At 33.7% G+C, this 142850-nt stretch overlaps 12 protein-coding genes, 1 long non-coding RNA gene and 12 other non-coding genes across 29 annotated transcripts in view; 9 read left to right on the forward strand and 16 right to left on the reverse strand.

The window, feature by feature from the left end:
* Nucleotides 1-13725: 13725 nt before the first annotated feature.
* On the reverse strand, nt 13726-21194 carry LOC124457861. Its single transcript, XM_047008030.1, has 4 exons — nt 21099-21194; nt 16549-16766; nt 14764-14949; nt 13726-14034 (listed from the first exon to the last, which is right to left on the reverse strand). The coding sequence occupies exons 1-4, from the start codon at nt 21158-21160 to the stop codon at nt 13910-13912; spliced, it is 591 nt and encodes a 196-aa protein (XP_046863986.1). The 5' UTR covers nt 21161-21194; the 3' UTR covers nt 13726-13909.
* Nucleotides 21195-33989: 12795 nt separating this feature from the next.
* On the reverse strand, nt 33990-39756 carry LOC124457883. Of its 2 annotated transcripts, none has more exons than XM_047008051.1 (5): nt 39591-39756; nt 39086-39182; nt 36483-36700; nt 35041-35226; nt 33990-34311 (listed from the first exon to the last, which is right to left on the reverse strand). In XM_047008051.1, exons 2-5 carry the CDS (start codon nt 39142-39144, stop codon nt 34184-34186), a joined length of 591 nt encoding a protein of 196 aa, XP_046864007.1. In that variant the 5' UTR covers nt 39145-39182; nt 39591-39756; the 3' UTR covers nt 33990-34183. The 2 variants fall into 2 exon arrangements, with proteins under 2 accessions (XP_046864007.1, XP_046864006.1); XM_047008050.1 differs by having other exon boundaries at nt 39586-39698.
* Nucleotides 39757-48749: 8993 nt separating this feature from the next.
* Trnal-aag lies at nt 48750-48831 on the reverse strand. The gene has a single exon. It is a non-coding gene; the product is annotated as a tRNA-Leu (tRNA).
* An 854-nt stretch (nt 48832-49685) lies between these two features.
* On the reverse strand, nt 49686-49767 carry Trnal-uaa. The gene has a single exon. It is a non-coding gene; the product is annotated as a tRNA-Leu (tRNA).
* A 1075-nt stretch (nt 49768-50842) lies between these two features.
* On the reverse strand, nt 50843-50924 carry Trnal-uag. The gene has a single exon. It is a non-coding gene; the product is annotated as a tRNA-Leu (tRNA).
* A 2010-nt stretch (nt 50925-52934) lies between these two features.
* Nucleotides 52935-53016, reverse strand: Trnal-aag. Its single transcript has one exon. It is a non-coding gene; the product is annotated as a tRNA-Leu (tRNA).
* A 2888-nt stretch (nt 53017-55904) lies between these two features.
* Trnal-uag lies at nt 55905-55986 on the reverse strand. Its single transcript has one exon. It is a non-coding gene; the product is annotated as a tRNA-Leu (tRNA).
* Nucleotides 55987-58868: 2882 nt separating this feature from the next.
* On the reverse strand, nt 58869-58950 carry Trnal-aag. Its single transcript has one exon. It is a non-coding gene; the product is annotated as a tRNA-Leu (tRNA).
* Nucleotides 58951-59805: 855 nt separating this feature from the next.
* On the reverse strand, nt 59806-59887 carry Trnal-uaa. The gene has a single exon. It is a non-coding gene; the product is annotated as a tRNA-Leu (tRNA).
* A 1074-nt stretch (nt 59888-60961) lies between these two features.
* Nucleotides 60962-61043, reverse strand: Trnal-uag. The gene has a single exon. It is a non-coding gene; the product is annotated as a tRNA-Leu (tRNA).
* Nucleotides 61044-61899: 856 nt separating this feature from the next.
* Trnal-uaa lies at nt 61900-61981 on the reverse strand. The gene has a single exon. It is a non-coding gene; the product is annotated as a tRNA-Leu (tRNA).
* A 1073-nt stretch (nt 61982-63054) lies between these two features.
* Nucleotides 63055-63136, reverse strand: Trnal-aag. Its single transcript has one exon. It is a non-coding gene; the product is annotated as a tRNA-Leu (tRNA).
* An 856-nt stretch (nt 63137-63992) lies between these two features.
* Nucleotides 63993-64074, reverse strand: Trnal-uaa. Its single transcript has one exon. It is a non-coding gene; the product is annotated as a tRNA-Leu (tRNA).
* Nucleotides 64075-65147: 1073 nt separating this feature from the next.
* Trnal-cag lies at nt 65148-65229 on the reverse strand. The gene has a single exon. It is a non-coding gene; the product is annotated as a tRNA-Leu (tRNA).
* Nucleotides 65230-65349: 120 nt separating this feature from the next.
* LOC124458286 lies at nt 65350-67049 on the forward strand. The gene is made up of 3 exons (XM_047008332.1): nt 65350-65792; nt 65905-66147; nt 66765-67049. The coding sequence occupies exons 1-3, from the start codon at nt 65542-65544 to the stop codon at nt 66799-66801; spliced, it is 531 nt and encodes a 176-aa protein (XP_046864288.1). The 5' UTR covers nt 65350-65541; the 3' UTR covers nt 66802-67049.
* LOC124458287 lies at nt 67044-68096 on the forward strand. Its single transcript, XR_006953120.1, has 2 exons — nt 67044-67125; nt 67264-68096. It is a non-coding gene; the product is annotated as an uncharacterized LOC124458287 (long non-coding RNA).
* An 8035-nt stretch (nt 68097-76131) lies between these two features.
* Nucleotides 76132-86028, reverse strand: LOC124458278. The gene is made up of 7 exons (XM_047008322.1): nt 85371-86028; nt 83581-83675; nt 82053-82209; nt 80296-80359; nt 79335-79588; nt 77608-77806; nt 76132-76322 (listed from the first exon to the last, which is right to left on the reverse strand). The coding sequence occupies exons 1-7, from the start codon at nt 85968-85970 to the stop codon at nt 76282-76284; spliced, it is 1410 nt and encodes a 469-aa protein (XP_046864278.1). The 5' UTR covers nt 85971-86028; the 3' UTR covers nt 76132-76281.
* Nucleotides 86029-91047: 5019 nt separating this feature from the next.
* LOC124458277 lies at nt 91048-104199 on the forward strand. The gene is made up of 5 exons (XM_047008321.1): nt 91048-91246; nt 91542-91764; nt 93921-94606; nt 96147-96531; nt 103396-104199. Exons 1-5 carry the CDS (start codon nt 91094-91096, stop codon nt 103797-103799), a joined length of 1851 nt encoding a protein of 616 aa, XP_046864277.1. The 5' UTR covers nt 91048-91093; the 3' UTR covers nt 103800-104199.
* A 2339-nt stretch (nt 104200-106538) lies between these two features.
* LOC124457141 (G2/M phase-specific E3 ubiquitin-protein ligase-like) lies at nt 106539-108072 on the forward strand. Its single transcript, XM_047007429.1, has 5 exons — nt 106539-106553; nt 106615-106882; nt 107008-107189; nt 107306-107702; nt 107837-108072. The coding sequence occupies exons 1-5, from the start codon at nt 106539-106541 to the stop codon at nt 108070-108072; spliced, it is 1098 nt and encodes a 365-aa protein (XP_046863385.1).
* A 2456-nt stretch (nt 108073-110528) lies between these two features.
* Nucleotides 110529-112459, forward strand: LOC124457142. Its single transcript, XM_047007430.1, has 4 exons — nt 110529-110810; nt 110907-111296; nt 111376-111507; nt 111605-112459. Exons 1-4 carry the CDS (start codon nt 110529-110531, stop codon nt 112373-112375), a joined length of 1575 nt encoding a protein of 524 aa, XP_046863386.1. The 3' UTR covers nt 112376-112459.
* Nucleotides 112460-113642: 1183 nt separating this feature from the next.
* LOC124458283 (methyltransferase-like protein 27) lies at nt 113643-121152 on the forward strand. Its single transcript, XM_047008329.1, has 3 exons — nt 113643-114135; nt 115747-115967; nt 119770-121152. Exons 1-3 carry the CDS (start codon nt 114022-114024, stop codon nt 120095-120097), a joined length of 663 nt encoding a protein of 220 aa, XP_046864285.1. The 5' UTR covers nt 113643-114021; the 3' UTR covers nt 120098-121152.
* A 5902-nt stretch (nt 121153-127054) lies between these two features.
* LOC124458279 lies at nt 127055-130235 on the reverse strand. Of its 4 annotated transcripts, XM_047008323.1 has the most exons (8): nt 129488-130235; nt 129270-129300; nt 129004-129183; nt 128843-128935; nt 127599-127728; nt 127410-127518; nt 127290-127334; nt 127055-127159 (listed from the first exon to the last, which is right to left on the reverse strand). In XM_047008323.1, exons 4-8 carry the CDS (start codon nt 128867-128869, stop codon nt 127117-127119), a joined length of 354 nt encoding a protein of 117 aa, XP_046864279.1. In that variant the 5' UTR covers nt 128870-128935; nt 129004-129183; nt 129270-129300; nt 129488-130235; the 3' UTR covers nt 127055-127116. The 4 variants fall into 4 exon arrangements, 2 of the variants coding, with proteins under 2 accessions (XP_046864279.1, XP_046864280.1); XR_006953119.1 differs by lacking the exon at nt 129270-129300; XM_047008324.1 differs by lacking the exons at nt 128843-128935; nt 129004-129183; nt 129270-129300; nt 129488-130235 and adding an exon at nt 127805-128226.
* Nucleotides 130236-130288: 53 nt separating this feature from the next.
* LOC124458282 (methyltransferase-like protein 27) lies at nt 130289-133142 on the forward strand. The gene is made up of 3 exons (XM_047008327.1): nt 130289-130566; nt 131656-131876; nt 132503-133142. Exons 1-3 carry the CDS (start codon nt 130456-130458, stop codon nt 132834-132836), a joined length of 666 nt encoding a protein of 221 aa, XP_046864283.1. The 5' UTR covers nt 130289-130455; the 3' UTR covers nt 132837-133142.
* A 3389-nt stretch (nt 133143-136531) lies between these two features.
* LOC124458284 (ubiquinone/menaquinone biosynthesis C-methyltransferase UbiE-like) lies at nt 136532-141259 on the forward strand. Its single transcript, XM_047008330.1, has 3 exons — nt 136532-136756; nt 139577-139797; nt 140695-141259. The coding sequence occupies exons 1-3, from the start codon at nt 136649-136651 to the stop codon at nt 141020-141022; spliced, it is 657 nt and encodes a 218-aa protein (XP_046864286.1). The 5' UTR covers nt 136532-136648; the 3' UTR covers nt 141023-141259.
* Nucleotides 141260-142461: 1202 nt separating this feature from the next.
* The window catches only part of LOC124458285, a 1039-nt gene continuing 650 nt past the window's right edge, over nt 142462-142850 (forward strand). The window contains exon 1 of the mRNA XM_047008331.1: nt 142462-142795. Coding sequence (XP_046864287.1) covers nt 142638-142795 — 158 coding nt within the window. The 5' untranslated portion in view covers nt 142462-142637. The remainder of the gene's footprint in view (nt 142796-142850) is intronic.

Raw genomic sequence — 142850 nt, forward strand, 5'->3', positions numbered from 1 at the left:
ACAACTGTTTCCTGCTCATTGCCATTAAACTCAAGAATGTCTGCTTCACCTTGCATGGTTTTCAAGTCTGCCTTAACTTGCTCAGTCATCTCAAAGAAGTCTTCATGATGCTGTAGCACTCCAGCATTCCAGAGTTGTAAAGGTGACATACAATTTTCAGAGCTCAGAGATGTTGATTCCAGTGTGTTACTAACTCGTGAAGTGATCTGTTAATCAACGGGTGGTATGCAAATTGCAATGCAAAAAGATTCATTTCATCATTGCAATTTTATAATCCTTGATCCTCCAACATTTTAAATTGGTCAATATATCCATGTAGCGCCCCATTCAGAACATCCCTATGCAACCGTTTTACCAGTTGGTTATGTACAGTTGAATCATTTGTCTCCACCTCAAAACAGTGCCGACAGGATCCAGCTCACGAAGAAGTTGCCTAACCCGCCATCACTGAACATGCAAACCTCGAGCTTGAAGAGCACCTTGCATTCGTGACTGTCCAATCCCAGGAGTCATGCTTTGAATTTCTCCCATAATAGAACGAAATTCTTCATACGATATAGTGGACCAGTTATCGCCTCCGCCAGTCCCAATTCCTGCCTTCTTCTCAGCCGTATTTTGGTTGATACTCCGAGAATGGTGGCAATCTTGTCTAACAATAATAAAGCTCTCGTAGATAAACAATTTGATGTCTGAACAACACGTATTTGGGTCTGCCCTTATAACCTGAATGCATTTCACTTCTAACGTTACGTACACCTTGTACTCCGACTTGACTCTCCTTTTCTACAGCAACTGCTTCGAAGAAATTTTTTAACGTTCTAATGTCACCAATTAACGCTGTCCTATCATTAGCAAAACCTTCAAACCCCTGCATTTGCACAATGTTTACAAGGTCATTAGACCTCTCCGTCAAAACAGAAAACGACGTGTAAGTCTCCGAAAGATGTCTTTCATATATTTGTCGGCTGTCTAATTTGTGCACTGTCTCCAGCTTCTAAAAAACCTCTACCTCAGAAATACATTGCCTAGCACCGTTAAAAAAGCAGATAAATTAATTTTTTGCTCGCCATTTTGTTTTCAACCGGCGGTAACTTCTGCCACGTGATAGCTATGTGGTGCAGAATTTATAATTATCATAAATATGAAGTTCGTAATAAAAACTTAGTTTATCATTTGAACTTTTTCCTTGTCTCGTATAACACGTCATGAAATAGAGTTCCACAAGCAGCTTTATTATTATATAGTGCCATACTTTAAGTTAACAATTTTAGTTTGTCATATAAATGGCATATGTCATAAGTATGAATGTTTGTGAGAAAGTCTCAATCGGCACCCTATACAGAGTGGCGTATCTAGCAAAACATTTTTGGTCACGCTATTTTATGCAGAGCCATGCCTATGACGTCATGATTTTCAATCATAATTATGGTAAGACATAAGCACTTTATTGAAGTTTAATGAACAAAATTTAAAGTGCGAACAAACAACATATAAGTTTCGAACAAATCAAATAAAAATTATTGTCTTATGTTAAGATCTCAACTTCATCATCATTTTAGTGGCCATGACTCTACATGCAGCTATTAAGTTCACCCTCACTTAACGTAAGGTAACTTTTAGTTTTTTGACTGTACACATGATAACGAATGACATTATGTTAAAGGAGGAATGTCGGTATTAGCATAACTGACCTCAAAACTTTTAAATTCACAATGAAGCCATAAAATAATAACACAACCATAAATATTTTGATATACATGTGCATGTCATGTATGAAGGAAAATTCAATTTTTGAGCAGTCACAATATTCTATCATCACATCCTTTTGGAGTTTAAAATGAAAACATTTATAAACCTAAACGTATTTAAACGCAACATATTTAAATCAACATTAGTTAATAATTTTTTCCCATTCTTAAAACATATTACATATTAGAAGCGTGTCTTGAATATTTTGATGAACTATCAAAAATTGTTAAGAGCCTTTACAAAAATAAGTTAATCCGTTACTATGCCCTTGATAACTGAGCTCGAGATCTTTACGGAGAAATATCGGACGGAAATCATTTCTTCCAGCACCAAGTACTTAGGGTGAGAAACAAAGATTGCTTTCTTTCTTGTCCTTTATGTTTTTTACAGGATGGCTATCCCTTTCTGGTTTTTGTCACTTGAAAACAAATTGTTTCAAATTGTATCCTCTGGATATTAAATTATTTTCCTATTATACTTCCTTCGACTCATATTCATAAATGTTTTTTTAAACTTGATGTTTGCTTTGAAAGTATGTTTACATTTGAAGATAATTTTACGAGTTTTTTAACCGTAGTCTATAACAAAAAATGATGGACAGACAGAAATGCTTCTAAGGCAAAAAAACCAGCCATTTTGCCGGAAGTGACGTTTACCATATGATAAAAAAGATTATTTTACAACATTGGCAAGTGATTGATTGTGTTTAAAATGCGTTTAGATGTTTTGTTTTTTTCAAAAGTTATTGTTGTCTGTCTTATAGGTATCGTGACCGACTAAAGGCGCTGTTTTTAAGCACCAGTCATGTAAGTGGCATGGGTTCAAATCTCATCGCTACCAGCACGTCTTCGTTATAGGAATTTATTTAATAAATTTTGAAAAAATTTACACAATTGTGGAAATTACATTGAAATAATTAACATGTTTTTCTTCATTTTTGTATATTATCACATCATATTTTGATTAATTTTACGATTGTTAACTGGCATGACAAAAATTTATATCCTATATCAGAAGATTTTATAAATTTAGGTTAGTAAAAGACCGTTTTAAAGATGACTTTTCTTTTTTTTCTACATAAGCGAGTAACGAGTGAAATCTGTGAGGTGTTTCCGAATTCTCTAATGCACCATCTTAAGGTCTCTCATGGTTAACATGTGGGATTTATTTTCTCAAATGTAATTCACATTTACAATATTTATTGACACATGAACTACATTTGAGTTTCTATTTCCTCTTTTGACACATTTGTGAGATATATATCCACATGCAAAACAAATGTGATGACACATAAATCGCATTTGTTCACATAAAAATCACTGATAAAACACGTATGTTTTTTATTTCATACATCAAATGTTTATATGTGGTTTTTTTTGTTTTCGGTTGACGGAAGGGAAGTGTGGCCGAATGGTCTAAGTCTCTAAGACACTGGTATAAGGCACCTGTCATGTAAATGCCATGGGTTCGAATCCCATCACTGCCAAAGTATATAGCGAGTAGAATTTTTTTGATAAGCTTTATAAAAATATCTAAAACTTTCGTTTTAAAAAGAGAATAAGTTTTATTGAAAAAATGAGCTAAGCAATCTAATCTTGAGCAATCACAATAGTCAATGGCATTGTTTAGAACTAGGTAGTTTATCCGAAAAAAGTCGATTGCAGGAAAGGCAAATGCTTGTGTTGTGTATTTATATAATTCTTTCAAAAAATATTTTATTTTTTCAATTATTTTTTTTAAAATTCTCATTTTGATAACTGTACTATTGAATTTTTTTTTGTTTGACAAAGAATGTATGACATGTAAAATATTTTTTACTTGCCATTGATAAACAAAAATTTTTAAATTTTTTTTCGTTTTCTAATGTACACAAAATTTGTCAAATTTTCTATCGTCAATTTCACCATTAATATTCCATTTTGGAATACATGTTTTTCATTAAAACAATCATTAAAAGCTCGTTTTTTCAATATAAAATATTAAATTTAAACATCTATTATTAATTATTTAACTTGTACAGGGATGCTTTTGCTGATGGTGAGAGAGTTGTGTTGTATAAGGAGGCTCTCGCTCATCACGAGAGAGGTACGAGAAAGTTACATTGTAAAAGGTGAAAAGTAAATCACGTATAAACATTCTTAGAGATTACTTGAATTATAAAGCAAAAAGGCAGAAGTTGTTTGAACTTTTGTAGTATCCTTTGATTTTTTAAGGTCTTTTATGAGAAGAAGTCTTGTAAGAAAAATGACAAATTTTCGGTGCATGCCTCGCGTTACTCCAAGAAAGTTGAAAACTAGAGGTCGCATGTTAATGAAAGGAAACAGATAATGGTTAAATGCAATAAAGCTCATAGATGGTTTGCTCGTGATACATGAGAAACAATAAATACGAGAGTTAAATCGTAAAGATATAAACTAATAAAATTGTGGAAAACATGTTCAAGGTTGGTTTAAGTTGTAAGTGCCTGAAAAAGGCAAAGTGCCAGAAGAAATAAATGGATACTTTGCTTGGTTTACTTCATAAGAAGAACTTGTGTAAACAAAAAGATAAACCTCGAAAGCAAAAAACCCCCGTTTTCGGCCCATGCTTCCCGATACCTTCTTAAGCCTAAGGCACTAGAACGCTGCATGTTTACGTTTCGGTAGGAGATTTCGGCCCCTTCCACGCTATCCTACTTGGGGATGTCAATAGCAAGCTTCCGCCCATCAGACCCCCAGATCACCTGCGATAGGCTTTGCTCGGGGTACGCAGGGAGAGTGCGGTCGCGACCCGAAACGTCTGGACCCCTAAGCCACTGCATACATATCGCACCCAGCTTCCACTGCTAGTTGACATCTACAATACAAATATTTAGCTTTATATTTATATTCTTAAATTCGAAGGCTTTACGACAGTTGTGGTATTATCAAAGTCACTACTGCGCATGCCCAGATGACTTCTTAAATAATTTGCGATTAATTGAGCTAATTGCCACAAATGTAGTGCAAGTACATACAGTTAGTCGTTGCCATGACTTTGAACAAGTTGTCGGTTAAATTGCGCATGCTCAAGCGCATGCGCTGAGGACTTCTCTGTTAAATTGTTACTAAGCATGCTATTTAAGTGTTGACATTCCAGAATATTTCTCTGCTGCAATCAAATGGCATGGGTTCGAATCCCTCCACTGCCAAATTACATACAGATTAGAAGTTTTTTAATCAGCTTTACGAAATTATCCAAAACAGTCTTTTTAAGAAGACGAAATTTTTTATCAAAAAAAATGAGCCAAGAAAACTGACCTTAAACCATCACAATAGTCAGTGGCATCGTTTAGCACTGGCTACTTTGTCCGAAAAAATTGGTTGCAGGCAGGGGCGGATCCAGCAATTTTCGTGACTGATGCACCACTGCGAGCGCCAAAGGCGCTAGCTCTGTAGGGGGTCTGGGAGGATGCCCCCCGGAAAATTTTGTATTTTAGACAATCGGAAATGCAATTTCCTGCGTTTTGACAACAGAATTTAAAAAAACTTGGCTTTACTTAGTTTGTAAACTTTTCGCAAATTTCAATGATATAAAATCTAAAATTTTTTGATAATTGAATCTAAGCATGGTAATGCCATTGCTATACTTTCCCACCAAATTCATGAGACCAGCTTTCAAGAGGAGTATAAATACGTACCTAATAGCTAATACTATGTGCCCTCCTAGCTTTAATCAAAGTGTAATGGTGAGGACTTCTATACATAAGGATCAGGATGCACATATGCACATATGCAAAAATAAAATATGGTGATGTAATATACAATGAAATATGTAAAAGTATTACAATATAGAACTGTTGCTCTAAAATCTTTATGTATAGTGGGCAATTTTGAGATCATAATAACAATGTAAAGACCATACAGTAACATCATATCTATGCAAATGAAATGCTTTGCTGTGTACCCACCCTTTTGTGATCATAATGTTTTAGGGTAAATTTAGAAATTTGGCACCCTGTGCATGATTGTAAATGAGAGCATATACTCGAAAAAACATCATCTTGTAAACTCAAGATTCCAGTTATAACAGCAACAGAGAAGATTCAAAGCAATATTTCAACTTCATATGAAAGTCATTATCAAGCTAGGTGTGGAAGAAATAATAAGGAATTGTTGTGGCTGAAATAATATGTAATTACAGTTTGCTTTGCTAAATTTCAGGGGATTGATAATATTAGGCATGCAATATGAAAATAAAAAACTCTAATGAATAACATGGTTGGTCCAGCATAGCTCTTACATTCAAAACATTGCATAGCTCAGAAAGTTAGTATTTATAAACAAGCAAAATGTATGAAAAATGTGCCCTGTCTGTCTGTCACATTGAGCACATATTACAACATATTACATGGAATATTTATATATCTATGAAATATCCTGAAGTAATGTAATATAAATTATTAGCTCTTATATTTTTATGTATGTTAAGTAACTTTGAAATCACAATATCCATGTGAGCACAATTAGAGTGGAGATTTCTCCAGGAAGTGCGTAGAGACTTCTACCAGTGACTTTAATCCGAAGAAATCTTCACTATAAATATGCAGGATTACCCAAATTTAAACATATAGTTGTGAATAAAATGTTTTGTGATCTTATGTTATATGACACTTTATAAACTTGGCACAACAACATGCATAATTATGTGCACACTAGTTATGGCATAAATCCAAAGCATTGCATTATACTACTGGCTAAATTTCATTGAGCCAACAATATTGGACATGGAGTTTGAAAATTGACATTGTAAAATAGAATACAGTAAATTTCGATTTAATAGGTTAATGCAGGTCAGGATGTTTTGAAATTTAAATAAATTCAACAGGGAATAAACACCCCATGTGCCCCTTCCCATCATATTCCTAACAATAAAAAGAGTAAGCTTCATAATCCTTGCTTACAGAAGAAATCTCGCTGGTTTTACTGCCTTGAATCAATGAGCCAAGATCGTATATATGCCTACTTTCAGCCATGATGACTTCAAGATATAAATAAGCCAAATGCCATAGTCATGTAATTATAATTTTGAAGGTTTGATGATTGATAACGCTGGCTCAAGTGCACCAGTCAGAATGAAATTTTGGTGTTTGTAGGCTTAAGTGCAACAGTCAGCAGCGATTTCTTACCGTGACGTAGGCTAAAAAACAATGAAATTCGTGACGTTTAGGTGGTTCACTCGGCCAAAGAGACTCGGGACTGTTGCACCAACTGGTGCACTTTTTCCCCACCGTGACGTAGTGATTCACTATCTAGCCACCGTGACGTAGTAATACAAATTCAGCTCAGTGTAGCTGAATGATGAAACAAATTTTTGCTAAAAATTTCGACACATAAAAGCGCCATATTTAGCGACGCATTTTTTAATAATGCGGCTGTAATCAAAATGATACTCACATGTAAACACATCTACGAAGGCTTTTAACAATATTTCTCAATTATCAATGTAAATCTGTTGCCAATATATTGTCAGTTTTAAGGTATTTAAAGCATTTAGAAACTATAAACGTTCCAATCTGATATATTTCTTGCATTTTTCTCGTATTGATTGTAAGTTATAATGTTGTGAAACATTAACTATTCAATTTTATGACTGACGCACTCGCATCAGTTGCACCAGCCTGGATCCGCCTCTGGTTGCAGGAAAGGCAAATGCTTGTTTTGTGTATTTATCTAATTCTTTCAAAAAATATTTTATTTTTTCAAATCATTTTTTTAAAAATTGTCATTTTGATAACTGCACTATTGAATTTTTTTTTGTTTGACAAAGAATGTATGACACGTAAAATATTTTTTACTTGCCATTGAGAAAAAAAATTTTTAAATTTTTTTTCGTTTTCTAATGTACACAAAATTTGTCAAATTTTCTATCTTCCATTTCACCATTAATATTCCAATTTTGGAATACATGTTTTTCATTAAAACAATTAATTGTTAAATGCTCGTTTTTTTGAATATAAAGTATTAAATTTAAACATCCATTATTAATTATTTAACTTTACCGAAAGACATTTTATATAATAATCATTTCTTGCATATTTTGATGTAAGAAACTTGGACTTACATTCATAAATGCTTTGTTTTTCATTTTTATGTTTGCTTTACAGGCATGTTTACATCTGCAGATAATTTTACGCGTATTTTAACCGTAGTCAATAACAAAAAATAATGGACAGGCAGAAATGCTTCTAAGGCAAAAAAAGGCAGCTATTTTGGCGGAAGTGACGGTTATCATATGATAAATTAGATTTTTTCACAACATTGGCAAGTGATTGATTGTCTTAAAATGCATTTAGATGTTTTGTCTTTCTCAAAAGTTATTGTATTCTGTAATATGGGTAGCTTGGCCGAGTAGCAAGGCGCTGGTTATAAGCACCAGTTATATAAGTGGCATGGGTTCAAATCCCATCACTACTACCACGTCTTAGTTTTGTTTAAGAAATTTTTTAAAACTTTATGCAAATGTGGAAACAAACATGAAATAACAATCACGTCAATTTATAACTTTGGTAAATTGAAGACGTCATATTTTGACAAATTTTTACAATTGTGAAATGCCATGACAAAAATTCATGTGCTATATCAGAATATTTTATATATTTAAGCAGTAAACGATCGCTTTGAGCATGGTTTTTCGTTTTTTTCTACATAAGATAGTAGCGAGTAAAAGATGGGTTGTGTTTCCGAATTCTCAAATGCACCATCTTCAAGATCCGTCTCTCATGGTTAGAATACCTAGATTTTTACAACTATGTATTTATTTAAAAGTTTGATCAAGATATGTCAAATTTTTATCAACATAGAGAAAACACATGACCTGTATATTCGCACATGTGATCTGCATAGAAAACATACATTAAGACGTGAACTGTACATGATCTGAATTTCACATATGTGAAACTATGTGGAAACATGTGGCTTGTATTTTCTCAAATGTAATTCGTATGTAAAATTTTAATCTACACATGAACTACATTTGACTTTCTGTTTTACACATTGAACCTTGTGTGACATAGTTATCCAGATGCAAAACGCATGTAATAACACATAAGTCGCATTTGTTTATATGAAACTCACCATTGATACATGTATGGTTTCTAAGTTATTTTTTCATAAAGGGTGACATTCCACATATATTGGTTAAAATGCGAAATGCATAACATAACACGTCGAATTTAATTCACTAACAAACTGTATGGTACTGCAGGGCCCGGTTGTTTAAAAGCCGGTCAACTTAACATATAGGATTAACAACTAAACGAGGGCTAAATTCGTTAGCCTAAGGTTAGCTAAACCAGGGTTAAAATTACGTTGCAAAAAGCAGGGTTAAACGCTGCGTTAACTAACCCTGAGTTAAAGTGCGTGAACACAAATAAGGTCAATTAACAACGTCAGTTCAATCAACACAAACAATCACGGACGGAAAGCCAGCTTGCAAAAAAAATGTTTTTATTTTATCGATTACGTATTGATAACCTTTGCTTTAACCGAGGATTTAATATAACCTAGTTTCGAGCGACGCTAACTAACCCTGGGTTAGGCATATTTAATCTTGGGTTAGCGTCAACCGGCTTTTGAACAACCGGCCCAGGAGTTTGCACCATTGTTAAAATATATTGTGTTCTTATATGGTTATTTCTTCCTAACCCCCCGCCCCTGAAAAAAAAGTTAAGGTAAGATTCTCACGTTAGATAGTGAACAAAACTGCTTCATGATAACAAATTGGTTTAATTTATATAATAGTTTGGACCTTTATTCGTCTTATGAGCAGAAGAGCACTTGCCTCAAATTCTTATAATTGCTCGTAAATGCTTAGTGGCTTGGCTGTAGCTGCTCATAACTGCTTTAACACACTTGCTAATATGCTCATAAATTCATCTTGCTACATAAAACGTCACATTTCTAAAAAGGCAGTGCCGGCGGAATGAGCTGCAGAAATTGTTGAAAAGTATTCAATATAGCTTTCGACTTACGTCGACACGAAAGAGAGTACTGTCCACAAAGCCATTAGGAAGAAATGTCTCAATCAGATTCAGACAGTCGGGGAATGCATTTCGAAGATAATATTTCTACAAGTTCCACAGATGAATCTGAAAGTTCAATATCAACAGAGATTGATGATGAAACTGAACAGGAATCTGCTCCTTTGATAGAGGAATCAAAGGAAAGAAATCATGTAGATTTTGATGAGATGAAAGAAAGTCTTGTGAAAAGTGGTCTGGATGAGCAGACAACTAAAAATCAGGAATTTTCTTACATTCTACCAAAACTTAAAAAAGAATTGGAAAGTATTTATATGCAACGCCTTATGTGGATAAACCAATTGAAAAAACACCCATCCACAGAAAATTAATGCATGCAAGGAAATGACGACTTTGATCTGCGGAAAGCAATGTAAGCAGCCATTGATAAGAGAAGTTCCTCATTAACGCTGTTCAAAAAAAATCTATTGATTTTCAAAGTATTGAAAAAATAAAAAAGCGAATGTCAAACATACATTGCATTTTGAAATTTTGAATCAAATAAAAAATGGTTTCAACCAGTACAAACTGGTGTTGCAGGACGATGGTGCAATCAAGCCAAATATTTTGTGCTTCCATAACATCTAAAGGAAGATTCCTAAAATCGATGATGCCAGAAATATCTGAATTAATATTGCGGCTTATATTTACCTATATAACTAAGTTTGAGCAGTAAACCGGCTATTGTAAGCCTAAAAGAACTAAAATTGTTTTGCCACACAGCATAAAAGATTTGAAGACATCGATTAACACTTTTCCCACTTCAGGCCGATTAAAGCCCCTTTTTACACGGTAATTAATTTTGGCACGGTGCTCGAAAATCTAGGCACGCAGACTCATTTTTATAGCATTTGATTTACTTTTACACGAGTAAATTTTCTCAGTTTAACAGGCCGTAAATTTCCTCGGGGTACTCCAATTGTTAGCGGGTCATTTTGCTGTAAATGACGTCAATTTGGCGGTTTATTCAAAATGGCGCCTTTCAATAATCTAAATAAAAATAAATAAATCTTTGGTATGGTTGATTTATATCCGCAAGCGTACAAATTTCAAGAAAAGGCACGCGAAAAACTCCTGAAAAGCAAGTCATGGACTGATGCAAGGAATAAATCTCTACTTTCTTTCATGAATGCGATTTAGATAGCTATTTATAGTAGTCGAACGAGGGCTTTATGGTTCACCCAAGATCATTTGCTTGGTTTGATATGGTTGATTCGGATTTCGACGATAAACTTTGGTATACAAATTTCAGAGTAACAAAAGAAACATTCAATTTTCTTTTAAATGAAGTTAAGCATGACATACTGCACAAAAGTACTATCATGCGATTAGCAATAACGGTGAAGAGATGACTTGCGCTTACGTTGTATTACCTTGCGTCCACAGCGGCATATAAAACAATAGCAAACGTATTTGGAGTTTCTCGATCGTTTGTGTGCATATGCATCAGGGACGTAAGTCGTCCTATTACAAAACGAATGTCAAAGTTTATTACATTTCCTCGTGGACAAGACATATAACAAGTTATTGATGGATATTGCCAAAAATTGAGTGTTCCTATGTGTGCTGGGGCAATAGATGGTACTCACATCACAACAATTGCACCCACTGAGAGCCATGAAGATTACATGAATAGAAAAGGTTTTCAAAGTATAATCATGCAAGCTTGTGTTGATTGTAATTCTTTGTTTTGTGATGTTGTCATTGGATGGCCTGGTAGCGTTCAGGACGCACGGGTTTTCTCGAGTTCTGCTATTTACAAGCAAGGCAACGAAGGTAAACTGTTCCCCCCAGATCTTAAGAAATAAATAAACGGAGAAGAATTATCTCCAGTCATTTTGGCGGATCCTGCGTACACACTGCTGCTTGACGCTTAAAAGGTTATTCTCTTAAAGGTGTTTTAACTAGAAAACAAAGAGTCTTCAACTATCGTATAAGCAGAGCGCGAATGACATTCGAAAACACATTTGGCAAATGGAAAGGCCGCTTTATCAGATTTAGTAAGCGGGTCGATATAAATGTAAAGAATTTGGTGATTCTTGTGTTGGCATCTTACATTTTGAAATAGGGTGACCGCTTAATACAGGTTCTACTGTACTTACAAATGTATGCCCATATGGCCATGTCCAAACTTTCCTTTGACCAAACAGAAAATGTTTATTACTTAGTCTAACACATTCTGCCTTTATAAATAGTCGTTCCTTATCATTAAAATCAGATTTAGAAATACCTCAAGAGCATCTTGTAACCATTTAATTGCCACTAATCTACATAAACATTACTATGTGCGACTATTTGGTTATCCGAATTTTGTAATTTGATCTCGTATTTTTCACAAGTGTGTTCACCGTTGGAAAGGTTGATTAAAGAAATGTTAAAATAGACTAGGGCATAATGAATCAATATGGCGTATGGGTCTCAAAACCGTGATATTTCATTTTTCTAAGCTTATACGATTTCATTATTGCTGTTAAAGTGCTCATGGTCCTATTTTTGGTGTTGCAGTGCTTATGATCGCATTTATATACTATGTTATATTACAAGCCGTTAATCCAATCCGTATGAATTATTCTCTATCTCACAAACAATGGGAATTTTGATGAATATTAAGATTATTTTGTTTGGGCGTATGACCCCGTTTCTCTTTTCTACTGAACTAATCGCACATCATTTGTATCTCGTTTGGGGTTATGATATACGAAAATGATGCTCTCTCCTTGCATAAAGCTCAGTTCTCTACACTCTAATGAACAAACTACTTTGTTGGTGAGAGGAATGTATTTTATTAAGTATCTTAAATGGATTTTTAGTTTTTTTTGTAAACCCAAGGTCGTAAGGGCAAAAACACATGTCAAACTTAGTGCAATGAACATATCGAAGTACTTGCACCTCTGTACGTTAAACGTTCATGAGTCATAAAATGCTTGCAATTGGCGAAGAATAATTGCGGATATAGTATATACTGATTATGTAGGTTTGTACTGAACTGAACATAAAAAATAGCGATAAATTTATACATATTAATAGTCTATGGCAATGACTGCTATGAAATATTTTTTATGTGCGTAGCCTCCGTGTTTAAAGGATAGTTGAGTTCGGCAATATAATCAAAATAAAAATGTTATTGAGAATTTAGATTGTAGCTAAGATGGTAACTAAAATATAAACAACGCGACACAGTGATAATACATAATAGTGCTCAAGATGTAAAAGATATAACCAAAATGGTTTTTATGGTTTCAATTAAATGTATTGATGAAAATTGCGAGATTTCCAGAAAAGTCACTACTTCTTGGTGGAGCAAATTGGACACCTCACCTGCGCTATATCCAGTGGCATGAAAATTTGTGTTTTTACAAAACCGAGCACATATTTCCCGAAAGAAAGAAAAGTGTCAAAGAAACAGAAATTCTTTTACAAAATAAGTATGATCGTGGTTATAATTCAAATGCATTTTCGCTGTTACGAAGGAAATTGTTTTTGTGACTTCACGAAAACAGGCTTTTACGATTTGCCCATTTTTATGCACTTTAAAAATAAATCATGAGAACCGTATCCATGTATGACTTCTCTCACAAACGCACTTCGTGCTTAATTTCATTGCATTATTAACCAAATTAAATTGCTCAATCAGGTAAAGAGCACAAAATCTAGTGCATCCCGAAGTTTTGACCATTGAATACATCCACTTTTAATAATATTAATGAATTCAAAATGGCATATTAATGAACTCATGTTGTGATTGTTCAATGCCCTTGTTTAGATTCAGCCATCCAAACGGAAATTGGAAGCTCTGTTGCAGTAATTTTCGCCTACCTTTTTCCTTATTTTTACACATTCGACAATTAAAAAAGCGCGTTTTGTCATTTTAACACACTTTTTATGGTTTACGACGAGAACGTTCATCTGAAATTGGTTAAAACTTATAGTTAACCAGCTCAAGTTTTAATATTATAAACACAAATACAGCACATGTTTGGTAAAATTCGATGACTACTGTACGATACATGATCCTGCTATACTATAATGAGTTTTACGTTTATTGCCTATCAACTTCAGTATACTTATAAGAAAAAAAACATCATAAAAATTCTTTAATGCCAAGAAATGAGAGTCACTTTTTCAGTCAGAAATACTGCAGCAGTATATGTAACCTTTCCACGCAACTTTTTTTGTATTAGTTCCCCACGAAGGAAATCGATCATTATTTAGGGAATGGAGTTGACAGGGCGTTTGACTTTTGAAACCTAAATAAAGCAGAAACAATAAGCATTTTTTTAAAAAAAAATAGTACAAAAGGGGTACATGTGATGTGTAGCATGCACAAAATAGACAGATTTTTCAAAACTACGACACAAAAAGTAAGAAAAGTACAAAACATCAAGGAGATCTGGGTAAAGGACGCAGTATAACATCAACTGCTTTTGGTTCAATGCATACAGCATTGGAAATAAAAAACCTAAATCAGAAATAATTTTCTTCAAATTGATGTTGATTATTCTTGATATTTTTCAAATTGCATAAAAATGATTTAGCAGTGATATAGCCATTTAATTTCAAAGCCACCATTGTTTAACACTTGCACTAATCCTCTTTGCTTATCACTCGCTTAGGCTGTTATCTTGCATAGTTAAATATGCGATATGGAAAAATTTTATTTGAAGTGAATATAGAATGAAAATTATGTATTATATCGCTATATACAAGAAATGCGGCAACTCTTTTTACTATCATCAATATCGAAAATTAATCTACAACAGCAATATTTTGTTTGAAGTGTAAGTCGGATCCATACAAACTATTGATACGGACTCGTGCAGTAAAGAAGAACATAATTCTAGCTGAACAAATAAGAGATAATATTGATATAAACCTTTGTCTTTATTTTACCAAAAGAAAATAGAAAATGATGCCAGTAAAAAGAATGTATATAAAGGGGTTGTTTGTAAAATATAATTTTGCAAAAAGTATAATACCAATTTGAATCCATTGGTTGTAGTCGTCTTTGATTGGAACCCAATGATCTCCAATTCTCACTGGCCCAACTGGATATTTACCATCTCGACAAATAAAATAAGAAGGACATAATTCTTTTCCGTCTTTTTTACAAGTTGCTGCAGCAGAAGAATAAGTCAAAGTTGGAATTCTTTTGACCACGTAATCTAAAATAAAATGTACATGAAAATGTATAGTAAGTACTATTTAATTAATGTCTTAATTGTAGCCATGTTACTTTATATTTAACAATTACATTACAAGCTCGGGATTTTTATGAGATGATGGTTGATGAGGGCAAGGCCTATATCAATTATCACCTCGTAGAGATTGAGACCAATTCATGTAATTGTTTTAGTAGAATCATACTTTAGAATTTCTGATATAAACATACCAAAGTTTTCTGCAAGCACGTCCTTCGAAAATACAGTTCGCTACATATTTCATGTATTTTTAAAAAGGAAAGCAAGTCAGGCATGCAAGGTTTTATTAACATACGTATGAAACTGATTTGGTTCTAAACATGTAAACATGCAAAGAAGTTCCGTGTAAATTTTTCATCGATAGTTATTTACGATTGAAGCAGTGCAGTTGTTAAAAGTTTTGGGATGGGGGAGGCTGTGTAAAGTAGCTAGTTAAGATGAATGTTTTAAAAAATGGTATTCTATGATTGTTTATTTTGTATGGAACATTAGATTTAATTTACACCATCGCTTGGATTTGTTGATTTTGAAGTGTGAGCCCGTCAATTGATGCTCGTATAGCTTCAAGCGACAAAATTTCAAAGCACTTCTAATTTCTCTGCTAAACACACGTATAAAAAGCTGCAGGTATTTATTTAGTTAGGCTTTTGACAATTCCGCGATAGGAGTTGTGAGCTTGTCTTAACTTGAAATTCATTTTTAAAGGAAAGAATGTGATAATGCTCCTTATTATTTTTCATTTATGCATTCCTTTAAACAGTGAAAGGGAACGACGCTTGCTGCAATACATATTTATTTCGTTTGATTGAAACCTTTTTTTACTTTAAATATTTTTAAGCCATATTTTGGGAAATTTTGGTTTTCTCTGGAATTGCCTTCTCTAACAAAGAATCACTCTCAGAAATCCGATAAAAACGCGTGACGATTGTGTTGGCAGCCATGTTTTTTCCATGCTCGCTATCTAGTCCTTCTCTACTCGCTATCTATTTAAAAATAGATAGCGAGTAGCTTAGGAATCAAATTAAAGCCTGTTTAATGTAATACTAGTATGATTCTACTTATATGTTTGTAAATGATGATCGTCCAGGTTAATAAAGTCCTGAGAAGGACTATTTTTGTTGTTGTTGACTGACGTTTCGACAACCTTAGCGGTAGTCATCTTCAGAGTCAAATGAGGAGTAAACGTCAGGTTAACCGTATTTGTTAGAATATATATACTCTGAAGATGACTACCGCTAAGGTTGTCGAAACGTCAGTCAACAACAACAAAAACAGTCCTTCTCAGGACTGTACAAACCTGGACGACCTACATTTACAAACATGTAAAAAACAATTATTTGATTATATAACGATACTCCCGGGTTCAAACCATTTACTTTATGATTCTACTTGCTATGAATTTTATTTTATTTTGAGAAAAATTCATAATTTTGCTGCAAAAGTTTACCACAGAATTTTAACCATCGCAAATATTAAAAAATTCACTTAGCTATTTCAAATTCTTCCTCACATATTGTTACATCATTTTTTTTAGAACTTGTAAAAACAAAGTTTGAACAGTACCTGTTTTGTTTTTTTGAAGAACTTTCAGTATTTTTTCAAGTGACTTTGTTGTTTTCTTTTCGTTGCTTTTGGTATTTGACTGAAGTTTTAAAACGAGGCTTTGCATATTGAGTATAAGCGTTTGAAGTGTTAAAATTGGAGTTTGCAAGTGAAAGTTTTGGTCAGCTGGTGCACTTTTCAATACCATTTGCTTGTCTTCTTTTTTTGATAATTTGGCACTACAAAATCATTAGCTAAGTCGTTAGTACATTGCTAAAAAGGAAAAAATTTTAATTCTAATCTAATAATATACATTAGCTATACTTCCGGTCACAAAAATCTGGTTAAGAGCTAAATTAAAACAAAAAGATCGTGTTTTTTCTTTGTAACATTGTCTTTATTAACATTAACAGAAAGACTTTCTTTCATCGCACTTGGTTCACTTTCTTTCCTAACTCTAAAATACACTGTTACAAAGTTACGTACTTTTATCATGGGTCTACCACAAATTTTACTTTATACTTATTAAAATAGTAAAAAAATTTTTTTTCCAATAAAACATATTTATAAAAATTAGGAAAAGATTTAATTTCTTGTTTTACCAAGAAAGATACTGTGAATTTATGTTAATCCCATGCTCTGAAGTAATATTTCTTCTTTCTCGTCAGCTGTCACTTGCAAAGGTTCCGTGCAGGACTCGCAGGCAAAACGTGTAAATTAAGGTTTCGGCGTTTTTTAAAGGCAGGAAAGTAAAATTAAGAACTCGAGGAATGTGTAAGGATTTGCTTTTTCATAATTAAAAATTACAAAACACCAGTATCATTAAACTATATTTAGTTAAAATATAGGGGGTGAACGCAAAATGCTGCTTATTATTTCAACGTTTTTTTCCTGTACATAAAGTGATATAACTAGCAAAAAACAGTTAATCCTGCTTTGTAACAACCAAAAGAAGTAGTCGAGGCCTTTATTCATGGATGTAAGCAATTGCAAAGCTTGAGAGATTAATCAAAAGTACGTATTAATTTTCGATACATGCATTTGCATATGAACAATCATCATTGGGTATATTCTCTGAAAGAGACCACGGTTGCTCCAAAATTATAGTATTTTGCACGCTTGTTGCATGTCGCTTGATAGAAGAGGGAAACATTATTTTGCAATTCAATTACTAGCTCTATACTAATCCTATTTGTTTGCATCATTGCAAGTTAGTGTCGCAACACTAAAACAATAGGTTGACACATATTGGAGACATAAGAAGAAAGAAGATTGTATAAAAGATATAACGAATATTTGCACTAAGATGTAGACGAGGCCACGGGCGGATCCAACGGGTATCGATTGTGGCAACAGACACGGTCAGAATTCGACAAAAAAATGTTAAAATTCAGACAAAAAAACATATATTTTCTTAGTTTATGCAGTTTATTGAGTTATTTTTTAACCAAAAATACTAAAAAAACACATGAACTGCACTTGTTGACGTATTAAAAATTTGCATTTAAACGACTGATTTTATAAATCATCGTATAATTACGCCGTTTAGATTTGCTTAATCTAATCCGATTATGTTACAAAACGATGACTCGATTCCTGTTCGAAGTCCAGTTTTGCTGTTACGATTAAAAAGGCGACCGCACTCTTACCCTTGGACACGGTCAGTGAGCGTTTTCTTGCACAATTTTGGCATTTCTGGCCACAGTGACGTAATTATAAATGGTCTCCAAGCAATTAAATCTCACAATTTTGATCACCTGATTGTGGCAGGCCACAGTTCGCCAAGGCTGCGCAATAGTTATTTGGTAATTTCATGATAGTTAGACGCAATTAAAAATTACTTAATCCTATCATCGTTTTATGAGTGCCGTGCGTATTGTCAGTTTTTATTCGGACAATATTATCGAAAATTCTGGTTAAAAACATTTATTCTATTGCTTCATCGTAAGTCATCGAACTTTTCTAGCATTTTAACCCGAAGGATATCACTTCACTAGTGAATTAATATTGCTTCGAGAACAATGCAAAAAAGCTATTTCTGAGGGACGAAATCGTGTAGGTGATTGTAAACAGATTACAGTGCATGTGTGCGAATTTTGAAAACTACAGTTTCTTGAAAGTCAGAGAGAACGATCGAAATCAAAGATTCCTGTTCTTAATTATTTGACGTTAAAACATTTATGAGTCTTCTATTGTTTTAGGCTAGGATACATGATAATAGTATTCATGATTCTTGTTAACTGTATTATGCATTTCTTGGTCTGGCAAAAAATTGAATAATGCATGATGAATTGATTAATTGTGTGTTTCACAGTGGTTTAAACTATAATATACCTAAGAAACCTAGCCATTAAACTTACAAAGGAAATTGTCTACCAAAAAAGTCAAATTATTTATGATTATAGATGTTATGAAGTGTGTTAGTAATTGGTGTTTGTGTTATTTTATACACATGGTTTCACTGCTAAGATAGACTACCTATATAGTTTCGATCCTCGACTGGGCAGGAAATCTACCAAATATTTTTCACTATTTGGATTTTTATACCAATATCATCAACCAGGTCCACTGAGAACACCTTATTTATGACCTTTTCCCTGATTTATGAAAATATGTGTTTATAATATACACCAAGTACGCTTATTATTTCTTTGTAGCTTGAAAGTTAATACAAGTTTGGTATTTATCACTTTCTTTCTTTGAAAAATTGCAAATACTTCTTTACGTTTAATACACTGGCTGATGGGAACTATGTGTACAGTGCATGCTCCATTTTAATGGTAGGGGATAAAAGTTTATCACTCCATCTGTGTTACCTTACCAGCATTGAATTTTTTTAAGAATGCTGAATATTATGCTTATCACCCATTAATTCATAAAAAGCATAAGGTTGGGGTGTTTACATGTTTTCAAAATGCCCTAGCTATGTGCTTGTCCGATACTGCCCTTTTAGTATGTGAATAGCACTGCCATGTTGCAGCAGCTGTAGAAGAAGCCAAGAATAATGCACACAGTTTTATGTATTCATCAGTGATGTGTATGTTCTCATTGGTATCTGTTACATCCTGCATTATTGAATCATACTACCCAATTGGAAATGATTTTTTAATAGACTTGCTATTCTCTTTGAACATTGCTTGTGTTATCATTTTTCATGCATACTGACTCCTGCACACGATAGTGCAGAAATTTTTTTTAGTGTATTGTATTGTTCTTTTACTTTTCATTGCAAAAAATGACGTCCTTCATGATTCTATTACTAACAAAGAACAATACTATGATTATGACAATGGAAGAAACTGTTTTGATTTGATTATGGAAGGACTTGGCAACCACAAGTAGTATTAACGGACAAAATTTAAAACTGGCCAAAATTTGCGAAATTTTTTCCGTTCAGAACATGGATAGGGTTTTCCTATATTTCTTTAAATATACTTCAGAATGCAGGAAATCGCTTTTCCGAGAGTTAAATTTTATAAAATTTTATGGGGGAGCATGAACCCACACCCTCCTAGCGAAGGCTTGCAACTTCGGCGCTCGCCTTGACACGGTCAGTGAATAACCCAGATCCGCCCCTTGTCACGAGTTTAGGCTAACTTACTCGAAAAACGTCGCAATTTTCTTTCTAATTTTGAGCCAAAATGAAAATACAAACCTCTTAAATATATAATACTAATTCCTCAGTGCATTTAACAAAAAAATTTTTCAAATGACTATGCTGAATGTTTTGTTTTCGGATGCCTCCATGAAATTATTTTCTATTTTAAATAGTGGCATTTTTAAGCAACTGTTAGAAAATAGAACTAGCTACATTAGCTACAAGTTGCAAAGCGAAACAATCTGTCGCCTAGTCAAAGATGTTTGCAGAAATTTAAATAAATCGTATAGCACATGACTGATTAATAACTAACTTTTGCTTACTAAATTGGACGCCTCAACAAAATGAAAAACGAAACGCTAGCTACATACATACTGATGTATATAAATATCCTAACAGTACCAGTTGTTTCCATCACAGATCTTTTAAATAAAATTTATCAAAAAAAATGATTTCTTCGTTTTCATTTTTCTTTTCCGACTTCAGATATCATTATATTCTTCACTTTAAAATAAGATTAAGCACATGCAATGTTTACCAGCTGCTTTCTCTATGTTTAATTATGTCATAATAATCAAAATTTTCATTATAAACACGTATATGCAAAATGCATTTCAACCAAAACCCGAAACCAGTTTCGACGTTAATTTGTGATTAAAGATCATGGAAGTTAAATAATTTTGCACGTCTGTCGTTTTGCGATTGGCGAGAAAACGAAAAAAAAAATAGCAGTCGGCTACTCCTAGGAGATCATTTATCACTCACATTACGACATCAACAAGTTCTTTAGACATGGTAAATGGTGTAAAACGTTCATTACGCATTGCCAAAAATGATTGAATCATTATGGTTTTTGCTGATAAATTTATCAAGTGGATATTTAGACAAAATTTGCGCTAGCTACAGCCTGACTTTTTTTAAAAAAAGGCTGCGTTTTGTAAAACAATCTTCATTCTTAATTAGTATTTCTTACCTGTGAGCATTGCAGACCATTGCGCCAACAATCACAGCTAGAATTAGATAAGAGTGAGCCATATTTTCAATGAGAGATTTTTTCTGCAATGAGTAAAAACACGTCTGTAAAAGAGTTTGTTGTCAATGAGGCACAATAAGCTATCGTCATATCTTTTAAACGTGAATATTCCATTTGGCATCTCTAGTCTCAAGCTTATTGCTGAAACGGAGAGCAGTAAAAAGATTCTTTTTGAATTGTATATTGTGTCAGTTTGCATTATCTCTGTGAATAGATAAGAAGTTTTTGTTTTTGCACTGCGTGTGAGATATTATTTTGTGACAAATTTAGACTGTGAAATTACCAATTGAATGTTTTTATGCAGTGCGGTGTTTGAAATTAAATGAGATATGATCTTCGCACTTAGCTGGACAATTTAAGCAATCGTCTCAGGACCTGAAAAAATCAGGTGACTCAACGGGATGACTCATCCCGTTGAGTCACCTGATTTTTTCAGGTCCTGAGACGATTGCTTAAATTGTCCAGCTAAGTGCGAAGATCATATCTCATTTAAATTACCAATTGTTAACTATTTGCATATAGAGTAAAGTCTAAGTAAACTAGTAAAAAAATAACATGCAAGGTACAATGTGCCGGGGCGGCGTTATTTAATTGATATATTTTTATAATATATATTTACGTATGTTATACTTTATTTTTTCTATTGAAATCAAATGTGATTACGGATTAAACAGTACAATACCAACATATTATACAATTACCAGTCTTCCGTTGCCGCTGATGTAAAATCTGTTGACGTTTGTATACGTGTCAAAGGCAGAATTGAAGGACAAAACGATATGTTGATATACAGTATAACGTCAATTTTTCTCCATCTTTCTTTCTTTGTCATGTTCATACAAGACCAGAATATAAACGATGACATGTACCTTTATTTATATAATGCATGGAGGTCTAACTAACTTAAAAGATGAGCGCAAGATTTGATTATTTTGGAGTGCATATTATACAAACAAGTGCTTTTTGGAATGCTGATATTTAAGTACCAATTGTAAAGTTGTTTTTCCCTAAAAATCTGCTCTCCTCTTCAGACAATCTAATTACACGTATTGAGAATTTTGTAAACTTTTAACATGACGATGATGCACGCGTATTTATTCTTAAAATCATGAAATGTAGATTTTTGTTTTGACTCAGCAGGTCACATTATTATCAAGCTATGCACAACGTACGTTTGTTCACACACAAATGCAACGATTTAAAGCCATTTATTTTGAAAACGTGATCCTTTAGTTTTTTCTTTTTTAGTTATGAAAGGAAAAGGGTCCGATTTCTACAATTTTGAGATCCTTCCTATGAGAATGCCATCAAAAAGATTATATAGAATTGCTCATGCGTTTATTTTTTTATCATCGTCTTCATCATATCTACATTTAGCACACATAAACTTTGACGTTTGTAACCGGTTTGACCAAAAACCATGACCAACCGACAGTTTAAAAAAATATAATATAAAACAAGTTCCGAAGAAGCATTTCATTTGCAAAATTTACATTTCACTTCTCGTGTTGTTTTTATTCATATTTTGCAATCTCAAGACGTCTTGCTAATTCGGAATTTGTTTTATATTATAACCGGTTTGATAAAATCGTCACTGGTCTCACCCGCTGCTTTTTTGTTAATCAGAAATCTTTATCTGACATCACTTACGCTAAATTAAAGTCAGTTTGCAAATTTTAAGTATATTTAAAGATGGCGCCTTTACGTGGTGCAGCACGAAACCTTTTGTTTCCTACTTCCAGGTGGAAAACGTATTATTTTCAATTCCTCGTTTACATGTTTGTGTAACAGTATCTATCTTGCGGCTAAGGTTAATATTGATTTTCTCACTTTTAGTTTGTATTCTTTATTGTCCATTAAATCTCATCAGACATATTATTCAACGATGCCTATATATGAGTTCATAATTCATTACAAGTAATTAAAACTAAGTTTTTTAAGGACAAGAACTTTTCAAAGACATGTGACAATTTCAATTTGCCCACTTCACTTGGAGAATTTTTGTGCAGTATTCAGGTATTTATATCATATAAGTTTGGATCATACCATATTAAAGATATGGTAATGTATCCTTGTGAATTACATACCAAAGAGGTTGTTTGTATGTCACGTCATGGCAGCCATGTTTGTAGTCGGCCATACTCGACTATCAGCTTCTAGCATATATTTTATAATGAATTTTTCTCATAATTTGCATTTTAGTTATTTTATATTTCTGAAATCATGCCAAATAGTTTATTATGATATTTACACAACGTGAGAAGATTTCCATAAGAAATTTCGAAAACACGACTTTTTGCCCAAATCCATTAATTACAGAAATGTTATCATAGTAATTCTTTTTTATCTATCGAGTGAAGCAGATGTTCCAAAATAAATGCGAGCGTAACAGTTTTTTATATATAAAGTATACAACGCACTGAAAAAAAGGGACAGTCCAATATGGCACCGCTTGGCTTCAAGTCAAGCACTAAGTTGCATTATCAAGTCTTTCTACATATCAGTGATGTGAGTCTGCTGAAATGTATAGTAATGCACAATGAACTCTTAGGAGACTGCAACTATAACTTAGCTGCCATCTTTGAGGCCACTTGCGATCAGCGCCATGAAAGTTTTGAGCTGAGGAAATACCTTACTTAAATTAGTAGCGAGAGACTTGCCAAGCGGAAATCGAATTCGTGTAATAAAAATTAATGCCCAACATAAAGTTTTGATTAGAGCCATAGAAATAGACCAGAAAATGTGTAAAATTGAATTTAGTGTAACGTTTCGTCTTTACTCAAGACATCTTTAGACAAATAATAAATAGGATGTTAAGATAATATAAACAGACAAATAATAAATAGGATGTTTGCTCACATTAACGCAACTGGACACACCCCCAACTTAGACGACTTTAAAATAATCTCCTCTTCTAACGATTCTTAAGAACTCTCCATTCATGAAAGAATTCTAATTAATAAATACAAGTTTTCACTTAATGTGCAAGGAAACTCCATTCCACTTAACCTCTTTTAATTTCTCTTTATTTTACTTCATAACTTCCTAATCATATAATTCATTTGACACCGCCACCTTTAGTAGTAATTTAACACCTTTTTGTAAATATAATATCTTTTCTTAACATCCTATTTATTATTTGTCGGAAGATGTCTTCAGTAAAGACGAAACGTTACAATAAATTCAATTTTGCAATTTTTCTGGTCTATTTCTATGGCGCTAATCAAAACTTTATGTTGGGGAATAATTTTTATTACACGAACTAAAATCTTATAATAATCATTAATTTACCTCTACTACTTTTTTCTTCTCTAACTTAAATCTTATGTTTTGACAATGAAGTATTTGCCGGTTGCCAGTCTCCCTTAAATTTGCGCGGTTTTTGCAATGCATTCTGGGATCGCCAGGGGGCAAACATTTTTTACAAATATATCTGTAATAGTGATATTTTCGAAAATTCTCAATTTAAAGCACCTATTTCCATTATAATAGCTACTCGTTGTAATAGGTATCCGTTACCAGTTAGGAGAAAAGAAGTAAAAGTATGTGGAGACGGCAATTGCTTCTATTTAGCAGTTGCGTTGGTTATAAACGCTGAAAGCGACGAAAACTTAGCTCACATTCGAGAAATGTGTAACGATGTTTTGATACAAAATCCGGCTACTTTTCGACCGTATTTATTTCAATACGAATCGATGGAAAGGCATCTGGAGCGAAGCATTATGTCCGCTTCGTGGTGAGAAACAGTGGATATGTACGCTTGAGCCACGGCCTTGCAGCATGAAATTTGTGTTTATGCTGTGCTTGAGCAGAAATGGTTTTATTTCACTCCTCGCCTGGTGTTACGTCCATTGTTATAATATGATCGAATTTGTGATGGTCCAATCATTTTGGTCTTGCATATCTTTCACAAAGCTGCTTCCCATTTCAATGTTTTGCAACCTATCAATAGTTGTTGTCTCGCCCCAATACCTGCCAATGAATACCAACCACCAGTGTTGGTTTATCTTGAACTTAAGGAAGAACCATCTCTTTCTAATGACCAATCACCTCCACTCAAAACTAGAACTGTACCTTGTCCATCAAAACCAAAACATTATCCTGCAAATCCAAACCCAAAAGTGAGAGTGAGTTTGTATGGAATATGTCAATGTGAATGCTGTGGTTCAAGGATACTTTAAATTAAGTGCCCTCTAACATCCAAGAATATGCATCCCAAATCTGCATTTTTCTCAACAGCTATTTGTGGGAAAACTAATGATAGTGAAAAGAAAGTGTTGAACAGGAACCATTTATATTACTTTCAAGTCCAAATGTGTATGGCTATAAGCCAAATCGACAAATGTGATTTTATTGTATTTACAAAAAAAGGAATTGATATAGTACAAATACCATTTGATGCTGACTTCTGGAGTGATGTATTTAAAAGTGTGTTTCTTTTCTATAAGAATTATATTATTGGTAATCTTTTATTGAAATATGTGCAATGATAAAATTTTATATTTACAAATAATAGCTTTTCAAAATAAAAATATTAAGTATAATTTATTTTAGATTGTGTGAGGATTACTTTGTACCACACTTTCCTAAATTGCATATGTACACAGAAACAAAATGTGGTCCAAAACTGGTTTTAATATCAATGGAATAACTCCTGATAAAATCTGAAATTGCTTTAGTTTCATTATATTCCTTTCGACATGAGATCTTAATGAGGCAACACGCCGAGTATGAGTTGTTCCACGACAATAAGCAGGAGAAATAAGGTGAACTTTCTTCACCACAAGTAGATCTCTAACAAGGAATCCCTTATCAGCCATGACATCATCACCTTTTTATAGCAAGTTTATGAGACCAGAATTGGTGACTTATAGCTATCCATGATATTTTCAGGCTACCAGGTATCTTAGGTATCTGGCAAATAACTTGTTCAATAAATAAGTTTCTTTACAATGTTTTAACATCACCCTGGCAATAACAGTCAATGAGGTCATGTTTATCACTTTCAAAGCTGTAGCTATCATCAGAATCATAACTTGTAACATCCAAGTCTGCTGTACAATTTATTTGTGGACTGTCCTGGTGCACAGACTCTGGCTCAGTACACTGCTCAGGAGCAGTGATTTCAGCAGCAAAAAATGCCTTATCCTTATGCTCAAAGCGTTTTTCAGTGCTGCATTCACAGAGAATTTTTCCTCTCTTTATTTTCGGAATATTTGATTTGCTTCTATCTTTTGGTGGTAATCATTTACTGGTTTCTTTTGATTGGTATCCTTTCAGACACAAAGTTGGATTGAGAAAGCCTTCGGATCGATAACCAGCAAGAAAATGATTAGAACAAACCTTCGTATTAGTAGTGACTTTGAAGTTTTTCCTGTTGATCAGCTATTGCCAAGCACTCTTGTCTTTCGTTTTTCGTTTTTCGTTATCCCAGCCATAAACAGCACTGTGATCCCTATTCCCATTATAATTTGAATATAAACTTTTTACGAAAAGATATCTTTATTAAGATACACAATGTTTGCCCCCTGGCGATCCCAGAATGCATTGTAAAACCGCGCAAATTAAGGGAGACTGGCAACCGGCAAATACTTCATTGAGTTCTATAATAACTGAAGCGGCTAAGTAGACTGGGACGATGATGCCAAAAAATGGCTGCCAATGGACCTATTTCCGCTGAAATGACTGCTTTGCAGAAAAAAATATTCCCGATCTCCCCCTGGTGTCTATAGTAAATTATAGAGAATTTTTCAAAAACAATCACAATATTTTTTAGGCCTCTTCTATAAACAGCCGCCCCGCCAGGACAGCATAGCACCCGCAGACAGCCGTTGCTCGAGTCTGCACTGCAAACGTATTCGTAACCATGACCCGATCAAGAAAGGCCTCCAGAAAATATCTGGGCAGCTGAGGCTCTGTACAAGCTTCCTCTAATTCAGCAAGTGCATATCCAAAGCTATCGAACACAAGCACGTGCGTTTCAGTGCAACTAACAGTTAGCCAGTGGTGCCCCCTTCGAACGGATGATGTAGAGGTTAGATGTTGTCCGTGTTGCTGATGCAAAACTTCCCATCGTGGAGATGTGTTATGTTGTCGTAGCTACAGACCCCAACGAATCGTCCTCGGGCTCACTCGTCTTTCAGGAGGCGTTCGATGTCAACGCTCGAGAGCGGGTAATCTATCTTCCATTCCTTATACTGAGCACAGCGGGACTCTAAAAAGGTACTAGGGTGCTTGCCAGCGTTAATCAGGTCTCGATGATGCGCCTGTAAAGATTCGAGATGTTGTAGCGCCTCTACAGTAAGTGGGCAGCGACCGCAATGAGCAATGCCACCCTTTGCCAGCACCGCGCACAGTAGGTTCTTTTTCCATATGTCGACGAACGCTTCCCTAGACATTGCTCTCCATCCCTCCAGCCAGATGTCGGCAATATCGCCGAACTCCTGAAGTGGGAGACCTCTCAGACCTTGACCCTTAGATTGTAGTGAGTTGCTGCCGCGACACCGTGGCAGGCAAGCCAAATCTCCTCCCGAAGACCCATCAATAGCTTGATATGCAATACGTAATACGTTGTTCATATGTTATGGCACATTAAATCTCTGATTAAAATTAATTGATATCAACGGTTCTTAGATCCAGGAAGATCGGATACACCTTAACTCTCCAAAGTTAAATTTCAACTAAAAGGACACCTCATTAACTTGTTGGTAGGGGCGTAGATGCCGCAATTCGGGCTTAGCAAACACATAATTGTTAATGCCATCAAGTGTCTGCACGAGAAAGGTCTTGAGGACCCGGCTTTCAGAGTTGTCCTCATACTCCACAGCGGGGTAGATCAGATCCGTGTAAAGGAGGACTACCCGCCCATCCGCACTCAGCTCTACTGCATAAGGAAGGATTTTCACTATTCCGGAGGAGCCACCTGCGGCATCCCACGATTTACCTGCTGCAATCTCTCCCAAACAGAGGATGATGGATGTGCTATCTTTTTTCATCTTCAAGGTCTTAGCAGCCGTCACCCTGACCTGAACATAGCTGAAGACTATACCGTCATTACCAGTGTTGGCCAGAGTCTGGTTTATAAATTTGATGAGGTGCCCGACCTCTGTGTATGCCCGTGTGAGTATGCTGAGCGTGGTGTCGCTGTCATCAATAACAACGTACAGCTTGTTGCTTTCAGGCCCGAAATTCAGATAATAGAGCTCAAACTGGTGCACTTTCGATTAAAATCGCCTTTCCATCGAGGAGAGGACCGAAAATAAGTTATCCCTGCTCGATGGGCGAGCTAAGCTCACTCTCTATCAGGACAATCCAAGTCTCTCGACTGGGATAGACATCAGCTCGGCAAACAACTCTATGGCACTTTCAGAATCGTATTACATCGTGAAGATGCGGTACGAGGTAAAAGACCATTGCAACTACCCAAACACGGGTGATTATCCCAATTGGATCACTCCCACGAGCCCAGCCTTTAGTTGGGTAAAAAACATCTGTGTGGAGCTCAACGGACAAGAGGTTACGCAGAGTGGCGTCGTGGTTGATATGCAGCCAGTTCAGCACATCCTGAGTCTTATGGAGAGCTCCATCGGGAAGTTGCAATACGTGGATAGTGACTTATTCGGCTTAAAAAATAGCCCAATAAGGCTTTGAAAGCTCTTCTCTCGCAGACCTACGCCTATGGAGTGGACCGTCGCGTTGGCTATGCCTTTGCGACAAACAGAGCAGCCGGAGTTGGAAGCCTTGACTTTGCTGCCGACCATACCCTCAAAAGGGTGCCTTGTGTCCAGCTCTCTTCAACCAAAGCCTTCTCGAAAACGGTGCAAGAAAATATCGTCCGTGTCCTCAGCGGGAACTTTCAGTATAAGTTTTGCCAATTCCTCCCCTCTTCTCCAATGGGGACAGTTGGCTACCTCCGGGCACATAGGTGAAGATTCGCGTCTACCTCTAACTAGGCGATCTCAGTCGCTACATGATCATTTCTATCAAAGAGGGTGGTGCGGATAACGCAGACGCTATCAGCAGAATACGTATAGAACTGCTGGAGCTGGACTTTGTCTTTCCCACCTATCGCATGAAAAAAGACTACAGATACCAGGTCTCGATCGCTAAGGAGCTGTATTTCAACACCTGTTGCCCCAGGGTAGTTCAGAAGTCGTTGAACGATGACGTTGGCACTCTCGCGCTCCTACACAATGCCCTGATCCCCAGGAAGATGATTCTCTACTTCACCGACTTGAGGCTCGGAGATGCACCAGGACTTGCCCCAGGTGCCGACTTCAGTAACCGATTGGCTATGATCCACGCCACCTTAAGCCAGCTCCGCATTATTGTGAACAAGCAGAACTCGTTGATCACCCCCTGATGTTCTCGTGGCAGTGCAGCGCGGGCGAAGCTAACAAAACAGGAGCAACTTACTTCTACGACCCCGATAAAATTTCCTACCCGAGAGGCTACAACTTGGTCCAAGAGTTCTTCGGAAAGACGTACGGCACGGAAGTGCCCATAACTGCCGAGGACTACTGCAACCACTGGTTCATGATCCCGATCAATCTCAATCTGCACCATGTCATAGACAACGCAAAAGCGCGAGGCAATCTGGCAATCGATTATTAGTTCAGGGCAGTGACGGACAGTCCTATTGCGCTCCCCTCCGACGCTACCACGTCAATCAAAATGAACCTTCTGTGCCTCGATCAGTATATGTACACAATGTCGAAAGAGAAAGCATCAACTGTAGTGTCGTCTGAGTTATTAAAAATTTGAAGTGTGGAGTTTTTGTCATTATTGTAGCTGTAAGCAACATGGAAGGTGGTGATCTGAAAACGCGCAACCGCCGTTATCGCGGGGTGACCTCGCGACGACAAAACGCCAATATGGCGGGTTTCTCCCCCTCCTACGCATGTTAGGCCTGGGGACCGCTGTGTAGCCATCGGCGATGCAAAAATCGATGAGCGACCCGATCAAGTCACAACTGCTCATGCAGCGTGGAGGTTTTTCTTGGGTGTTGGCGGGGTTGAGCTTACTCCCCATGCTGATGGGAAATGGGGCGGGAGACCGTATCGCAAATCAAATGAGGGCGACCCCGCCTTAACGGCAAACCGCAACCATGATCCGCTGGGATTGGCTTTCCTCCCAGTCTGTTGGGAGCCGCCACCAGGATGACTCCTTACGCGAAGAATGCCGCTATCCCCATCGCCCTCAGTGCGCTCAGATTGCTGGAGGACAATGTCGTTGACAGTATCTTCGGCGCAGGTATTGTTAACGGCAACATGTCTCACCACTCCGACGACTAATGCATGGAATATGTGCCATCCCGCGAGCAGACGACGGGCGGTGCAAAAAGATCGAGGGCTGGAAAGACTCGCAAGACGACGGGAACAGTTCGAAGAACGCGCGCAGCGCCAAGGTCGACAACAAGACGGAAGACGGGGGCGTCGAAGCATGCAGCACCTAGAAGAACAGCAGGGACACGAGCAGCAGGGCACGGAAGACCACGGAGCGAACGACGAATAGCGGTTTGGATGAATTCAAGAGCATGCTCCTTGATGCTGCAAAGAGCACATGCAAGAAAGCAGGGAATCGCGCAAAATTGAGGGCTATTTCTAGGTTGAAATCGTCAGCCATAAGTTTGGAACCCAATATCCTTGCTTCAGCGCCCGCAGCAGCTTCACGTTTCCATCAGCCCATCAGAAACAGCATCTCCCAGGCCTTGCAAGCCGCGTCCTCGCCCCCGACAAGCGCCTACATCGGCCAGTTGTTCAACATTTAGAGCGGTGCATATCTTTCCGAAATGGATTTTCGGCTGTTATTCCCCGCCCCCGGGTCAGCCGTACCGACGCCATCACAGGCGCCTGCTCCTCCTGTTCTTTCAAATGTTATCGCGCGCGATACTAGCACTGGTGGCAGCAAATACCGCGCTATTCACGGGCTTCAATTTCCCAAAAAGAATGGTTTTACGAGCTTCTGCCTCACTCAACAAATGTGGGCAAAATGTGTTAATCTTGGGACAGAGCAATATGGGCAAGAGCTCATTCGTAAAACGGCGTCTTGCTCACGTTCGTCCAAAAAGGCTGTGCGTCAATTCGAAAACCTCCGCTGATTAATATATCCGAGCTAACACGGTCTTGAAGCATTATTCCGTCATGCCTGTATCGATCGAGGATACGAGTATAGAACCGGAGTCCTACGTCATCATCGACGACATCCGCGTCATGAATCGCGTCCACAGAGGAATATAAAACAATAGCAAACGTATTTGGAGTTTCTCGATCGTTTGTGTGCATATGCATCAGGGACGTAAGTCATCCTATTACAAAACGAATGTCAAAGTTTATTACAATTACTCGTGGACAAGACATATAACATGCTTTGATGGATACTACCAAAAATGGTGTTTTCCTATGTGTGCTGGGGCAATAGAGGGTACTCACATCACAATAATTGCACCCACTGAGAGCCATGAAGATTACATGAATAGAAAAGGTTTTCAAAGTATAATCATGCAAGCTTGTGTTGATTGTAATTATTTGTTTTGTGATGTTGTCATTGGATGGCCTGGTAGCGTTCATGACGCACGGGTTTTCTCAAATTCTGCTATTTACAAGCAAGGCAACGAATGTAAACTGTTCCCCATAGATCTTAAGAAAGAAATAAACGGAGAAGAATCATCCCCAGTCATTCTGGCGGATCCTGCGTACACACTGCTGCCGTGACGCTTAAAAGGTTATTCTCTTAAAGGTGTTATAACTAGAAAACAAAGAGTCTTCAACTATCGTATAAGCAAAGCGCGAATGACAGTCGAAAACACATTTGGCAAATGGAAAGGCCGCTTTATCAGATTTAGTAAGCGGGCCGATATAAATGTAAAGAATTTGGTGATTCTTGTATGATTTCAGAATGTATGCCTCTATGGCCATATCCAAGCTTTCCTTTGACTAAACAGAAAATGTTTATTACTTAGTCTTACACATTCTGCCTTTTTAAATAGTCGTTCCTTATCATTAAAATCAGATTTAGAAATACCTCAAGAGCATCTTGTAACCATTTAATTGCCACTAATCTACATAAACATTACTATGTGCGACTATTTGGTTATCCGAATTTTGTAATTTGATCTCGTATTTTTCACAAGTGTGTTTACCGTCTGAAAGGTGGATTAAAGAATTGTTAAAATAGACTAAGGCCTAATAAATCAATATGGCGTATGGGTCTTAAAACCGTAATATTTTTATTTGCAAAGCTTATAAGATTTCATTATTGCTGTTAAAGTACTCATGGTCCTATTTTTGGTGTTACAGTGCTTATGATCGCATTTATATACTATGTTATATTACGAGCCGTTAATTCAATCCGTATCAATTATTCTCTATCTCACAAACAATGGGAATTTTGATGAATATTAAGATTATTTTGTTTAAGCGTATGACCCCGTTTCTCTTTTCTACTGAATTAATCGCAAACATTATTTGTATTTCGTTTGGGGTTATAATATAAGAAAATGATGCTCTCTCCTGGCATAAAGTTCAGTTCTGTACACTATAATGAACAAACTACTTTGTTGGTGAGAAGAATGTATTTCCTTAAGTCTCTTAAATGGATTTTTAGTTTTTTTGTAAACCCAAGGTCGTAAGGGCAAAAACCATAACACATGTCAAACTTAATGCAATGAACTTAACGAAGTACTTGCCCCACTGTGCGTTAAACGTTCATGAGTCATAAAATGTTTGCAATCGGCGAAAAATCATGGCGGATATAGTAAATACTGATTATGTAGGATTGTAATGAGCTGAACATAAAAAATGGCGATAAATTTATACACATCTGAAAATCAACTTTTTTATTTTTATATGTAGTTGTATTTTAGGATCCAAGTTGAGATACTATCGTGTTTAAATAAATGTAAATGATAATAATAATAATACATATTATTAGTCTATGGCAATGACTACTATGAAATATTTGTTATGTGCGTAACCTCCGTGTTTGAAGGATAGTTGAATTCGTGCGCAATATAATTAAAATAAAAATGTTATTGAGAATTTAGATTGTAGCTAAGATTGTAACCAAAATATAAGCAACGCAACACAGTGATAATACATAATAGTGCTCAAGATGTAAAAGATATACCCAAAATGGTTTTTATAGTTTCAATTAAATGTACTGATGAAAATTGCGAGATTTCCAGAAAAGCCACTACTTCTTGGTGGAGTAAATTGGGCACCTCACCTTCGCCATGTCCAGTGGCATGTAAATTTGTGTTTTTACAAAACAGAGCACATATTTCCCGAAAGAAAGAAAAGTGTCAAAGAAACAGAAATTCTTTTGAAAAACAAGTTTGATCATGGTTATAATTCAAATGCTTTTCGTTGTTACGAAGGAAATTGTTTTTGTGACTTCACGAAAACAGGTCTTTATGATTTGCCTATTTTTATGCACTTTAAATATAAATCATTGGAGCCATATCCATGTATGACTGCTCTCACATACGCACTTTGTGCATATTTTCATTGCATTATTAACCAACTTAAATTGCTCAATCAGGTAAACAGCACAAAATTTTGTGCATCCCAAAGTCCTAGACCATTGAATACATCCACTTTTAATAATATTATTGAATTCAAAATGGCATATTAATGAAGTCATGTTGTGATTGTTCAATACCCTTGTTTAGATTCGGCCATCCGAACGGAAATTGGAAGCTCCGTTGCAGTAATTTTCGCCTACCTTTTTCGTTATTTTTACACATTCGACAGTTAAAAAAGCGCGTTTTTGTCATTTTAACACACTTTTTATGGTTTACGACGAGAACGTTCATTTGAAATTGGCTAAAACTTATAGTTAACCAGGTTTTAATATTATAAACACAAATACAGCACATGTTTGGTAAAATTAGATGACTACTGTACGATACATTATCCTGCATTACTATAATGAGTTCTACGTTTATTGTCTATCAATTTCAGTATACTTGTGGGAAAAAAACATCAAAAATTTTTTTTTAGTGCCAAGAAATGAGAATCACTTTTTCAGGCAGCAATACTGCAGCAGTATATGTAACCTTTCCACGGAACTTTTATTTTAGTAGTTGCCCACGAAGGAAATCGAGAGTTTTTTGTGGAAATGAGTTCACATGTTGTTTCATGACTTCTGAAACCTAAATAAAGCAGAAACAATAAGCATTTTTTATTAATAAAATAGTACAAAAGGGGTAAATGCGATGTGCAGCATGCACAAAATAGACAGACATTACAAAACTACGACACAAAAATTAAGAAAAGATCAAAACATCAAGGAGATCTGGGTTAAGGACGCAGTATAACGTCAACTGCTTTTGGTTTAATGTATACGGCATGGGAATTAAAAAACATAAATCAGAAATAATATTCTTCAAATTGATGATGATTATTCTTGATATTTTTCAAATTGCATAAGAATGATTTAGTGGTGATATAGCCATTAAATTTCAAAGCAACCATCGTTTAACACGCGCGCTAATCCTCTTTGTTCATCACTCGCTTAGAAAAGTTATCTTGCATAGTTAAATATACGATATGAAAAAATTTATTTCAAGTGAATATAGAATGAAAATTCTGTTTTATATCGCTATATACAAGAAATGCCGCAACTCTTTTTATGATCATCAATATCGTAATGTAATCCACAACAGCAATATTTTGTTTGAAGAGTAAGTCGGATCCATACAAACTATTGATACGGACTCGTGCAGTACAGAAGAACATAATTCTAACTGAACAAATAAGAGATAATATTGATATAAACCTTAGTCTTTATTTTACCCAAAGAAAAGAGTAAATGATGCCAGTAGAAAGAATGCACATAAAAGGGTTGTTTGTGAAACATAATTTGGCAAAAAGTATAATACCAATTTGAATCCATTGGTTGTTGTCGTCTTTGACTGGAACCCAATGATTTCCAATTCTCACTGGCCCCACTGGATATTTACCATCTCGACAAATAAAATAAGAAGGACATAATTCTTTTCCGTCTTTTTTACAAGTTGCTGCAGCAGAAGAGTAAGTCAAAGTTGGAATTCTTTTGACCACGTAATCTAAAATAAAATGTACATGAAAATGTATAGTAAAGTACTATTTAATTAATGGCTTAATTGTAGCCATGTTATTTTATATTTAACAATTACATTACAAGCTCGAGATTTTTATGAAGTGATAGTTGATGAGGGCGAGGTCTAAATGTTTTATCACTTCATAGAGATTGAGAGCAATTCATGTAATTGCTTTAGTAGAATCATACTTTAGAATATCTCATATAAACATACCAAAGTTTTCTGCAAGTACGTCCTTCGAAAATACATTTCGCTACATATTTCATGTATTTTAAAAAAGGAAAGCAAGTCAGGCATGCAAGGTTTTATCAACGTGCGTAGGGAACTGATTTGGTTATAAACATGTAAACATGCAAAGAAGTCCCAAGTAAGTTTTTCTTCGATAGTTATTTACGATTGAAGCAGTGCAGTTGTTAAAAGTGTTCGGATGAGGGAAGCCGTTTGAAGTATCTAGTTAAGATGAATATTATAAAAAAAAAGGTATTATATGGTGGTTTATTTTGGATGGAACATTACATTTACAATAAACCATAGCTTGGTCTGGTTGATATTGAAGTGTGAGCCCGTCAATTGATGCTCGTATAGCTTTAAGCCACGAAATTTCAAAGCACTTCTAATTTGTCTGCCAAACACACGTATAAAAAGCTACAGGTATTTATTTAGTTAGGCTTTTGACAATTCCGCGATAGGAGTTGTGAGCTTGTCTTAACTTGAAATTCATTTTTAAAGGAAAGAATGTGATAGTGCTCCTTATTATTTTTCATTTACATAGTGAAAGGGAACGACGCTCTCTGCAATACATATTTATTTCGTTTGATTGAAACCTTTTTTTACTTTAAATATTTTTAAGCCATATTTTGGGAAATTTTGGTTTTCTCTGGAATTGCCTTCTCTAACAAAGAATCACTCTCAGAAATCCGATAAAAACGCGTGACGGTTGTGTTGGCAGCCATGTTTTTTTCCATGCTCTCTATCTAGTCCTTCTCTACTCGCTATCTATTTAAAAATAGATAGCGAGTAGCTTAAGCAATCAAATTAAAGCCTCTTCAATATAATACTAGTATGATTCTACTTGTTATGATTTTTATTTTGAGAAAAATTCATAAGTTTTGTTGCAAAAGTTTATCACAGAATTTTAACCATCGCAAATATTAAAAAGTTCACTTACTATTTCAAATTCTTCCTCACATATTGTTATATTATTTTCTTAGAAATTGTGAAAAACACATTTTGAGCAGTACCTGTTTTATTTTTTTGAAGAACTTTAAGTATTTTTTGAAGTAACTTTGTTGTTTTCTTTTCGTTGCTTTTGGTATTTGACTGAAGTTTTAAAACGAGGCTTTGCATATTGAGTATAAGCGTTTGAAGTGTTAAAATTGGAGTTTGCAAGAGAAAGTTTTGGTCAGCTGGTGTTCTTTTCAATACCATTTGTTTGTCTTCATTTGCTGACAAATTCGCACTACAAAGTCATTAGCTAAGTCATTAGTACATCGCTAAAAAAGTAAAAATTTTAATTCTAATGTAATAATATACATTAGCTATGCTTCCGCACACAAAAATATGGTTAAGAGGTAAATTAAAACAAAAAGATCCTGTTTTTTCTTCGTAACATTGTCTTTATTAACAATAACAGAAAGACTTTCTTTCATCGCACTTGGCTCACTTTCGTTCCTTACTCTAAAATACACTGTTACAAAGTTACGTATTTTATCTTGGGTCTGCCACAAATTTTAAATTATACTTATTGAAATAGTAAAAAAATCTTTTTTTTCTAAATAAACATAAACATTTATAAAAATTATGAAAAGATTTAATTTATCGTTTTCCCAAGAAAGATACAGTTAATTTATGTTAAACACATGCTCTGAAGTTATATTTCTTCTTTCTCCTCTGCTGTCACAAATAAATTGGTAAACAAAATTTTCATAAAGTAATTGTTATAAATTTTAATATTCCCTATACTGTTTTTTCCATTTTGAATGAATAGCATAAACTTTAGAATAGAGTGCAAAATACGCTGCTAAAACCTGTCAGCCGGTTTCAATAATAAATAGGAAAATACAATGACCATCACAATGCTCTCTATCTAGTCCTTCTCTACTCGCTATCTATTTAAAAATAGATAGCGAGTAGCTTAAAGTGGTACTATGACGAAAACTGAACGTTAAAAAATCATCGATTTTAGCATTCAATAGTTTAAACACATATCAATTATTGCTTTCGTAAAATTTAAGCAAAAATAATAGTATAACGAGGGAGTTATGAACATTTGAAATGTCTAATTTTCATGTCCGCCATTAAAATCGGCCATTTTGAATATTTGCAATCAGCAAAGGTCTGTGACGTCATAGTCTTAACACGGCAAGAAGCGCACATTGGAAAGTATACAAATTAATACATAAATAGAGCAAAAAAATGTCAAATTCATCGAGATCTAGCTCGCTTTCTGAGTCTTCGATCGAGACAAACGCATCGATTTCTTCATCGGAATTCATGACGGCAAATTCGGACGAATCTAATTCGGAAATTTTGCCATTTGCCGATAATATTGAACCGCTTGCTTCGCCCGATGAAATTGCTGAGTACGAAGCTGCAGTCGCAGAAGAACGGCGGGTTGAAGACATGCTGCAAGATCGTTTTGATGCCCGTGTTGATGTTACTTCATGGTAAGATGTCATTCTTAGTGTTTTACTTTGATCTGAATCGTCTGCCGTTAGCTATGATAACTTTATGGAAACATACAATTTGGCCAATATTAAAGGTGTGAATGTGGCCATTGTTCGTTGGATCTTGTTGTCAACCCTCAAGAGTGCCGATGCTGCATGGAAATAGAGCAATGCCGTGGTAAAATGTATCAGTTCGAAATCGATGAAAGGAAATGCATTTTGGATCACCCTGCCTTTAACGAAGTTTGCCTGAACGAATTTGTTCTTCAAGCAGCTTCGTTAGGTTTAAAGACCAAAGGTCATCGCATGATACAGACACTTCATTTTGTATTTTCTTTAAAACCTTAGTATAAATGTATATTATATATTGAAAGTTTGCCTGGATGTATTATTGGTTCTCTTAAATTGTGAAAATTTATCATCTGCAATATGTGTAAATATATAATAATTGCAACTTGTGCTAACCTGACGTCGCTCTCTTGACGTTGTTGGTGTCTGTGATTTCTTCCAAATAGTAGGTACGGCACCAGGTTTGAGCCGTATAGTCATACCACCCAAATGGAATAAACGCTCAAAACAATCATCCGAGAAGTGATTCGAACAAATCATAAATCGAATTTCGCGCGAACTTGGATTAAAGTTGACGCGCTTCGTCTGAACAAATTTAACTCAAATTCTTCTCAAAGACTCGTCGTTTTGGCTTTTATGTAATGAAATGCCTGTAATTCTATCAGACTTGTTACTGCAATCTTGCACGACACAGCGTGTTGAAGGCATGTTAAAAAAATTGAGTTATACAACCTTTTAAATCTCTATTTGTATATAGTGTTATATTGTAAACAGCCGCGAGTTAAGACTATGACGTCACAAGCACCTTCCTTCTTGAAAATTCAAATATGGCGCATTTTAATGGCGGCTCTTAAAGTTCAAGTTTTATCGCTACGTAACTCGAGCAGCATGAAATACATTGCGCTAAAATTTCGCCAGAAGAGATTTTTTTACATACACTATTAATCTATGAAAAAAGACGAGAGGCAAAATTTTCGTCATTGTACCACTTTAAGCAATCAAATTAAAGCCTCTTCAATATAATATTAGAGACAAGAGAAAATCAGCTAAATTACATCGTTAAATATTTCTTCCTACTCAGCCATAAAACACCATTAAATTTTACTTACGCAAAACTGTTCCCAGCACATAGAGTGAGTAAAACAAAGACAGCAGAAGACCAACCCATTTCCACGTAGCTATAAATGTAACTGGACTACTTGAAATCTGAAATATATAACGTAAATCTATAATTCTTCTTGATTGCTTTATCTTTTTTTTCAATCACCAAGCTGTCTAAGGTTTTTCGAAAAATATAAGCATAGTTTAATTCAAGCATGAGCCGTGCAAATAAATAGCCGTGCAAATAAATAAACGAGAAAAACTTTAAAGTAGATCAACATCTTTAAACATGCTTTTCAATGATCTCTATTATATACACTGCATAAGATCAAGTTATATACACTGTGTTCGAACGCATAGTCATCGGACAACGATAAAGAAAGTCAATTTTATGGCACGGCGATCGCATGAAAGAAGTTTGTGTTGTTTCAAGTTGTCGTCTAATGTTGAATCTTTGTACGACAAACTTGCTTTTAGAATTTGATGAAGAGAAAATTCTGGTTTATACCTTACTTTCGTTCACAAGGTTCTATTACTTTCAACTTGCTATCTTTAAGTTTTGCAATGATGTATAGAGCCGTTTTCCACTTCATCATCTTTTATATATATGAGCCACAAAAGCTACAGGAATCCTGGGATGTGCCTTCAGGTATATTTCATTCAGTTCTGTCATCATTAATTCTTCTATTCATATAAGAACGTGATTGAATTACGTAAATTAAGTTCTTGTTGTTTGTTTTTTTTGCTAATTTTGGAAATGACAGGAATGACCTTGATGTGAATGAAAAAAATGTTCCTTGAGCTAAACTGCAGGGATTGCTTGAATAAATAATAAATTGTTCACATTATGTAAACTATGACGCCATAACCGTACGCTGAATTGTATAATATATAAAACAGATAACACAAACGTGGACTTAATTAACTTTTAGTCAATTTTCAACACTTTTTTGTACTATAAGTAGCATGCTTAAATTACATTTGGAATTTAAATTCTGAAAACATGCAGCTTTCAACAAGATTTGGACGTGTAGGGAGAAAATGTCATGACGTACTATTTTTTACAAATCAACAAGCTGTAGCAGTTGCAGATCGAGCGTACGTTAAAACAAATTTACAACAGCACATTTTGGAGTACACTTTTTTACATTTCCAAGCATCTTAGATGCAATTCCAGTGGTAAACAGTGTAATCTTTAGAAATTCGAAACCAATATAGTGTTTTTCTGATAATATTTCAAATTTCAAATTAAAGAGCTATACTTTATTTTGACGAACGCTGGATCCTCATTGAGCTGCAATAATAGGGTTAGAGCTGCAAGACCCAGTCCATCTATATTCTCTTTATAAATTATTTGTGGTAAAAATATTGTATAGTCAATGAAGTTTCTGTCTCTTATAAACATCTGTAAAGATAATTTTTTTGTTGATCAGTACGTTAAAGTAAATTTATTCTTCCTGAGCTATCTGAATGCTTGCTGATAAAATTTGAATGCTGTATTAAACTATTTCTGTGGAGTGTTAAATTGGCAGGAGTAAAATCATAATGGCAAATGAATATTTCTAACGCTTTTCTTTTCAGGAAAAAGTGCCGTCATTATTTGCAATTAACAGAAAGTTTAAAAGGTTGTGTCGTATACTATCGTTTCTTTTATTTCAAAAAAATCGCCAATTTTAATTGTTTAATCGTTTCAGATTTCAAACCTGCACCAAGTTTCGTGACCCAGCAGGAGAGTAATTTACATCATATGTCAATCAACACTTTCTCATAATGTAAATATAATACCTGAATAAGCACATTTTGCTTTTAAGACGTATATAAGTTATGTCAATTCTCTGGTCGAACGTGTTATAGCACATATGTAAAGCATTATGTTATAAATAGAATTGTAAATGAATGATCTAATTTACTCATCATGTTCTCAAATTCTGCAATAAAACTTATTTCCTCCAGCAAAATACTTCTCCTATTTACGATTACAAAAATATCAAAACTGATATTCCTAGCACAAACTTCTTTCTAAAATTTCATTCTTGTAAAGACATGCTGCAAACATCCGTCATATACAGATGCTGAAATTACTTACGAAATGAAAAAAACTCATAACGTTAGATTTTTTTACATTGTTTTCGGGTGATAATGCATGTATTTTTATTTTGTTTTATTATTTGGTTATAATAAGCCATGTTTGCGAAATCAATTTGTTGTGACTCAGTTATTTAACTCACACAGCTAAAATGCCAACTCTTGTTCAGATGTTGACACATACTGCCAGACAGGAATATTTGCAAACTGCTCATAATGGAAAAAACCTTTCACCAATTCTTGAACATGCTGTATCGGTTATAGATTTTTTGTTGAAAACAACCAACTAAACTAAAATGCTGTAGTATGGGTTGCGTGATCTTGGCTCCTTGGTTGTTTTGCACTTTTCGACATATTGTAAACAATAAAGATAATAGGAGTATTTAGTAAAGGCTAGTTGCCATAGCTTTGGAAATGCCATTTTTGATTCTGTTAATAAAGTTTACAATCCAATAGATACTAAACAAGTTAATATTAAAACCATCATAAAAGAACTGCTTTTTGAAATTGTGTATTTAAGATTTGCACTCATAATGAAATTTTTATCCAACAAATTGTCATTGACTATATGTCCTTGAAAATTCTGTTTTTAAAAACATAAATCTCTTTAAGTAATTTTAGAAAGCCAGAAAACGTGATTTCCAATTCGTGCAAAGATATGGACTAGAATGAAATCATCTTAAGTATTCGTTAATCTGTTTAAATTTCATACGTGCGCCAAGCCACATGACTATGCAGCAGGAGAGTAATTCATTTCACATAAGAGTATTTCATATCAATAAACAGTTTCTATTGATGCTATTTCAATTAGTTGAATCAGCACAAATCGTAGTTAAAAAGCACATGAATTATCTCGTTTTTTTTATGCTTACGTACTTGCACACATGTAAAAATCTATGACTCACGAGAAGGTACTTTTGAAATAGCTTGCGAACGTTAATGAAAAAGTTAAAAAGCAATAAGAGCATATGTGGTTAAAATATGGCTGATGTTGTTGACGCTAACAAAGTTTGGGAAATTTGGCTTAAGTGCGCACAAATATTAGGAATCCAAATTGCTTATTATTGCGCGTTTTTCATGTTTAAATGCCATCTTTTAAAAACCTTCGTCAATTATTCATGTTAGCCTTAACTTAAGCTCCAATTTTTGTAATAATTCATGCACATAATAATAACAAAAAACGAAATAAAAAACGGGATATAGATGCCCAGCGTTCGCGTACGCTTTATCCAAAATGAGCAAGAAACAGGGTATATGCGTGAATTGAAACGACGTTCGTGCAAACAGACGAATAAAAGTGTTATATGACCCTTAAAGATGTATTTTGTTCGAACTTGAATGTTAGTCCAAAACTAACTCTTGCATGTAGTCCATTCTATCTCTTAAAACGTCTGTCTGATGTTTTTATTGTAACAATGGCTGAACTTATTTTGATAATTGATAGGTTTGCAACATTTGCTTCTCTCAAAATTTTGCGCGTGTAAGTATATAGAACGTACAAATTGCCTGAAGGCAAGGGCTCTACATTTTTTCATTAGAAAACCTTTGGAACTTTTAATTCTTCTATTAAATATTAAAAAAATTTTCGTGCAATTTGAAGTCACAAGGTTATGAAAAAAAATTCGAAAAATTTTATAAGAGGTAAAATGTAAATGTATATTTGAAAAAGCTGTTACACAAGCATCTTATATCGGCTTATCTTTTTCTTTACGACGGATAGGGTGGAAAGTTCAAGGTCATAACGTTACCTCCCTGGAGCTGTGAAGATCGAAACAAACTTGATTTAATTTCTAAGTTAAATTGATATATATTTTACTAAACTTTTGTTTCAGTTCACAGTTTTTAGTACTACTTAAGAGAAATTAAATATCAGGACATAATCTATTCTACTTTGTCACTTGAACTAAGTAGTTAGGAATAATACCTGTTAATGCAGATAAGCTACGCTACAACCTGCGTGTGAAGTGATAGCTAATGGCACCGACAGAGTAATTAAGAAGAAGCTACGATGACAGGTATATTATTAGATTAAATAATTTTCGCAGCTTATTTCTTTAAATCATCTTTAGTATTCGTTAATCGGTTTATATTTCAAACGTGCGCCAAGCCACATGACTATGCAGCAGGAGAGTAATTCATATCACATAAGAGTATTTCATATCAATAAACAGTTTCTATTGATGTTATTTCACTTAGCTGAATCAGCACAAATCGTAGTTAAAAAGAACATGAATTATCTCGTTTTTTTATGCTTACGTACTTGCACACATGTAAAAATCTATGACTCACGAGAAGGTACTTTTAAAATAGCTTGCGAACGTTAATGAAAAAGTTAAAAAGCAATAAGAGCATATGTGGTTAAAATATGGCTGATGTTGTTGACGCTAACAAAGTTTGGGAAATTTGGCTTAAGTGCGCACAAATATTAGGAATCCAAATTGCTTATTATTGCGCGTTGTTCACGCTAACAAAGTTTGGGAAAAATACGTATTTTTGGGAAAAGTACGTAGTTTGGCAAAATACGTAATTGCGAATAAACTTCTGAAATTTTGTCTTGCAAAAGCATTCAAATTGAATTACCTCCCTGGAGCTGTGAAGATCGAAACAAACTTGATTTAATGTCTAAGTTAAATTAATATATATTTTACTAGCCGTTTGTTTCAGTTCACAGTTTTTAGTACTACTCAAGAGAAATTAAATATCAGGACATAATCTATTCTACTTTGTCACTTGAAATAAGTAGTTAGGAATAATACCTGTTAATGCAGATAAGCTACGCTACAACCTGCGTGTGAAGTCATAGCTAATGCACCGACAGAGTAATTAAGAAGAAGCTACGATGACAGGTATATTATTAGATTAAATAATTTTCCCAGCTTATTTTTTTTGTTTGACATAATTTCATAAAAGCCAGATGGTTTTTTAATTACATGAACAACAACATTGTAGTCATAGCAAATGTCACAACAACAGTGAAGTCATAGCTAATGCACCGACAGAGTAATTAAGAAGAAGCTACGATGACAGGTATATTATTAGATTAAATAATTTTCCCAGCTTATTTTTTTTGTTTGACATAATTTCATAACAGCCAGATGGTTTTTTAATTACATGAACAACAACATTGTTATTGTCACGATGTAAAAACTACGCTAAAGAAACTAAAATTTATAATAAAATATCTGATCAATTATTTCTGAGCCTTTAACACTTTCATACTAATGTAGTAGTAGTAGTAGTAGTAGTTTCGTATGGTCACACCTCCATGTGTGTCTCATCAAGCCAGCTTGTGAAGTCATCATCCGCCTTATGCACTGTTGCGTAGCCGCCTTCAATGCGTGTGAACTGACATTGCAGGATGATATGGTCCATATTCTGGTTGGTGGCGTTACATGATGGGCAAGTTGGCGAGTCTTTGTAGCCCCATCGGTATAGGTTGTTAGCTGTTCTGCCCTGTTTTGATCTTATTCGGTTACAAGCGCTCCATTGTTTACGAGTTAACTTCTTGAAACCAGGAAGAGGGACATTTGTGGGATCTTTAATTAGATCAGCACCCTTTGGTTTATTTTCGGACCATTGTTTTCCACAAATTATAACAAGCATATACTATACCTCCACCCCTCCCCATTTTTGATCTGTCAAAGGTCAATGAAGATTTGCTCTCAAAAAAATATTTATTTTTCATCACTTTTTTAAAGATCGAATGATTCGAATTTGCCGGAATGGAAAATTTATATAAGTAGCTATCTAAGAAAAAATACTTCCCCTTTCACTTATTATTCAAGTCACTGTCCTATATCAACCAAAACGTCAAATTTGGATATCTTAAAGAAATACGAGATCACGCTTAATACTTTCTATCATTACTCGAGAGAGCAAATGCTTGGCGCCTTCAAACTCTAAGTGTGGACATTGTACTTTGTCGAAAAAGGCAATCGAGTGTTTTTGTTGCCTCGAAAAAGCGCTTGAATACGATGAGTGTCAGGCTTTGCTAGCCAAAACAGAAACTCCAGGAGAGTATTGCTTGACAACACACCAAGAATTTAGGGACAATATGCTGTCAGAAAGTGTGTTTAAGATAGACGTGTGTCGGCATCTTGAAGAAAACTGGCCCCTGTCTGATGAGGAGCTGGCGAGAATACACAAGCTGTCTCGATTAGTCGCATATCGAAGATGTTCTAGGTGGATTTTTCAAATTTTAGGGAATAAACATCGAAGACCATTTCCTGCTTGTGTTTATGCTAGCATACGAAAACGCTTCGCGTCACCACACGGACTTTATACACATTTTAAATACGCATATTATCATGAAAGACCGTAAATTTAAAGTCCTAGACAGACGCTCTTTGATGTTCTTTGTTATGATCTGCAATTGCGATGCCATGTCATTGTCGAAGGGTTGTCACGAACTGCGCAAAAGCAAAATGAATGAGTGACCACCCAAAACTTGTATTCATTCATAAGTTATAAAGTTAATTGAAAAGTGTACTTGTACATTGTGCACGCAAACACGCACGTAAAACATTACGAATAAACGCAACTCTACAGTCACGAACAAAATATAGCGGCTTATAGCTAATCACCTATATAAAGCTAAATAATCTCGCAAAGACTCTTATGTATACAAATAATAAATAAAACGTATAACTCTTTGTTGGTCACAGGTTTGTAATATGGGAAAATAAGATATTTCTATTGCACGAAATGCTCAGTGTACAAAAGACGCATATTTTTGTCTGGGCTTACACTTGGTATGTCGCGAAAGCCTAGTAGTAAGATCTGCTAAAATAAACGTTTCTACGTCTTATAACGACTAAATATTGGAAAAGTATATAAGCGTGATAAAGTACACAACTTTTGTTAATCTTAACAACCGCCGACTGTTGTTTTTATATTTTAAAATTCCAGTGAACAAATGTGCTATATATTATTATAATACTATTATTTTATATTGTGTCATTCAGTTGATACCAGCCAATGACGTCAGTAATGTATTCCAGCATAATTTAGCATAAGGTTTTTTCCAAAATGGCGGATAAAGATTCAACTTTATGTCAAATTTTCTCAACAGCAAAATTCAAAAGAACACGAAAACACGAAAAGTAATCCGGTATCAAACGAATCCGGTATCGTGTGAAAAAGGCTTCATCCTGACATTCGTCTTCACATTCACCAAAGGATTCACCACAACATTCGAAATTAGCATAAAGTGTGAAGTTGACACCAGATTTATTTTGAAACATAATGAAATGATCAGTTTCAGAACCAAAATAAAAAAACCGTATTTTTTGCTAAAAAAAAACAAAAAATACACAAACGAGTTTGGTGCTGTTGTAAAGACCAAGTTATTTAGACAAGGATTATACTATTTTTATTTTGGTCGAAAGTCTTGGAGAAAATCTACAGCCTTTTAAAGACTACTTCCGCTTTTGTCTCTTTACGTTAATTAATTGCGCGATGTTTACAATGCATAAATGTTGACATCTAAAAAGGCCTAATTTTCAAGAAGTAAACACGCTGGAAAATACTTGTGTTTGGTAACATCCGAAAGTACGTTTTCTGAGGATTTCAAATATATCTTTACTTTTGTGGCTCAAATTCGTGTAGCGAATCTACAGCCATGCAAAGTCGACTGTGAAGGTACCACAGGATTCAAGATGGTATGCTTTTTATACAGTAAACACACTACAATTTACTTGTGGTTCATATCATCTGAAAGAGCGTGTTCCAAGGATTTTAGATATGTCTTTATTATCCTGGCATAAATTCCAGGAGCGAATCTAAAGCTTGAGAAAGGTAGAGCATTTTTGCGTTAATTAATATGCATGTTGTCATGTAGCATTATTTCACTAACGTCTAAATATTCCGGATTTTAAACTAGTAAACACTCTGAAATATAGTTGTGTTTATTATCGTCTTAAATATCTCGTTTTGAGGATTACAAATATGGTTTTATTATCCTGGCCCAAATTTGTGGAGCAATACTACAGCTTGAGAAAGGTAGAGCATTTGTGCGTTAAAGGACATCGGACGTATATTTTAAGTTAGGCTTAATTAACGGGAAATATCGCATAAACTTATAATATACCTTTGTTAGTTCAACCAAAGTTTTTGTCTTCATGTAACAAAGGTTTTTCTGACTCCAATTTCAAAGTTCCGCGGCCATTTTGATTTGTTTTGAATATAATGAGATATGCAGATTTATGCAATGACGTCACAACTGGGAGGCATATCTGGTAACACAATATACTTTTATATGTGTTTTGATGAAGTCAGTGTGAATTATTCTTAAAAAAACGTTTTTTCACACTTTTTTTACATTATGTACATGCAATATACATAATGAAATAAAAAAAGAAAAATAAGTTATATATTTATATATTCAGTATACATATTGTATGGTTGTATCGGAGCTTGTTCGTGTCCATGTTCGTGCTCGTGGTCTTGTTCGTACTCGTAGGAAATCGTAGACGATGAAAAACATCAACAAATATGACAGCTAAAGCTTCATGAAACATATTCGCCAAAGTCTGAGAGATGATTACAAATAGAAGAAAGTTATAAGAATTTTGTGACAGTTTCATTATTCCACCCACGCCAGGGGTTACAGACCGAAGCTGTGATCATAACAAATCACTGCGGTGAACATCTCTTTTGTTTGCGACGGAAAACCAGTAGTTAAATAAAACGGTGTGTGTGAAATAGCGTCAGTGGTATGGAGTGTTTGGCATGTCAAACTGGAGATGTGAGCGTCATGAGTCTAGCCGAGCATTTCAAAGTTCGGCGGCATAATCGCGCGTGGTTGGCTGGCAAAGCTATGAAAGTCGTTGGCCGCCTGTGTGACGACAGCGGCGGGGATGTGGAATGGCGAAAATTAGAAAAGGAAAAGCCAACCCGTAAAAAACGGCAAAGACGAGGACAAAAAAATGCTTTGTCTCACGCCTTAGGTGTTCAGTCTGTACTAGAGATTTCTTTTCAATATTTCTTAATCAAATCTCGTGCTCGGTTATCAAGGGCATAGTAACGGATTAACTTACATTTGTAAAGGTTCTTAACATTTTTGATCGTTCATCAAAATATACAAGACACGATTCTAATATATATGTTTTTAAAAGGGGAAAAATTAATTATTATTGGTAATTTAAATATGTTATGCTAAAAAATGTTTAAATTGAATTTTTAATCACTTTTAATTAAAAAACTTTAAAACCCAAAAAATGGAACGTCAATTGTGAAATAAAGGATAAAAAATTTGATAATCTATTTTTTTTTATCAAAAATTAAAAAGGTTTACAGGTCATATGTGTCTTGTACAACGTAAAAAAAGTAAATGTAACTTTTTTAAATAGAAATCAGATCTTATTCCAGCACTTATATCAATACATTAGTAAGCCCCTGACTATCTTTGCTATAAATTTTTTTGGACAAAAAGATCTCTGAACTATACAAATGTTAAAATCCGTTTGCTCAAGTTGAGTTTCCTTTGCTCATTTTAATGTTAATCAAGATTGTTCTTGTTTTTAGAAAAGACTTTTTGGAATATTTTTGGGAAGCTGATTAAAAAACATAAGATCTAAAATAGAGGATTGGCAGTGATGGGATTCGAACCCATGCCATTTTCATGACTGGTGCCTTAAACCAGCGCCTTAGACCACTCGGCCACACTACCTTACTGTCAACTTCGAATTACTTGTGAAAAGAATTGCCTAATTATTTAAATTGAAGCAAATCAACTTATTTTACTTTCAACTATATTACAAAAGGCAAATGTTATTTCTGTGGATTTAAAATTTTACAATATAAATATATGATACGTGTCAAACCATGAACAGAAAATACAAAATACTTGCGATAATTTGAAATGCGCAAAGCTTTTACTTTCAAATATTGTTTGTCGTCGGAATTATAGACTTTTCAGGATGGGATTAGAAAAATGTAACAATAAACAGAGCATTCTATACATGTATTTTAAGTTTACTACCATAAAACAAGTGTCTGTAGATGCAATCAACGACTACGTTTACACTACGCCGGAAAACGGCTGCTCTAAAATTTTGACTGGGTTTACCCTGATACGTGAAAAGTCCGCTGCAGTTTTGCGTTGTTTACACATAATGTCTCTAGCTGTCAAATTTAGTTAGTTGTTTGTGAAAGATGTCGCATTTTCTTATTTGTATATTGCTAGATGTTTATTCCTCTAGCGATAGGTTATGAAAAACAATGATGTTTAATAATTACAACGGAATCAGTCACAACTATGCGCTACAACACGGGACGAATTAAAGGAAAAGGTATCTAAATTGTAGCGAAATATTAATGATTAGCTATTTACACGACAAAAATTCTTCTGATATAGTATATAAACTGTTGTCCTGGCAGTTAATAATCGTAAAAATTAATTAAAATATGATGTTCTTAATATATAAAAATTAAGAATTGACGTACTAATTATTTTATATTCTTTCCACATTTGCGTACATTTTTTAAAAATTTCTTAAATATATTCCAAACAATGAGACTTGTGGGTAGCGATGGGATTCGAACCCATGCCACTTTCATGACTGGTGCTTAAAACCAGCGCCTTACACCACTCGGCCACGCTACCCGTATCATGTCAGCGATATCTTGTGAAAAAAAACAAAACAAATAAAAGCATTTTAAAGACAATCAATTACTTAACAAGGTTAAAAAATATTTTTTTTATCATATGGCAATCATTATTTCCGGCCAAATGGCGGGCTTTTATTACCTTAGAAATATTATTTCCAGTCTATTATTTTCCGTATTGGAGCACGGTCTAAAATACGTAAATTTACTTCAAATGTAAACATACATGTAAAGTCATCATTAGAGTAAAACGAAGCAAAAAAGCATTTATGAATGTCAGTAGAATCAAAAGAACCAAGAAACAGTTTAACTATCTTGATGATATAATTTGAGACGATTTAGTTTTTACTGACGAAAACTAGAAAAGAAAAAGCAAACCCATTTAAAACAGTAAGGACAAGGATAAAAAAATGCTCTGTTTTTCACCTTAGGTGTTCAGTCTGGTACTATAGATTTCTTTTCAATATTTCTTAATTAAAATCTCGTGCTCGGTTATCAAGGGCATAGTAACAGATTAACTTACATTTGTAAAGGTTCTTAACATTTTTGATCGTTCATCAAAATATACAAGACACGATTCTAATATATATGTTTTTAAAAGGGGAAAAATTAATTATTATTGTTAATTTAAATATGTTATGCTAAAAAACGCTTAAATTGAATTTTTAATCACTTTTAATTAAAAAACTTTATAACCCAAAAAATGGAACGTCAATTGTGAAATAAACGATGAAAAATTTGATAATCTATTTTTTTTATCAAAAATTAAAAAGGTTTACAGGTCATATGTGTCTTGTACAACGTAAAAAAAGTAAATGTAACTTTTTTAAATAGAAATCAGATCTTATTCCAGCACTTATATCAATACATTAGTAAGCCCCTGACTATCTTTGCTATAAATTTTTTTGGACAAAAAAGATCTCTGAACTATACAAATGTTAAAATCCGTTTGCTCAAGTTGAGTTTCCTTTGCTCATTTTAATGTTAATCAAGATTGTTCTTGTTTTTAGAAAAGACTTTTTGGAATATTTTTGGGAAGCTGATTAAAAAACATAAGATCTAAATTAGAGGATTGGCAGTGATGGGATTCGAACCCATGCCATTTTCATGACTGGTGCCTAAAACCAGCGCCTTAGACCACTCGGCCACACTACCTTACTGTCAACTTCGAATTACTTCTGAAAAGAATTGCCTAATTATTTAAATTTAAGCAAATCAACTTATTTTACTTTCAACTATAATACGAAAGGCAAATGTTATTTCTGTGGATTTAAATTTTACAATATAAATATATGATACGTGTCAAACCATGAACAGAAAATACAAAATACCTGCGATCATTTGAAATGCGCAAAGCTTTTACTTTCAAATATTGTTTGTCGTCGGAAGTATAGACTTTTCAGGATGGGATTAGAAAAATGTAACAATAAACAGAGCATTCTATACATGTATTTTAAGTTTACTACCATAAAACAAGTGTCTGTAGATGCAATCAACGACTACGTTTACACTACGCCGGAAAACGGCTGCTCTAAAATTTTGACTGGGTTTACCCTGATACGTGAAAAGTCCGCTGCAGTTTTGCGTTGTTTACACATAATGTCTCTAGCTGTCAAATTTAGTTAGTTGTTTGTGAAAGATGTCGCATTTTCTTATTTGTATATTGCTAGATGTTTATTCCTCTAGCGATAGGTTATGAAAAACAATGATGTTTAATAATTACAACGTAATCAGTCACAACTATGCGCTACAACACGGGACGAATTAAAGGAAAAGGTATCTAAATTGTAGCGAAATATTAATGGTTAGCTATTTACACGACAAAAATTCTTCTGATATAGCATATAAACTGTTGTCCTGGCAGTTAATAATCGTAAAAATTAATTAAAATATGATGTTCTTAATATATAAAAATTAAGAATTGACGTACTAATTATTTTATGTTTCTTTCCGCATTTGCGTACATTTTTTAAAAATTTCTTAAATATATTCCAAACAATGAGACTTGTGGGTAGCGATGGGATCCGAACCCATGCCACTTTCATGACTGGTGCTTTAAACCAGTGCCTTAGACCACTCGGCCACGCTACCCATATCATGCCTACAATAACTTGTAGCAAAAAACAAAACAAATAAAAGCATTTTACTAACAATCAATCACTTAACAAGGTTAAAAAATATCTAATTTATCATATGGTAAACATCATTTCCGGCAAAACGGCGGGCTTTTATTACCTTAGAAATATTATTTCCAGTCTATTATTTTCCGTATTGGGGCACGGTCTAAAACGCGTAAATTTACTTCAGATGTAAACATACATGTAAAGTCATCATAAAAGAAAGACGAAACAAAAAACCACTTATTAATGTCAGCCGAAGCAAAAGAACTAAAAAACAGGTTAACTATCCAGATGATATAATTTGAAACGATTTAGTTTTTACTGACGAAAACTAGAAAAGGAAAAATCAACCCGTACAAAACGGCATAGACGAGGATAAATAAAATGCTTTGTTTCTCACCTTAGGTGTTCAGTCTGTACTAAAGATTTCTTTTCAATATTTCTTTGTTAAAATCTCGTGCTCGGTTATCAAGGGCATAGTAACGGATTAACTTACATTGGTAAAGGTTCTTAACATTTTTGATCGTTAATCAAAATATACAAGACACGATTCTAATATATATGTTTTTAAAAGGGGAAAAATTAGTTATTATTGTTAATTTAAATATGTTATGCTAAAAAACGCTCAAATTGAATTTTTAATCACTTTTAATTAAAAAACTTTATAACCCAAAAAATGGAACGTCAATTGTGAAATAAACGATGAAAAATTTGATAATCTATTTTTTTTATCAAAAATTAAAAAGGTTTACAGGTCATATGTGTCTTGTACAACGTAAAAAAATTAAATGTAACTTTTTTAAATAGAAATCAGATCTTTTTCCAACACTTATATCAATACATTAGTAAGCCCCTGAATTTCTTTGTTATAAATTTTTTTGGACAAAAAGATCTCTGAACTATACAAATGTTAAAATCCGTTTGCTCAAGTTGAGTTTCCTTTGCTCATTTTAATGTTAATCAAGATTGTTCTTGTTTTTAGAAAAGACTTTTTGGAATATTTTTGGGAAGCTGATTAAAAAACATAAGATCTAAATTAGAGGATTGGCAGTGATGGGATTCGAACCCATGCCATTTTCATGACTGGTGCCTTAAACCAGCGCCTTAGACCACTCGGCCACACTACCTTACTGTCAACTGCGATTTATTTGGAAAAGAATTGCCTAATTATTTAAATTTATGCAAATCAACTTATTTTAATTTCAACTATTTTACAAAAGGCAAATGTTATTTCTGTGGATTTAAAATTTTCCAATATAAATATATGATACGTGTCAAACCATGAACGGAAAATACAAAATACTTGCGATCATTTGAAATGCGCAAAGCTTTCACTTTCAAATATTGTTTGTCGTCGGAATTATAGACTTTTCAGGATGGGATTAGAAAAATGTAACAATAAACAGAGCATTCTATACAAGTATTTTAAGTTTACTACCATAAAACAAGTGTCTGTAGATGCAATCAACGACTACGTTTACACTACGCCGGAAAACGACTGCTCTAAAATTTTGACTGGGTTTACCCTGATACGTGAAAAGTCCGCTGCAGTTTTGCCGTTGTTTACACATATGTCTCTAGCTGTCAAATTTAGTTAGTTGTTTGTGAAAGATGTTGCATTTTCTTATTTGTATATTGCTAGATATTTATTCCTCTCGCGATAGGTTATGAAAAACAATGATGTTTAATAATTACAACGGAATCAGTCACAACTATGCGCCACAACACGGGACGAAATAAAGGAAAAGGTATCTAAATTGTAGCGAAATATTAATGGTTAGCTGTTTACACGACAAAAATTCTTCTGATATAGCATATAAACTTTTGTCCTTTCAGTTAACAATCGTAAAATTAATTAAAATATGATGTTCTTAATATACAAAAATTAAGAATTGACGTACTAATTATTTCATGTTCATTTCCACATTTGCGTAAATTTTTAAAAATTTGTTAAATAAATTCCAAACAATAAGACGTGCTGGTAGCGATGGGATTCGAACCCATGCCAGCGCCTTAGACCAGGGGTCTCCAAACTTTACAGCCAGAGGGCCACATGAACTTTCATCCAGCATGTTGAGGGCCGACGAACCGTATATCGCTGGTCAAAGAGCGAATATTTTAATAAAACGAAGTACTTTTTTAAATAGACATGTTTCGACATCTCATGATGCCATCCTCAGTATAAGTGAAATAATAAATGATATAAGGCTTATATAAAAGTAATATGATACATAAATGACAACAATAAAAAGGAACAGAAGATACATTTGCGACTCTTCGCGCCATTTATCCACCAGAATCAAGGAACATACCACAACAGACAAAAACTCTCATATCTACCGACACCTTGTTAAATCTCACTCATGTAAAACCAACTATTCACCCCCTTGCCTCAAAATCATCGACACTACCGACACCTCATTCTCCCTTAAAATTAAAAGAAGCACTCCACATCAACAAAACTAAACCTGACCTCAATGTTCAAGTTTTTAAATTCAATACAATGTTTAGTTTATAATACGCTCGGACGCTCCCCCTTAATTTTATCTTAATTCCTTTTTATTGTTGTAATTTATGTATCATATTACTTTTATATAAACCTTGTATCATTTATTATTTCACTTATACTGAAGATGGCATCATGAGATGTCGAAACATATCTATTTTAAAAAAACTTGTCACGTATATTAAATGCGCAAAACGAAGCACATCACACAAGCTTCATTAGCTAAGAAAATATTTATTCAAAATTTAAAGGTTAAATTTCAACAAAGTGTAATATCATAACAAAATCACAATTAGTCTCTTCAGTTTTCTCAATGTGAGTGGTGAAATTGGCTTCTTAAGTGTCTCTGCAGGCCGGATTGAGAGTCCCAACGGGCCGCATCTGGCCCGCGGGCCGTAGTTTGGAGACCCCTGCCTTAGACCACTCGGCCACGCTACCCGTATCATGTCAGCGATATATTGTGAAAAAAAACAGAACAAATAAAAGCATTTTAAAGACAATCAATTACTTAACAAGGTTAAAAATATTTTTTTATCATATGGCAATCATCATTTCCGGCCAAATGGCGGGCTTTATTACCTTAGAAATATTATTTCCAGTCTATTATTTTCCGTATTGGAGCACGGTCTAAAATACGTAAATTTACTTCAAATGTAAACATACATGTAAAGTCATCATTAGAGTAAAACGAAGCAAAAAAGCATTTCTGAATGTCAGTAGAAGCAAAAGAACCAAGAAACAGTTTAACTATCTTGTTGATATAATTTGAAACGATTTAGTTTTTACTGACGAAAATTAGAAAAGAAAAAGCAAACCCATTTAAAACAGTAAGGACAAGGATAAAAAAATGCTCTGTTTCTCACCTTAGGTGTTCACTCTGGTACTATAGATTTCTTTTCAATATTTCTTAATTAAAATCTCGTGCTCGGTTATCAAGGGCATAGTAACGGATTAACTTACATTTGTAAAGGTTCTTAACATTTTTGATCGTTCATCAAAATATACAAGACACGATTCTAATATATATGTTTTTAAAAGGGGAAAAATTAATTATTATTGTTAATTTAAATATGTTATGCTAAAAAACGCTTAAATTGAATTTTTAATCACTTTTAATTAAAAAACTTTATAACCCAAAAAATGGAACGTCAATTGTGAAATAAACGATGAAAAATTTGATAATCTATTTTTTTTATCAAAAATTAAAAAGGTTTACAGGTCATATGTGTCTTGTACAACGTAAAAAAATTAAATGTAACTTTTTTAAATAGAAATCAGATCTTTTTCCAACACTTATATCAATACATTAGTAAGCCCCTGACTATCTTTGTTATAAATTTTTTTGGACAAAAAGATCTCTGAACTATACAAATGTTAAAATCCGTTTGCTCAAGTTGAGTTTCCTTTGCTCATTTTAATGTTAATCAAGATTGTTCTTGTTTTTAGAAAAGACTTTTTGGAATATTTTTGGGAAGCTGATTAAAAAACATAAGATCTAAATTAGAGGATTGGCAGTGATGGGATTCGAACCCATGCCATTTTCATGACTGGTGCCTAAAACCAGCGCCTTAGACCACTCGGCCACACTACCTTACTGTCAACTGCGATTTATTTGGGAAAAGAATTGCCTAATTATTTAAATTTATGCAAATCAACTTATTTTAATTTCAACTATTTTACAAAAGGCAAATGTTATTTCTGTGGATTTAAAATTTTCCAATATAAATATATGATACGTGTCAAACCATGAACGGAAAATACAAAATACTTGCGATCATTTGAAATGCGCAAAGCTTTCACTTTCAAATATTGTTTGTCGTCGGAATTATAGACTTTTCAGGATGGGATTAGAAAAATGTAACAATAAACAGAGCATTCTATACAAGTATTTTAAGTTTACTACCATAAAACAAGTGTCTGTAGATGCAATCAACGACTACGTTTACACTACGCCGGAAAACGACTGCTCTAAAATTTTGACTGGGTTTACCCTGATACGTGAAAAGTCCGCTGCAGTTTTGCCGTTTTTTACACATAATGTCTCTAGCTGTCAAATTTAGTTAGTTGTTTGTGAAAGATGTTGCATTTTCTTATTTGTATATTGCTAGATATTTATTCCTCTCGCGATAGGTTATGAAAACAATGATGTTTAATAATTACAACGGAATCAGTCACAACTATGCGCCACAACACGGGACGAAATAAAGGAAAAGGTATCTAAATTGTAGCGAAATATTAATGGTTAGCTGTTTACGACAAAAATTCTTCTGATATAGCATATAAACTTTTGTCCTTTCAGTTAACAATCGTAAAATTAATTAAAATATGATGTTCTTAATATACAAAAATTAAGAATTGACGTACTAATTATTTCATGTTCATTTCCACATTTGCGTAAATTTTTAAAAATTTGTTAAATAAATTCCAAACAATAAGACGTGCTGGTAGCGATGGGATTCGAACCCATGCCAGCGCCTAGACCAGGGTCTCCAAACTTTACAGCCAGAGGGCCACATGAACTTTCATCCAGCATGTTGAGGGCCGACGAACCGTATATCGCTGGTCAAAGAGCGAATATTTTAATAAAACGAAGTACTTTTTTAAATAGACATGTTTCGACATCTCATGATGCCATCCTCAGTATAAGTGAAATAATAAATGATATAAGGCTTATATAAAAGTAATATGATACATAAATGACAACAATAAAAAGGAACAGAAGATACATTTGCGACTCTTCGCGCCATTTATCCACCAGAATCAAGGAACATACCACAACAGACAAAAACTCTCATATCTACCGACACCTTGTTAAATCTCACTCATGTAAAACCAACTATTCACCCCCTTGCCTCAAAATCATCGACACTACCGACACCTCATTCTCCTTAAAATTAAAAGACTCCACATCAACAAAACTAAACCTGACCTCAATGTTCAAGTTTTAAATTCAATACAATGTTTAGTTTATAATACGCTCGGACGCTCCCCCTTAATTTTATCTTAATTCCTTTTTATTGTTGTAATTTATGTATCATATTACTTTTATATAAACCTTGTATCATTTATTATTTCACTTATACTGAAGATGGCATCATGAGATGTCGAAACATATCTATTTTAAAAAAACTTGTCACGTATAGTAAATGCGCAAAACGAAGCACATCACACAAGCTTCATTAGCTAAGAAAATATTTATTCAAAATTTAAAGGTTAAATTTCAACCAAGTGTAATATCATAACAAAATCACAATTAGTCTCTTCAGTTTTCTCAATGTGAGTGGTGAAATTGGCTTCTTAAGTGTCTCTGCGGGCCGGATTGAGAGTCCCAACGGGCCGCATCTGGCCCGCGGGCCGTAGTTTGGAGACACCTGCCTTAGACCACTCGGCCACGCTACCCGTATCATGTCAGCGATATATTGTGAAAAAAAACAGAACAAATAAAAGCATTTTAAAGACAATCAATTACTTAACAAGGTTAAAAAATATTTTTTTTATCATATGGCAATCATCATTTCCGGCCAAATGGCGGGCTTTTATTACCTTAGAAATATTATTTCCAGTCTATTATTTTCCGTATTGGAGCACGGTCTAAAATACGTAAATTTACTTCAAATGTAAACATACATGTAAAGTCATCATTAGAGTAAAACGAAGCAAAAAAGCATTTCTGAATGTCAGTAGAAGCAAAAGAACCAAGAAACAGTTTAACTATCTTGTTGATATAATTTGAAACGATTTAGTTTTTACTGACGAAAATTAGAAAAGAAAAAGCAAACCCATTTAAAACAGTAAGGACAAGGATAAAAAAATGCTCTGTTTCTCACCTTAGGTGTTCAGTCTGGTACTAAAGATTTCTTTTCAATATTTCTTAATTAAAATCTCGTGCTCGGTTATCAAGGGCATAGTAACGGATTAACTTACATTTGTAAAGGTTCTTAACATTTTTGATCGTTCATCAAAATATACAAGACACGATTCTAATATATATGTTTTTAAAAGGGGAAAAATTAATTATTATTGTTAATTTAAATATGTTATGCTAAAAAACGCTTAAATTGAATTTTTAATCACTTTTAATTAAAAAACTTTATAACCCAAAAAATGGAACGTCAATTGTGAAATAAACGATGAAAAATTTGATAATCTATTTTTTTTATCAAAAATTAAAAAGGTTTACAGGTCATATGTGTCTTGTACAACGTAAAAAAATTAAATGTAACTTTTTTAAATAGAAATCAGATCTTTTTCCAACACTTATATCAATACATTAGTAAGCCCCTGACTATCTTTGTTATAAATTTTTTTGGACAAAAAGATTTCTGAACTATACAAACGTTAAAATCCGTTTGCTCAAGTTGAGTTTCCTTTGCTCATTTTAATGTTAATCAAGATTGTTCTTGTTTTTAGAAAAGACTTTTTGGAATATTTTTGGGAAGCTGATTAAAAAACATAAGATCTATACTATAGGATTGGCAGTGATGGGATTCGAACCCATGCCATTTTCATGACTGGTGCCTTAAACCAGCGCCTTAGACCACTCGGCCACACTACCTTACTGTCAACTGCGATTTATTTGGGAAAAGAATTGCCTAATTATTTAAATTTATGCAAATCAACTTATTTTAATTTCAACTATATTACAAAAGGCAAATGTTATTTCTGTGGATTTAAAATTTTCCAATATAAATATATGATACGTGTCAAACCATGAACGGAAAATACAAAATACTTGCGATCATTTGAAATGCGCAAAGCTTTCACTTTCAAATATTGTTTGTCGTCGGAAATATAGACTTTTCAGGATGGGATTAGAAAAATGTAACAATAAACAGAGCATTCTATACAAGTATTTTAAGTTTACTACCATAATACAAGTGTCTATAGATGCAATCTACGACTACGTTTACACTACGCCGGAAAACGGCTGCTCTAAAATTTTGACTGGGTTTACCATGATACGTGAAAAGTCCGCTGCAGTTTTGCCGTTGTTTACACATAATGTCTCTAGCTGTCAAATTTAGTTAGTTGTTTGTGAAAGATGTTGCATTTTCTTATTTGTATATTGCTAGATATTTATTCCTCTCGCGATAGGTTATGAAAAACAATGATGTTTAATAATTACAACGGAATCAGTCACAACTATGCGCCACAACACGGGACGAATTAAAGGAAAAGGTATCTAAGTTGTAGCGAAATATTAATGGTTAGCTGTTTACACGACAAAAATTCTTCTGATATAGCATATAGACTTTTGTCCTTTCAGTTAACAATCCTAAAACTTAATTAAAATATGATGTTCTTAATATACAAAAATTAAGAATTGACGTACTAATTATTTCATGTTCATTTCCACATTTGCGTAAATTTTTAAAAATTTGTTAAATAAATTCCAAACAATAAGACGTGCTGGTAGCGATGGGATTCGAACCCATGCCACTTTCATGACTGGTGCTTAAAACCAGCGCCTTAGACCACTCGGCCACGCTACCCGTATCATGTCAGCGATATCTTGTGAAAAAAAACAAAACAAATAAAAGCATTTTAAAGACAATCAATTACTTAACAAGGTTAAAAAATATTTTTTTTATCATATGGCAATCATCATTTCCGGCCAAATGGCGGGCTTTTATTACCTTAGAAATATTATTTCCAGTCTATTATTTTCCGTATTGGAGCACGGTCTAAAATACGTAAATTTACTTCAAATGTAAACATACATGTAAAGTCATCATTAGAGTAAAACGAAGCAAAAAAGCATTTCTGAATGTCAGTAGAAGCAAAAGAACCAAGAAACAGTTTAGCTATCTTGATGATATAATTTGAAACGATTTAGTTTTTACTGACGAAAACTAGAAAAGAAAAAGCAAACCCATTTAAAACAGTAAGGACAAGGATAAAAAAATGCTATGTTTCTCACCTTAGGTGTTCAGTCTGGTACTATAGATTTCTTTTCAATATTTCTTAATTAAAATCTCGTGCTCGGTTATCAAGGGCAAAGTAACAGATTAACTTACATTTGTAAAGGTTCTTAACATTTTTGATCGTTCATCAAAATATACAAGACACGATTCTAATATATATGTTTTTAAAAGGGGAAAAATTAATTATTATTGTTAATTTAAATATGTTATGCTAAAAAACGCTTAAATTGAATTTTTAATCACTTTTAATTAAAAAACTTTATAACCCAAAAAATGGAACGTCAATTGTGAAATAAACGATGAAAAATTTGATAATCTATTTTTTTTTATCAAAAATTAAAAAGGTTTACAGGTCATATGTGTCTTGTACAACGTAAAAAAACTAAATGTAACTTTTTAAATAGAAATCAGATCTTTTTCCAACACTTATATCAATACATTAGTAAGCCCCTGAATTTCTTTGTTATAAATTTTTTTGGACAAAAAGATCTCTGAACTATACAAATGTTAAAATCCGTTTGCTCAAGTTGAGTTTCCTTTGCTCATTTTAATGTTAATCAAGATTGTTCTTGTTTTTAGAAAAGACTTTTTTGAATGTTTTTGGGAAGCTGATTAAAAAACATAAGATCTAAAATAGAGGATTGGCAGTGATGGGATTCGAACCCATGCCATTTTCATGACTGGTGCCTAAAACCAGCGCCTTAGACCACTCGGCCACACTACCGTACTGTCAACTGCGATTTACTTGGGAAAAGAATTGCCTAATTATTTAAATTTATGCAAATCAACTTATTTTAATTTCAACTATATTACAAAAGGCAAATGTTATTTCTGTGGATTTAAAATTTTACAATATAAATATATGATACGTGTCAAACCATGAACGGAAAATACAAAATACTTGCGATCATTTGAAATGCGCAAAGCTTTCACTTTCAAATATTGTTTGTCGTCGGAAATATAGACTTTTCAGGATGGGATTAGAAAAATGTAACAATAAACAGAGCATTCTATACAAGTATTTTAAGTTTACTACCATAATACAAGTGTCTATAGATGCAATCTACGACTTCGATTACACTACGCCGGAAAACGTTTTCTCTAAAATTTTGACTGGGTTTACTCTGATACGTGAAATGTCCGCTGCAGTTTTGCCAGTGTTTACACATAATGTCTCTAGTTGTCAAATTTAGTTAGTTGTTTGTGAAAGATGTTGCATTTTCTTATTTGTATATTGCTAGATATTTATTCCTCTCGCGATAGGTTATGAAAAACAATGATGTTTAATAATTACAACGGAATCAGTCACAACTATGCGCCACAACACGCGACGAATTAAAGTGAAAAGGTATCTAAATTGTAGCGAAATAGTAATGGTTAGCTGTTTACACGACAAAAATTCTTCTAATATAGCATATAAACTTTTGTCCTTTCAGTTAACAATCCTAAAAATTAATTAAAATATGATGTTCTTAATATACAAAAATTAAGAATTGACGTACTAATTATTTCATGTTCATTTCCACATTTGCGTAAATTTTTAAAAATTTGTTAAATAAATTCCAAACAATAAGACGTGCTGGTAGCGATGGGATTCGAACCCATGCCACTTTCATGACTGGTGCTTAAAACCAGCGCCTTAGACCACTCGGCCACGCTACCCGTATCATGTCAGCGATATCTTGTGAAAAAAAAGCAAAACAAATAAAAGCATTTTAAAGACAATCAATTACTTAACTAGGTTAAAAAATATTTTTTTTATCATATGGCAATCATCATTTCCGGCCAAATGGCGGGCTTTTATTACCTTAGAAATATTATTTCCAGTCTATTATTTTCCGTATTGGAGCACGGTCTAAAATACGTAAATTTACTTCAAATGTAAACATACATGTAAAGTCATCATTAGAGTAAAACGAAGCAAAAAAGCATTTATGAATGTCAGTAGAATCAAAAGAACCAAGAAACAGTTTAACTATCTTGATGATATAATTTGAAACGATTTAGTTTTTACTGACGAAAATTAGAAAAGAAAAAGCAAACCCATTTAAAACAGTAAGGACAAGGATAAAAAAATGCTCTGTTTCTCACCTTAGGTGTTCAGTCTGGTACTAAAGATTTCTTTTCAATATTTCTTAATTAAAATCTCGTGCTCGGTTATCAAGGGCATAGTAACGGATTAACTTACATTTGTAAAGGTTCTTAACATTTTTGATCGTTCATCAAAATATACAAGACACGATTCTAATATATATGTTTTTAAAAGGGGAAAAATTAATTATTATTGTTAATTTAAATATGTTATGCTAAAAAACGCTTCAATTGTATTTTTAATCACTTTTAATTAAAAAACTTTAAAACCCAAAAAATGAAACGTCAATTGCGAAATAAACGATAAGAAATTCGTTAATCTATTTTTTTATCAACAATTAAAAAAGTTTACAGGTCATATGTACCTTGTACAACGTAAAAAATTAAATGTGACTTTTTTAAATGCAAATCAGATCTATTTCCAACACTTTTATCAATACATTAGTAAGCCACTGACTTTCTTTGTTATAAATTTTTTTCAACAAAAAGATCTCTGAACTATACAAATGTTTAAATCCGTTTGCTCAAGTTGAGTTTTCTTTGCTCATTGTAATGTTAATCAAGATTTTTCTTGTTTTTAGAAAAGGCTTTTTGGGATATTTTTGGGAAGCTGATTAAAAAACGTAAGATCTAAAATAGAGGATTGGCAGTGATGGGATTCGAACCCATGCCATTTTCATGACTGGTGCCTTAAACCAGTGCCTTAGACCACTCGGCCACACTACCTTACTGTCAACTGCGATTTTTTTTGTGAAAAGAATTGTCTAATTATTTAAATTGAAGCAAATCAACTTATTTTACTTTCAACTATATTACAAAAGGCAAATGTTATTTCTGTGGATTTAAAATTTTACAATATAAATATATGATACGTGTCAAACCATGAACAGAAAATACAAAATACTTGCGATCATTTGAAATGCGCAAAGCTTTTACTTTCAAATATTGTTTGTCGTCGGAAATATAGACTTTTCAGGATGGGATTAGAAAAATGTAACAATAAACAGAGCATTCTGTACAAGTATTTTAACTTTACTACCATAATACAAGTGTCTATAGATGTAATCTACGACTACGTTTACACTACGCCGGAAAAAGGCTTCTCTAACATTTTCACTGGGTTTACCATGATACGTGAAAAGTCCGCTGCAGTTTTGCCGGTGTTTACACATAATGTCTCTACCTGTCAAATTTAGTTAGTTGTTTGTGAAAGATGTCGCATTTTCTTATTTGTATATTGCTACATGTTTATTCCTCTAGCGATAGGTTATGAAAAACAATGATGTCTAATAATTACAACGGAATCAGTCACAACTATGCGCCACAACACGGGACGAATTAAATGAAAAGGTATCTAAATTGTAGCGAAATAGTAATGGTTAGCTGTTTACACGACAAAAATTCTTCTGATATAGCATATAAACTGTTGTCCTGGCAGTTAATAATCGTAAAAATTAATTAAAATATGATGTTCCTAATATACAAAAATTAAGAATTGACGTACTAATTATTTCATGTTCATTTCCACATTTGCGTAAATTTCTAAAAATTTGTTAAATAAATTCCAAACAATAAGACGTGCTGGTAGCGATGGGATTCGAACCCATGCCACTTTCATGACTGGTGCTTAAAACCAGCGCCTTAGACCACTCGGCCACGCTACCCGTATCATGTCAGCGATATCTTGTGAAAAAAAACAAAACAAATAAAAGCATTTTAAAGACAATCAATCACTTATCAAGGTTAAAAAATATCTTTTTTATCATATGGCTTGCGTCATTTCCAGAAAAATGGCGGGCTTGTATTACCTTAGAAGTATTGTTCCCAGTCTATTATTTCCCGTAATGGAGCACGGTCTAAAATGCGTAAATTTACTTTAAATGTAAACATACATGTAAAGTCATCATTAGAGTAAAACGAAGCAAAAAAGAATTTATGAATGTCAGTCGAAGCAAAAGAACTAGGAAACAGGTTAACTATCCAGATGATATAATTTGAAACGATTTAGTTTTTACTGACGAAAACTAGAAAAGGAAAAGCCAACCCGTACAAAACGGCATAGATGAGGATAAAAAAAATGCTTTGTTTCTCGCCTTAGGGGTTCAGTCTGTACTAAAGATTTCTTTTCAATATGTCTTAGTTAAAATCTGGAGCTCGGTTATCAAGGGCATACTAACGGATTAACTTACATTTGTAAAGGTTTTTAACATTTTTGATCGTTCATCAAAATATACAAGACACGCTTCTAATATATATGTTTTTAAAAGGGGAAAAATGAATGATTATTGTTAATTTAAATATGTTATGATAAAAGAACATTCAATTGAATTTTTAATCATTTTTAATTAAAAAACTTTAAAACCCAAAAAATGGAACTTCAATTTTGAAGTAAACGATAAGAAATTTGATAATCTATATTTTTTAGGAATAATAAAAAAGTTTACAGAAGATGTGTACTTTGTAAAACGTAAAAAAATTAAATGTAACTTTTTTAAATAGAAATCAGGTCTTTTTCCAACATTTATATCAATACATTTGTAATCCCCTGACTTTCTTTGTTATAAATTTTTTTGGACAAAAAGATCTCTGAAATATACAAATGTGAAAATCCGTTTGCTCAAGTTGAGTTTTCTTTGCTCATTGTAATGTTAATCAAGATTATTCTTGTTTTTAGAAAAGACTTTTTGGGAAATTTTTGGGAAGCTGATTAAGAAACATAAAATCTAAAATAGGGGACTGGCAGTGATGGGATTCGAACCCATGCCATTTTAATGACTGGTGCCTGAAACCAGCGCCTTAGACCACTCGGCCACACTACCTTACTGTCAAATGCGATTTATTTGTGAAAAGAATTGCCTAATTCTTTAAAGTGTTACTGAAGTGAAATTTTGGGTATCGATTTTTTTCTATAATCAAATAGTTCTATCTTTCCCAATCACTTTGGTATAATTTTTATGCATATTGAAGCACGGGATCATCAATAAATTTTTGCTCAAAGTTGGGTTACGCGAGCGAATTTTTACTACTGAAATATTATACGGATGTGACGTAATTAAAAGGACGGAAGTCGAAGTATGAGCATTGATTTACTAGTATTTTGTTAGATTTTTAACACATATACACAATAAACTATGAGTTCTTCAAGCAGTGAAAGCGAACGCAGTTCGGATACTGAAAACTCAGATATGGCAAATGAAAATTTACTTTCGAATTCCGGCGATGAGGATACAATTGGGGCTAATTCAGTTGTAAATCCTTACGAAAATGAACCTCTTGCGAACGCAGTCGGAGAGAATTTTGTGTCGGTCGAAGAAGACGCAGATGGCTTAGAACCTCGAACATTGGAAGTGAGGTTCGAAGGAACCGTTCAGTTAGATAAGTGGTAAGTTGATAAATGTTATTAGAACTCTAGAAGAAATTAAACCATGAATTAAACATGTTATTTTGTCCTTATGTCGTGGTGCATAAATATGATAACAAACCACTTTTTTAAGGTGTGCATGTAGCTTGTGTCGTACTCAACTGCTGACAGATGCCATTGAATACCGTTGTTGTCAAGAGGTTGGGCCTACTTTACATAAACTGGTATTCGATGGTAGTATTGAAAAAATTAGCTGTGTTACTCTTCACGAAGAGTACACGATTATGACACATGCTACAGTCTTGAAGAATGTTGGCTCACTTCTAAGAGACCAAGACGGAAGGTCATACAAGCGTCGTAGAATACATGAAAATGAGTTAGTACATTTTTGATTTATAATTTTGTTTTGTAACGAATGATTAATATCTTGCCATGTATCTCTACTTTTTACCTTTATGTGGTTCATTATTGTGCTGTGATGCTTCACAATTTTGTTGTGTGAAGTCAAAATAAATAATCAAATAGAAATTACTATTTTGAATTTCTCATAGATACTTGAGAGCAGTTGCATACCGTTAGGTCATTCGATGGCTGTGTGGATGCCTTGGTTGGGAAAATTCTAGACCATTACCTGCATGTATCTACACAGACATCCGAAAACGATTTCCATTACGAAATCCCCTAGGCCAAGAACATGCTGGCTATAAGTCAGCACAGGAAAGAAACTGATAGAAGTAGGAAACATTTTTTGTAGCATAGTATATTATTTTATAACTAACTTTAAAGTTGGCCTGCTAAGAATATTTGTCAAGTAATTCTTGAGGACAATGACTTTTTGGATGTCCTTTCATTGGCTGTCCACAATTTTGCATAAGCGCGTTTTTGGATCTGAAGGACCTGTTGAAGCAGCTTGTTTTTCTTTGTCTAAACCTTTTGCTTGCAGTACATCTTGCTGTTGATCTATAAATAACAATTTAATGTGTTTACTTTTAGAATGCACTGGCCATACCTATTATACATGGTAGCATGAACAACTTACATGTGGGAAACAATGGTGTTGAAGATAGTTGTTTCCTATCCAAATGCCGTTGGATTGCCTCAGTTTTGGAAATTCGATCCGAGAACGTTTTGTTTAAGGCTTCTGGGACTTTTTCCTTATACTTCTTAAATATGTTGTCCATGGATTCCTCACAACTAAGAACCATGACATTTTTGATTTCATTAACATAGTCTGGAAAAATGACAAGTGGTTAGATGTGTAAGTCAAGAGTACCAATGCATACATGCTAAACTTACAATATGATGGTGCTGAAGAAACAGTTCTTTCTACTTCATCCCCTGATTTTAATTTTGGGTATGTCACAGAATAATATGGTGTTCCATTTTTTGTTTTTTTTGGCTGTCTGTGAAGGTTTTCATTGAAATGAAGTACTGCCAGTACGTGCCTAAACAGAACAAACCATTTACTATGTAATTTTTTTTTCTTGACTAGGAACAAGTAAAAAAGCCTTGGCAGATAGAGAACAGTAATTACAAGTTACCTGCAATATGTACCAAGCCAAGAAAAGTGGGTCATCTTTGGATGCCAACCATTTAATGTTGAATGAAAAACTTGTGTAACTTAACTTGTATAATTTTGTACTTACAACTCTGCGGTCGCGATTGCTCTTATCACCTTGGATTGAAATGCCTTTTACAGAGTCTATGGTTGGAACAGCATCAGAGCGCAATTGTCGTCTCATGTTTAGCGATTTTACAACTGTTGCGTTCACGGTGAATGCAGAATCTGTGAAATGCATTGAACATAGCACAGAGTACTGCTGAGGAACGAATTTTGGCCTATGTCTCCTAACAAATTTTGTCCATTTACTCAGCCTCTCCTTGTCATTCATGGGGAAACGATGTACTGAGACACCCTCTGTGTGTTGACTGTTTGTACAACTTTTTCCGTTGGGCCAACCAGCAACACAATATTGTCCTCCTCGACGATTTTTTGCAGAATTTTGCCTACTCGCCATATTTTAACTTGCGGTGTATCGTTACGTTTTGACTAACTTAATAAAAAATTATTCTCCTTATATTATGTGCGTTGTGATAATATTGCATGGGTTTTAAAACCACAGACTACGTCAAGGATGCGACACCCATATGATAAGAATGATAAGTCTAATCCAGAAGTTTATAAAAGTAGTATACATTGGATGATTGGAAATAAGCGCGTTACAGTTAGTTTCTGATAACATTGCGTGTGTGTTAAAACCGCAGACTTCGTCAAGGATGCGGCACCCAGTTTATTGAGAAATATAAGTTAATTCAAGAAGTTTATAAAACTCTAATCGATTGTAAATGTTGCTTACCTATGCGTGTTGCTCATTTGTCACTAAATATACGCAATTTTTGCGAAGAGAAGTAATAAAATATGTAAAATTCCAGTTGGAAATATGCTTGTTCGTATATAATTTTTATATACTAAGAGCTTTAAAATTGAACTTCCGTCCTTTAAATGACGTCACGCACTCAAAGTCAAATTCGCATCAAAACAAGCAAATATGCCATGTTTGAACGCAAAGTTCGATGCGTTCCCATCGACTAAATTCAGTGGACGATAGCTCAAAATGATCAGTAAAATACAGAGAAAACGTTTGTATCGAAAAACGAAATATGAAAATTTCACTTCAGTAGCACTTTAAATTTAAGCAAATCAACTTATTTTACTTTCAACTATATAACAAAAGGCAAATGTTATTTCTGTGGATTTAAAATTTTACAATATAAATATATGATACGGGTCAAACCATGAACAGAAAATACAAAATACTTGCGATCATTTGATATGCGCAAAGCTTTTACTTTCAAATATTGTTTGTCGTCGGAAATATAGACTTTTCAGGATGGGATTAGAAAAATGTAACAATAAACAGAGCATTCTATACAAGTATTTTAAGTTTACTACCATAATACAAGTGTCTATAGATGCAATCTACGACGTACAAAACGGCATAGACGAGGATAAAAAAATGCTTTGTTTCTCGCCTTAGGTGTTCAGTCTGTATTATATATTTCTTTTCAATATTTCTTAGTTAAAATCTCGTGCTCGGTTATCAAGGGCATAGTAACGGATTAACTTACATTTGTAAAGGCTCTTAACATTTTTGATCGTTTATCAAAACATACAAGACACGCTTCTAATATATATGTTTTTAAAACGGGAAAAATTAATGATTATTGTTAATTTAAATATTTTATGGGACAAAACACTTCAATAGAATTTTTAATCAATTTTAATTAAAAAACTTTAAAACCCAAAAAATGGAACATAAATTGTGAAATAAACGATACGAAATTTGACAATCTATCTTATTTATCGATATTTTAAAAAATATTTACTGGTAATTTATACTTTGTGAAAGGAAAAAAAATTAACAATCCGTTTTTACAACATATTTGGTACATACGCTTCAAGTCCTTGGGTTTCGGGTACGAAAATGACTAACTTTGGCTTGGTTTTGTTTGTGTATGCGAAAAGAACGTCATTTAAGCTATAAATTGCATTTTTGGTTCCACAAATTATTATATCAAGCAGAACAAATATGACAAGATGGTGTTGCTTATAAAACAATTGTTTCTGCATTAGATGACACAAAGTATCATTTCATATACATCAGCTGTTTGGTTTGTATTTTGATTTTTTAAAATTCAGCTTTAACAATCGAAACTACTCAATCTCACACAATTCATATCAATATTGTTTGTTCATTAAGAACAGTTATTACCTGCATAGAACATTTTCAAGCGCTTCATGACAATTTCTGTTAAATTACGCATTTCAATATGAAACTTGAGCAACTGAGTAACTGGTCATTTGTAATCTGTGGCGGATTTAGAGTAAGACAAAATAAATTAATGCAGCACATATTGGTATATATTTATATTTTTAAGTACCTTAAAGCCAATAGTGTTTTTCTGAAAGTACTTGGACTTTAAAATTAAATAGCTATAATTTATTTTAAATCAATCCTGCTACAGTTTAAAATATCTTACTAATTGCTATAATCCTCACAAAAATACGACGAAGTTCAGGCTGTTTTAAGTCATACATAGGTAAAACTAACAGAACCCTTCTTACTAGACTTAATGAACACTCAAACTCCGACCCCAACAAAAGCGCCATTCATGACCATCTAACAAACTGCCAGGACGCACAACACATAACTGACATTTTCAAATTATATGACACAATTAAGGACATAAATCCAACGCATTCTTTTTCCACCCATGATCTCATTCTTAATAACACTAACACTTTAAACTGTCTTCATCATAACAATTCTAATGTTTTGCTTTTCCTTGAGGCCATTTATATGCGTTTCAAAAAGCCTCAGCTAAATTCTGGAATAAAGGCTTATAAAGAACTTGCTATTTTTTCTTAATTCCATTGATGTAATTCTATACAGTAACACCTCCTTTCATCGCCTTTCTTTCTTTACATTGCTTACGTCATTTCCTTGTAAAAACTATTTAAGATCACTCATGCTTGTAAATAATCACTTAGCTTGATATTGACTTTGAAATAAAGTCCAAATATTGCTTTTAATCTTGTCTCTTGCTTTTATAACTCAAATCTTGAGTTTACAAGATGATGTTTTTTGGAGTGGGTTTTTTCCTTTATAGAGAGAGTTGATTAACGCTTAATTTAACAATTATTTTGTTGTTTTTTTTTGTGGTACGTACTTTTCAGTGTAATGCACACTTTGTTCATAATTTTGTGTATAGCCTACCGTACGCACCATGTTCTCTACCAAAGCTTTCCACAAATACGTCATGTATTTACTTGACTAAAGAATGTGTGTCAACCAAGATGCATTACGCGTTAATAAAGCGCACTGATATGTAGATTACTCTGGACAACGCATCCATGTATAAAATAAAGTACGAACATTGAAGACGGAAGTTGGCTCATGCTTATGACCTTCAAGGGCGGTATCGGTCCCACTTTAGTATACTTTTGTATTACAAAATTACAGTTTTTGCGTTTTTACTAGTTTCACACAGTTTTGATTTAAGAAACATTTTTATGAAAGGGGAAGAACGATCTGCAAAGACATTTCATCTTAATAAGTTTGTCTTCTTGCCTTTATAATGGCAGAAAATTGAGATGGTACAAGCTCGACCCGCATTGTTTTGAAACCAACTGGAGATTATATGATGCTGCTACTTCTTAAAAAATGTAGAAATATTACAGAGTCCTAATACAGCCAAAAATAATTTAATGTGCAATGACTTTATGTAAGATTGCTACAACTTTACACATTTAGCAACACTTTGTGTAAATCTCATCAACATTCATGTTCTAAAAACGCCTCGCACAACTGACATTATTCTTGTCACTTTCAACTTTTAAATTTCAACACAACTTGCTATTTTATTTTTTAGTCGTTACAAAGGCAGAAAACAGAGCTTTAGGGATAAAGCCCTCCTCCTGTTTTCCTCTACATCTCATGAAAATTTTGCCTTAATCAGCAGTTTGCAACAGGAATAAAAACGCAAAAGCTCTGATTTTGTAATACAGAAGTAGTGGGACCGATACCTCCCATAAAGCCAGAAGCAAGTAATTGATTTTCCGGCTTCAGTTTTCACAAGAAATGCGTTATCCAGTCTAATATACATATTAGTGATCAAGAGTAGTGGCCATTTTGTGGGTCGATAAAATGGCGGATTTTTTTATTCTAGCTCATGCAACTTAGAAAAACGATAAAAATATGTGTAAAATAGCATTTTCAATCAATGTGTTTGCAACTTTCTGCATATTAAAACGACATAGGGATGAAATTGAATTCTGTGGACTGCAAGTTCAAAAAATAACGATTTAAAGTTTGTAAACATAAATAAAAGCGCAAAATGCATCTTGGTTGACACATATCCTTTAAAGCATGTAATGCGATTTATATTTCTTACACGATATTGTCTGTGTCGTGATGGCCTATTCTGAAGAATTCCGTAAAGAATATTGTTCATGATTGATTTTCTTTTCAAAACAACCTTCATTTCTGGGAACGACTTTTGTTTGACTTAGTTCAGCTAAATGCTTTATTTTTAAAGTTGTGTGTAGTGCATGTATTTTTTGTTTGACTGCATTTGATATTTAAATTTTTTGTTAGCTACTTGTACAAATGAATTTTATAACAAAGGTAAATCTTGTCACGACTTAGAAGCCTGCTTTTAGATGTAGCTACACTGTATGCTTATAGAGTATTCCGATTGATCTAGAAATTTATGTCTTGCTTGCACCATTCAAGATAAATTCTGAGCTATATACGTAAATTATCAAATCGCATTTCAATGGCCCTAAAAATCGTGTTTCTTTTGTGTATAGATTTATTTCAACCGTCATGTTTTTATTTCTCATTATGCATAGTTTGCAACAACAACTTTGTCAACGATGAAAGTTCCTTTCCTTTTAATCTTTTAAATCCAAATGGTACACCTCCAACCAAACACTCTAATGCAAACTCTGATTGGGGATTTGGGATGAATAGTTCTTATGAGCCATGGTTTGGAACAGAAGTAACTTACTGTATTTTATTTATGAATAGCAGTGGCTTTTCAAATTTCTGTGTGACTAACGGATATGGAGAATTTAGCATTGCTAATGGCCAGGCATTGTCAACTTTTTTGGTTGGGACTACCAGTGCAAACATGAACAACTTAGAAGTTTTTGGTCTGACTGATATATGAAATAATGTACTTGAACTGGAGTATCATATTTGTAATACTTATTGCTATACGAAAGCATATGTCATTCATGTAAAGAAAGAACTGTTCTGAACTAATCTCATTAAATAAAGTAAACTTAAGCCATTGCCACACGATAACAATTATTCGTTGCATAAATTTAACAGCAAATTTTGGACCTCTCCTAAAGTTCAGAAATCTTTTCAAGATTAAGCTTTCAGTTAATAGTGAACATATTGAAGATTGAAATTTGATGAATGTTACACAACGTATTTGAGAAACTAGAAAAGCATTGTCACAAGTTTGTGAGAAATAGTCGTAAGTTACACCCATTAAGTGTAAGTGTGAGCAAATTTTTCAGCACAGGCGTATATGATGAATTAAATTATACGACAATAAGGACATGTGTACATAAAAAGTTTTTTTTTGAACAACAAAGATATTACTAAGAATGTTTTGTGCAATGTGGTATTTAAAATTAAATGTAGATATGATCTTCGCACTTTGCTGGACAATTTAAGCAATTGTCTCATGAACCTGAAAAATTCAGGTGACTCAACGGTATGCCGGTGCAGTGCTCTGACCAAATGAGCTATAAAGTCACACAGTGGTGAGCAGGTCAATTTGTTGGGCTCATGTTTTCTCGTGAAAGGAATGTCATGAAAGAATGTTTTGTGCAATGCGGTGTTTGAAATTAAATGTAGATATGATCTTTGCACTTTGCTGGACAATTTAAGCAATTGTCTCGTGAACCTGAAAAATTCAGGTGACTCAACTGGATCCCGATTGAAGATATGATCTTTCAAATAAAATTCCTATATGGTTCATATTACATTAAATTATGCCGATTCTCAATACAAGCGTATCATGCAAGACTAATGTTTGTTCCTTGCAGATGTCTTTTGCAATATGTCCTTTAAATCTGCAAGTGAAAAACTATCAAGAAAACAGTTACTCTTTATTTTTAACAAACAATTGTAAATTTTCCCAATAACTTTTAAAAACCGAAATCACTATTTACATACCTCTCCATGTCTACTCAGCACTTAACAGAGAATATAAGAGGAGATGAACTGGCAATAATGAAGCCAAGTGTTTTTGAAGTAAATGAACGGATATAGTTCATTTTTCAATTTCAATAAAAATCGATGCAGGCAACAACGCCCAAACTAAGTGAAACAGACTTGTTAAAAAATAACAATTTTTTAGGTTTAAAATTTTGCAACGGCGAAGCACTTTTGAAATAAATTGCGCACAAAAATGACAAAGCTAAAAAGCAGTTAGAGCGCATAGTGTTAAAATATAACTCACGTTGTTCAAGCTAACAAGGTTTTGTGAAATTTTGCTTGGGATGTGCCAGATACCACTTTGCCGGATACCGAATATAATACCGAACATCCGTCTACCTGATAGAGGTCAAGAAATAATGCTTACCAGATACCTGATATCGATATTATAGTTGCAACGTGTTGATAACGTCATTCCAAAACAACAATTATTTTTAGCTAAATCGATAAGTAATTTTGCTAGCTGACAAATATTCATAACTGCATGCATCACTTTGCTAGCAACCCACGACTCAGAACGAGTAACATTACAACTCAAACTTCTGTTTCAGACGAAAAATAATTCTGCATTTTGTCTCGTAAATAGTGCTTGTTTTTGCCAAATTGCACGAGAAGCTATGCTATTACTTATTAATAATATGCATGAAAAAATTTGTCAATTCTGCCGGCAAGTTATAAATATTGACCGGTTAATATTTTTAAATTCCGTCAAATATTACTTTTCGCAACACCATAGCTTCCACACACATCGCTAGAACAAGGTCCCCACTTTCAGCAGTGCATGTTCATATTTTTATTCAGAAACACTTTGTTAACGGTGAACTGCAAACTCCTTCGCCAAATTAAATCTACTTAAAACTTACGCCAGCCATTGTTATTGCCTTGTTTTCAATAATTTAACTTTCCCGCTTTCGAAACGTTGTATTATGATTGGCTCCTATATCACTTCTTTGTCCGACAAGCAATCAGGAGCACAGTTTCCAAAAACAAATTGCACTGTAAAAAATTTTTAGCGCTGCATTGTGCTTCACATTTTTGCACTGGTATTTACGATAAATTGCACTGCTATTAGCCAATCAGAACTGAGAAATTTTTTCATGTATATTATTAGTATATGGAATAGCATGGTTTCAAGCGCAATTTGGGAAACATGCACGAGTGAGTTTTTCAAAGACTTCAAATTGCACTAGTTCGAATGCATGGTTTCCAAATTGCAGGAGAAACCCGGCCATTTAAGAAATAAATGATGTTTATTGTGTTTGCACAGGCTTGTGCAAACCGAGGAGACGTTTTTGGAGAGCTCGATAGCAGATCAGTCTTAGCCCGAGACTGAAGAGGTCGAGGGTTGCACATGCTCGAGAGTTCTCACAAAAGTCTCCGTCTCATAAACTTAAGCCAGCCATTGTAATTGCTTTGTTTACATTAATTTAACTTTCCAGCCTTTCAAATGTATTATTTTGATTGGCTCTTAGATCACTTCTTTGTTTGAGTAAGCATTGGGAGCACATTTTTCGAAAAAAACTGCACCGGTGTTTCACTTTTTTGCACTGGTGTTTACGATAAATTGCACTGCTCTTAACCAATCAGAATTCAAAATTTTTTCATGCATATTATTAAGACATGAATGTCTTAATTAATAGAAAACTATAGATTTCAACAAAACTTAATTAGATATTTCATGACATGCATACATGACATGAGCCTGCTCATCTGGAGATCTTACATGAAAGTTAATACATTAATTTTTTTTTACAACTTTATTGAGCAGTTTAAAGTGCTGATTCACCACGACCGTACCTGCATGCAACGTAAACAAAACTCTTATCATACTTATTTTAAACAAAAAATTGAACTTAATCATTCAACGGGACGCGTTGCTTAAATTGTTCGCCTCGATTTTAATTATAATTTCATTGCACTTATATAAGTATAAGTATAAAACTGCGTTTTTCAATACAAAAATATACCATTCCTGCACCATAATATAGCATGTATGACCCTTTAAGCTATAAGGGGTGTTTACATGAGTCCGGAATGACTTTCAATTCCAATCGAAACGTCATCTCAATCCACGTTTACATGGGAAATCAACACAAGGATTGACATTTCGCTGGAAGTTTGAATTTTGAAGATAACGAACTTAAAGATTATAACAACCCTTTTCTTTTCCTTCGTGTCTGAGTTAATACAGCTTAATACTTGCATGAAACTAATTGTTGCTTTTTTCGCACTCATTATAGCCCATTTAGCCGCCTCATTTGCTTACGAGCTTCAATTTCCCAGAAGACAATACGAATGGTGCATGCGTGCTTTGTCATTAATCACAATATCATTCCAGAATGAAACTCAATACGCGTTTACATGAGGTTAAAACTAAATTTCGATCCGGAATGAAACCTTCGATCCGGAATGAAAATAGGAATGAACTGGATCCGGATCGAGTTGTAACTCCGGATAATTCCGGATTCATGTAAACATGCAATAGAAATTCTTTTAAAATGGAATGAGTTCATTCCGGATCGAAAGTCATTCCGATTCATGTAAACACCCCTAAGTTCATATAAGTTTCATTAAACACATAGGCATTATATTTCGTACAACATGACGGAAACCAAAAAATGAAGTTTATCAGAGCCATTGACAGAAAACCTAGCATCTTTCAAAGCACGTAAAATTGTCAGAATTGTTTGCTCAATTCATCTTTAGCTTCCTCAATGTAAAGTAGGAGAATATCGACTTGCAAGCTCCATCTCTAAAAATACAAAAAGGTCGTCATTAAATTATTGGAAGATAAAAAGAGTATTTATAATAATACCACACTTGCTATTCAGAAATATCGTGATGATAATAAGTTGACTAAGCCTATTACAAATAATGTTTTTAGTGAAACACCTTAATCATGTTTTTCATTTCTCACCTTAATAAGCATATCATATAAAACGATATCCATGTAAACCTTCCACTCACTGTCCTCCTAACTGCCGTGAGAAGCACTCCTCGCGGCAGTTTGGAGGACAGTGACTGGAAGGTTTACAGATACTCTTTTATATGATATGCTTACTAAGTTGAGAAATGAAAAACATGAACAAGATGTTTCACTAAAAACATTACTCGCAAAAAGCTAAGTCAAGTTATTATTAACACGAATATTTTACATCTTTACATTCGTCAATATAAAAATAGTTTAATTAACTTGAAACCAAAAAATGAAGTCAGTTTAGTAATCATTGTAATCATCTGGATAAGCCTGCTTCAGAAACATTACACATAAGTAAAATAAAGTATGTTTCAACTTTTTAAAATAATCCCAGCGATTTCCTATAGTTATATACCAGTGCAGGAAACATTACATAAAAAGTAGTTCGTTGATCATTATCAACTCGTCTTAGGCGTTTCTGTCACTATACAATGCACAAAAAACGTCATAGATCCCCAGAATATCAGCAAATTACTTTCAACAATTCGTGATGGCAGGAAAAACTCTAATTTGACATGTCGTCACTTAGACATGCGAAATTAGTGTTATACACAGCCACGTTCTCTTTTAGCTACTTATAAAAATTTCAACTTCCACGCAAATTCGTCCTGCTAAATTTTACTTATGAATGTCTATGATGCCTGAGGCATAAACACGACTGCTGTTTTTCATTGTCAAAATTTGTAATTGCATGCCTTTAATTTACTTATTGACGAGTCCCACCGCAAGTTTGATCATACTATGTAAATATTTACGTGTTAAATCACTCCAAAAACAATAGATTTCTAAAGAAATGAATAATGTTAATGTCTAAAAATTGCATAATATGACGAAATTTGCAGGCTAGCTACACCATTGTTAAAACGCAATGGCTTCAAGATCAATAGACATTTGTAAATAGCGTGTGCATTAATTGTTTTGTACTTTTGGACCATCAATTTTCTGTTCCTAATAAGTGCATGCTAAAAACGTGAAAGTATTTCAAAGTTGTTAAATAAGGTTATCTTGAGGAAATTGTTCATAATCTTATGATGAAAACAATATTCTTTTCCCTTCTTACCATCTGCTTTTTGTATTTTATCTAAATTGCGACGTTGTTTTTTCCAAAACTCCCAAAGAGAACCCAAGATGAAAAAGATGACCAACGAGCCCAATAGACCATATATTAACCTTAAAATACTATTTTGATTTAGTAAGCTTTTTGCGTCTTCTTCTATGTGATATGCACTGGGGTCGATTTCGGAGTAGTCTATTCCACTCTAAAAAAAAAAACGGATAACTTTTTTACCGCAAAAACAGTAGAAAATCAGTAAATAATAGAATGATTTTAAACAATGCTACCACTATTGTGCTAATTTTTGCAGCTAATGTATATTGAAAGAACCAGAGCTAGGTCCAGCAAAAAGTTAAAAAACTTTAAATGCTGCAGTTTGTATAAAATGGTGTAATGCTTTAGGAAATTAATTATATAGAGCAGAATGGATAAAACAGGCTTTTGTATTTATTATTCTTAGTGTTTATATCTTTTTTTCGCAAATTAGACAGTAAACAAAGATTTGAGTATTTCTTGGCATGCTTGTCGCAATCCATTTGATTAAACATCTCCAATGTTTAATCAATGTTTAATCACTGTTTAATCATTGTTAAGCATACCAGTACAATAATTTGTCAATTTACTACATTCCCAATAACGTAAGAGCATAATTAAGTATGCGCTACATACGTAGTTTTATTCGGCACGCCCCATTTTAAATATACTAGTATAATTTATTTAATAACAAAAAGTAATTTTGTGGTTGCCTTACAGCACATGACAAATGAAACCGTCAAAATAAAGTTTTCGCACCCTAATCACAATAGTAAAGTAGGTAATTTAAATGGATAACCACTACTGCAGAGCCTGCCCACCTGCACGATGAATATTGCCAAATAAATAGCGTGTACATAAAAAAGAGGGTGCTCTTCCTTTCTAGGCGTCCCCAACATGCTTTAGGTTGTAGCTATCACAGGCAATAATATATTTTTTCTTGCAAAAAGTATTAAAACTCCTCTCTTCTAAAACAAACATGGACTTCTGTAACAATGAATAATAAAGGCAAAGTGAGTGCTTTCAAACATGTTGTAACTAGCTAGGTCAGGCAACGATTTCTTCTTTTTTAAAAACTTTTAAAACCCAAGCACTTTTAAAAGAAACATACACTTTTGTAATGATAAATATCAAAAACAAGCAAAGTGCTTTTAAAAGAGCCATTTATAATAAAAAAATATGTATGGAAAGAGTGTTTTTAAGTAAATTAATATATTCTTAAATATAACAGAAATAGCTACTAAGAACTTTCAATAAATGGAGTATATTTATAAATAAATTTTTAAGTAATATTTTTTGATTAAAATTTCTTTCCTATAACTACTTTTTGCCTTGTATCTCCTAAGTTGGTCATTATTTTGAAGAACATGCTCTTTTGAAGGGGTGGGCAACATACGGCCCGCGGGCCGGGTCCGGCCCCTGAAGGGATTTTGACTGGCCCACCGACTGTATCCGTCTATATCTGTGATTAAGATATTGAATATTATCCGGCCCACCAATAACTTCATTTTCCTAAATATGGCCCGCCGACTGGAGAAGTTTCCCACCCCTACTCTTTTGTATTAAAAACAATGCAACGGTGATTTAAGCAATTTAAGTTAATGTCTTGCCGTGTTAAGAAAATGTTAGATGCGAAATAGTTCTCACACTTTGTACAAGAAAGGTTAAAACAGTAATCAATATCGTGATGAATTTCATACCTCTTCGTAATTCATAATGATATTTCTTTCCCAACACTTAAGAAAATTTTCCGTGTATTCATTAAGATGTTTAGGGTCATCAACAAGACCCAACCCAACTGAGAATGGGTGCTTCACAACCTTGGCAACCACGAAACCTTTTTTCAAATGATTCCTTGAGTCAAAGTACAAATGGTCTAAATAATTTGGGGCAATATATCTTGTAATCTTTTTCTTATAAATTGCATCGTACATTTTTTCTTCATCCATAAATTCTGCCAGTTAAAAAAGAATATTTGCAAACAATGAGAAAGTTTCTCAAAAGAAAAATGTTTCAATTTTTGTCATTGGAATATAAGTATAACCATGTTAAGTTTACACAAATAAATTTGAAGACAGACAATTTCATTGGAAATAAATCGTATGAGAATCATAACACGATATGATTAATTTAGGGAGATTTTGTTTTGGCCACTAACGATATTGAACGTTATTCATTTCACCTATTTTATATTGTGCTTGAAATTGATAATGATTTGTACAAAAACGTCGAAGCTGAATATGTAAACGGGAAGTGGTATTGCACATATTAGTTGTCTTATGGAAAGCTATAAAAGGACAATTCATTGGAAATGTATACGTAATTTTATACGAGAACAATCGCTGACTTTATAGTTATACATACATCTATCCATGCATGCATACACTCTATAAAAACACAAACTTCATTTATTTTATACTTCTTTAAAAGACTGCATGATATTTATGGGATTAATACAAATTTAATTTGAACTCATAAAGATACGAAGAAAATATCTGCTCACATATAAGTTTATTGTTGGGTTTCTATATGCACTTATATCGCAGTTTATGCCATACACACATAAAAGGCACATAACTCTTAAAACAATGGAAAATTGCGTTAATATCCTCATCTAGCATGTCATCATAAAATGTAATAACCCATTAAACTTTGCTTTACCTATAAAACTGGCACCCTCGTTGATTTCACGTTGGAAGAAATGCTTGCTGTTTAAGACTCCGACCTTATCAAGATAAATAGTAGAAATGATTTTAGCAAATGCTGAGAAATATTTAATGAAACTGCTTCCTGTTGTTAGGACAAACAATAACAATTTAAAAAATTAAATGGTTTGTTTCAACTTTAAAAGTAGTAGAAGCTACAAATTTTGTGTCAAAATTTAATCCTCAAGGCTCAAATTAAGACCATGCTGAATCAAAATCCATTTAGCCCTCCCCTGCATGAGGTAGAACAGAATTCTTTTCTATTTCACAGTTTGAAAGCAAATTTTTAGATTTGCTTTGATGGTACGAACATACTTAATATTTTCGCAATGTAAAACTTTTCAAAGAAGAAATGTAAGGTTAACTTAACAAAATTTTTTGTTTATACAACATATACATGCAAGCAATTCTGGTTTCATCTAAATCTTTTTTCTCAAAATTAAATACAAAACATTTATCATCAGTGAACTATAAAAGTTTAATTAACAAAAAATTAGAACGGATATCAGTGTTAATCAAACACAAAAACTAAGCAATTATTAATGAAATTTAATTAGCGATTATAATAAGAATTTAGCATGCCTATAATCAACTTCAAAAGATTATAATCGAATTCTTTAACTATAAATTATGATATTGTGTGGCATTTTATATTAAACATTACATAAAAGGAAGCATGCCAAAAAGCAGTTTGCAATTCACGGGTTGTTGATTTTTGTCATCAGCGGCTAAATATACAATACGTCCAACTTGTTTCTGTAACGCAAAACTTAACAGACTTCCAACATAGACAACATTGCATTTGGCAAGATCACAAGTTCAACTAATAGAGTATTTTCGTTTGGCGTCAAAGCAGCAATGCTGGTAGGCTACATAAATGTTTCAATGCTGAACAAAGCATGAATTTAATATAAATTCTTTTCACTACACGACATTTTCTAACAATATGTTTTCCAGCAATGAAAACAAACGCCATACAAACTACGTACTTGAAAATTTGCAAAACTAAACATTTGAAATCTTGGCATCGTAAAACAAGTTAAATTTTTCGCATTTGAAACAGCCTTGTTTAATTTAACAATAACCAGGACAAGCAGACAATTTCAAGTAATACAAAATAAAACAAATTCCGAAAACTTGTATTGAAATCAAACAACAAACTTCTCTGCTATGTTATGAACCAAATTTTCTGCGTGGTAATTTAGCAAAAGATTAGCCTACGTTATAGACCTGCGCAGAATTTATGTAACATTGAAAAAAAGCTTGAATAACACAAAAGCTTTCTAACATCAAGGCAACACTAACTGAGTTAATAACAGCAAATAAACATAATCATATTTTCCATAGGTTGAAAAATAAATTTGCAGGATTGTAAATACTAGATTTCCACAAATTTCTTATGCGATTTTACGCAAATATTTCAAATAGGCATTGTAGTAACAAAAAAGAATGCTGCCTAACGGGGGGTCTTTTATTGGAGTAATTAAGCTATTGAATAAAGATATTAAAGACGAAGCTTGTATATTTTCTAAATATGCGTAATCACTGTATTTGTAAAATATAAAAAATTTAGGTTTATAAAATTTAGGAACTTTTTGCATTGAAATTCAGCATGGATGTATATCAAAATATAAACTTCAAGCGGCCAAGAAATCACACAAATGAAAGCTATATATGATATTGTGGCCATTAAAGACTGTTTAAGATTGATACCTTGTGTCCCACAACATTTTGTAATGCCGCAACATTCTTTGTCGTTAGAACTGTTGTGACATTAGCAGTAAACAATGACGTAATTATGGTGCCTGTGATCATCCAAAGAACAGTAAGAGTTCGTGCTTGAATTGATTTTGGAGACTTATCGCCATAGCTGAAAACAAGGGAAAAGATATAGCTTTTAGGTGTTCAAATAAGTTCCTTAAACAGTGGGAGTCATAAACGTAGGAAGATTGATAATTGGGGGGAAGCTCATATTCATAAATGCATAAGATGCAGTGTTAAGCTACCTTGAATTTCATTGTTTTCAACGGGATTATACGTTACATGTATGAATATGAGCTGATTATCTAACATGTTTTCTTATTATTGCATATTTCCTTCTCCTTAATTTCATTTCATAAATTTTGTTAGGTGCATCAAATGAAATGGTGTATCTCTTATAACATTTGACATATTTAAAACAAAGACATATGATTGTATTGCAATGTCATTCATTCAAGACTATCACTCCTTGTGCAATTAAAAGTACTGATGTTCGCAATGCTAAACGCTCATCGGTGTAATAGATGCTTGTTGAGATGTCTTTGCCATGAAGTTTTGATTCTCAGCATAAAAAAACATAACATAAAAAACAACGCTATTATCGTCATTGGCAGATTTTAAGAATGTATGACGCCATTGTTTAATACACAACGTCACAATATGATAACATATTTAGTTGATGATTGGGTGCAGACGCAGTCAAAACCAAGCTGATCACCTTGCATCTCAGGTACTTCCCTAAACTAGCTCCTTTAAAACCAGACCATGACAGCCTTACCGCTCTAATTGATTGTTGGAATGAAAAAAATAACAGAAATTGTAGCTATTTCTTACTGAAAATGAAGTCCTTAAAAAATACATGCATGTTTCTGCAGGCATGAATTGCCTGCATATACTAACACATGAGGCTTCTTTCCTAGTTCTGCGCGCCATTTCTTTCTTATGATTTTTCGTTTGTGCAGCAATGTTATCAGTAATTTGAATCTTTTGCAATATATGCTGGATATGCCATCTCATGGAAGTAATGCATATTCAAGGAAAACTATACTTCACCATTATAAAAACACATTGTTTTTTTTTATCTCATGGAGAATTGTGTATATCCTTGTCGTTAAAACCAGAGCAAGGGTAATTAAGATAATTCGGTGAGCTCATATTCAATTAACAATGCAAGATATTGTATGTTAAATGTATTGCTTTTTAAGGGTTGTAACATGCATATATGAATATAAGGGCTCTTCTAATTATCGATAGTATTAATATATCCCCGTGATAAAACCATAAATTTGCCGATTATTTTCACTGTCAAAACATTTTTGTTAATGTTGCGCTGGCTGCGCACTTTACTCTCAAGTAAAAATTAGTGATTTAAGCTATCATCTTTGAAGTATTGTGTGTTTAAAATCATTAATAGATGATTTGTTAGTTTTTGATGCCTTTTGACCACTACTACTCCAAAAATATTAATGCATATTCCTACCCTACAGTTGTCATCGTAACCATAGCCCACCAAAATCCTTCCCATGATCCTTTATAAAAATTGTTTGGAAATTCATTTTCATTTTTCTTGCGATCCTGTAAAAATACACATAGTTATAATAACGCTTTTTAAGGGTTTTTCCTTTTCATTTTCCTTTAACTACACATGAAAGGATGATGGGATGCGCAGTATAAAGCAGTTTACCATGAACGTAAAAACATCAATCGTCGAAAAGAAAACATTTCAAAATTTGTTGAAGAATTTTTTGAACACTTATGAACTGATTGATTTCTACATGATCGCCAGTTGTCAAAACACAAAAAACGTGGGTATACAAGCATGCATAATCAGACTAAATTAGAGAAAACGTGATGCATTAAACGGACGCGTTGAAGAAAATTTATAAACTTGACTCTAACATGTGTAATTCCCTAACGGAAATGTTTAATGCTTTGCCTTAAAGAGAGCCGTGTGTGTGCTAGCTTGCATAACAGTCGGAAGTACACGACCGTGCCTGTAGATCCAATAATGATATACACGTATCTGTTATTCATGCTTTGGTCCCAGAAAATTGTCGCTGTTGGCTGAATGAAATATGCCAAAGTGCAAAAACTTAGAACTCGTAAAGAACAAAATAGACAAAAAAAGGGAAACAAAAAGGAAGAATAAACTTCCTATGTATACAGAGGCCTTCCAAACTAAAGTTTTAGCACTTAGAAAAACGGAATGTATTAAGAATGCTACACGCAACAATAAATATATTAATCGTTAATCATTACATTTAAAGAGAATCATACGTCGCCAAACAATTTGCTTATATGATTGCTTCGAAAATTTTTCGTGCGACACAATTGAACTTTTGACCTTCACATAAACATTATTAATTCGTTTACATGAGCCCCACTCGAGAATTGACATAAGAGCGAGAAAAATTAAAAGTAGAACATTCATATCCCTCACATGTTTACATAAAATCATTGTATGAATGAGTTTCATTTCGGGTAGAATCATCAAATTATGGTCCGACTCTCATTTTCCATTAAACATAATTTTTATCGGTCATTGTCTTGCCTAAGTAAAATTGGATCGTCCATATTGAACCGATGTAATATACGTTTATAATGTGTTAAATTGATATATATTCAAGTATTTTAATAATTAGAAGACAATAAAATAAAATTGGTATTACAACAAATGTTAACCGCACTAATTTAATGACCTTCCATTCGTCATGTGGAATAGTAAATAGTAAAGAGCAAAGGTTATCGATGAAAGGACAGTTGTTATATTGCAGAACTAAGAGATAACAATTTTGAACTTTGAATGCAACTAGAATAAAAACAGTTTTAGATTTTAATAGCTTGACGCTAAAGGCATCATTGTAATTTTCAGTTTGCATAGTAAGTGACTTGCAAAGATCATGAACTGCCCATCGCTGTGAGCTTCAATTGAATCTTAATTGAGGTGAACTATATTCATATATTTTGTTGTACCATGATGATTTCTTTTCAAAGTGAAATTGTTTCGAATAGAAACTAACAAAGCATCGCAGAATATATGGATATGGTCTCTCTTCAATTAACGCTGGATTAACGCCAATCAATTGCAAGCTGATTACAAGGCCAACACAAACTTGTTCTTAGATGTATTGTGCAATGGTGTATATTGCTACGACAAGCACTAAATATAAACTTTAAAACGACATGACGATGAGACGGACTTGTCAACTGATTATAATTTTTAAAAACAGTATTTTTAATGCATAAATTATTACACTATGTATACATTACCAAAAACCATCCAAGGATTCCGACAAACCAAGCCATGACAAAAAGTAAGACAAAAAGTGGCCAACATTCGATTAATACACGCGTTGGATCGGTACCCAGTTTCAACTCATCCGCCAACATTATAAGCGCTGGACCAGGGGATCTCATTATCTCGACAAAATAGAATTCTTTATAAGCTCTAGATGCTTCGAAACTCGCGGTAAATGTGGGAAAATATAAATCCAGTGTTTTACTATCGAAAGTCTGAGATTTCCGTCGTTCATCTCGCTTTGTAAATAAAATCTTCTGTACTGAGAAATTGGAAGTTTCATTTACGAAATTTATGGAGATATTTTCACCTTCACAGCACACTTTTGCTAAGTTATCTTGCAACAGTGGACTGAATATTCCCAAAACAGTTCCATTGTCAAAGATTTCTATATAATCGTTGAAGTATCGTTTGGTATAGATATTGACAGTCGACGGGCATCTGTGGTAGGTATTTGTTTGATTTGTTGAATAACTTGAGTTGCCCGAATTTTCGGCAAAGATATCTACTAAAAGTACATTGGAGCACAAATAAATGATTAGAACCTGGTGAAGTCTGACTTGACCTCGCATTTTATCAACACACTTGTCCTTGTCATCTGTACATATGTTTGTTCATTGTTGCGTGACGAGCGTCATAGTACGTGTAATTAATAAATACATGTACTTATTTTAACCAATCATTTATATACTGCTTTATATGCTTCATCAATCATTTGCTGACATTTTAACTTCCAAAGAGCAAACATAGAATGACGTTGCAAGCCTTTTTAGTGCAAGTACGCTAAATCAATAGAGCTTGCATAATTTTGTTTTTTCCACAATCAAACACGCAAAAAATTATGTTGTAAACAAGAGCAAACAGCATCAGCATTACATACAGGCATTTGTGACTGGACCATATGAACTGTGCATTATGAACCGGACTGTGTAGCGGGGACTATGTAGACAGTGAACAGTGACTGTGGACAGTAAACTATGGACTATTGACGGTTAATAATAGGCAGGAAATTGTGTACAGTAGACTGAACGCTTGTGACTATGGAGTGTGGACTTTGGTCTGTGGACGATAAACAGTAAACTTTCGGCTGTGGATTGCGGACGTTGGACTATGGACAGTAAGCAGTGGTCGGTAAACGGTGCACTGCGGACTATGGACTGTTGATTTTAACACTGGACTGTGGATTGTGGATAGTGGACTGGATGGTGTACAGTAGACTATGCACCATGAGCAGTGGACGGTGGACTGCTAAGGATTGTGGAATGCCGAGTAAGGAGTGTGGATTGTGGTTTGCGTACTGAGGACTGTGTATATTATAGACGTTGAACGATGAACATTGGACGTTGTACAATTCACAGTAGACGGTGAACAGTGAGCAGTAGACGGCGTACCGTGGACAATGGACTGCTGAGTATAAATTGTGGTTTGTGGACCGTGCACTGTGCACAGTGGAACGCAACTACTCAGATTGCAAAGAACTGTTCCTGTAATGACTTTTCTAAAGAATTTTCAATTTCATCAATAAAATTACACTTTCTGCAATTAAATCAAACCAACTTTTGAAAAATGAAACGAAATGAATAATTCATCATGATCGATTAGTTAATACGACATGATTGACGATTTTCTGCTGAAAAAAGACGTATAAGAAAAATGAAAATTGTTAAAACGGCGCAAATGTTTCATAAGTTGAATTATAAATTAGCAAAAGCAAAACACGAGCTCTGATTGGTCAATGCCTTTGTTTGGATCCAGCCATTCAAACTCAGGAATTGACATTGCTGTCTCGAGTACACACCTGAAAACAGAGATAAATTTTGCCTAAATTGAGATGGATCGAATTTCTGACCTAGTAAATGCGAATTTAAATCAAGATTGGTGATTTTTCTGAACTTCCTCGTTGTAATTTAACGTTTGTTAGCAAATATTACGGCTTCGTTCGCATTTACTAAATGTTTTCCGGTGTTTAGATAACCTGATTCAAACACTTGAGAATGTTTCTCCAGTAAAAACGCTACTAAACAATCGCCTTCAGCTTGCGCTTTGCGCATATTTCTATCGCTTCATTCCGATCAGGTCATCCAAACGCGGAACCGCTTAGTAATTTTTTGTTATTGCATGTCTAAGAACTAAAATTCAGGTTTCTGAAGAAATTTGTTTATTTTTGCTCACTATTGTTCGTTTCTGTTCGAAATTGTTTTCTGCTGAGAATGTTCCTTTTTTTGTTACTCTTTTTAAATGAAAGTCTCTTCATAAAGCCCCCTAATAACAATACCCTGGAAATTGGTCCCTTAAATTCTCTCAGCGACTTTGGTTTGGCAAATTACTAACTCAAACCATTATGCTATGTTTGTTGGGTGCCATCTTTCTATCGACATTTACGGTCAGCCATACAAAAAAAGTTTGATTCCAATATCCAACTTTCAACGCAAAAAACTATCGTGAGGCAAAATTCATTGACAAAATTCGTTTGCTTATTATTCCCTTTGATTTAATATACAGCTATGCGTTGGATTTTGACGTTTGTGTTGATTTAAATGAAAGTTTGAGTCAGCGGGAGTAGATGTTTGTAGACGAAGATTGGCTAGTGCATGCAGTTAGTGGAATTCTGAGAAGGTCTGCTGATGACGGTGATGTCTGACATTTCGACAACCTTGGTGGTAGTCATTTTCACAGTCACCTTACTCATACAAAGTATATAAGAAATGATAAAATCAGTTGAACTAATATGTCGTCTACAGGTACTTTTTTCCAATTGATGGTTTATAAATGATCATTCATATTCCAAGGTGTAGCATCCCAATAAATTTGTTCACTAGATGTACTTTCATCATTCTCTTCGACTGAGCACAACAAAAGAACTCGTTCTAATGCTCTTTTTTATTTATTTTAAATGACTTTGAAGCTTAAAAACGAACACTTAATAGCCATACAATGAAATTATGACAGCAGAAGAAACAAGGAACTATGTTTGAAGATCATATGTTTGTTTCTTTCTTAGCTTTCCCTTGTTCTAATTTAAACAAGTGTATGAAATATCTGGTGAAATTGCATGTTTTGCCATTAGAAGAAAAAGCCAAAGTAAAGGGAGACTAATTGCTTCACCAGAAGAGAGGACAAATAGAAGCAGACCAAGAAGACCAAGTGTTTCTTCTTCGACGATCGTACTAAAACATAAGTTAATTTTGCTATTGATGCACACATAGCAATACTCCAAACATAAACACTTTTTATGTTTCATTGCAGTTTTTGCATCGCCACTTAACTTGGAAAAGGTATCACAAAAGGATTTTGTGTATTTCTTAAACACACGTGATCCCGTTGATTTATATATTTCATAACATTTTACATGGAACTTGTGAAAAGCACTTTTTGTAATTTAGTTTTATCTTTTATTATGACATCATGGCTTTACATGAAAAATGTTTACTGCATTGTTTGCTCTGGCTTATGCTAATCGAGAAGCCGTTTGGAAGAGCAAGAGAGCAGAGCAGTACAAACCTGCGAATGAAAGTTGACCTATCAGCAATTTTCATAGCTTTAAGAATGCATTCAAACTCTACTCCATTAAATTAAGAGCAGCAACCAATGGACATGATGATCCAACACCAAAAAGTATCAAAACTTTACAGCTACAAGGAAGTAGCATCAATTTTTTAAAATATCATTTGAATAACCAAGATGCATTTGGTAAGATTGGGAATGTCGCCAGCTGAGTGATGTTTTTTAATGTTTCTATATCCAACTCAGAATTCTATCAACATTTTACTTTATGATGATTTGTATTTTGACCAGATAATGCAAAATAAGTTATACTATAGTTATTTCTACTTAATTTAGTATAATATACTTAATATAGTTTTTTATATAATATTGAAGATAGTTTTTGATAATGACTTTAATGTAAATGATAATGATTATAACTTTTCTTCTTAATTTAGTTCGACGCTTTACACAAAACCAATCATTTTATGCAAACATTTAGCATAACAATATTTTCTTTTAAAAAAATAGTTTGTCAGACATCATTCGTTTTATAATAGACACTGAATTTTCAAAAGCCGATTGGAAATTAGGAGAAGGGAGTGCTCTTCACTAAAAATACATTGCAGGCTGACAAAATAACAATAATTGAGGTAAAGTCTTAATGTTGTATTAAAACATTACAATCTAAACTACTCATTTAAGTGTACAAATTTTTATAATTTGAAGTTTTAAACTATCTTTTTCGGGAAATCAAAAATCAGTTTAAGTGTTTAATAGCTTCACTGTTTTGAATATTTGCATAAAATGACATTTTTTTCCTTTCAAAGTGACCAAGTGTCTTCAACTTGCAATTGAGTAAGTATATGATTATATATATTTTAATTATTTCAACTTAAATGTTTGAACTTCGTTGACCTCAAAATTTTTACCTGGCTTCACGTATCCGTTGATGCGTATATGAAGAGTAATATTTTTTGTTACTTTAATTCATACAAAATATAAATAAACATTCATATATTATAAGTTGGAATTTTTACGATTAGAATGTATGTCTTCTTTATTAAACAATGTTTATCTTTTTGACCAGGGTATAATTAAACTTTTTAAGTATTGAAATATAATACACATTTAATATACACGACAACTTTTTTGAAAATAAACATGTTTCGACATCTCATGATGCCATCTTCATACTGAAGATGGCATCATGAGATGTCGAAACATGTTTATTTTCAAAAAAGTTGTCGTGTATATTAAATGTGTATTGGCAATAGTGCTTTTACGAAATTATGAAATATAATAGTTTTAAACATAAGCACGAGTTTACATTGTGGTCATAGCACGAGTTTGTACAATGGCATTCAATTATAAACAAAAACACAATAACGTTGAAGGTGAAATACTGAAATACATAAAGTAAAACGACATGTGTGTTATGTGCTGTGTCCTTTGTAAAATAAAGTAAATAACGAAACAACAGTAATTAAAATTTATTTTCACAAATAAGATGAAAATTTCATGGCATGACACATCATAGTATATGCAGACGTGTTATGATTAAACGCTGAAGCAATTAAGAGGCAGATCCAAAATGCGGAATTGGAATGCAATCAGCTGGACAAAACGCGGAATACAAAATTGGCAAATTTTTTTGATTTTTTTTCGTTGTTGTTTTTTGTACATTCTCTTGATAAACATAAAAGTAGTTTGAATTATTAGAAGAGAAAACTCCCAATTTTGAATTAGTGAACGCATAGAGAAAACCAGAAGCACAATGTGAACTGAGTAATTTGGCTAAATACATTATCCACTCAATTGTTCTTTTCATTCTTCTTCATCAAAACCAGAAAATCCTAACGTTTTACGAAGCAACGCACTCAATCGGTCAATAAGGTCGCAAAGGTAGCTATTACATTGACATAGTAATAATGTTGGAAGCCTACATTAAAAATCTTAGAAGCCTACGGAAATAGTTCAATAGACTTCAAGTTAGATGCAGAAAGGAGCACTCAAAATCTATTTTGTGTCTTATCTTTTATTCCATATTTTCTTTCGAACCCCAACCTTTATCCCCTGTTCCGTTCTGCATTTTATTCTTTTCCGTTGTACGTCCGCAATCTGAACACGCATTCCGCTTCCACGTTTCACCTTCAACCTTATGCAGTAAAAGCATGATAATCATGCTGTAAATGTATGACAAATTGACAATATGTCTTCGCACTCGCAAAGCCATTCTGATGTAAACTGGGTTGACGAAATGACAATAGAACAATGTTATAAACCATATAAAACATTTCAGATTGAATATGTTGAAAGAGAGGAGAGTTCCGAACAATATGTCCCATTTTACTTTGGGAAATCGGTATGTACATTTTGTTGTTTTATCATTACATTATTTCAAATCGTGAATAATTCAAATGCGACATAAGGTAGAATGTTTCAGATCACTGGTTAAATCTATTTATTATTTCTTTAAAATATTTCAAACAAATCATAACGAGTATAAAGTGTTTTCACTGTCTGCATGCCTTGTTATTAGAAAATGCATATAGTGAAAACAACTTTAATATAACCAACCGATCGAGCCGCTTTTATGTTTTATAACATTACATGAGCTGCTTTTTGCTTAAATATCAAATGGATAATTATTTTTTTAGACAATGGAATACTCAATTCAATTGAACATCTCTGAAAATAGCGAAACATCGTATCTCTTGGAAAATACAAATGGATTTCATTTGGATAAACAAGGAATCAAAAGGCTGATTTTCTTGATGGTAGCAATGCTTATCTTGCAAATTAAATGGGCCTTATTGAACGAAAGATTAAGGATCAAGCCATGCATATTCCCAGAGAGCTTTGTTTCACTTGTTAGACTAGGTAACATGTACTATGAATTATTTTATATAGATCTTGTAAACATGGAATCTGTTATCTGTAGTATTAAAAATTACACTGCATGACTGAACAAAAAGTTTATTCAATTTCTTCAAAAAACTAAAAACCGATGTACTGATTCGAACATAGTTAAAAAATAGGTGCGCAGTGCGTATGTGGGGGTAGCCGATCAAATATGTGGCCACGAATCTAAGTTGATTAAAATGAACATAGCTCAAGAATATTATGTATTAAGCAATATTTCCGCTAAACTGGCTTGAGATTTAAAAAAAATTATGTGCTCATTAATTACTCGAATGACCCAGTAACGTTCTAAGCCATTCTACATTCACCAAACGCCCTCTATTAGAATGCATGTCACATGACTGTACTTACATTTACAAAAGTAAAACTCCCAATATTTCTTAAAATATTAATGATGAATTAACTATCATTTCATTTGAAAAATTTTGGAACAAATATTTTATAGTCATTTACTTTTTTAAAGGCTCGTTCACACAATCCGATTTGTTGGACACGATGATTTAAATGAATTTTTGTTGATTATTCAGTCGGTATGATAATTTTCTTGATGTTTATATTCGTTAAGACATTTAACGTTATGTGAAAATGGTTTGCACTATCTGCTACATTTATTGTTATATACTTTTCCTATTTTAATTCTTGTTCCAAGTCTTTTTCAAATCTATGTAATTTGGCTAATTGGCATTCTTTGATCTTGTCGGATGAAAACAGGAAGCTCTGTTTCCATCCGATTTTTTAGATTGACTGATCCGATTGTTGGAGGCTCACTCTATATGTGTTCAAAGGCAAATCATTATAAATTTGAGATTTTGTTCAATTTAAGCTTATTATTTTTTTAGCACTGCCATTGAGTAGAACGAGCGTCACCTCTTCGGCGAAAAAAAATTTTGCTCCCAAATCTTATCTGCCTATATAACAAATGTGCACACTTATTTTGGGTGACACAATTCTTTATTTGTCTGATAGACTTAGTTTTTAGAAAAGAAAGGACTTAATAAGAGCATGCAAGAAAAGATTAAATGAACAACAGTACAACTACATTAAGAAATGGCGTATGTGTTAGCAGTAATAGCAACCACACTAAACTGATATAATTCACTAAAATGGTTAACAACAACAATCATTAATCTAATTTAATGAGCGGCATAAATTTGCATCGCATAGTGCAACTACTTAGACTTAATAACGAAGCTGACCACAGCTGTGGATGTTGAAACATCAAAGTTCAGTTGTTTAAATTGTAAAGTTCTTCATTGATGTAGCTACTTACCTGAGCAATGCATCTAAAAACAGGCAACGATATTCCGGGGTACAAACCATTTAACTTACTACAAGTTGAGCCGTAGAAATCGTTTAATGGATACCCACGGGGAGAAATGGGATAAATAAGATATTTTTTAATTTGAAACTTGCAATTGCCATAGTAAATTGCTGAAAATAACCGAGCAGTTCTGAATAAAGTCTGCTACCTGACGAGAGTGAGTTAACTTTTACAAATATCAGTTGTTATCTAAGGGACATATTTAGTTTGGGAAGAGTAGTCATCATGGCATTTGTGCTTTTCAAAGTAGGACTGTGACTTGTGACTAAAATCCTGTGTTCCGCCCCTTTTCATAAAACCTTTGTACACCCCATAGTATTAATACAATGTATGTCATAAAGCTTTTTTAAACTGCAATAAAATGAGCTTGTGCATAACCAAGAAAATTCACCACGCGACTAAAAATGCAAGCTAAATATCTAAAATTGATTCAATCTATATTAAGCAAATGAATTATAGCCAGTTGATGACGATCGTTTCATTTAACTTATACAACTATCTCAAATAGTTTTAAGCTAAATCTACTTTTGCTCAAACATTCAGTACATCAGTGTTTTTTGTTAATTATATTTACTTGCTGACATCTCCAACAATCTTTTTTAACCCTTTGCTACATGGTGTTGCTTAATCCACTACAGATGCGGCTGCGAGCGCGTTTTGATGAAATAACCCTTTGCTGCATGGCATTTCTTCAGGGCAACACGATGGAGCTCAGTCGCCAAAAAATTCATGCAACAAAAGTTTATTTGCCTCTTGTCAAAAAATGTTTTAAGCAATTGTTATTTTTTAATAGGTACGTATGCTGTTGGAATAATATTTTTCAGTGTCGGAGAGTACAATTATGGCTGTCATCAGTCTATTTGTTACGGAATGTTGGTCAACGTTATTGGAACCATAATGCATAGCTTTCTGGGTGTTGTGAATGGACTTAAAGGAGCTCAAAAGAACGCCGTGTTCTCATCCTGGTCATCATGTGCGGCTGTAATCTCGGGAATTGGCATAATTGTTGACATGTGCACAAATAGAATGTTGAAACTTACGCTTTTAATATTTATTTGTCAACAAGTGCCATCAAAATTTAAAAAAATTATGCAGCTGATTTGCTTCTTAACGACTTGGACGATATTTTTTGTTTGGACAGCACATGGGATCCTTGTTAATATTATGGACACATTTAAGATAAACATTGTTCAAGCTATATTGACCTTGCTACTCGTAGCAGGTTTTTTTTGCGGAAGACGTCATTACCTCATTCGACCACCATGTATTGGAACTCTTTCAACAAATTTAAAAATATTAAAAGAGGTTTTCAGAACACGCAAACGTCCACTGCCAAATTCAAGATGTCATTGGTTAGATCGGGCAAAACTTTTATATGGTGGATCATACAGCAATTGGGAAGTTGAAGATTTAAAATGGATCTTTAAACTGCTACCAATAATTCCTCTCATGGCAGGACAATCTTTTTTCATGTCTTGGGTAAGTTGGTTTGTGTTATTAATAAAGAGAAATTTTCTATAACCGTAAGCATTTCGCCTTTTAAATGATGAACAAAAGAGGAAAATGTTACGTTTTGTGCATTTATTTGAAGAATATATTGTAGACGTGTTTACAATGTTAGTAGTAAAAGCACAGGCGATAAATCTATCCTCGATAACAAAATTATGACTCAACTTTATGTATTATGCAATATAGTCATTACTAATCATCTTATCATATCATAATTTTACCAGGAATATAGCGTTTATGCGTCATAAGTTAGTTGAAAGATAGCAAAACCTTTTAAAATGCGAAAAGCAACAATATTACACAGCTTAATATAATATTGTTTGATGTTTAAAATGCATTAACAGTTGCATATTTTCGATAGCCTAATTTCTCATCATAAAAGCCAAGTTTATTGAAAAATAAGTACTATATAAACAGTAAAAATTCATGAAAAGCATACCTGAATCTTGTGGATTGATGTTGGAAAATTTTTAATTTTGTTGCATAGATGTAATGTGGCCGACTTTTTAACACCTATATTCATCGATTTTATGAAGTTTCTGGGCTAATAATGTTTTCTTGTTTAATAATTCAGGCTTTTAACTTCATCAGTGCATTTTACTAACACAAACATTCCTGCCTGGCTTGTACTTCGTTGATTTAATAAGATGAAGCTCTTTTTCTTCGCCTCCATTTCCAGCCTTTGTATTCTCCTCTACAACTTTACCTTAGACTTATTTTTCATGCTGCTTGACTTATGAAGGTATTTTATCCTTTTCTTCAGGCGTTGGCATGATTACCATATTGAAATGATCATGTTCGTGGGCGCTCATTATAACGCAAAACATACATCCCTGTCTTCGTTTCTTCTCTGTTGTCAATTCCTCACTCGCTGGAACAACTTCTGCTACGTCAATAGCAGGAAAAGCATCATCTTTTCATGTTGCTTACGTTATTTAAGAATAGTCAAAGTACACCAAACACCACGTGGCCCAAGCTTAAAATTTGGTCGATGCTGCAGACAAAATTTATTCACTTTCTTAGGCATCTGACCTTTCTCTTTGTTAGGAAAAAGATAGTACTTCTGTAAATTTTGTATTGGCACAAATTTTTAAGTTCGGACCACCAGCAACGTAAGTTCTAAATCCACGAGGGCATTTATCATTATTAGTTCTATACGCCATGTTTATGACCGATCATCGTTGTGACGTCACACCACGAAAATGTTCGCACTTGATGTTACGAAAATCGTAACGCTAAAAATCTGTTTGAACTAACCAATCGCAACTTTGTTTTTTGCTTAGGTGTTAGTATAGCGGGTTTTTGAATCAAGCAAATAATAAAGCAATCAAGAAATTTATTGCTGTAGCACTTTATGCACAAAATTATTGGCATGTGATTTATACCGGCCTATTTTTACATCTGTAGATACCACATGATTTTTGACTTTCTTTGAATTCATTTATTGACTTAATCTACTGCATACTTGCAACTTAAGTATTGATTTTATAATTTTTACTTTTTTCCTTAGGTTGAAATACTTTCTTCAAACCAGTCAATTCATCTGAAAGCATATTCAAAATTGAATTTTGACTTATTAAGAAGCATTTCTCAAACAACAGCTTTGATAATATTAGCGACTTTATGTTGGCTCTGCAATTCATGTCTTAGAAGATTGAAACTTCTTCCGGGTAACTGTGATGTTTTGCTATCATATGGAGTTGGAGCATTGACATTATTGATCGCTGTTGTTTCTGGAGGAGTATTTCAAATTCTTCTTACAAACGAAGTGGAACAAAAAAGTCATAACAATTCAACCATCGATTTTAAGAATTACACCTCTTCATTCTCGATGCTTTGTCAAACACCTCAATATGTATTTTGTATTACAAGTTATTTTCTTGCCGTTACAAGTGGTAAGTGTGTTTAAATTTCACGTAATTTATCTGATCAAGATTATAAGAATGAGAAACATACAGCGATCATTTTGAGCATGTATTTGAGTGATATTGATGAAAAGTCGCGAATTTATTCACCGATAGATTTTTTCCTGCGTTTTATTGCCAGAAATATTGCGCTGTGTTAATATTTGCTTCTCGAATGATTTCCTGTAGCTGAAGAAAACATTCTAAGTGCAGCTGAGGTGTAGCGCTGGAAAGAATCGAACCAATTACATTCTTATTATTGATCCATCTATATCATGGAGTAAACATTAATATTGGTATGATTCAGCCAGTGGCGTATCTAGAGGTCCCCCTGGTCGGCCGGCTCAGCCCGACCAAAAATTTCCCACAAAACAAAGATTTGTGCGATTAAAAATTCAAAATAAATTAGTTTGAATTTCAAAATAGTTTTAATCCATTTGCAGTAGATTTTGAGAGGATAATCTAAATCTATAAATAACGATTTTGGTTTAATACACCATTAAACTCAAAATTTGTGTCTAGCGAGCTGTGCCGGTTCCATGCTTTTCGCATCTTAGTCGGGCTCTCAAAATTTAGCCCGACCACAGAATAGATAACGTACAGAAGGCCCACTCGCGTCGGAACCTTTAATGTTCGTGTCCTCTACTTTTCTGAATCAAAATTCTGAGCGACTGCGCCTTCCAGCAAGATACTTCAGCATGATCGCGATAGAAATTATAGGAGAATTTTACAAACATATCATTTTTATGAAGAAAACCGAATTGATCGTGAAAAGTTTGCGGTCACATTATGTTCGACAGAAAGTACAATTCAGAGAATAGAATGAAGTTAGATTTATTGCACAAGAAGTGTTTGATTCTTCGGAAAATTCCTCGAAGTCTGAAGTTCGACATTTTCAGGACACGACAGAGGATGGGACAAATATAAAAAAAAACAAAAATCAGTTTCTATTACGAATACATCTTGATGAACTACCGTTTATATTTGCATTATTGTACACATTATTACATATGTTTCACGGTAACATAATTGGGAAACGATTTGTTAATGGAAATAATTTGCGATTAGAGAGATGTGGTCAATGTACATTTTACAAATGTACATTGGCCATGGGACTTTGTGGACACTAGTTTGCACCAACATTTTTTAAATGATGTTCTCCAAATAGCACAAGTTTACATTCCAGCCAACAACATTTATTCCTTCATCTTAATTAACCTTCTGAGAAAGTAACCAGCAACTTAACCGACAGCATTGTCTTGTATATTATTTGAGCTGACAATTTGTTCTCTGAAGTCAGGTGGCATAACTGATAAAGTTTGAACATTGTATACAGCTTTAGCACCAGCCAAATGAACAGCATTGAACTTTTCCCTCGTCTATTTTTGGAAATGGGCAAGCATTTTGGCATAACTTCCCTTGAATGATGTAAGGAGGAACTAAAAAAGCTTTTTAAAAGCTCTGATACTGATGATGGATTGTTGTAATTCCTACTTGTTGCCATATGCAATCAAAAAGTTCTCTTTTGCATCTATATTCAATATTCTCGGAAATGAGAAGGTGAAATTGTGCGAGGATCATATTTTATTAAAGATATGAATGATGACATTTAGAGTCACTAGCCAGGGACCAAATTTACAATTGTTGTAAAGACATTCAGAATTTTTGTTCATAAGGTCCTGACAATGCAATTTTGTACCCATTCTTTTGTTCTGAAACAATGCTGGATTTATTAAAAACAAGCGTCAGTTATCGTTTCCCATTATTTGTTGGGATACATTTATGTGTTCTTGTCTTATCTTTAAACTTTAATTATTTCTTTGTTGCCATTTATAGCTTTATGATGGTTACATTGAAAACATATGTTGGTTTTCAAAATTGTTTTACTTAACAATTTTTTGCCAAATTCTCAATGACTAGAAATACTCTTTACGAAAAAATATTTGTAATTTGCTATCAGCAGTTAGTAGAGTGTCAAGGACATGGATCAACATTGTTGTGTGGTTAAGGAAATGGGATTTCTGATTTTCATTGCTTTTACATAAAACTTAATCATTCAAAAGTAAAGAAAAATATTGATATTTATTTCAAAGATATCAAAATAAATTCTGTTAATTACACATTTGTCATAACAGCAACTGAATTGTAAACAAAATTTTCAAGTTGTCTCTTCAAATAAAATTGCAGCTATGTACCACCACGCTTTATTTCTATACAAATATAAAAGTATCGTTAATTTATAGATACGAAGATAACGCAAGATATATAAAATTCATCCCGTATATTGTGGATCTTGTTATGTTTTACTTATCATAAGAATGGCTTAGTTGTGCCATGAGTATGGTAAAAACTGCAAAACAATGGCGCACAAAATGTAAAGTAAAATACCAGTACACAGTGGACGCTAGTAGGTCATACTCCAAGATTTCATCATCATCATCATCATGAGCCTGTCACGCCACTGCTGACTACAAAAGTTTTGTTCCTTATCTCCTTCCCATGATGACCACTCCTGGTAAAAATTTTGGCAAACGTTCGCTTTAAACGTGAATTATTAGCAAAAAAACATTCTCTTGCAATACAACTCCATATTAAAATTGTGAAAGTATCTTAGTCAAGTCAAGCAGAGGTCGCACATGCGCAATGAAAAAATGAGCCACAATTTTGGCTGAGTGACCTTTCTTTTACGTTATCTATTCTCCAGCCCGACCATACAATATATTTTATAGAAAAAGTATTCGTAATCTAATTGGCTAATGACATCTGAGCATGCGCAAACACGTAGATTTGGAGCATTTGGTCACGCTCATTTTATAGAGCCCAACTTGAGCCTTCGACATTAAAAATCGGAAAAACAAAGTACGTGTTGCACGTTTCAAAGGGTTAACAGACTCACGCTAGTATTTTACTTAAGATTTAATGAAGTTGACGCGAAATTTTACAGCTATATGGCTTCATGAAAGACGAAGTAATCTTGTAAAGAGTTGGCATACAAAGTGCATGATGGTTCTATGGCTGTTTCATGAAGGCAATTTTTGCGGATTCCTTGAAATTGTGCATGGTTTCCCTTATAAAAAATCCGATTTCACAGTTCATTTTATATAATTATCTGAAAATTGTGGACAGTCAACTGGACTCTTTCTCAGCTATTCTATGAAATTTCATTAATGTTCTAAACGTGATGATACAAGATAAGTTTTTAAATGATATGGGGGGTTGTAGTTATTTTGAGTAAATTGGAGTTGACTGAAGCACCCGCCAAAAAGTAATTTGGTTGTATTTGTCTTATTTGTCTTATTTGTCTTTAAAGGTATTGACACTTCATGATGACAGCTTCGGTTAATCGGTTTGTGTATGCTAGTTTTGACAGAAAGAGTTGAGTTGCTATATCAGTTTATAAACTGATCATATTTTCTTTACTATGTCTTCTCATTTTCATTGTGCTATGGCATTCTTGTAATATCATTTTCCTTTTTTAATCTCTGCTTTGCTCATTGGCTGATTTTGTTGTATAAAGTTGCATTTTTAGTTCACATATGAATATTTTTGCAAGTTATATGTGTTTTTTTTCAATTATCACTTATGTTAATTATCACTGTATTTGGACTAAGTTTCCCGCTCCTTGTAATGCGTGATTACATAATATAAAGCTGAAGTGTGTTATTTTGAAAGATTTGAAAATGTTTAGAGATTTATAAATGTTTTGATTTTAAAGTCATAAAATATGGATTGATAAAATATTGTAACAGTTCAAAAATTGAATTTTGCTTTAATCTTGAAATATACATTTATATCAGAATATTTGTAGTTTTATCATTATTTTATGGCTTCATTGTGAATTTAAGAGTTTTGAGATCAGTTATGCTAATACCAACATTTCCCCTTCAATATAATGTCATTCATTGTCCTGTGTACAGTCATAAAACAAAAAGTTACCTTAAATTTACTATGAGTGAACATAAAAGCTGCATGTAAAGTTATGACAATGAAGTTGAGATCTAAAACTAAGACAGTAATTTTTATTTTCATTTGTTAGAAACTTATATGTTGTTTGTTTGTACTTTAAAATCTGTACATTAAACTTCGATAAAGTACTCATGTCTTACTATACGTATGATTGAAATCATGACGTCATAGGATGTGGCTCTGCAATAGCGTGACCAAAAATATTTTGCTAGATACGCCATTGGATCCAGTATGTTTGCTTAGCGTTTATTGTGAAGATTTTTTATGTTTATTGGTAATGAATAATAAACTGTTAGCTTAAATGGGTAGTTAAAGTATTATGGCATTTGATAGGTATTGTGTGTATGTGTGCTGATGTTTCCCAACAATCACTATAACATGTAGAATAGTATTTTCTATTTCAAAATTTAACGAATATATATTTGACTTTTTTATGGTCTCTGCCTTTTACAGCATAATGAAAGTGAAAGTACGAAATTCTTTATATCCACATTATACTGCTTGGAACATTATTATACTTCCTATTGAATACATCATTCATGTAAGCATGTTCAAGTTAAGCTGTCAAATCAACCAGTAAAATTGATTAAATGTTCTGTTTTAATTACATGATACACCAATCAAGTTCAACCAGCTAGATGTTAACATGACACAATATTTTCGACAGTAAAATGATGAAATTGACCAAGTGACTGACCATTTCACACAAACTGTTGTCGGCGGATAATTTCTGGACTTGTCAAAGAATTCACTCAAATATGTGCTCAAAATGACCGCTGTATGTTTCTCTTTCTGATAAAATTTGATTGCATAGTTTTCGAAACAATATATCGGCAAAAACTATTAAAAACTTAATTTTTGTAATACAACCTATGTATATGTTTTGCCCTCTTGTTCCGCCATCTTAGATTATTCAAGATGGCCCCACGGGCGCTACCAATGAACTGTAATATAACTGGAAGGCTAACTCAATATACGCATGTCTGGACTTGTCTCAAGCCAATTAGAAGCTGATTTGCAGCTTCGCGTGTGTCTCGCGTTGACTGTTTAATTTTGCGTGACGGATTGTTTTGCAAAAACTGCTAACTTGGAAATAGAATGCTAGCCAAAATGTTTTTTAAAACTGTTAGCAAAATTTGGTTATTAATGTGTAAGTTGCTTTGTGGACGTACCAAGACATGATTTGTATGCGTAACAGTGTATTATGTAAAGCATAAGAGTGAGAATTTGCTTCGAAATATGTATTTCTCATTTGTCGTCAAAAGACCAAAAATTTAAGATAAAACTGATAACAGGTAGACTGTATCTTTGAATACCGTGCAAAATACGCACAGTCTACTTAATATAACATGTTTCATAAGAATTTTATTGCTTTTAAAGTTAGACTTGCTTTGTAAGAATTTCATATGCTCTTTTTGTAATGTGTGAAAGAGATGATTTCAAATTTTGAATTTTGGGTGATTGTTGGTTCTTGTCATTTACTTCTCCCACTTCTTAAGAACTGGTGGAATATTTGACATAAATCCATATTTGTGTATTGAGCATTTTATCAGCAAGTTCATGCTTATAAATAAATAACCATGTGTACAACATTACAAGTATTGCTGATATAACCTGCTCTTCATAAATGCCAAAAGCAACCCTCATCCCCAGTGGTTTGAACCAGGGTTTTAAAATGATTTTGGAGCAAGTAAAGCTATATCACGTATCTAAATTTTATTTGATTGTAAAATTAGTTTTTTCTTGTGATACAGATGGTGATAAATGTATATATATAATATATTACATTTTAGGATGTGTGTTTAAAATGTGTGGTCATATTTGTGAGAATGTATGATGATTCTATAATATTAGACTAATAATCTTTTTCATACTTGTATTACATTACAATTTTTGCTTAAGTGTTTCAAAAGATATGAATATGGAGTGTCATTTGTTTTTTAGTCTTTTTTAAGTGGGTATTGACCCTTTTTTAATATTGTCTCTTTAATGGTGCAACTAATAATAACACAATAATATGGCATAACAGTTTTTTTAAAACGAACTTAATATATTTTTTGCGAACTTTTTGAAATATTTTGCAAAGTGTTTTTCTTTTTGTTTACGCTCTGAACTTTCAAAAAGTACTGGGGCGAGCTAATTTTGCTCGGAAACACATAAATTACAGAAAAACAGCATTTTTCGCCCTGACAGCTTCATTTTCAAAGATTCAAACAATATTATAAGGATAGACAAGTGTATTTTACATCCTTTTAATGAAAAAAACGAAGGGTGTCAGTTTTGCATTCAAGTTATAAGGCATGTTTTCACGTGCCAAATAAAGTTCGCCTTTCATCCTTCTAGAAAGAAGGTTAAACTTGCACAAATGTCGTTCAAACTTGTTTTATATTAATGTCCAAACATTGTTTAAGGTTTTTAGACATTAAGCTGGCTCAAAGACGACTGTTTTTTGCAAAAAATCCGGCAATCTCGAAGTGATGTATTTCGCCTCCGCACCCTCGATGGCGGCGACCATGCAGGCTTCAATGATGGCGGCCAAGTTAGCCTTCCAGTTGTTGTAGAGTTCACTGCGCGCTACATATAAATGTTTATTCGTCAGCAATCTATGCTCATGCCATTGATGCCCTTTTTCCAATTTTAATTTTCGGTCTGAAGTTCATAGCGAAATTTTTTTCAAAGAACAAAATTTCAGTAACATTTCTTATAATTTGTTTATCGTCATAACCATACACACACGTATTTTGAGCAGACACAATAGCCAGTGAGCAACTTCAAGACGTGCACGTGAAACTCAAATTTGTAAAGTTTGCTGTATTTTTTTATCAAATACACTTGGTAGCAGATGCATTAACTATTTCATTAAACTCAAGAATTATTTGTTTTAACCAGGGCTGACTTTAGTAATGGAAGAGGCACCACGTTGTATTCATGGAATTCTTGTTCCGATCTTTTATCTTGGTAGAATTGGTGGTTATTGTTTTTGTCAGATTTATGTTGAAATAGTAAAACGTGGAATTTTTCCAAATTTTAAAATGCAAAATGATTCCGACGGCATGATAACGAACAAAAGTAATCTACAAACATATTACTTTGTAACTTCAGCCATCATACTTGTATATCTACTATTGTACATTTACGTTGCAAAGCAGTTTAAGGCGAAAAGAGAACGCGAAAGATTGGAAGCTTTAGAGCGTTTAGCCGAAGAGCCTGAGGAAAGCTCCTCCAGTATCAACTGGGATGCGTTATCTTGGAATGAATATGACCCCACTCTGCGAATTAGCACAGTTTATTAATTATGGTTGAAATACCATTGGTAAATTAAGTAAAACTGAGAAATATGTTTTTCTTAAATATAAGATTGGAAAAGCTAAAGGAATATTTTGATCTTAGTGATCTTAATATAAACAAGTCCTTTATGCATGTTGGAATGTCGTGATGTTGCATGTTGAAATGTAGAAAATATTTTGTGATGGGTTTTCATAAGTATCTTGATTAAAGTAAATGTCAACTCAAAAATGTAATTCTCAAAATATTGTGCAAGTATCGATGAAATAGCTTAACAAAACTAATTTTGATTACAAAGCATAATGCACTCAGTCTTTCTTTGTATTTCCAAGTTTCATGTATAGATAAATTTATGGTGTTATTTTGATATATTTACGTCAATAGAAATTGTGATCTATTTATATTGCAGCATGCCAATGTATTTCATTGCATTGTCTGATTGACCTTACCCACAATACAATTTTACCCAAGAAACCTTCGATTTGAAAGCACAAATGTGCAAGCTTAACTAGTTAAAATTCACTTTAATTTACTTTAACAAACAAAATTTAGTTTTTTCGCACCAAAAATTTATGGGGCGCCGTTTGTAAAAAAATTAAACACACAAAACATTTATGTTTCTAATGCAATTTAATTTGTATTTTGACTTGCAGGCATCAAAATTGTTGCAATTTATTAAATGACAAGTGCAATTGCATTGTCATTTATTAAATCACAAGTGCATTGTTTTTGCGATTTATTAAATCGCAAGTCCAATGTCATTGCCATTTAATATATCGCAAGTGCAATTTATTTGTGATTTATTATATCGCAAGTGCTATGTCATTGCGATTTATTAAATAGCAAGCGCAATGTCATTCTTATTTAATAAATCGCAAGTGCTATGTCATTGCGATTTATTAAATAGCAAGCGCAATGTCATTGTTATTTAATAAATCGCAAGTGCTATGTCATTGCGATTTAAAACAGGCTTAGCCTGTTTTGCCTGAAAATTGGGTCGATAATTAATTGGCGGGAGAAATTCAACATGGAGGACAACGAACAGTTAACGAGAGTTATTTCGGAGGCAGTTGCTAACGCAATTCGACAAGCGAGCAACGAGTCGTCGGGAAATTCCAGCGAGTAACTTAATCAGGTATTTATCCCTTTTTCTCAGCACTTTTTCATCACAATACGCTTTGTTCAGATAATAATTTTAGCCAAAAGAATTGAAAAGCACATGGTCATACTCAAATAATTTCTCAATAACAATTTTCCCTCTCACAAACTCATCTTACATATGAAATACTCTGAGAATCGAGTATTTTCTAAAAATTCATTGATTTATTTGGCTGATTTTTTAGTTGTTTTTTTCTTGCTCTATTTCAGAGTCGAAGAAGACATAGAAATACACTACAGCTGCCAAGTTCTTTTGGTGGGTTACCATCAGCCACACCAACATCAAGCCGGAAAAGACGACAGTCGAATATTTTTCCAAGGCCTAAAACACACACGAAAAATGTTCTTTGCTTGCCCCCTGTGATTGGTATGAATATACCAATTCCAAGGGGTGAAGCCAGGACAAAATTAGTTGAAAACGGCATGATGGCAAAAATGACATTTGAGTCCACGTGGAATGAAAATCAAATGAACGCTGAAATTTATAGTTTGTTTCGTGAGCTTTTTGAAAATGATAGCAGCCCCATGTTCACATTCCAGTATTTAAGGTTGTTCATGTGAATTATGCTGTTTTGTGGAATTTTGTCGCACAGTATAAATTAAATCATTTGTTGGATTTTTTGTCACAGGTCTGTTAAAAAAGGTACTAGAATGTACGTTTAATAAGTTAATTTTTTTTATTATTACTTTTATATAGCACTCTTCCTGGTGCAAAGAAGCTTTGTATTCCCAGAACCTCCACCTTGTTTCATTGGAATGCAAAAGAGGTTTTGTCTATCTGCTTGAGGGATACGTTGTATGTGGCAGCTGAACAACCCCCCCTCAAAATGAAAATACAACAATCAACTATTAATAACTTTGTAAGTTTACAAAAACGAGATTGTCTTGGGTATGAATTTGTAGGATTGCAACAACATATTTATGTGTAATTTCACAGTCTACAACTTGGCTTTTTGATTTGATTTTTGCAAATGCAAGGGAGAGTAAAACAAAATTTTCCAAATAAATTAGAAATCGCATTTAAAGTAGAGACCTTTCATCTTTTTATCTTTTAATCAGCTGTGAGTACTTTTAGTTATAAACACGTAAAACTAGGAAAGTAGCTAGTGTTAAGTTAAAATAAATGTATTTGTGAAGATGTGAATTGCCAACTTCTAACAATGTGCTACAGTCATTGTTATTATAACATGAAAGATAATTGTATTTTTAGATCTCGCATTCAGAGTCTGAAAATGATTTCACTCCTGGAGGTGAAAATTTGGTAAATGACTCGAAAAGCAGTATAAGTTAAGAATTGAATTGTACTCCAAGAGTAAGGTAGTCACATATTAACTACGTGTCACAAATAATTTTCCTTATTGATGGAAAAGCACATTCAGTTGATTTGCTCATTATTGTCTTTTTCAATACTTTTTCAGCAATTATGAACATATGATCATAGAAAAAGAAATCATTATTTCAGACGATGAGGTCGAGCTTGTTGAAACGTCACAGGCTGAGAGAAAGTAAGATAATTGGTCAAAATAAAGTAATTTGTATCGAATGCTTAATTGTCCTCCAGTTTGATTTGGTGGAACACACTTTAAACGATGGCCATTTTGTTGGTATTTTTTCAGTGAGGAATATGTATCCTTACAGTCGATATTGTCAGATATTTCTGCAAAGGAAATTGACGAGGAGTCTAGATCATTCATAAATGTTCGTCGTAGCCAAATATGGGTCGACTCTTGTCGTCATTTAAACAAGAAGAAATTCAATCCAAAAGCTGCAGTGTCAATTAAATTTGCTGATAGCCATGGAGGCAATGAGGGTGCTGTAGATGCAGGAGGACCGCGCAGAGAATACTTTAGGCTATTGCTCCGCGCTGTGAATCTTGAAGCTGGGATATTTTGTGGTCCTGAGGACAATCGCGTTCTTTTCAAAAATGCCACGGGTGAGAACAGGGAATCGATCAAGCGAAGTTATGGTTTCGTATTGAATTAATAATTTTATGTAATTTGATATACTAATGATGCATGTGAATGTTAGTTGAAAGTTTCTATATTCTATCTTATTTAGCTCGAAGTAAGGGATATTACATTCTTGCAGGAAAAATTATTGCCTGGTCGCTTGTGCAAGGTGGACCTGCAGCGAATTTCTTCAGCAGGTCGCTGTATAACGCTATTGCATTTAATGGAAATTGCAGACAAACATGTATGGAAGATATTGCAGACATAGAACTTCGTGAAAAACTTACCCTGGTTTGTTGAGATGATTTAGATACATCATTACTTGACTTGGACAAAACTTTATTACGTATTAAAGATATTTTTACGTTCCATTTTTCTTTCAATAAAGTTGTTTTCTTGATTTTCAGATTAGTGATGCCAGTAGTATTGATGACATCAACAAAATACTTGAAGACAACGTTTTAAAGAACATGTTAGAAGCCCAAGGAGCTCTTCCTTTTGTGTCAGATGTAAATGAGAAAACCCAAATCTGTACGTTGTTGGTCCAACATGCTCTATTGGATTCTGTGCAGTTTCTTCTCAATGAGCTTAAAGAAGGACTTGAAACATTTGGCGTTTTGGAATCGATTCAACGATATCCTGAAAAATTTAGAGAAGTATTTTTCATGGGCGAAATGAGTAAATTAGATGCGCAACTGGTTGATCTTCTGTTCATTCCTAATTACGACGAAGAAGGATCAAATATTCGATTTTCACAAGAAGAGGCTGTTGTATATTTTCGAGATTACTTACAGGATTGCATGGGTAGGTAAAATGAACCAATATTTAGCGTGATTTCAACAATATTCTGATATCAATTTTTCTGTTTGGAGCAACAAACCTCTCTTGTAACTGTTTGCTTTTCTTAGTTTCATTTTATTGTTCTCATTCAATTTAAGATGGGGACGCCGAGGCAAGCCTGACTCAAGTATTTATTTTTGCAACTGGGGCATACTGCCCACCTCCTCTTGGATTCGACAATGAGCCTTCCCTTGAATTCACAGAAGGAAAATTTCCGAAAGCAAATACATGTGTTCCGGTTCTTTATTTACCGTTAGGACACAGCGAGTATTCCACATTCAAGACAAGCTTTGATTTTGGAGTATTAAATTCGCCCCGTTTTGGGAAAGCTTGAAGATTAATGAGTACAGTGCAGCTGTGTGTTATGTTGTTCAATTAACAAGTTTAGGTTGTTGCAGATTTTAAAAAGAATCTCAAGTGTTTTTTACAATACTTTTACGTTTAATTAATTTGAATGGTTTATATGTAAGTTGTAGTCATTAACGTTAAGTAAGTATTCACCAACAAACTGAATAGCTCTTTGATACAGGATTTCTCCATCTTCAGTTGATAACGGTTCAACTGTTTGCAAAAGTTGATGCAAACCATGTTCATCGAGAACATTTTCATTAGAAGAAACATCTACATATGGGTTATCGTTCATCTCCAACAGTTGTCCTGCACTCAGTCCACCTGACCCCCTGCATTAAATCTTTCAAATTGTAGAGTGGTACGATGGCGATATCTGTAAAACAGTTGTACTGGTGAGCAATTTTCTTCTGTTGAGATATTATGATTGTTATTTGCTGCGATGAACTCCAATAGCGCTTTGTTTAGCCTTGGCAAAAAGATGTAGTGAAGACAGTACAAATCGGTACTGTTCGACGGGTCCAACAACCCTTGATTTTCCAAATTGTAAAACTTTTGTTTGAAAACATTAATAACTTGCTCGTTTACAGTTCTGTTGTGGCGCTCGATTCGCTGGTTGTGTACAGAGCTGCCAACAATAACAGATTGGGATGACGAGCCATGCACGTCTACCATATTCCTCCATATTTGAACATTTTCACCCCCATAGTCGGTGCGTATTTTTAATGGCTGGCCATACTTCTCGACTGCTTTGTTAAATAGATCCAAGACCGTAGATGCGCGGTTATTGTTTGAAAACTTGCCAAATGTAACCAATCGGCTAAAGCCATCAATGCCATGATGCAGCACAAACTTCCAACGTATTAGTTTATGATTGCCATCAATGTGCCACAGGTAATTTGGGCATGGCACAGAGTAACGTCGTCGGCGAATTCGTAAGCTACTACGTGTTTCAGCACCACGAGGATCTACTTCTTTAATGATACTTCTGATTCGGTTTCTTTGAACGTTAACACCTTTGGCGCGCAAGTGACCTTGTACCATCACCTCACCAGCATTTGGGTGACCTAGTTTGATTGCTACAACAGAACAACGTAACTCGTCGTTTGAATGATTTGAAAATCGTCCCTCTTAAGGAATATTGTATGCTTGTATTGCAGCATATACTGTTGGCCGGGAAACAGCCAATAATCGAGCTATTTCACTGATAGGTGTCTTTACTGATAGCAAATTTTCTAAATACTCTCTCGGGATATTCTTGCTAGGTCTACCAGCAGCATGCACACTATGAAATGACAAAACAAGTTTCTAAACATCTATTTTCATACAATTTCTATTTCAAAATAAAATACTAGGAATATTAATGTTATGTGTATGCATCTCACATAAAACAAGATTTTTGTTATCTTCGAAGTTATCTTCTAAACACCTCATTAAAACACTATTATGGCTTTCTATTATATGTTACATGTAAGCCAACGACATAATAACTAGGAAGATAAATTGAGCTGGTAGCTATTATTTAAAGAGACTTGCGTCGAGATTCCAAAAAAAGATAACGATAATGCTCGTTATTGTGAGGCAGTACTTTCGCCATCCCAATCGAAATGAAATAAAATTAATGTATGTTGTGTGCGTACGTATACCTGTCAACCTGTCAGTTTAAAATAATAATTTTAGACTGTCATATTGCTACTCCAGTGTCAATATTTGAAATAATTGTGATCAAGGTAACGACACGTCTGGGTTAGCACAATAACCCCAGAATCTTGACGTGCAATTCATCCATGTTGGTGGTCTGATACAAAAGAATATTTTATCAGAGTTATTGTTGGCACCAGCAGGCGTGGGCGAGCAACATTGTTTTGCAAATCTCAAGAGAATGGTTGCAAGTCAAGAATACTTTTTCCTAATGAGAAGTCAAGGACAAATATTCGGTTTCCAGAAGTTTGACTTTTTAAAATGAATTTCTATAATAATCTAAGGGAAATCACCAGCAATGGCGATGACCCTCAATTTTTTTTTCAACATCATTTTTATATGTATAAGTAGACAGTCTAAAGACAGACAGGCTGAGACAGCCCCTCGTCAAAGCATTTCAACAAACAAACATCTCTGTGTACCATTATTGTGATGAAAAAGTGCTGAGAAAAAGGGATAAATACCTGATTAAGTTACTCGCTGGAATTTCCCGACGACTCGTTGCTCGCTTGTCGAATTGCGTTAGCAACTGCCTCCGAAATAACTCTCGTTAACTGTTCGTTGTCCTCCATGTTGAATTTCTCCCGCCAATAGACCACTTTGGCGGTTTTATTTGAATAAAAAACACGTGCTCGCTAAGTGAAAAACTCGGACAAACATGGCGGAAGTCATAACAATGACTAATTTGCTATATGAAATAGAAATAATAATAACGATACGTGGCGGAGTAATTTTATAACAATGGTTACGACGAAGAGGTGCGCTTGGGGAACCTTCAAAAGCGATTCGCGGTATCCTGATCGTTTAAAACGAGACGCAAGTAGAAGCAAAGTATTTTTTTTACATTTTCCTGGGGAGAAATACCATAGCGACAAGCGAGAGCGCTGGATTCGTGCGTGTCATCAAGGTGACAGATTTGTGTGTACGAAAGACAGTTATATTTGCAGTCTTCATTTTGTGGGAGAAAATGGTCCTACTGTAGATAACCCAGACCCTATTTCAGCGATACAAAGTATTGAGAATGTAAGTGTTGACTGCTTTTTTGTCATAAATGTGTGAATTATACGAAAGCTTACTGAACGTTTTATAAGCTTATACATTCATTTTAAATTCATATAGAGAAGAAAACTAACGGGAAAACGAAAAACACCAATGACGCGAGTATATAATCCGCCACCAAAACGAGCGTCAATCTCAAAAAAAGATGCAGCAGAGGCTCTTCTTTACTTGAGCGAAAGGGAACACGCTAAAAGAGACGCAGCTGACGCCCTCCTATCCTTATGTGAAAATAGTACAACATCCCGTGATATCCAAGAGGACCAAGACGAACTTCTTGTTTTAAAGAAAAAAGATGCTGCTGTTCAAACCAACCTAACTCATGAACATCTTAAAACTTATGCGACTGAGTCATTGGTTAACACCAGCAGTATAAAGAAATGCATGTTTTTAGAAAATGTGGTTAATGATTCTGCCCATTATACAGGTATAAAATTTCATTTTTTACTATGTTGATTATAACTTGATATAATTGCTTATGTTGGAAGCTATTGGAAATAATAAAGGACTTTGTGAGCTACTCTGAATTAATTTATCTGTAGGCCTACCAGGTGAAATGTTGAAAATACTTTTTGAGTTCGTGAAAGCAAAGGCTTCCAGGCTTATCAAATGGAAAGGGAAGAAAACAGCAAAATATAAACAAGAAAAAAAGAGCAGTGCTAGGGTACAGTAATATATAATCATACATATTGCTCAAGTAAATACTCAAGTTAATAGCTCCCTATGTATAATGAATGATAAGCACTTAATCATTTTTATAGATCCACAAAACTTCTACATGGGCTAAACTTTCAGTTTATGAGCAATTTATATTCACATTGGTCAGGATCAAAAGATTCCCTAGTCTCAAGATGTTATGTGATTTATTTGGAGTGTCAGAAACTGTTGGTAGCAGCATATTCTTGACATGGGTGAAGTTTCTTGAAAAGGAATTAAAGTTATTTATTCCATTTACAACTTTGAAAGACATGGAAGGAATAACCCGGCCTAAAGTTTACGAATCTAAACCATGTCTTCGTGCAATAATTGATTGCACAGAATTCTATATACAAAAACCTTCTCTTCCTTCAAGTCAACGTCGGACACATAGTAACTACAAAGGCAGAAACACCTTCAAACTATTTATTTCCATGTCACCGCTTCTACATATCAACTATATCTCTACATTGTTCAGTGGTTGCATAAGCGACAAGGAAATCATCAAGAGATGTGGATTTTTGGAAGAGTTAGCTGCAGGGGATGAAGTCATGGCTGACAAAGGATTTAATATCCAGGATTTACTTGCCCTTCAACATGTCCGTTTAATTTCACCTCCAATTATGCATAAAGGTAATGTTGGCACTGGTGCAACAACAATGACAAGGAGAGTAGCTACAAAGAGGATTCACATTGAAAGAATTATTCAACGACTGAAGTCATTTAGTATATTACAAGGTGTGATCCCATTAACAATGAAACCATATATTGATTCTGTTGTGTCTATCTGTGCAGCATTGGTTAATTTGCAACCACAGATTATTGCATCACCTTAAAAACATTGTATATAGAAGCTTTAAAAAATATACAATAAAATATTCCTTTGTGTTAGAGATACACTTAGATCAATGCAGAGTAAACAATGTGTGCAAAGTTTTGTGCCATTTATTTCTTTCCATTGTGGCATCCTTGTTACTGAACCATTTATGTTCCATGAGAATGAAATCATTGGGACATTTCTCATATTTTTCAATATCCTAAAAAATGTTGTGAGATTGAAAAAGTAAGCACTCTTCCCTATGTTATTGCATTGAGTACATCTTTCCTACTATTAGGCTCTAACTTGAAGAAACATGTAGTTTCCATAATTACCTTCAAAAAGTATTTAATAAAAAGTGATACAAAAACAGCACAGAGATTTGAAGAGATTTCCTGCAGTGGAACCTACCAAATAATGCATATAGCAAGAATTATTTGCACAATATATTTTATTGGTGGTATGATAAGAACTCACTTTTAACATATGATGAGAGCGATGCTTTCTTTTGATGCTGTGCTTTTGAAAGGTGTAGTCCAAATATCTTCAGAATGAAAAGTAAAAATTCTATTCCAACAGTAACATAGCAATGAGAGTAGTTTCATAGCTTTGAATTTCTCTTCACGTAACCTTTCTTCCATTTTAGCGCTTATATTTTGTCCTATTCTATATTTTGTCCTATTCTATATCTTGTCCTATTCTATATTTTGTCGTAAATTTATATAGTAACTAAAGGGAGTGTTCTCAGTCATATCCTGCACGTAATAGTGGGATGACTTAGTTCTTTCTAAGCGCGTTATAATGCTTTCATGCTTTGTGGTCGGGCTTGTGTAGTTAGCTTGTAGCGCGTTGTTGTGCTTACTCACATCGTATATCCGTTGACGCACATCAACTATGACTAAGTTTGATTCGTCGCTACATTTGCAAGAGAGCGAAAAATAATTCTATTTCATATAGCAAATTAGTCATTGTTATGACTTCCGCCATGTTTGTCCGAGTTTTTCACTTAGCGAGCACGTGTTTTTTATTCAAATAAAACCGCCAAAGTGGTCTATTAATTATCGACCCAATTTTCAGGCAAAACAGGCTAAGCCTGTTTTAAATCGCAATGACATAGCACTTGCGATTTATTAAATAACAATGACATTGCGCTTGCTATTTAATAAATCGCAATGACATAGCACTTGCGATTTATTAAATAAGAATGACATTGCGCTTGCTATTTAATAAATCGCAATGACATAGCACTTGCGATTTAATAAATCGCAATGACATAGCACTTGCGATATAATAAATCACAAATAAATTGCACTTGCGATATATTAAATGGCAATGACATTGGACTTGCGATTTAATAAATCGCAAAAACAATGCACTTGTGATTTAATAAATGACAATGCAATTGCACTTGTCATTTAATAAATTGCAACAATTTTGATGCCTGCAAGTCAAAATACAAATTAAATTGCATTAGAAACATAAATGTTTTGTGTGTTTAATTTTTTTACAAACGGCGCCTCATAAAAATTTGCTTTGAGTCAATGAAATAAATGAAACAACCTGCGATAGTTTTCCGACGAAGCGACGAACGCACCGAACGTTATTTTTCGTAATCGTTCGTAAGTCCAAGAGTCCAACTATCTCTCAGAGATACATAAAAACAGAATGAGTCTCTCAGAAAATTCCGATGCTTATTCTAAAGTAAAGAAGGTTTGCGCTTGCACAACTCAAAAAGAATTAACTCGATTGTATTCAGAATGGAGCAATTCATATGACGAGGTAGGATTTACTAACGTAGACTTTCTATTAAGGAAGTACAATTCCGAAGTTTTTCGAATATTTTCATGTCTGGGTTCCGGGGTTCGTAGTTTCTTGTGCACTAAAACATGCACTCCATTTACCGGCTATTCCTGTAAACTAAGGCTGCTAATACCACGTGCGTTAATTTGGCTCTAAATTTAAATGAATTAAAATGCATTAATATGCGACTATTTGGGCTAAAGATTAATGTAATCTTTATATTAATTGATACAACAGTAACTGCTACTTACAAAGAATGTATGCAAATGCAATATCAAGTGCTGCGATCTGTTTCGATCTGGCTGGCAGAAAATGAAAACTGTAATTCATGCCATGTTTTACATATATGTGGGCAGCATACGTATCTTTGTAGTTGGGCTATTCCACTCACTGACTACCAGGGATGCATTACTAATTACAGGGCTTATAGCCTCAGAGAAAGTTGTGGGCCTTCTAAGTGATATTTATTCCTCCCAGTTAAGTTCTGTCTCTTGACGACGTTTGCATTCTTTAGAATCCTCCCTCTCCTTTGCTTTTAATTTCCAGGGTTGTGTTTGTGACTTTTAGTGTAAACAACAGGGAATAAATTTATAGTTCATACTTAAAGGCATTACTTCATGAGTTGTGAGAATTGTGAGTTTAAACAGTACATTATATGATTTTCAACAGCGTAAATGGTCCAAATGAAGAATATTTATACACTCCGGAATGTCAAAAGCAAAAACTAATTTAAAAAGCCTACTTAACTTACTGAGTTATCTGCCACTGCTGACTACATGTTCAGTTTTATAGCTGTGTTTGAAAGGATAGAGATTTAAATATATGTAAAATGTCCAATATTACCACTGTGGCGTTAAAGAAAAGTATATTAAGGATTCATATATATAACAAACTTTATCATACTCAGATGTTTTTAATGCTATACGTAGGTAGTTGGTACACAACACCAAATCTTCTTTGTCCACATTCAATATTAGTGATTAAAACTGTTGAAATGACTTTCTACAAACCTATGTATTTCTTGAAAGTGACACAATTATAGTGCACAGTGAAGCCATAAGGAAATTCAGCCGTACTCAAAATAAATCAGAAGGTGTTTAATTTGAAGTTTTATGTACGTTTAAAACAAAACTATCAGTTGTGAATTTCTAAAGACTAAAATTTCACCAGTTAAATTCCATATATGTGAACTAATGAGGTACCCTGGATTCACTGATTCACAATTGTTTAGTTTTCATCAGTCATTGTTGCATGGGATCACAACTTTATGTTCAAAATTATTTACAAGGCATTTTATTCAGTTTACTACTATCAATTGAAAGTTTTTACATAAAAATGATTAGAACTAGGAACTGATTTTATATTTTTTGAGTGTAGTATTTACTTTACTGGATTTAGATTCATTTTACCTGTAGTTTTTTATTGGGAATTGTTTAAATACTTAAAATTTGTCCACTTAACATTGAAATTTGTTTTCAAAGAAATCAAGTAATTGAAAGGTCAATAAACCTTAAACATTTGTGGTCGTGATTTGGGTTTATAAATTTTATTTAATCACCCAAATATTGTTAAATTAAAAGTATCTTTTAGGATGTCAAGTCATTGGAATATATCGGACCATTAGTGGCAGCCAAGCAACTTGATGAAAAACTGAAAGAGCTAAACTTGAATAATGATGTTAGAATTCTGGATCTTGGTTGTGGTACAGGTTTAGTTGGAGAACAGCTATATAATATGGGGTACAAGAATATTGATGGCATTGATTTCAGTGATGAGCTACTGAAGGTTGCTGAGAGTAAAAAAGTTTATAGGTAAGGTTTTTTCTATAGTTATATACTTTGGGCTTAGAAATGGCATATGTCAGTTAGGATAATCTTTGTTAGCTAAGGACCTTATTTAGCAAACTAAATGTTACACTGTTTTCATCCCATTATGATACACCGGTAACATGTTCATTTTGAGGTTTTGTTTACATATGTGTAAAGTAGACTGAAAACCTCATTTTTTAATGTCGAATCTAATTATATTACCCATGTAATCATATGACAGAAACTGAGCTATATTATGTCCATTATGCCCTAGCTATATTGTTGTGTATGTTGATTTTATGTCACAGTCACATAAAATAAGTTGTGATAGTGAATAAAGTATGGATATAAAAGCTCATGTATATGTTTCAGGTATATAAAAGTCCAAGTATATGGCCACAAAATAGATTTATTGAACATAGTTCAAATAAAATTACATATATAATATTATTCACGTCAAACTTTTTCATGATCTGAAAATTATTTTCTTTAGTTATTTAACTCTTTCTGAATATTTTGACCCCTAGTGCCCAAGCTTAGATTGCATGTCACGTGACTTGCGTCAAGCAAAGTGACGTCATTTTAAAGTCTTGCGACTTTCAAAGGTTCTGTTTCACTGAATTTTTTTTGCTATACTTGTGTTTCAAAAAAAAAATTTTGACGTGTCTGACTTGTTGTTCAAACAACCTATAAATCAACATGTATCAACACACACTTATCACCTGTATTAGATTACATATATATACACTTGTATTTTTAGCTAACGGGCCGTGCTGTTTATTTTTACTTTTATCTAACCACATCTTAAAGAGTCTATATTTCCGACTATTTTGTGTTTATTGAAATCAATGTTTGCCGAAAGTAAACGCATTGCACATTGCAAGCGATCACAGATATTTTTTATTTCCTTTTCATAGTTTACGTACGTACGTGGAATACTTCACTTGTAGTACGATAGTAAATTCACGCAAGTAATATTTGTATTTCATACAAGCCGAATAAATTCATTTGTTTTAAACGTTTGATTAAATTCACCAACAGAGTAATGTAAGTCTGTATGAGTAGACCGAGTAATGTATAAGCCATGAAAATAATACTGAAGTGGACATTTTTAAATTGTCTAACTTTGTTTGATACACCTGTAGCTTATCTGTTGATTTTTCACCTTCAAAAATGCTGTTTTGAGGAAATTGGTCATTACTTCACATTGCACGAAAAAAGCCAATTAACATTGTGTAATTATTGAATTCGGAACTATTCTATTGGATATTTTATTGAATCTTTCGTGTTATTGAATACTTTTATATGCGATAAAATACTCTATAGAATCTATGAATTCTATAGAATTTGATAATGGAATATGCTGTAACATAATACATCCAATAGCATATTCAATAGTATTTAGAATATTCTATAGAACAAAGGGACTAGACATCGTACTTAGTATATGAGTTGCTAGTACCGTTTGCTAGAACGAGATGTAATTAAAATTTGTGATCGCTTGCAAGCCTGCATTTGAATAATATTTTGCCTTTTTGTCATTAGTTTTCTATGAACTTTTCTGAAGAGTAAGATTATTCGTTTGCACTATCTATGAATCGAGGTCATGTTTAATTCATCTTGAATAGATTACAAAAGGCAATATCATACAAGTCAGTTTTCGGGCTGAAAAGTTTTTAGGTATTATTTCTTTAAATAGAAATATTTTCATAGGATTATGCAACCGATGATTTTGTGCTGATTGCAAATAACTTCTGCTTCATCTTTGTATGCGGCAGAGGCTTTACAGTTCACACATCGCAAATGTATTACATTCATGTTATGAAATATGCGCTTGGAATCATTTTCCTTCTCTGGTTGACCTAACGCACAGTATAATTTTACTGCAGTCCTTTTATGAGAAAGCACAAATAAGCAAGCTTAGTTAGTTAATGATAAAATTCACTTTAACTTTGACATACGAAATTTAATTTTTCCTCTCAAAAATTGCAAAACAAGTTGCGATATTTTTCCAACAAAGCGACAAACACAGAAAACAGTATTGCTCGTCGTCTTTCAGAAGTCTGAATATTTCCGAGGATAACAAAAGACGGATATACACTTTTTCAGTAAAGCATAGTGGCTAGCTAGGCATGCGCAGTGGCTTTCCTCTAAAACCACAATACACCTTTTGCTCATCACAAGAGCACATTGGACATTCAATTACACACTTTGACTTATAAATAGCACTGTAGAAAATTCATCAACACCAAGGAACAATCCAGAGCACAAATCGACAATCAGTAACATTTATTTATGCCACATAACAATTGGGAATATTCAAATAGCATTAACGTTCATTTATTAAAGTAAAGGGAAGGATCATTAAGATAAAGTTGACATTAAAATAAGCCTGTATGTACTTTATACGACCGACGTCTTTCCCAACAGAAATAGTCTATCGCAGATTGCCTTTCGACAAAATATGTTTAGTTTATTTGATTTAAATCAACCTTGTAACGTGTTTGGCTTTTTTATGTTTGGAAATAAAACAAGAAAACGGATCTAATGTTACGTTACCAATAAAAACAACTGATAATTTTAAATTGAATTTAAACGTATTTCCGACTAATCATGTCATCCAGTAACAACCACTGATATGTATATTAGACTGGATGACGCATCTCTTGCGAAAATTGAAGCAGGAAGATCGATCATTTGCTACTGGCTTCATGGGGGGTATCGGTCCTACTTTACTATACTTTTGTATTACAAAATCACAGTTTTCGCGTTTTTATTCCTTTTACAAACTTCTGATTAAGACAAAATTTTTATGACATGTAGAGGAAAATCGGTAGAGAGTTTTGACCCCGAAGCTCATTTTTTATGGCTTTGTAACGACTGAGTAAAGTTAGTACTGATAATACCGTTTTGAACTTACTATTGTTCATCAAAATGTTATTTTGATTATTTTTCTGTATCGATTTGCTTTGTTTCTTCACTGATATAATAAAGACGTAGTTTGACATTATTATGATATTAGCGATGTGAATAACAAAGTGTTGCTAAATAAGTAAATTTGTAGCAATCTTCCATAAACGTCATTGCAGATGAAATTTTGGTAGCAGTAGTAGGATTCTGTAATATATCTACATTTTTAAGAAGCAGCAGCATCATATAATCTCCAGTTTGTTTCAAAACAATGCGGGTCGACCTTGTACCATCTCAATTTTCTGCCATTATAAAGGCAAGAAGACAAACTTATTAGTATTAACTATCTTTGCAGGTCGTTCTGTCCCTTTCATAAAATTTTTTCTTTAATCAAAAGTGTGTGGAACGAATAAAAACGCAAATGTAATACAAAAGTATAGTAAAGGAGGACCGATACCCCCCACGAAGGTCATCAGTGTAATATACATATCAGTGGTAATAACCTTTCATTTTAACGGGTTTCCGGTTGACACGCGCGCGCCCGGTTTATTTCCTTTGTCTGAAAACTAATTGCAACGAGTTAGAGCTCCCCAAAAATGCTGATGTCGGCGGTTATATACCTGCACCCTATCTACTTTTGGATACGCAAAAGACCGCTACTATCATCTTTAAAAAATTGATGTTGATTATTTTTAATGGGTGGGATTCTCACTAAATTTGGCCTTAAAATTCATTTCTATTGTTAGACTGCCCATTTTTTAAAGTAACGTTAGACTCCAGGCTTTTGACTAATTATTTTAAATATACGATATGGTTCATCAGTTTACTTCATTTTGTGACATATATTATGTACATGCAATTCTGCTGAACGTGATCTTTGTTTATTTTTCCATAGATACCTTCGTAAAGGAAAAATAGCTTCTGCTGACTGTCGAGAACTCGGAGTTATTGCCGATCAGTACGATGCAGCAATTTGCGTGGGCGTGTTCACTGCTGGTCACGTGAAAGGAGAAGGGTTTAATGATCTTGTGCACGTTGTTAAATCTGGCGGTCTAGTATGTTTCTCAGTTAATGCCCCTGTCCTAGATGATCCTCAATCTGGTTACACAGAAAAAATAGACGAGCTAACTAACGCAAACAAGTGGAAGCTTGTGTCTAAATACCTCGAAACAAAGTATTTTCGTGAAGGCAAAGGCTGGTTTTTCGTATTTGAAATATTATAATTGATTATACTTAATGTTTTAGTGGAAAACATTTTTGAATTTTTTATTATTATTATTATTATTATTATTATTATTATTATTATTATTATTATTATTACAATTATTTTTATAAATTCTGCCCGAAAAATAAATAAATATTTTATACAAGTGAAGGCAAGATAGCCCAGAAGAAACCAATGGGCTTAAAATCTAAGAAAATTAATTACGCCTCCCTCCGAAAACAAAAAGACAACATAAAAAGGGACCTACTTAGTTCGTTTGTAAGAAAGGAATTGCCTTTAATAATATTTAGACCGAAATGGTGGAAAACTAGTTTGTCACCATGAAGAATTCATTTTGTGTTATCGTGTATCGGAAAAAATAAAACAGTTTAATTGTCCAGGAAACTATTATTTCAGCAAAAGTTCGCAAATAAAGTTCGTCTGGTTTATTTAAAAGTAAAAACAATCAAAAAATCAATGTCGAAAACTAGAAGAGCGGTATGTGGCAAAAAACCACAATTTTAACCGCTTGCTCAAGGAAAGTGAAATGTTTATAATTTGATTTAATTTGATGAGGCGAAAGTTTAAACTCTGTTGGGCTTTGGTGCTAGTATACCTTGTTCTACCTGTCATTCTCGAGCTTACTATCAACTTTTGAATAGACTTCAACTGCAACTATTTGGACTTTTTTGATATCTTTGGCAATTAATGAACAACCCACTCCTGTTTTTGTGTTTTGAATTTGCATGGCATTGCAGAGTTTCCTTCGTGCTCTTTTCAATCTGGCATAAGATGCACCCTTCACAATTCATCTAAATATAATTTAATAATTCATCTAAATATAACTAAATCAAACTAAATACAATGTGAGCGCATATTCTAACGACTCCTGAAATTTACCTTTATTGCTCTTGATGTTTTTTTTTGAGTTGTAATATTGCTCGTGCTGTTTGCCTTCGCGTTTGTCTTAACATTTTGCGTATTTCACTCATTTTATTGGCTTCGTTATTGGTTTCTTCTTTGGTTTTAATCCCAAGTGTCTTGCATTTGTTATTCTTCGTTTTCACTGTGTTATTTGGTGTACACGGTGTTTGAAATATTAGCATTTTGCGTAGAGGCTTGGAACATAGATATAATAAACAAAGATTGCTGACGTATAAACTAGTTATACGTAGGCGGCGCCGTAGCAAATTGAACATTCCAAGATGGCGGCTCAAGCGGGGAAAAAACTATAATTCGTATTACGAAAATGAGGTTTTTTGCATTTTCCGACGTTACGCCACTTCATTTCAAGTTCTAGCCACTTCTATTGGAAATGGGAGGAAATTGCACAGGTTTTGGATGTAAACTTGGATGCATCAGAGGAATAACTTGAGAAATATCGCTTCGTCAAATTTTTATCGAGTTTTCACCGAGTCCAATGATAGTAGTTTTGTAGAGTCTTAACTTTTTCCAGATATTTTTATAAGAACGAAAAAACAATAAGCTCAAAATATTGAGGCTTTCTTGTTGGATTTCTGATTTAATTGGTAACATACACCAAAAAGGGCGGAAATAGCCGAAGACCTTGTTAGATAAAACACTTTAGGCTGAGGAACCTGCTGCTTTTAACATCATAAAGAGATGGACATGTCAAATCTACATTATTTTGAAACTACTTACTGTATGTGCATGGTGAAGCAGGTTGACTAATCATTTGTTTGCCAAAGTTAAGGTAAATTTGGTCGACTGCAACATGTATTGCTCTTGGAGTGTTTTTTTTTATGTTTGTCTGGACTAGACTCTTGAGATTTGACACAATATACTAATCTCACAGAAGAAGATCAATAATAATGGAAAGAAATGATCTGAAATCGGATAAAATCCTTTTCAATTGATTTGGTAAATGTTTACAAGACAATAGTGTCATGACTAATTTTGTGTGCATGTTGGGGACACTTATGATTTAAATTGTTCAGTTCATATACCAATGACGATATGGTTTAGAAGCCTATGTACATTGAACTAAATAGATGGAAGGCTACGTCTGTTGATATTTTGTTGCCAGTAGCGCCCAGTCTTTCCACGTAATGTAAGCACACTGCAAATAGTAGCGGACGAAAATATATCTTGCACGAACTACGAAGCTCCGAAAACAAAACACAAATTGTTTTTTATTTTTACTTGGCAAACAAAACTTTTCAAATGAAACTTGACATCAAGCATAAACTATTTTTCGGGAATTAAATTTTTGTAAAGAAAGTCATAGCAAACCATAACTAGAACGCATTTTGCTAAATTTGTTTTTTTCATAACAAAAAGTTGAAAGTTAAAAACTGAAACGTTTTTGTTCCAAAATAGCCACCATTAGGCGCAAGATACTTACCATTTTCATAAAACATAGAAAAGCAAATAAAATTTTAAATAAACATCAGTTTTGCATTACAATTAATTGAATAAAGATAAAACCCCATCACCTTTAATGCCATAATACTTTTCTATGTTTATTCTTTGAACAAAATTAGAAAAAGACTTCGGTAAAATCTCTCATAAGTACATGGCAAAACACGAGAAACAAATACATCTCATTAATCACGAATAATTTTACAATATTTTTGCAGTTTTTTAACATTCGAATATATTTTTAAGCTTACGAAAAATGCAAATGTTTTCAGGCTTTGTGGTGAATATTTTGCAAAACCTATGCTTTGGTCACTTATCTAAACATTCGTCATATTTTTTAATGCTTAAACATATTGCAGATTGGCTGAATATTTTTGAAAACAAACAAAAAAAATTTACAGTTTTGTAAGATGTTTGTGTTAAGATATGCTCTCATATCACTGTAAATTTTGGGGGGTAAAAATTACCCTTAACGTTAGGGGTGAAATGAGTGGCACAGAATGCCTGGGTTTTGAAGGGTAATATTTTATGGGGGTAATATTTATTTAGGGGTAAGATTTACGGTGGTAATATTTAGTTAGGGGTAACTTCTATTAAGGGGTGAAATTTATCAAGGGGTAAAATTTATGGGGGTAAATTTTAAAGGGGTGATTTTGATGGACATGCAATTCCCAGAAATAATTTGGGGGTAAAAAGAAATTACACAGAATGATGCATTTTTTAGGGCACATGAGCAAATACAGGAGGTAATGCTTCAATGGGGTTGAAACGAACTCTGAATCTATAGTAAGAATAAATGAAAATAGATCAAAAAAACAATCTCTTTATTTCAACAGAAAAGGAATGAGCGTAGCTATTTTCGAGAATGGAGTGAAGGGTGGCAAATATTAAAAATGCGCGTTAAATTATCAATAAAAAAGATTTGATTCAAGGAAAAGTAACGAGGTTCAACATATAAACATAACTACTCAACCATTGACAGAGTATTGGCAAACATAAATACTCTACCATTGGCAGAACATTGATAATTGGGAGGGGGGGGACTCATATATTCAAATGTTGTAATTCCTAAAACTAATTAATTTCAATGTAAAGTAGAACGGGCACAAATTAATAATAGCGCCCCCCAATTTTCAATACTCCGCCGCCCTTGAGTACTCCCCTCAATAATTGAGCTAGCTACGCCAACATAAAACATGCGTACACCGTAACAGAAAAAATTGTCTAAATGTCCAGTGTAATGGCTTAAATGTCCACTTAATGCTTACTTTAAACTGGCAAGAGCTTTAATAAATTTTTGCAAGCTAATTCTATTGGTAGCAGTGTGCTGCAACCCAACAAAAACGGAATCAATAAAAAGAAATACATCCTTATGATCTTGTGGATAAGCTAAAGAAAATACATAGTATGTTGCATAGAGCGTAAAAAGGACTGTGTCTAAAGAAAATGAAGTTACGTCAACGAGTTGTCGTCCTTCGACGCACAATAGTAGCCTGTCAGGCTTCAGTATGTTTTTACCAATAACCAAAACTCGTGGATAGGTGGTGCGGGTTATTTTGTTCGGCAAATCATCATCTTCCTAAAACATACACAAAAAAGAAAATGCTTCAGTGTTTGAAAGTTGCCTTGATGAATGCACTGTATGGAAAACGTTCCTAGTAACGGTCCTGTCCAGTAATGTTCGATTGCTAGCAGTAGCGGAGTACTAGTTTCAGTACCCGTAGGCTAGGGGAAAGTTGTGGGCTCTATTTCTCCACTAACTTCAGTTTTTCTTTGCTTTTGCATTTTCTTGTGCATCTGAACAGTAGATAGTACGAAAGCTAATTTTCTCTGCATTCAATTGATTGTGAGATTTTCAACAGCATTAATGATCTAAGTTAAACACATTTAGCTAGCCCCGGAATAGCAAAAACGTCCAAATCCCAATTATGTATAGATGTAACCGGCCCCTTGAAAGCCCGGTCTAGTGGGCTTAATCCTACTAGTCTACTGGCTGTAAGTACCTATTGTTAGTAGCTATTGTTGAGTTATTCTGATGAGGAAGTGTATAAACTCATGTCGCCATGCCGCCGTGTGCACATCAGGTTATCTGTCGTTGTAGTATTCCTAGGTTTTCCCAATAACATGTATACTTTCGAGAATAAAGCAACAATTTGATGTAGTTGCTCTAGATGTGGTTGTGGTTATAGGAGAAGTGAGCCCGATAACAGCTTTTGACTATATCTAATTTATGTATTTGGTATTTTCTATGTGTAATTTAAATATTTTCTGTTGTTTTACCGCGCGTGCATGTAGTGTATTATTCATTCCACAGAATATGTATATTCCGATGTAAATTACGAATTTTGTACTATCAAGATTGAAACTGCAATTCTAATGTTTATTTTGTAGATATATTCCTGCAGCTATTTGTGCTGATAGTCCAATTGATCAAGGGTTGTCAAAAATTAATTGAGTTTCAATTAATTGCAATTATTTGTAACCAATTAATTGATTGGACAAAGCATCAATTAAAATTAATTGATTGGGCGCACCTCCAATGAAAATTAATTGATTGGCATTGACTGCTTTTTTCTTTTTTTTACATTGAAACTACTTTTGTCTTGTCACAGCAGCTTGCTTTCACTTACAACAAAGCAGTCGGCAGTTGCTGGGGCTGTCATGTATTGAACAAAGAAATACCAGTAGTTTACTTATCTTTGTACGTAAGTGTCATAAAATGAACAAACTGAACAGTATGATACAATTTTTGTCAGAAGTCATTAGTTGCATGTTAATAATGTGATGCAATTTAGACATTTGTAGTTATAAAATTGTATTGCCATTGGAAACAACTGGTATCATAGATGGTGCTGTAGCTATAGCATAATAAAAACATATATTATAACTAAGTATGATAAGCATAAAAGTCACATATATTTTATTCACAGCTATATCGTATAATAATCTCAGCCATAGCCAGCATTTTTATTTGCTCATGCTATCTCAATCTTGCTTTGTTCACTCACTGTAAAAACAATAGATTTCTAATGAAATGAGCAATGATGCAGTGAAATTTACATAGCGAGTGTAAAACATTCATTCTGGATATGCCACCGATGACATCCATATCAAATATTTCATAAGATAATTTATAAATTTAATGAACACCTTAGCTCTGGTAAAAAAATACTTTATACAGAGCTTTATAACTCTCTCAAAAAATAGTATTGTAACAGTATCTTGGGTTATGTGTTTGAATGTAATTATGTCAGATTTCAAAATAACCACTGTTAATATAACAAGCTTCTGACCTATGACATAGAGAAAAAAGTTAAATATATTTACTGTTGCTATACCTATTGCTATTGCCTGTACAATAGACCTACCTATTTCTATACGATATTAGCGTTAGTGTGCGTTCTAGTACTAAAAAGATATGTAGACAAAGTATACAAGGGTTGTCAAAAATTAATCGAGTTTCAATTAATTGCAATTATTTGTAACCAATTAATTGATTGGACAAAGCATCAATTAAAATTAATTGATTGGGCAAAACTCCCAATTTCACTTAATTGATTGGGCAGACCAATTTAGTTGCAATCAATTATTGACAACCCCTACAATTGATACTCGGCATGCTTTGGTGGATAATATTATATGTTTACTTCCTTAGTGCTGGTACGTGTCGGTATATACAATTTAATATAAATCATCCCAGCTAAAGAAAATATCGCGATGGTTTTGACTATTTTGTAATCATTAGAGCTGTTCATTGTATTTGAGTATCCAGCTTATATTGAGTAGATTGCAGATTATATTTAGTGATTTTTGCAATGTTAGAACTTCTATATAGATTTAAGTATTATTGTCACGGAGCTCTTACCCGTGCTAGTTAGTTTCCAGCCCCCCGGAAGTTGATCGGTGGGCACGCGTGTTGACCGGAAACAGACTCAGGCGGGAAGTCGAGTGTAATAGGCTAATATGATAAACGGGAAATGAAACAGATGTAAATTATGATGCCATTGTTCCATATTGGATTGTTCCAGTATCGGTAACTCCGTTTCCTTTCTCAATCCATGGTACAGCAACTGATAACAAGTCGATTGCATTTCATAGCTTACTCTTTATTGAAAGATTTACATTTTATCTCTTAAAAAAAATGTCATTGAAAATATACATTGATCTAGCCTTAAAAATGTCGGCTTTGAGCTTAGAAGAAGAAAATGAAATAAGTAAACTTTTGGACTTAGAAGAAGAAAATGAAATAAGTCAACGTCAAAGTTTGCTGGAAAAAAAACTATTAGACTGTTACGCCGATGAAATTACTGCAATGTATATGCCGCAGTAAACAAGAATTGCTATGGTTGTGTGATCCAACATCCCTCCCATCGCGAGCATGATTGTTTGATGATGGAACCCGATGAACGTGTGAGGTTGTATTTCGATGATGCCCTGGAAAGCGTGTCTGAGGAGACTGTTATGAAAGATTTTATGAAAAGCATTGAAGATGTCGACCCACCCGTTAACGGACTTGAGATACTAAAATGTACTTGTAAAGATTGGTTTAAAATATTTGTTTCAGATAAAATGAACAAACTTAAAAAACGAGTCATTCAACTTTTGTAAATGTTTATTTATACTTTTACATTACAACAATATGGTAAGGTAAAATAGTCAAATCTGTACATCGAACATGACGCCCTCCGTACACAGTTTTCTGAATGAATGAAATAAGAACCACTATATAAAATTGCTGCTTCTATATGACAGTTTATACCTCAAACATATATATTTAAACTTTATAGCACACAGTAAGGTATAAACGCACCCATGAATTATAAACTTACATCAAAAATCGGCAAACAGCTAAATCGACATCAGCATCCGATACACTACATGAATGAAGAGTAAAAATCAATGACATGAAACGCAACCTGAGATTAAAATATCTTTAAAGGCATACAAACCCACAAATTTTACATTTGAATTTTCCCCGTGACTCTATTAAAGGGGACAGATGTGTAGTGTAGCCACATTTAGCCGTGGTACAGAAATCACGACAGAGATTACATTTTTCTGAAAATGAGGAGATAGATTCTGTTGAAGATAAAAAAACATTCGCTAATTTGAAATAAACAGAAAGAACTCGTACTTACTAATTTCGGGGTATTTGCTGTGACGATGGTATTCGGGGTTTCGGGGTATTTCGGGGGGTTGACTGTGATGATGCCATTCTTCCTGACTTTGCAACTTGCGTGTCGTGATTTTTTGCAAATTTTTGATCGTCTAAACACATACAAAAGACTTTTAGTGTTTCAAGTGGTTGAAGTACACAGCGCATGCGTTGTGAAAAGAAAATTACCATTGAACAGTGTGCCTTGAATATTGTGTTGTGGTTTCATCGTGTGTCGGTATTAAACAGAAATTGAAAAGAAAGTCGTGTTGTGAAGATAAGATCCATTAACGAGTGCGGTATCTTAAGGGGGAAACGATGCAGCTAATGATAAGGACCCTCGGGAAGATGCCTGACAATGTGACTGAATGGAAATTGCCTATTTGAAGTGCGGTATCTAAAGGGGGAAACGATGCAGTTAATGATAAGGACCCTCGGGAAGATGCCTGACAATGTGACTGAATGGAAATTGCCTATTTGAAGTGCGGTATCTTAAGGGGGAATGATGCAGTGAATAATAAGGACTAAAACTACAGATTAAAGTTTAAGATTAAAGTTTGTCTTGTAAACTGATAACCTTCAGGGGATGAAGAAAAATGTAGTCCCCCAAACAAAATCATCGTTATAAGTTTTTAGCTCATTATTCTTTGAGAAATGTTATAGAAATTATTACTGTTGCAGAATCCAAGAAAAAAAGAAATGTTTACAATAGCCAACTATAGCTTTAATCATACAATAAACATAAAAATAAAAAAGAAAATACTAGGCATATACGTATTGTTAAGGTGATGCTATTGGTGTTCTATGGCAAAAATCACTTTCATTCATACTTTCTTTTACCCCCTGTCAAAATACAGTTTATGAAAATTTTTTCCAGTCCTTTAATGGCCTTAAATTTCATAGAAGCTTTATTATTCATCTGATCTTAAAAAGACCTCTAAAGGCTGGTTTTTATATGACGTAATTTGATGTACAGTAATTTACTGCAGTGGCTGAATTTTGATGAAATATCTCAAGTGAAAACTAGCCTTTATTACCACACAGAAAAAATTGCTTCTAAATCTAACAGTTAAGCACAGACTAAAATAAATCAGTTTTCAATCAGATCATGTACATGTGTCCTTAAATAAACATGTATTTTTTATGGCAAGCACCTTTTTGTCCATTAAAAAATTGTAGTGATTCATTAATAAAAATAGTAGCAGCATAATGTTTAATGTAACTAACCTGATGTATCCTGTACACCAACTGCATGAAGATTAGTGGTTGACTGTAAAGAAGTTTGTGCTGTCTCTTGAGGCAGTGAAAATGGAGATTGTGCTGTAAAAAAATTGTTATGATTCAGCAATAAGATAAAGCATAGTGGCAATATGTTTAATGTAACTAACCTCATGTATCCTTTACACCAACTGCATGAAGATCAGAGGTTGATTGTAAAGAAGCTTGTGCTGTCTCTTGAGGCAGTGAAAATGGAGATTGTGCTGTATCTTGAGGCAAAGCCAATGGCTCTTGATTGGCGTCGGTAGAGCTTATTGACATTTGCACATCACCAAACATATCAGGTAAATCTTTATTAAAAATATAAGAGGGACTTCACAAACTATTCATGTCATGTGTATTTAATTAAATTTCCCCATTAAAGAGAATGACCTACCATCATGACTTTTTCTTGTGCACAAATTTTCCTACATTGACAGCATATTTAATTTATATATGATGAGTACAACAACGTCAATTATTTTATTTTTCCAATCAAGAGCATGAAAATGGTGCATGAACATACACCTGTTCAAGTAAAACAGCTGATGCAGCTGTTAAACCATGATTAAACTGAACAAGTTCCATTGATAAGAGGACAACAGAAACTCATACCTGATGCTCAATTATGATCTGTTTGTTTGGTCGCACATACACCGGTTTACTTTGAAAGAGCCATTGCAAAATTGCTCCATCAATGCCAATCTGACCATGAGCCAAAGATGGCACAACAAGAGATGTGTGCATCGACATTAATATTTCGATATCCACACCAGCTGGAATTTTGTCAGCAAAAGCTTCCATTATGGCAATTTCCACTTGTGCAGAGTTCATTGCCTTGGTGAATCTGCAGCCTGAGATCATGTGACCCCGTTCCATAAGAGCAAGGCGTGCTCCTTGACGAGAAACGACAGAAGCATTCGGCCCTCCCAGCAAAATAAGGTCGCGTAAGAATGGTCTATTATCTATAGCAGCAGCCCTTCTTTTAGATTCCCTAATCTGTCTTCGATTAGAAGCAGATGGGCTCTGTCTATTAAAATTTCGCCTCGTGACAAAATTCCTCGGCACATTTTGTTCGGTAGTTGGTACAACTGATGTAGACCGCCGTCTAGCTGTATTAGAATTGAAAATGTGACTTACTTCTGCCTCTGTTTCAGCACTTGTTTGGCGCGAAATTCTTGAAGAAAGTTCGTTTAAATTTTCCACAATTCGATCTATAATGTTTGTATTTCTATTTTCCGCCATTTTAGTTATTTCAGAATAATCACTTCGATATATAAAGATGAAATAAATCATGAAGTTTATAACTAAGTCCGCTGACCATTGTTACTGTTATAAACTCGACCATCGCCTAATATTCTCGATCATCGCTTGATATTCTCGACTAGCGGTTGGAATTCTCAATACACTTTTGTCACGTTTGGCTTGCCACACTCCCAGTAGTTCCTGAGTGATTTTACTTTGATGTGAAATTGATGATTGTTCCGTACTTCACACTCGTCTCGTAAATTCGTGAATACGTGTCAAGTGACCATATTTTGACCTTCGCACTATTTCTCAATATTTGTAAATCTTATTTTGCCATGGAGGAGACAAAGAATTTAATTTACAAAAAAGTATCCAATTTGAAGGCAACCACTACACAGAAAGAATTAGCAGAGGTTTATGCTGAATGGGGACCTACTTATGACAAGGTACTCGTTTAAATGCTATCAGTGAATTCATCATCCAAAAATATTGTATTACATCGTGACCATAATGATTTACAAAGTGTAAGTAGCATTCAGGAGAATTTCATGACTATCCACAACTCTAAACGCTTTTTCTATTTTAAATAGTGTAGAGTATATATATTTCCTGCCACGTACAATAAGTACTTATAAGCATGCATGCAGCGGTAATGAAACATGATATATGAGACAAAAAATGATCGCAAACGAAATAGGCTACTCTTTGCGACATGAGAGAAGTGTTTCGTGATTTACATTTGAACACAAAATCAACTAGAATTCAATAATAAAATAAACTAGTTAGAGCAATTCCACAAAAAATCTTAAAAAGTTAATTAACTTGGATTGTACTCAAAATGCAAATTCTTGCTTGAACACATTGTTGCTTGCGCGCGTTGGCTGGAGCTTGCAATAACAATAAAATATTTTTTTAGTATATAAGCTGAAACACACTAGGTTGTAACTTCGGTTGTGCTTCTCTCTTGGTAGTTAATCTGTAGCGAAGTCGCATCAGCTAATCGCTTTGAAAGTTTGATGTGTTGAGCTTTTGACATCGGTCGCTATTTAGTCGCTTTACACTGATTGAATATTTTGTAAAGCGACTAATTGTTTCATTACTTGTGTTTTTTCAATAATTTTTTTGGCTTCTTTATTGTTGCACATTTTTTACGTGCACCACCAATGTCACATCATTGATTTGCAGCTCATTTTCAGTGTAAAGTGTTAAAATCATAAATTTTATCACGTGCTAAGAATAAAATATGTCTTAACTCTTTTTTCTAAAGGTCATATATTCCTGTTAACATGTACAAAGATTATGTAAAAACACGTTTATTTTATTGCAATTTATATCAGTCACACTAAGAGTTTCCCGAGTTTCCTTCATTTCTACATATATAATCATTTCACAAGAACCTATACTCATTTTGTTCAAAATCATTTCTCCAAATTCCAAATCAATGTATCAATCTTTTTTGCTGACAATTTTACATGAAGAAACGGGGAATAGAAAAGAATTTTTTTTAAATTTCAAACATATATCTCCATTTTCAGTTAATTGATGATCTTTCTTACACTGGACCAGCCATTGGCGCTGCAAAGTTGAATGAAAAATTGAAAGAACTTGGCCACGATAACAACGTGAGTATTGTTGATCTTGGTTGTGGCACAGGATTAGTAGGTGAACAACTGTACAATCTTGGATATAAAAATATTGATGGAATGGATCTCAGCGAACACATGCTTAAAGTTGCCGAAGAGAAAGGTGTTTACAGGTATTTATGAAACATATAAAATAATACTAGATTTTACACTTCCCTTGCATTAGCATTTGTTTCAGTTCAAGTCAATTACAATAAAAAGAATCTATATAGTAAAATAATAAGACTCGTGCCGTGATTGGTCTATAGATGTATGTGCAATTTTGCATTAGTCGGTGCAAACCCATCTGGGCTCAACCAATTAAATCGATTAAGCAATCAAAGTAATTTTGCAAATCAATTATGAATGCATGTTAGAGAAAAAATTAAAAAGTATGTTTTAGATTTTTCTGTTTTGAATTATTGTTATTTTAAAAGAGATGTTTTTTGTTTGTAAAAATATTGAGATGCTGCTGCCCTTCACAATCCGTCTCGGGCTCGCACTTATCTTTCTCTTGAGTTCTCCCAACTAAAAGTCTCTTTGATTTGCATAAGCCTTTTCAATCCTTTTTGGTAAAATAATTAAATTACGATAAAGCAAATATCTTACTCTTATTTCAATATTTCAAATTACTATTGGTAGATCCATATAATAATTTTGTATTATTTTACTATTTTTCAATTTTATTCCCAACCTTCTCAAAAATCTTGGACGTTGGTAAATCAACAAGTCATAAAACAGCATTTTTTACCCAAATTAGATCTCTTCATAAAGGAATAATGGGATCAGATGGCTCTGTTGACTTAGGAGTAGAACCTAAGCAGTATGATGCTGTGATATGCGTGGGCGTTTTTGCTTCCGGTCACGTGAAAGGTGAGGGAATGAACGACTTTCTTTTTGTTGTCAAAGCTGGAGGGCTCATAGTGTTCAACATTAACGAATCAGTGATTGAAGATTCCGACTATAAATATCACGAGAAAATGGAGGAATTATCGAATCAAGGGAAATGGAAACTTTTGCTTAAAACTTATGAGCGAAAATATAACGCCCATCGTGGAGCGTACTTTTATGTATATCAGAAAATAAGAGACTGATAGCTGATTGCCAAAATATTGCTGACATTAATGAGAAACTTTCCTTTTTATTGCTAACAACAATAAAAGACAGATAATAAATAGCGTTTAAGTTCGACAATAAATGTAATAAATGCGTATATGATAAATAAACATAAAAATTCTCTAGTAAATACAACTAACAAGAGGAAAGGTGTGCTCACCTATTATGGCAGTGAATAGTTTGAAGTTAATTATAATCTATTGTAAGCTGATAAAATCTCGAAACGTTAATCATGTCGTAAAGCGTTGGAAAGTGGAATAAAGAGTTTACCATATTGCCATTCATGACCGTAATAAAGGACTAAACTTCGTGCAAGTGGATTTTAAATAGTTTAAAAAGTCCGTTTTTTGAATGTTTTCATTAAAAATGTAGTATCATTAATAATAGAGTGCTCGGTTGCAATGAAGTTGAATGTAGAATAAGCAAAAAGAATGGGAAAGAACTTTGTTGTGTCTTAAGAATTAAGAATTAGTAGAAATTACTTAAAAGAATAAGAATAAGTAATCTAGTAAAAGAAGCAACGTCTGTCTTAAATACTATTTTAGATAAACTTGATTTGTGAGCCTTTCTGTCCGATAAATTTACCTAAAGACAAAAAGAAAATTTCAAAGGCATGATTTAATATTCAAAAATACTTAAGTTGGTTGAACATAGAAAAAAATTAGTGTGGGTAACTGTAATTTGTAAGGGCACAAGAGAAGAGTAGTACAAAAAGGTTAACATTTTTGATAATTAGTACCTTCTTCTTGATATACATTACACAAGGCCATTATATGATAAATAATGATTGTACAAGGTTATGTGACGCAGTATGTACGGGGTATAGTGCTGTAGTTCGGATTAAGTTGTTGCACTGGAAACATGTAATCATGCATGTTACAAATAAATAGCTGTATAAAAGCGTTCCTTAAGGGGGAAACATGGGCGTCAATATTAGGGTTATCTTTAAATTCGGCAAACAATGAAGAAGCAATTAACATGTTGTTTAATCGTTTCGATAATGAGCAGGTGTTAATTTCCGCTGACATGGACTCTCTTTTTGAAGTTGATAGAAACAAATCCAACGGAGATATTAAAAATTAAAAAACACTATAAACGCACGTAGAAAATAATATAAGAAATTTACGATCACTTAAATTCAATACTAACTGGTATGGGTCTCCAATACTTAAAGAAAAAATGCCTGATGAGATAAACACAAATATTTCACAATAGTATGGTGGGAAAGTGTGGAATTTAATCAGGTGATGGAATATTTTGGAGCAGAGCTAAGAGCTCAGTAAAATTGCAATTTACGTAGAAGAGATACTTTCACCACCAGTGGATTATTTAGTCGCAGTAATAAGTCACATTGCATTTATTGTAATGAAGAAGGACATTATTTGTCCGAGTGTGGCGCAGTTAGTAATCCTCAGGTTAGGAAAACTATCCATCGGAAAAATAAAAAATTATATATATATCTCGAAAAGGACCATATTGCAAAATTTTGTAAGTCCGCATATCAATGCAAACGATACGAAATTCTACATTATAGACAAAGAGAAAAGGAAAAATCACAAGTTTTTCATGCATGCCAAGGAAATTATGACGCCACAAATTCTCTGTTACAAGGGGCAAAAACAAAGCTGCAAAGGTGGATAAATTACATGGCATATGGTTTTAATGTTATTGAGTATTAGCCAACCTATATTACAATAAACACTGCTGCATTCATGTTTGGATTGAATGGGGTACTGGGAACCATGGGGTACTATGGTCACCACATGAAGCGGATTAGGATGCAAATTACCTAAAATTAAAAGCAGCCCTTCCTTCAATTTAGGCACTCGTATGTGAAAAATTTAACGCACAAATAAGGTTACGAGCGGACAATACTACAGCAGTGGCTGCCACCAACCATATGGACACTAGCCACTCAACTCTATTAAATACATTAGCTGTAAACATTTGGAAACGGTGTATTGATAGAAACATCTTGGTATTAGCAGAACACATTTTTGGCAAAATTAACAATGATGCTGTTAAAAAGACAAGGACACTAAGCCCCAGAAATGAATGAATGTTAAACCGAGATTTGTTACACCAAAGTACAACCAAAGTGCAAGTACAACCAAAAATAAATATGTTTGCATTAAGGCTCAATACACAATTCCAAAAATATATTTCATACAAACCAGATCCCGGTGCACAATCCTTTGATGCTTTTCCTTCTCATTGACCCACCATTAACAGCTACTCTTTCCATCATTCAGTGTCATTCTAAAAGTCCTCCAAAAGTTATAACAGGACAAAGCCATAGGAGTTGTTGTAATTTCGAACTGGCAACACATGTTTGGTATTCAATGCCAATGAGAATGTTGGTCATTTATCCAGTCTTACTGCAGTACCAGATCAAACTACTATAACTCTACACAGTCATTCCCTGGAGAAACATCCTTTACAATAGAAATTTGACTTCCTGGTTTGCCACTTGTCCAGGGACATCTGCAGACACGCAGATTTTCGCTAACAGCTTAAGACATTATCATGCAAGCATGGAGGAACAAATCCAAACGAACATTACCAAACATACCTTACCAAGTGGAAAAGCTTTTGCAACTCCAAAAGGATTAAAGAATTAGTCCGGTTTCAGCTCCTGTGACAGACGTTATCAATTTTCTCGCATAGCTGGTGACTACGGATATTGGCTATGCAGTTAACACAGCAAGATCAGCAATTTCAATCATAATTGGAGTAAACAGCTGCTTGACATTTGGCACACAACCTTTAGTAAAGTGACTTTTAGAAAGCGTTTTCGAACATAAGCCTACACTATCGCGTTACGATATTATCTGGGACGTATCAGGTATTGAAAAAACTTTGCTCTTAACCCCCTTCGATCTGTAGAGTGTATGAAAACGCTCTTTAAATTCCTTCTTATACCTCATAGATTGCATTTCCGGGCTTGTAAGTTGCTCAGCTAACTTTGTCTTGCATTTTCTGATCATAAAAATTTTGTTGGACAAAAAAATGACATATATGGCTGTATAAGGCTTTCTATTTTCACTTTCACAATACTTTCGTTATTCCTATAATAATTTGGGGAAAGAGGCTTTCTTTCAACACTCGGGCTAAGATGCGCGGAGTGACATGCGCGAGCACAAAAACTTCACATGGTCCGATTCAGTGCTCTCACTTGTAGGGGGGGATTTAGTGGTTTGTAGGTGGTAGGGGAAACCTGCGGGGAAAACTGTAAAATGTAGGGGGATTGTAGGGAGAAAAGAAAATCGTTTAAAAATGAGTCTCATTTTTGCCCAAAATACTCTTTTCTTCCTGTGTTCTCACCATTTAGCAAGTGGTTGTAACAGAATCTTTCTTTTGGCACGTTTTGTGACCATATATGGCAACAGAAGATCAGCAACTTAGCATAAACTTAGTGTGTCATTTGCACCACCTGCATGTCATTACTTCCTATGCCAAATTCTAACTTTGTCGTCTAGATGTTTTTAGTTTTCGATAAATCTTTTTTTGTACGCATTTTTAAAAACAGACTAAAAAATTCAATGGTCCGACCCGACGTAGGTACATAATAGAGGGATATGTTGTTGTGTTGGCGAAAAGTAGGGGGAAGTGGAGGGAAAATAAAGTTTTGGTAGGTGAAATATGCATACACAGAGTGGCAGCACTGGTCCGATTGAGTCCGATATGGTCCGTACGTACGAGTGAAACTTCTGCTTATTATCTTTCTGTGCATCAGACCCTGACATTTTATCAAAATAATTCCGTACAATTTTTTTTTAATTTCGAAGTCATGAAGGCGAATAATCGTTTTTATAGCTCAGTAAAGGCATTAAATTCATCAACTACAGACGAGGATTTAATAAAATTATATGCTGTATGGGGATCTACTTATGATAAGGTATTTGTTTATTTTTGTAAAGGCCACATGTACCTATACTTCTGTAGATTGTGTTAAGCCCAAATACTGCAATATATTGTAAGAAATGTAGGATTTAGAGCGATATATTGCAAAAACTAGACATATTTTGTCCAATTATGGTTCATGAGCGGGACAATATGTATACAGTCATACATGACCTCAACGGACGACTATCAGAAGCAGACGTCTCCAGTATCTGCTTTCAGGTCCCTGCTAATACACGATTCTAACATAATTTACAACGGCGGACACCTGCCGTAAGCGGACACGAAGTCGTGGTCCCCATGGTGCCCGCTAAAAGAGGTTTGACAATTTATAATATAAGGTATGATAGTGCATAATGCACAGTTCACGTTTCTGGCAGAAGCTTAATACATGTGAGCGATATACTTGACTTCATACGAATAAAACGGATTAATTTAGCAGTCTTTGTATTCCTTTCACTCCATGTTACATTAATGTCATCTAGCAAAAACGTATTTTGATAAAATGGAGGGCTGGGGCAAATGCTCCCCCAGTTATGTAGGTTAAAAGACCCTGTTGTTCATTCAGGAATGACTTTCTTAAGTTGACCACAGCACTTGTTGTATTCACGGGCGGATCTAAAAATTGTAACATTTTTGTAATAAATTTCATATTCAGGAAAGTTGCCATTTTGTTTCCCTTTTCCTGCATTCCGAAAATTCTGAAATCTATTTGCTGAAATGCAATTTCCAGTGATTTTTGTAGACACCTGCATTTCAATTTGACAATGACTATATATGGATAATGAGAATGCTAAAGTAATCATTTAATTTTCACTTCTGGTGTGTTGCATGTAAAAACTGATTTAAATAGCTGTCCTGCCCAATTTCATAGCATTTGTGAAGCATGCCCAAATTGCAAATCTACTATTTATCTTGGTAGAATTATTATAGAGTTTTAAAATGTACAGCTTCTTATCACTTTCCAAGCAATTCTGTTAAAAACCTCAAGACACCAGCTGAAACTTCACAACATTCCAATTCATTCTAACCCTCCAATTCCATCCCTAGTGCCCAAACTAGAATGCTTATTGAGACAGCAGTGCCTAATTTGTGTATCAACATATGTTGTTAGAAATAAAACACTTAAGGAAACTTAACCCCCACTGACTATATAGCTTGATCGTATAGAAATCATTAGGCATCCTATTTATTTATTATCATAATATTATTTATTGGCATTTGTATTTACTGCTAAGTGTTATATACACTCAATTTATGGTATTTAACCATTACTCAGCATTTTGTGAACTTTTTTTAGTGTGCAAAGTATTTAGTCTTATTGGCACCTGGTATATAAAAAATTGGCTATAATTATATGATCTACCCATTTAAATCTGTTACATTGGTTTTGGTCATTTTAACTAGTTGTCAGTGCATGACACAACTTTTATCAATAAATATAAAAAGTAAATGCTTTTATATTGCAGAATAGAATAATAGATGACTATAAATACAAGGAAACTGCACATTACCAACTGTTGAACATTCCATTCCGTGTACTAATAAGTATTATTCTCGCAACAATAAATAAAACTAATTCTGGTATAATTCTATATACTTATAAATTAATATGCAGTCTCTGTCTAGAAATTAGTGTATTGTTTTAACAAAGTAAATAATCAAGTAACTATGTTATGAAGTGAAATGTTACACACTTATAAGATAATTACACAGACAAAAATATACTATAATGTACTACAAATTCCCATAAATGTTTACCATTCTTTACAAAGTAGTGTATATAGTTTGTACACTTTTGTGTTGTATCACATCCATCAAATGCATTGTCACCATGTCATTAAAAGCATACCTTTCCAAAACTATGTTTCTAAATAATATTTCTTTTAGTGGGTTATTCTGCTTTTCTCTAACAATTATGCATAGATTAGCTTGTAATAAAATCTCAAATACTCATGCATGTAATCTTTGTTTGAGTTGCACTTATTGAATGACTTGAATATGAGACCTAGCATTAATCAATTAATAATACCACCTTACTGTTGTGCCCCATAGTGCACATTTTTTTGAATGTATTTCTGTCATGCAAAACATTTTTATTTTCACCGATACTTCAGTTTCAACTCATCAAATTGCTTAATTGATAATATTTTTCGCAGCAATACAGTCAAGCATTGGAATTAGTTAGATAAAACAAATTATTTTTTGTCATGTGCTATGTATTTGTTTAAAAAATGAAATTTAGATTGGTTTATGAGCCATGTAAATTTAGGCAAAATGTATTCAGATGATAGTTGTCATAGCTAGAGTGTATTACTATCCACACGAAGTGAACTTTGCAGGTGACACTCCAATTTTAACATGAACAAGCCATAGGCCATTTTGCAGACCTCACATTCAAGAGCCTGAAAACTTTCAAATCTTTACCAACCACAAACTTAAAGAATGTGTCTCAAAACCAAAATGAATTGTGTTCAATTCACGTCCAAAATCTTAGCTCAGTAGTCAATAAGTATTGTACAAACAACAAAGCAGCTCTTTTTTCTTGGTTTTGGTGTATTACTACACAGCATAGTTCATTTAAAGTAACAAGTGGCATTTATAAAACTACTTCAATTTAGCAAAGTGTTACCGCCGTCCGTTATCTTAATTGTCAATAATCTGTCTAGATGTGCTAATCAGGCAAAGAGCTAAAGGAGATATTTTATTGTAAGACACATTCCTTTGACGAGTCACAAATTTTTCTTTCAAAATGTCGTCCTCCCTTGACATTTCTTTTTAGTGCAAACATTAAAATTATGTATGTATATAAAAGGTTAATGCTGATAATTCCTACACCGGACCAGCAGTTGCCGCCAGTATGTTACACGAGAAGTTGAAAGAGTTTGGTTTTGATTGTGACGTCAATATTGCTGATCTTGGTTGTGGGACAGGCTTAGTGGGTGAGCAATTGCACAAAATGGGATATAAAAATATTGATGGCGTTGATTTGAGCGAAGAAATGCTTGAACGTGCTAAAGATAAAGGTGTGTACAGGTAAGTAATCTGTCTTTTTTATGCTGAATTCTTAAATAGAATTATGTTGGTGTTCTCATTTAACAAAAACGACAAGGTTTTTTAAAATAAACATGCATTTTTCAACATCTCATGATGCCGTCTTCAAGTACTATAACGACTATTATGTATATGATGATTTATTATAAGGAATATTATGTATGATTCATCACATACATAATATTCCTTATAATACTGAAGATGGCATCATGAAATGTTGAAACATGTTTATTTTAAAAAACTTGTCGTTTTTATTAAATGCACAATATCAATAGTGCTTTTACACAGTTATGTTAGTGTTGTAATATACTTTCGGTGCTATAACTGTGCAAAGACTTTAAATAGAAACCGCTTCTGAAAGTATAACCAAAAATATATCTTATTTAGAAATATATTGTTTCTATGGTGACGAACACGTGCTGGCTCTGGCACTAGTTCTTGTATCTAGCCTGTCCATAGCTCTTCCGTTAAAAGAAACAACTAATTAGATAAATATGAATATATTTAATGCTGAATTTTTTTATCAGTTTTGAGACACTGCTTATGCTGTCAGCTTATCCGTCAGGGCTCTTGAATTGGAAAGCATGTCATCGCTTCCAGGCCCTCTAAACAGTTTTGCTCCATTCACTTTAAGAGGAGTTCCGACACCTCAATTTGACTTCGTCTAAAGCAGCTTTCGTGCCAAACTTCATTTTGTGCAGCTTCGATGATAAATGAAAGATATGGTAAAAGGAAGATGCGACAATTTACCCACTTTGGAAAAGTATTTTCCTGTTTCCTTGTAATAGAAGTCTTGAATGTGTTTGCACCAACTTAAATGGTTAACAAGTTCGACAATTTTTAATATGTAGTATACATGTAAAATTTTTGCTGTAATAGATTACTCCGGAAAGGAAGCATGGGATCAGATAATTCTGTCAATTTGGCATTACAACCTGGGCAATACGATGCTGTAATATGCGTTGGTGTTTTTGCTTCTGGTCACGTGAAAGAAAAGGGAATGGACGACTTTCTTTTCGTTACAAAAGCAGGTGGGCTAATAGTGTTTACTATTAACGAGTCTGTTATGGATGATTCCGCCTATAAATATTACGAAAAGATGGAGGTTTTATCGAACCAAGCGAAATGGAACCTTGTTCTTAAATGTTACGAGCCGAAATACATCTGCGACCGAGGAGCATACGTTTTCGTTTATCAAAAATTGTGATGTGACTTTAAAAGGAATAGAAACGAAATAGAAACCTGTTTTGATTAAATAATAGAATAGCAGAAAATATGTCGTCAAGTTTGTTTATTTCTGAAACTGTATCTAACATATTCAAGTTAATATAACAGTCAGTTTATTGGGCTCATCGCAAATGTATGTTTTCAAAAGTTAACGTCCTTCGCCTGTGGTTATTAGCTAAGGTACTTATTCAAATAATAAAATTACAATGAAATACAATCAGAAGATATTTGTTTTGAGTCATTAAGTGTAGGAATTTTCCGGGAAATTTATGATAAAGTAGCCTTATCACGTTTAACAGTAAGTATGTTATTGAAAGATTAAAATAGAAATGTATGCAAACTAACAGTTACTAATGGCATTCATTTTTAATGATATTACATGCAGTCTCAAAATGACTTTGGAATTAAATGTGGTCATTTTCTTCTTTCCATAAAATGAAGCAACTTCCAAACTGTCTTCCAAGTGACACTCAATGACTCATGTGAAAACTCGATCATTTTTTTAACCACGAGTGCTATTTACTTACTCACGTGAAATATTTATAATGTCATATGACTCCATCAATTACTGCACTATCCATTTCTGGGCACGTGCGCACGTGCATTCGACATGTAAGGCAACTTGGGATACAGTCGCTATGCAATAAGCTGTCATAGTACTGTGTCAAGAATTTCATCATATAAATAACTTTTTAGTGAGCTTTTTTCAACGGTTATCTTTATTAAACGGACGCGGTCTTCTTTTCCAAGGGCTTAAACTTTATTTTCTAGTTTAAAAATTGAAACGGTTGGGTGAAGTAACGAGATTGCACATAATAAAGAATCTTTTAAAATATGACATTATCACTTATGTAAATATTGCCGTAGTTTCTTCATTAAAGTTGAAAAAATAACAGCTTAACTTGCATTGTTTTTATTGGTTATTTGGCATGGTACATGTGTACGAATAGAAATATATTGTTGTTTATTTTAAATTTATTAAAATTAATGCTTTATATATCAAATTTGATGATTCAGCAAGACATGTGTTATATGTTCACATGAGAAATCTCCAAAGGAGCATGTGTTTTATTTCACCAGAATATAATATGAATGACGAATTTTTATCAGTTTGGTTATTTCGAGCATTAAAATTAGTAAGTAAGTTACACAGGACAGAAATAATGTTTTGTCAAATCAATAGCTACGACAGTGTTATTAAGTGTACAGAAGACAAATGGTGTAGTATCTAATGTGTTCTTGTTAAAGTGCTTATCTCACAATTTTTTTTTCGAATTTTCGTATTGCTTCTTCAAAAGTAATCTAAAACTTATATTACAATTTTTTCATGCGCTGCATTGTTTTCGAATTATTATTGATCAAATATGAAATTTGACAGTAAAAATTGATAATTGGCATAGGGCCTGGATCAAGTCTCTGTGACGTAACTTAAGGAACAAGTCAAACGCTTGTTATCAACGATTAGATGGCGGAGTTGAATTCTGATTCGGAAAGCTCTCATAGTTCGCAATGTGATTCGGAGTATGATTATATTCCCGGTTATGTCATCGAAGATGAAACAAGGAACATTAATAACCAGGAATATAATATAATAGATGAAAATCACGGCGAGTCCGAGTCCTATCTATACGCTGATGAACCAATGGCCGAACAAGCATGGTAAGAAGACTACGTGGAAAAGTCAAATGAACATAAAAAGCAACTTGAAATGCTACAAAAAAAGACTTGATCACACAGTTGAGTTGAGTTCTTGGTGAGTAATAAAATTTCTAATTTCAATTCAACTTATGAAATGTATTTCAATTCAG

Source organism: Xenia sp. Carnegie-2017, unplaced genomic scaffold (genome assembly GCF_021976095.1).
Source record: "Xenia sp. Carnegie-2017 unplaced genomic scaffold, XeniaSp_v1 HiC_scaffold_6, whole genome shotgun sequence".
NCBI lineage: Eukaryota > Metazoa > Cnidaria > Anthozoa > Malacalcyonacea > Xeniidae > Xenia > Xenia sp. Carnegie-2017.

Excerpts from the sequence above, each read along its gene's own strand:
- LOC124457861 (XM_047008030.1), bottom strand. The coding sequence starts at position 21,160 with ATGGCTCACTCTTATCTAATTCTAGCTGTGATTGTTGGCGCAATGGTC. Across the intron at positions 14,950-16,548 it reads TCTTCAAAAAAACAAAACAG|ATTACGTGGTCAAAAGAATT; the intron begins GTACTGTTCAAA and ends ATTTTATTTTAG. Across the intron at positions 14,035-14,763 it reads CAACCAATGGATTCAAATTG|GTTTCAAAAGTCAAACGCCC; the intron begins GTATTATACTTT and ends TGCTTTATTTAG.
- LOC124457883 (XM_047008051.1), bottom strand. The coding sequence starts at position 39,144 with ATGGGTTGGTCTTCTGCTGTCTTTGTTTTACTCACTCTATGTGCTGGG. Across the intron at positions 35,227-36,482 it reads TCTTCAAAAAAATAAAACAG|ATTACGTGGTCAAAAGAATT; the intron begins GTACTGCTCAAA and ends ATTTTATTTTAG. Across the intron at positions 34,312-35,040 it reads CAACCAATGGATTCAAATTG|GTTTCAGAAGTCATGAAACA; the intron begins GTATTATACTTT and ends TGCTTTATTTAG.
- LOC124458286 (XM_047008332.1), top strand. The coding sequence starts at position 65,542 with ATGAGTTCTTCAAGCAGTGAAAGCGAACGCAGTTCGGATACTGAAAAC. Across the intron at positions 65,793-65,904 it reads ACCGTTCAGTTAGATAAGTG|GTGTGCATGTAGCTTGTGTC; the intron begins GTAAGTTGATAA and ends CACTTTTTTAAG. Across the intron at positions 66,148-66,764 it reads CGTAGAATACATGAAAATGA|AATGCACTGGCCATACCTAT; the intron begins GTTAGTACATTT and ends GTTTACTTTTAG.
- LOC124458278 (XM_047008322.1), bottom strand. The coding sequence starts at position 85,970 with ATGCGAGGTCAAGTCAGACTTCACCAGGTTCTAATCATTTATTTGTGC. Across the intron at positions 80,360-82,052 it reads AAAATGTTGTGGGACACAAG|GTCGGAGTCTTAAACAGCAA; the intron begins GTATCAATCTTA and ends TATCTTGATAAG. Across the intron at positions 79,589-80,295 it reads CGAGGGTGCCAGTTTTATAG|AATTTATGGATGAAGAAAAA; the intron begins GTAAAGCAAAGT and ends TTTAACTGGCAG.
- LOC124458277 (XM_047008321.1), top strand. The coding sequence starts at position 91,094 with ATGTCTTCGCACTCGCAAAGCCATTCTGATGTAAACTGGGTTGACGAA. Across the intron at positions 91,247-91,541 it reads CATTTTACTTTGGGAAATCG|ACAATGGAATACTCAATTCA; the intron begins GTATGTACATTT and ends TTATTTTTTTAG. Across the intron at positions 96,532-103,395 it reads TTTTCTTGCCGTTACAAGTG|GGCTGACTTTAGTAATGGAA; the intron begins GTAAGTGTGTTT and ends TGTTTTAACCAG.
- LOC124457141 (XM_047007429.1), top strand. Across the intron at positions 106,883-107,007 it reads TCTTTTCAAAAATGCCACGG|CTCGAAGTAAGGGATATTAC; the intron begins GTGAGAACAGGG and ends TATCTTATTTAG. Across the intron at positions 107,190-107,305 it reads TTCGTGAAAAACTTACCCTG|ATTAGTGATGCCAGTAGTAT; the intron begins GTTTGTTGAGAT and ends CTTGATTTTCAG.
- LOC124457142 (XM_047007430.1), top strand. The coding sequence starts at position 110,529 with ATGGTTACGACGAAGAGGTGCGCTTGGGGAACCTTCAAAAGCGATTCG. Across the intron at positions 110,811-110,906 it reads CGATACAAAGTATTGAGAAT|AGAAGAAAACTAACGGGAAA; the intron begins GTAAGTGTTGAC and ends AAATTCATATAG. Across the intron at positions 111,297-111,375 it reads AATTTCATTTTTTACTATGT|TTATCTGTAGGCCTACCAGG; the intron begins TGATTATAACTT and ends CTCTGAATTAAT.
- LOC124458283 (XM_047008329.1), top strand. The coding sequence starts at position 114,022 with ATGAGTCTCTCAGAAAATTCCGATGCTTATTCTAAAGTAAAGAAGGTT. Across the intron at positions 114,136-115,746 it reads GGAGCAATTCATATGACGAG|GATGTCAAGTCATTGGAATA; the intron begins GTAGGATTTACT and ends AGTATCTTTTAG. Across the intron at positions 115,968-119,769 it reads GAGAGTAAAAAAGTTTATAG|ATACCTTCGTAAAGGAAAAA; the intron begins GTAAGGTTTTTT and ends ATTTTTCCATAG.
- LOC124458279 (XM_047008323.1), bottom strand. The coding sequence starts at position 128,869 with ATGCAGTTGGTGTACAGGATACATCAG. Across the intron at positions 127,519-127,598 it reads CAGCAAATACCCCGAAATTA|AAAAATGTAATCTCTGTCGT; the intron begins GTAAGTACGAGT and ends CCTCATTTTCAG. Across the intron at positions 127,160-127,289 it reads GCTGTTTGCCGATTTTTGAT|AAAACTGTGTACGGAGGGCG; the intron begins GTAAGTTTATAA and ends TCATTCATTCAG.
- LOC124458282 (XM_047008327.1), top strand. The coding sequence starts at position 130,456 with ATGGAGGAGACAAAGAATTTAATTTACAAAAAAGTATCCAATTTGAAG. Across the intron at positions 130,567-131,655 it reads GGGGACCTACTTATGACAAG|TTAATTGATGATCTTTCTTA; the intron begins GTACTCGTTTAA and ends CTCCATTTTCAG. Across the intron at positions 131,877-132,502 it reads GAAGAGAAAGGTGTTTACAG|ATCTCTTCATAAAGGAATAA; the intron begins GTATTTATGAAA and ends TACCCAAATTAG.
- LOC124458284 (XM_047008330.1), top strand. The coding sequence starts at position 136,649 with ATGAAGGCGAATAATCGTTTTTATAGCTCAGTAAAGGCATTAAATTCA. Across the intron at positions 136,757-139,576 it reads GGGGATCTACTTATGATAAG|GTTAATGCTGATAATTCCTA; the intron begins GTATTTGTTTAT and ends TGTATATAAAAG. Across the intron at positions 139,798-140,694 it reads AAAGATAAAGGTGTGTACAG|ATTACTCCGGAAAGGAAGCA; the intron begins GTAAGTAATCTG and ends TTGCTGTAATAG.